The sequence below is a fragment of the Cuculus canorus genome, chromosome 2, assembly GCF_017976375.1.
Source record: "Cuculus canorus isolate bCucCan1 chromosome 2, bCucCan1.pri, whole genome shotgun sequence".
In the NCBI taxonomy this organism is placed as follows: Eukaryota; Metazoa; Chordata; class Aves; order Cuculiformes; family Cuculidae; genus Cuculus; species Cuculus canorus.
In genome coordinates, this window is record NC_071402.1 from 126,752,393 (window position 1) to 126,882,927 (window position 130,535).

General features: G+C 40.8%; 3 protein-coding genes across 9 annotated transcripts; all 3 read right to left on the minus strand.

The window, feature by feature from the left end:
* Window positions 1–26,530: 26,530 nt before the first annotated feature.
* On the minus strand, window positions 26,531–79,409 carry STK31 (serine/threonine kinase 31). Of its 3 annotated transcripts, XM_054058666.1 has the most exons (23): window positions 79,161–79,409; window positions 79,014–79,066; window positions 77,322–77,420; window positions 76,269–76,343; window positions 75,391–75,549; window positions 73,522–73,877; window positions 71,593–71,752; window positions 69,505–69,620; window positions 68,540–68,699; window positions 62,985–63,107; window positions 59,099–59,278; window positions 56,481–56,597; window positions 55,302–55,421; window positions 54,739–54,870; window positions 53,611–53,712; window positions 52,497–52,577; window positions 52,029–52,154; window positions 51,233–51,358; window positions 50,899–50,985; window positions 49,936–50,085; window positions 48,009–48,134; window positions 46,337–46,405; window positions 26,531–41,602 (listed from the first exon to the last, which is right to left on the minus strand). In XM_054058666.1, the coding sequence occupies exons 1-23, from the start codon at window positions 79,261–79,263 to the stop codon at window positions 41,381–41,383; spliced, it is 3,042 nt and encodes a 1,013-aa protein (XP_053914641.1). In that variant the 5' UTR covers window positions 79,264–79,409; the 3' UTR covers window positions 26,531–41,380. The 3 variants fall into 3 exon arrangements, with proteins under 3 accessions (XP_053914641.1, XP_053914642.1, XP_053914645.1); XM_054058667.1 differs by lacking the exon at window positions 77,322–77,420; XM_054058670.1 differs by lacking the exon at window positions 56,481–56,597.
* Window positions 79,410–82,804: 3,395 nt separating this feature from the next.
* FAM221A (family with sequence similarity 221 member A) lies at window positions 82,805–96,066 on the minus strand. The gene is made up of 7 exons (XM_054060726.1): window positions 95,627–96,066; window positions 92,700–92,873; window positions 92,044–92,234; window positions 89,690–89,896; window positions 88,745–88,855; window positions 87,970–88,058; window positions 82,805–86,227 (listed from the first exon to the last, which is right to left on the minus strand). The coding sequence occupies exons 1-7, from the start codon at window positions 95,680–95,682 to the stop codon at window positions 86,165–86,167; spliced, it is 891 nt and encodes a 296-aa protein (XP_053916701.1). The 5' UTR covers window positions 95,683–96,066; the 3' UTR covers window positions 82,805–86,164.
* A 7,377-nt stretch (window positions 96,067–103,443) lies between these two features.
* On the minus strand, window positions 103,444–122,295 carry CCDC126 (coiled-coil domain containing 126). 5 transcript variants are annotated; one of them, XR_008448597.1, is made up of 7 exons: window positions 122,191–122,271; window positions 113,535–113,585; window positions 110,376–110,509; window positions 109,353–109,760; window positions 105,984–106,202; window positions 105,080–105,181; window positions 103,444–104,378 (listed from the first exon to the last, which is right to left on the minus strand). XR_008448597.1 is itself a non-coding variant. In XM_054059065.1 (6 exons), the coding sequence occupies exons 4-5, from the start codon at window positions 109,588–109,590 to the stop codon at window positions 106,021–106,023; spliced, it is 420 nt and encodes a 139-aa protein (XP_053915040.1). In that variant the 5' UTR covers window positions 109,591–109,760; window positions 110,376–110,509; window positions 113,535–113,585; window positions 122,191–122,271; the 3' UTR covers window positions 104,608–105,181; window positions 105,984–106,020. The 5 variants fall into 5 exon arrangements, 3 of the variants coding, with proteins under 3 accessions (XP_053915040.1, XP_053915038.1, XP_053915039.1); XR_008448596.1 differs by having other exon boundaries at window positions 103,485–104,378; window positions 105,080–106,202; XM_054059065.1 differs by lacking the exon at window positions 103,444–104,378 and having other exon boundaries at window positions 104,608–105,181.
* Between the last annotated feature and the right edge of the window lie 8,240 nt (window positions 122,296–130,535).

Here is a 130,535-nt window from a genome sequence, read left to right on the forward strand (position 1 = left end):
ACATAGGACATAGTGCTAGCTGGACGGATGGTTAGACTTGGTGTCAAAACAGCTACACTGAGTCAGACAAGAAACATGTTTAGCCCTGTATCTTCTTTTTTGCAGTCAGCACTAGACACTGAAAGAACATGAGAGTATTCTGCACACGTCCTGGTTCTTCCTGAAGAAGTTTTTCCCGCTTCCTGCAGTCGATACCTCAAGACTTTCCTATAACCCGTGCGCTTGAGAAGCAATGAATAAGCACTTTTCTTCTCCACCCCTTCAATACTCCATAGATTTTTCTCATTTCTTCCTTCGTTTCTTTACAACCTGAAGTCCCGATCCAGTCAGTCTCCTCTCAAGAAGAAGCTATTCCATGCTGTATGTCATTCCCGTTTCATTTTTCTGCATCCTCCTCTGGCTCAGCTCTCTTTTTAGATAAAACAACATTCAAGATAAGAGGGCAGCATGTGCTTATACACTAGCAGAAAGATGTTTCCTCTTCAGTTCTCACTTTCTTTCTCAATTAATTTTGAACAGCTTATTTGCCTTTCTGACCACCGCAAAGCACTGAGTTGGTGTTTTACAAAAGCTTTCTAGTATAATTACAGATAATTAGAGCCCATCATTGTCTAGGTACAGTGTAGAGGTTTTATTCTTTGCATTTTTTCTTTGGAATTTAGTGACCCAGATCTTTATCAGTCAGCCAGCACTTCTCAACTTTGCCCATGATCTGGTGATCCTCACTAACTGCATTTAGCTGCTCTTGTAAAAGTGTCTTGTGAGGTGTTTCGAAGTTATTGTAGCTGCGTGCTTGATGACGAATAGCACTGAGGAACTAACTGTCCCTTCTCATCAATCTCCAGATAATAACTGACCCTTTACTGTAGCCTCTGGTACTTGGGGGACACCACAAGAGGGTTTAGGATGCTCTGATTCGCCATGGAAATTGCTCAATACCCACAGCTGAATCTTAATAACAGGGAGAATGACTTAGGAAAATCTGTCTGACTTGGCCTGTCCCCATCGTGATGTAAGAAGTTCCTCAGCCAGTCTAAGGACCCAGACTATGAGCTCAGTTACATCTTTTCACAGACTCTGAGCCACTGGAAAGCTGGAGCTGAATTAAATGGAAGAACGTAAATATTATTCCTCTGGTGCTGCATCGATGATTTATTTCCCAAATATTTTGTATGTCTTGTGTGCAGTTTAAATATATGTATCTTTGCCTTTTTTTCTTTAAAGTATTCTAGACTTCAGTAGACCTTCATTAATCTCTTACCACCTCATCTTGCCCTACCGATTCCCTAAGTACCCACCCTGCATAATCATGGATTTTCACAAATTGGCTCTGGAAGTACAAGTTCAGCTTCTTTACCAGCAGACATTTCAAAACAATAGATATACCTGCACCCTCACAGACATACAGGCACATCCACACACGCACACAGCCATGACCCATAACTACAGTGCTGTGTATACATAACTACAGAGCAAGTGCTAAAAGTTTTGGTATTTAAAAAAATTTCCTGTCTGTACATTTTTGCAGAGAGAGCCTTATGGAATATAATTATAAATTATCTGAACATGAAGATTCTCTCCTTCTCTTGTCCAATTAAGAAAATCCATTGATGAACATATTTTTTTCATGGTCTCTTCAGCAAAACAAAATTGCAGGAACTGCTGTTTATTTTAAAATCTGGTAAGGAAAACAACAAGACATTTCCTCCTAGAACTATTATGGACAAAAATTACATCCATACAGGGAATTTCATGTTTTTGTGAGCTCATTAAATAGTACCATATTTAGTCTTTTACTCCATTACATTTACTCTTGCTTTAATTTTTTTCCCGAGTTTAAAATACGTTTTCGACATTTTACCTCAACAAAGTGTTGATTTGTCTGCCGAAAGGGAACCAGCATGAGGTCAGGCTTTACAGGGGAAGTGAAATTTTATTGTGCTTCTCCTACCTTTAAAGAACTCTCTGTTCTAAAATCTGGTGTTGAACACATTATTTTAATTTCTAAATTCCATTTGCACCCAGCAAACTTATCTAAGACAATGCAGACCAGGTAGGCTTTTAAGCAAAAACTACTCCTGGAGCAAAATCTGACAGGTCTGCACAGCTGGAATAGGATTAAGCTCTGGCACTAAAATATTTTGGACAACTTTTCTGTTTTCATATTAACTGCAAGAACAGAAATTGTCTGGAGTTGATGTAAACTTCCAAGGCTGTATCCCTGAAATTTCAGCAAAAAGTATGAGAGCTAACAGCAAAAACTGTCATCCATAATGAAAGGAGTTCTGTGGACTCCGTTGGGATACATGTATACACATGTATACATATACACATATCTCCCCAGATCCATTATTATGTGAAATGTATGTTCAGAAAGAGTCATCGGGCACTGGCAGAGGCTGCCCAGGGAGGTGGTTGAGTCGCCTTCCCTGGAGGATTTTAAGGAACGGGTTGATGAAGTGCTAAGGGAGTGCTGGGAATGGTTGGACTCGATGATCCAGTGGGTCCTTTCCAACCTGGTGATTCTATAATTCTATGATTCAGAATGGAATTTGTGGCCATTGCTTATGTTTTTTATGAAGTTGGTTGTCTACAGTCAGAGCCTTAAAATCTACACCTGTACCTAACCAGCTTCTTTCAGACAAATGTCTTTCATCATTTACTCTATATCCCTGAGCATTCTGCATCACTTACTGTCTTTTGTAATATATTTGTTTACTATTCAGTAAACTTATTTGCTGCAAAAATGACTAGAGCCCTCCTGATTGTTTTGTGGCTAATGTAGTAAAAGAAGCTCGCTTGAAGATTAGGAGACTTCACAACACGGCTGTGCAACCTGTGTTAACACTGCTGGGAGCCTCTTGGTTTTGTCCAAGGTAAAAATCCACCCCTTTATTAATGTACATCATATTATCTCTGAACACATTCCACTGTGAAATACAAAGCTATGAAAATCCGGAATCTACAAGACTGCAGACCCATATTGCTCCCTCCTTTTGCACACTTTCACTTGGCCTTCTCAGCATGCCATCTTCTGTGCTAACCCTTCTAACTACCAAGGAGAAAATATAAGGGGCAAAGCCTGTGGTGTTTCTCTGTATCCCCAGGTGACATATTAACTCCTTAGAAAAACAGCACCTTCAAGGAATATATTTCTTCAGAGACCTTTGTGAAAATAATCAGTAGTGTTGGTGTTTAGCTGTGCAATCAGCCTGTAACATGGGTCAGAATTGGCAGTCTTTAAATAGCAGGGCTCCTTTTCTCCTGTGAAAAATGTTGGCCTTCCATTGGAGACTTAGAGCATTTCAGATCTAAAGTGCTACTATAAAGGCTTCTCAAAAACTTCAGTTTGAGTGCTCAGTGCTCTTCCTCTCCTTTACCAATAGCATCCTCTGGTCAAATTAACACTCCAGAGACACATGAACCTTTCATGAAGGCTGCATGGCCAAGGTGCTCCACAGGAAATGCAGTCCCGTTGGCTGCTTCCCCTTCCAGAGGAGACCTCAAAGTTCTATGATGAAAAAGAAGTATCATAGCTTTCAGCCAACACTGCTTTTGACAGAGCATTTTTAACGAAGCCTGAGGGGAAATCTGAGCCCTGCTGCCTTGCTGAGGCAAGCAACTTTGTCAACTCACCCTAAGCAGAAAATGCATGAGAAAAACCTTCTTGGGTGATAAATTTAGAGCCTGCAGCTGAGCAGCACCCAAGGCAGAACATCTGGAAGAGCTGTGCTAAGAGGAACACTGGGAACAGAAACATCCAGGCCAGCTTACAATACAAGGGCACTCACAGTGCCAGCCCTCCAACAGTACAGAGTTAATGGAAAACTGCTATATGCCGCCTTTGTCTCCTTTTTGGCAGTCCCCCAAATTCATAATTAAGAACAACGCGAGTGTGATTAGAATATTCAGCAAAATCTGAATAGTTTATGGTTTCTCCCAAGTTATTTCCCATTAATCCAAATTGCTCATAAGATCATTCTGAATAATAAAATAAGTTATTCTTATAGGGACAAGGTATCATTATCTAATATTCATCATGACAGAATATAGTCATCTTAAAATTCATGCTGCAGTATCCAAGATATTATCTAACATCCATTATCAGCTGTATTTTCAACTACATATATTACATTTATTAAAAGAAATCCAGAGAGGTGAGATGTTCTACAAAGACGCCATTTTGAAACAAACAAGTGGGGAAAAAAGACATTGACTGCTATAAACACAACAAACTCCTACTGACATCTCAAACTCGTTACAGTTCACTAGCGAGTATAAAGGCTGATTACTATGATAAAAGACAGAGAGAAATAGCTTTCCTTCCTTTATAAGAAAGGAAGTACTGTATCTACTCTTCATTGCGATGATCCACCTGACTGTTACCCTTGGAATCTGCCCAACATGATTCCCATCCTTTTTGTTAACACCACATTCATGAAACAACCCTTTCCCCTCCCCTTATTTTGTAATGCCAGGCTTTGAACACAATATAAGATATAAGGGATGCAATTTGCAGAGCTATATTTACTATTTCTAGGGAAGCAATTTCACTGATTATTTCTTTTTCAAGTCCAAAACGTTAAAGAAATTATACCAGCAAGCACTCTGAAGTGGGCATGCTCCATCACAGCTTCTGAGAGCCACCACCAGGGGTGTGGAGCAACAAAAATGCTGATTCTGCTTGGCTATGGGGTGAGGCTTTACATATCTCACTTGTTCCAAAGAGGAAAAAATGCTATGGGAGCCGCAAAGGAAGGCCCTAGCCCCACAGCACTTTGCACTTTGAAGGTTCTCCATGACTACAGCACAACTCAAAGAACTGAGGTCAAAAAAACATTTAAAAATTCCCTTTCCCCACAAATTCAAGCCTTTTCAGTGCTGTTTGCAATTAAGGTGTAATGCATTTAATTGCTAATTGCACCAATCGGTCTCGACTTCCAAAAAGCCAAGGGAATGCTACTTTCCCTGAATTCCACTCACATAATTGGCCTGCACAAGCCAGTGTGCAGACTGAAATAGTAGAAGCTGTGGGTTTAGCTGTTGTAGTCTATATCCTTCTTCAATTCCAGGCTGCTTTGATGACAACAGTTCTGGTTGGATTTCTGGTCTTTTGCTGCACAGCAGTTTTACATTGCAAAAACTCAAATCAGAGAAAACTTCGCAAAGTAAGCCTTTTCTTTTATGAAAATATCACCCTATCTTCTTTTTTTTTTTAAAAAAAAAAAAAGCAAACTTGCAAAAGAAAATGAAAACAAGTGCAATCTTTTAAATACAAGAACCAATACCCAAATCCTAAGTCTGTAAATTGTTTTGAAAATACGTGATGTGGTTCAAGTCTGGCTGTAGCACAGGAAGCCAGTCAGTATCGAGGAGAGATGCCAATGATTTTGCACTGGGCAATATCATTCAGGTCTTCTCTGTGAGCTACCAGCCTGACAAAAAAGCCTCACGGTGGTTCTGAGCTGCTGTTATTACTAGGTAATAGAATATGTAAGCATCCTTGATACATTCAACTTGTGAACACATTTCAATCTCAAGAGAAGTCTAAATAAAATCTTTGCCTAGCATGTTCAATGGTGTTCTCAAGAGGCAAGAGGGAAAGGGAAGGGCAAGATTATGGCATACAAGCTGCAGAGATCTTGGATTTTGAATGGCCCGAAGCAAGGAGAATCAGCAACGGCTTTTTTAATCTTTTATTTCCTTTCCATGATGGACCTGCATTTATGAATACAGTTCTCTTGCCTCCCAGCTGTTATCTGCCACTTCAAGATGCAAACACAGCTTCTAATTTGACAGTTTTCCTGTTGTTAGTCTTTGTTCTGAAACGGATTCTCCTGCTGATGTAAAATGCCAGCAGCTCTCAGCCCTAAGCTATCCTGATTATGGTCTTGTCTCTCCAATGTGAAGACTTTCTCCAACTTGTTAGGGTTTTTTCAGTGCTCTATCTTCCACCCCACAAAGCAGAGCATCTCTACTAAACCCTATCCCATTTGCAGTTCTCTCATCCTTAACCAAGGAAACCTGAGCTACAAATACTGCAGGACAGTAACACTGCAACCTATAAACTGTCCGGTCTAGAGGTGATTGGGAATTTTTGTCACAAAACTTTAACTATGAAAAATTTTGCAGGATAAGGACAGTCCATAATAAATTCCACCGGTCATCGCAGCACTACAAATATCCACTGAAATTTTGCTTCTTTCAAACAACTTCTGTGGGAAGAGGTATTTTGCAAGTTGTCACTTCTTAAAGTCTGCAGCATATGAGCAATGTTAACTATGTTTGTAACATCTTGTTGGAACAGATACACTTAAGAGCAGCAGCCACTCTGGATATGACAGAGGAGTTGTCTAATCCACATCCAGGCTCCCACAGTGATGAGCACCAGATGAATCTGATAGAGAACAAGAACTGGGCAAGTATTCTGTGATACCTCCCCCAGTGAAACTTCTCTGCTTTAAACAGCCTGAAGTTTGGGCAGATCCTTAAACAGAAATATGATTTACTGGTTAGCAGCCAAAGGATTTTTCTTCTTTTACTTTTCCTATGCTTTGGGGCAGAGATATACCTTTGGGAAAAAAGCCTTCTGCAACAGTGATTTTCACTGTTGCCTAGATGTTGTGCAAAGAAGACGCCCATTTGGTTAATTTGCAGCCTTCACAGACCAGTTCAAGACTGCTAATTCTTGTACTATTTTCAAATTCATGCTACTGAGTTCAGTTGCAGGGTCCCAGATTTTCCTAACAATGGCAAACTAGGGCGTGCAGTAAGTTTCCAACTTTATCAAATGCATTAATAGTTTGATTGTACTCAGATCTTTCATTTTCTTTTAAATTATTTTACTGAAACAAAATTCAGGATTACATTTGAGGAGTCAGGCTCAGGATCAAGAAGAACAGAAGAACAAAAATATAAGTATTTTAGCTCTGGTGGATGGCCACCTACTTTCATGCAGATCCGCTTGAGGGGAAAGACCACCACGCAAAAGCTTTCTGGCCGTTCCCCATTAAAAACACACCACCACAAGTTTCCAGTTAAGTCTCCTAAAATACCTGTCAAAGTACAGTTATGCTTTGTTGTTGATTCTGCAGTTATAGTGTGAAACTTTAGGTGAACCCAGCAATGCAGCAAATCCCAAGAGTAGATGAAACAAGCCATGATGATGCAAACACAAGACACGGAGAAAGCTTAATGTGCAGATTTCCTTATGTACACTTGGGATTTGCTCTTTACCTTAAGGTAAAGTCCCAGGAAAGGCAGATACAGTGTCATTTTTCCCTTACTTCCCAGGTTAGTAAGCACATGCATTGCAATACGCTGGACTCAAACATCCCCACCCCCTAACACACTTGACTATACGGTTCATACCAGCTCTGAGCAACCACCACTAAAGCAAGGTTAATAATGCATGTAGCCCATCTGTGAATATACACTCTGCAAAATACTTCAAATACTTTATCATTTATTCACTTTGTAGTGAAGTAAGTATCACCATGCCAACTACTCCATTTGGTCACGCATGAACACGTGAAGAGATAGGAAAAAACTGTTCAGAAAATGCTCCTAATTCAAGGGTCTGATGACAAGATATTTCACAGAAAATAGCATTTGGACTTCAAAATAGAGAAGAAAAAATGCTCTGACTTTAGCAGTGCTAACATTCATACGCTTTTGTAGAGAGGCATGGCACCCTCTGCTGGGTAAAAAACCTGGTTGGATGGCCAGGCCCAAAGAGTCGTGGTAAATGGAGCTAAATCCAGTTGGAAGCCAGTCAGAGGCGGTGTCCTCCAGGACTCAGTGCTGGGTCTAGTTCTGTTCAATATCTTTATCAATGACCAGGATGAGGAGATTGAATCTACCCTTAGTAAGTTTGCGGATGACACTAAGCTGGGAGGAACTGTCGATCTGCTTGAAGGTAGGGAGGGTCTCCAAAGGGATTTGAACAGGCTGGACCACTGGGCTGAGAACAATGGCATGAGGTTTAACAAGGCCAGGTTAAACCAAGGCGTAGACTCTGCACTTGGGACACAACAACTTGGTGCAGCGCTACAGGCTTGTGGAAGAGTGGGTTGAAAGCTGCCTGGCAGAGAGATAGGGGTGTTGGTTGGCAGCTGACTGAACATGAGCCAGCAGTGTGCCCACATGGCCAAGAAGGCCAATAGCATCTTGGCTTGTATCAGAAACGGTGTGACCAGCAGGACCAGGGAAGTGATTTTGTGCCGGTACTCTGCACTGGTGAAACAGCACCACAAATACTGTGTTCAGTTTTGGCCCCTCACTACAAGAGAGACATTGAGGTGCTGCAGGTTGTCCAGAGAAGAGCAACGAAGGTGGTGAAGAGGCTGGAGAACAAGTCTATGAGGAGCAGCTGAGGGAACTGGGCTTGTTCAGCATAAAGAAGAGGAGGCTGAGAGGAGACCTTATCACTACCTACAGCTGCCTGAAAGGAGGTTGTGGTGAGGTGGCTGTTGGTCTCTTTGCCCAAATGATAGGCAGTAGGACGAGACGGAATGGCCTCAAGCTGCACGAGGGAAGGTGCAGACTGGAAAAACTTCTTCTCTGAAAGGATTATCAAACACTGACACAGGCTGCCCAGGGAGTTGGCTGAGTTATCATCCCTGGACATATTTAAAATACGAGTAGATTAAGTGCTTAGGGATATGATTTAGTAGTGGACAGGTATGGTTGGACTTGATCATCTCAAAGGTCTTTTCCACCCATAATAGCATTGTTTTGAAGGCCTGATGAGAATAAGCATTTCATTGGTCCTTATGTGAATGCAACAGATAAACAAGAAGCAAACTAAGTTTAAGATTATATTTTTATCACACTTCAGGGCTATAAGATCTCCATAGAAAGAGGTCCACAGGATATGCATAGATGGCAATTCAAACAAAAAGCCAGGGAAATATTATATTTTTCCAATTTCTGAAAATAAAAATGATCGGACAACAATTTTCTGTGTTTGAGCTATTTTTTCCCTTTGAAAATAGAACAAAGCAAGAGTTGATGAGTGAGTTGTAAAAATGAATGATTCAGGCTATAACATGCCTCAGAAGAGGTAAGCCTGTAATTAAAACAGTTTTACATAAAAAAAAGTCATGAAGTTGTCATCCAACCACTAAGGGAGGTTTTGCCTCTTATTTGACTACTGGCATGAAAGTCACTAAGTCCCAACTCTCTGATGAATCACTAAGAGTGGGTTAACATAAGCCATCACTCTGCATTTTTTGTTTCTTCAAAGTAATGTATTATGGTCCAATAAACAAAATTTTCCTTGAGTCATGAAGTAGTCAGCTACCAGCATTAGATTTATTTGCACTTGCTGAAAAGCATTAAGGAAGAGCCACTGTTACTTAAGCCAAACAATTTAGTTTGTTTTCGCTGAACTAGACAAGAAATCTAACTTGTTCTAACAACAGAAAAGGGCAATTTTTAAAAGATATTACACAACATGGCTGCTTGTGGTGAAAAATGAACAAGGCAAGATCCTTTCGAGTACCTCATTTTCAGAGCTTCCAGGAAAGCAGTAAATCATCAGCAGATCTAAATATCAGAGTCTGAATCTGAAGGGCTCCATATCCTTGATGAAATGATCTGTAGCCATTTATTACCACACCTTGTAGTCTATACCTGTTTTTCTATGCCATCCATAGTGCTACATAGTGAACCAACAGTATCTATAAAGATATCTACCTATACAAGGCATTTCTGATAGCTGTCAATATCCTATGTAGCAATAGCATTTCCAAACGACTAAATCCTAGGCCCTCGCTCAGAGGGAGAGATACCTATTAAACGTACATCAAATCAGCTGCCATGCAAACTTAAAATACAAGAAAAAGAATTATAAATATATTTATAGAAAATGTCAGTAGGGGAAAAAAAAGCAATGGCTCAAGGCTAACAGCAACCACAGTTTTTCGAAGTATATTTACATGTGATAAACAACAGCCTTCACAACTGACAGCATCTGCTCTCTGGCCTTTCACGGTTTAAAAGGAAAGTAGGTCCTTTGGAGCAAATGAAGGCAAAAAGAGTAGAAACATCTCATAAAATGAATAAAACAGTCTGTAGCTAAGGCTCTGTTAATCACTACTACACTTCAACAGGAAAAGGGAAAAACTAGCCATTTTGATCCTGATCCACTAACTACATTGGGGCCGTTTTTACCAGACTGTATAATTTGACCGGCAGCACACAACCAACCTGCAACTCAGTTCTCAAAGGTGAACGTGTACCTTCACCTTCACGCAAGATGCGTGTCGATGAGAATCAAGTGTGTTCAGCATCTTTCAGGATTAGGAGCTTGACCACTGTTGGATAAGCAGTACTTTTTTCTCCTGTTTCTCCTTTCATCCAATTTACTCCTGTGGGTGCTTTGTCAGAACTCAGCCTTGGTAGGAAACATGTTCTTTCTTACAGGTGATCATCTCTTTGCAGACACTACTGGTTTTGCATTAGTCTACTCCACTCCTGTTCATGGGAAGAAAGGGCCTTTTTCAGAAGGGTTACAAGGGAGGGAGGTTGTAGAGATTGCTTCCCTGAAGACGGACATCTGGATATGGTTCTGGGCAACTGGCTGTAGGTGGCCTGAGCAGGACTACTTGACCTCCCCACCTCAACCACTCTGTGATTCCATGATGTCCAACCTCCTCTCAGGCACCTGGAGAGGAATCTATAGTTCTGAGTTATAGAGAAAGGCTCTCAGTACAGAGTCAACTTCAGAACAGCAGCCAGAGAATTTGAGGGACCCATCTAAAGTACACAGCAAGGAAATTCTGTGTTCCGCCCATCTTTCTCAGAGCTTAAATACCTATACCCATTTGGGATTCACGGGTGTTCCAAATCACACTGCATCATTGCAGACCCTGCCTGCAAATAGCAGAAGCCCCTAATCTTTGTACAAGGTCACCGTCTGAGCATCCCAGCCACACTGCAGACAAGACTTCCACATACTTGGAAGTCAGAGAGACTTCAAATCTACACACCTCTGTTCCTGAAGCTGCTGCAATTTTGCAGTTATTTAGGGGGAGAAAGACTTTTAGCCTGCCAGAAGCCATGTTGTAGATGGGAATTGTGCTCATTCTCGTGGGTGAAAGAAAAAAGCAAACTTTTTGCATAGATGGGAAGAGCCATTTCCACTTGGACATCATTAGAGAGTGGTGCCAAGAAGGAAATAGATGTCCAGTTCATGCTAGGTCATTTGTTTCCAACTACCAACCAACTCCTCATACTTGGGGACAGGATATCACTGTTCCTCTATCTTTGTGGGCAAGAACATCCACGGCCACTATTTCCAGCAAATCTTTCATGTATCACCCACTGTTATGCAGACACAGAGACTGACCCACAGACATAATGGAAATTCTACAGCACATGAGCACAGCCATCATTTACGCCCCAAAGGAGGTTTGGAAACACCTGAAAATTAGCTGGCAGGATGTAAGCACGTAATTTTGCTAAATCTTAAATGACTAAACTTCTTGATAGTTCTCTGGAATACAAGTGGAGGTAGGGACACACGAATAAGAAAACACAAGCATTAGAACAGAATATTATTAAACAAGCAATAATAATATATATGGACATGAATTATGTAATATGTGTTGGTTTATTAACTCACTTTCTTTGGCATTCTGCAGTGATTAATCATAAGGTAAGATACAAAGGACAAGATTATTAGTGTCATTTGTTGGCCAAAACGTTGAAGAATCAAATAAGATTTGCCACGCCTTTGGAGAAACAAGTATTTCTGCATGTCACTGTTCAAATTCACAAACTGAAACAGGTAAACCTACCAAAACGAGTTATCTAGAGCAATGGATGATAAATAATGGAGTATTTTTGCAATTTATAAACTATATTTACAATTTTACCTAAAGGCAAGCAGAATACAATCTCTTCAATGTACCAAATCCTAAGTTTGTCACTAATAACAAATATTATAAATGTAATCTTGACTCCATAAAATGCTCTTTCTTTCTCTTAGCAATGGCAATAAAGAAACATTGTGCTAATAAAGGGTAGAAAGATTTATTTTTCATTATGATAAAGACATGTCTCTAGAAGCAATTGTAACATTTACACTAGGCACCCACAGATTTTCTTTCCAGACAGAAAGACTATGACTATATAGTCTGGGCTGCTATAAAGCACCATTGATAAACAAAACAATTTCTGCATTAAAGCCCATAAATTCATGTTCAGACAGTTTCTGACTTTCAGAGGGCTGTCTTAATTTACAGGTTTTATATCATATCGCTATGCTTTTGTACCACACAATAGCTATTAGCCCTTTCTGTTAAATATGTACCACATATACATAGAATCACACAATCATAGAATGGTCTGGGTTGGAAGGGACGTTAAGGATCACCCAGTTCCAACCACCCTGCCATGGGCAGGGACATGTCCCACTAGGTTAGGTCCCTCAAAGCCTCATCCAGCCTCGCCTCAAATACTTCCAGGGATAGGGAATCCACAACTTCTCTGGGCAACTTGTGCCATAGCCTCACCACCCTCACTGTAAAAAAATTCTTCCTAATATCTAGGCTACCTCTCTCCTCTTTCAGCGCAAAATCATTACCCCTCATCCTATGACTGCACTGCCTGACAAAGACCCCCTCCCCAGCTTTCCTGCAGGCTTGCTTTGAGTAGCAGAAGGTTGCTATAAGGTCTCCTAGCAGCCTTCTCTTCTCTAGACTGAACAACCCCAACTCTCTCAGCCTGTCCTCATACGGGAGGTTCTCTGTCTCACTAATCATCTTGATGGCCATTCTTTGGTCTCATGTGTGTGTATATACATATGTGGATTGTGAAATTGGCTGTAAATTAAGAAATCTTACATTTTTGAGGGGAATCAATTGGGTGACCCTACTTGAAGACACCTCCTGTCCTCAAACTGAAGGAAGCAAATCCAAACTTTTTGTTACCTGATTACAAGCACTTTATCATGTGGGCCAACATTATGACTTCATGTCCTTTGTAAAAGCTGGATCACAACTTCAGGACACAGATCCAGCCCAAGTCTTCATAAATACATTTCTCTTAGGGCACTGTACCCCATAAATCAGCATTATCATTGCCATTAAGTATGTCTTGGTCCTAATACCTGAAAGAACACAAAAAGATGTCTTTCCTTGAAATGTGACTGCAAAATAAGTCTTTTCTTCACTAGGTCAGGAACTCATGCTGAAAACAGTAAGTAATCTTATCACAGACTAGACTAGGTGTAGGCTTAGGGCTCTCTATAAGTAACATCCTTCTGGTTGGACCAAGAGCTGCATTTAAACTCCAAGCTTTCCAGAACTGAAGGGAAGATTGGTCTTCGTGAACACATGTGGTGCATTAGCCTTGACTAACAGCTAAACACCCACCGAGCTGCTTGTCACTCCCTCCCCCTACAACAGGAGCTATTTACAGGGGAGTAAGTAGGAAGAACAGAAATGAGAAAGCTTGTGAGCCGAGATAAAAACATGCACCTCAGTGATTTTGAGGCAGTACAGGGCAAGGCCACCAGGACTACATGTCCCCACACTGAAACAAGATGCTTAATTGTGCAAAATACATTTATCATTAATAGCTGGAACAAATCCCATTTCAGCATCATCTATCACAAGGAGCACTGAGCTCCAGTGAGGGTTTTGAAGACAACAGTGCTTTACCAGATGAAATTTGGTAAACCTTACTGCTATATATAGCATCTACTTAATAGTAAAACCCTTTCTCTTAAGATGATCGTATATTCTGCATCACAGCAAAAGAAAAACCTCCAAATTTGAGGAACAAGTCTGCGATGGAAGAGTGATGGAAGGATTGGTCTATATCCTAGAGAATTAGATGACACACTTATTACAGAATTTTCTTAGTCACATGAAAACGATAGAACTACAGAATCACAGAATAGTAGGGTTTGGAAGGGATCTCTGGAGAATATCTAGTCCAACTTCCCTGCTAAATCATGTTCACCTACACCAGGTTGCACAGGAAAGCATCTAGGTGAGTTTTGAATATCTCCAGAGTGGAAGACTCTACAAACTCGCCATGCAGCCTGTTTCAGTGCTCTGTCACCCTCACAGCAAAGAAGTTTTTCCTCACGTTCAGATGAAACTTCCTGTGCTCCAGTTTGTGCCCATTGTCCCTCGTCTTGTTGCAGAGGACCATTGAAATGAGTCTGGCCCCATCCTCTTCACACTCGATCTTTAGTTATTTATAAGCATTGATAAGGTCTCCTCTCAGTCTTTTCTTCTCCAGGCTAAACAGACCCACATCTCTCAGCTTTTCTTTATAACAGGATGCTCGAGTCCTCTCATCATCTTCGTAGGCTTCCACTGGAATTTCTGCAGTAGTTCCTTGTTTTTCTTGAGCTGAGGAGCTGAGAACTGGACACAGTACTCCAGATGGGGCATCACCACACAAGAAGCTTAAGTTGACTTGGATTTTTAGTCTTATGCAACACTTGGAGACATTTCAGGCAGGAAACTTGTAGAATGAAATAAGAAGGAAGAATTATTGGTGTAGGATTGAGTCATTAAAATGTTACAGCTGGAATCCAAATTATTATTCTGTTCACTTTGAGCGTCTTTGTCGGACTGAAGCAAAAGCCTGGCCACAAAATTCTGCACTTCTGAAGACTGGGCAATTTTCAGAAGGATGAAAATTCTCAGGGAAAAGTAATATATGTTCAAAGACAAACTGAAGTTTAGATTTGGTAATCTTTAAAGAAGCAAATAAACAACCTTACCCATCCCACCCGCCCCCCAGAAAAACCAAAACCAAGCCCTCTCCATTTTCTAGCTGTAGTCACTTTCTCTCAAGAAGATCCAAATGAAGTATCATTGCATCCCTTGCCCAAAGATATTTTTTTTGCTTTGCCCTACTTATTCCTTCCCTTGCCTCAAGGAATGACCGCAGAGTTTTCTTGTTTTCTTCTTTATTCTCATCATGTTTGTTTTAGCGGTGGCCTTTGCTACAGCAAATTCAAATAGCACTCCTGTTTCTGAGTCAAAACTTAGAAGGTATCTCACTGCTTTAAGGTCCAGGAAAACTGTGAATAATCAACATCAGTGATGTTCTGGAGAGCACCCAAGTGGCAGGTCATTTAAAACTGTTCATACAGAGGACCCTTCTAGTCCTCCTCGGTGCAATTCTGTACTGATCAGAAACACACCTTCCTGTTCTGTGCAGCCTGATGGGAACCAAAGACACTTGGATCACTGACTTGAAGGACTGAATCCTGAAATACAATTTCAAGAATAAACACCCAGAACAGTAACATTTGCTTCTAAATACAGTTCCTTTAGTATCTGGCTGGAAGTTACAGCATACTTTCTTTCTTCTTCATTTTTAGATCATCGATAGCATAAGCAAATAGTTTCATAGCCTTGGGCTCAACAAGAACAGGGTAAGCATTGGATACAACTTCAGGATCTCTGTGGTATACATTTAATCCTTGATATGTAGGTTTTGGCATCCAAAGTCAAATAAAATTTCTGATGTTGGGCCCTGGAGAGAAGCAGTTGAAGAGCAAGATAAAACAAGCTGAAGGTTTCATCAGCACAAAGCCAGCAGTGGGTGAAAGTAGAGTTTTGAGCAGTGTGCTGTTCTCTTCTTAATGTCTGATTGAACACAACTGTGTTTGAATGGCTGCTCTGACTGCAGTAATTAGTCCTACAGTGGTTGCATGCAGGTGTTTAACTATCAAAGTCTAGTTATATGTTTTTATTAGCCTGGTTTTTTTATTTTGCGTCCTCTCACTGATGTGTGTTCAGACTTGATGGGGATGGTACCCTTAAGAGAGCATATTTTTGATCTTTAGGTTTTATTTCAGCCATCCAAAAGCAAGCAGAGCGAAACACAAGAAGTCACAGGCATGCACACGCCCCAAGCCGAGTGTCCCAATGAGGGCAAACAGGCTGAGCAAACAAAGGTTACTCACTAAGACACATCCTGAGGGAGACAGGATCCGTGACATACATCACCTTCAATCAGACATGACAAGATTGGGAATACAATTTTCTCTCATTCAGGACAGCATCTAAACCATGTGTAATCTGACAAAGTCGTTTTAAATATTTGGGGTTTATTACCTATTTGATCAAAATCTCCAGAAGGACAAACTACACCAAAAAGATCTTTTCTAGTTCCCATGAAACAAGCTCAAACATATAATCATTTGTTTCACTGCCTCAAACGGTCTCTTAGGTGTCTTGAAAAATCTTGGAGCTCCTTCTTAAACAACCATTTGTAGTTAGCTTCACATTTCTTTGCAGGAAGCACAAAATTCCTGTAACAATGTTGTGAACAAAATAATCTTCATGCTGAGATTGACAACTAAGTGGTTAGAGACTGGCACAACCACCTTCACATTCACAATAACAATAACCAATTGTTTATGTGGTTTGTTATTTCCACCTCAGGAAGGCAGGTGATTTGAAAGAAACAGAGCTTAGATTTGAGGCAATGGAGTAAGTAATATTCTTAAACATTCCAGCAAATGAATTCCGATCTTCACTAGCATCTGTGCCCATTCTTTATCTCCTCATCTCTCCTTCCTTCCTTTTTATAAATGTTTCCAGTGACCACAACTGAACTTCTGAGAGCCTTCCTTGGGTATTTATTTGCAATACCAGCAGGAATACACTTCCCAAAAGACCTTTACACCAGAAGTTCCAGCACTAAACCTATCACTGCCATCAGAAATACAACACACATTTTATAAAGACATTTAGTCTGTCTTTAAATGGTGGCAGATCCATCACTTCCAACTGTAAGTTGTCTCCTTAAATACATTTAATGTTAATCTTATGCACCACACACATATACACTCCCAAAAATATATTGAGAGAAAAAGGCAGGTCAGCACAATGTCATTCCCTGAACCGGCCTCCTCACTGCTACAGGCTGAATGTTAGTGTTCAGACCCAGAACTCTCCTTTTTCTGCACATATTTGGCAAAACAGAGCATGAGCATGCTAAGAAGCATACAAGCTCTTTCGTAGTTTACAAGTTGGTCAGACTGTCATTCCAGCATTCCCACGTGAAGGCACCAGATCAGATGGGAAAGCCCAATGGATCAGATCTAGCAAACAGATGCTCCTGCTCAGCTCTATAAATAAGGGACAAAATACAATCTTGCTGCTAGAGGTGCCACTGGTGTGACCATTCCCACAGGGGAAACACCACATGGAGCAAGATGCCCCTCAAGCACTTCAGACACTAATGCTGACAGTCATCTTGCCCTTCCCCACCTTTAAAAGCATTTACAGGAAAGTTATGAACCCCCCTCACTGTGTGAAGAAGAACATCAGATGCATTTTTATCAAAGGAAGGCTATCAGTCAAGACCAGCTCTTTATCTAGAGCATGTGATTCAATCAAATGAGAACTACTCCAGGGAAGCCTTACAAACTGAGCTATGGAGGAGGCCAGACATGATAATACGCCACCTCTGTCACTGGTGTGAAGCTGGACGGAGGGCTCTGAGCACCTAAAGGCCATGGTGAATTCACATCTAACCTACACCCCATCCAAAAGATGTTCATTCAAAACCTTCTGCTAGGACTTAACCACAAAATAAACAAAACACACAATTGCACTTATGGTGTTGGCTTTACAAAACTACAAAGCAGTGAAGGCTGAGGCTTTCATTCCACTCCTAGAAAAACAGAAACTTTGCTAGAAAGGGCAGAGTACACGTTTGACTACTCCCGTTAGACTGAAGTATATGCTGCTGCAGGTTTGCCCCATCCTCACTACCCAGATTTGTGGAAATACACAAGATAGATATGAAACGCACTTGTAGAAATGTCAGGATTAATTCTGCAGAGTGCATAAAGGTAGTGCTGGATTTTATGCCTCCAACCACCTCAGAAAGTTCTTTGTGTCTCCTCTTGTTTCAGCTCCAGTCTGTGCCCCCAGAGGGTCGTGCAATCACAGTCTGTGGCCAGAGGAGCGCGCTTGCAGACGTTCAAAATGAAAAGCACTTACTTACACCCCCCCTTTACCCACAGAGTATATGCTATCCATGGACAAGGATGAAAAGTGTGGTATCAGACACAATTTGCCTGAAAATTGCTTTCTGTTGCAATAATCTGCACCACACAAAGAGATTTGCCAATGAAGCACAGTGGGAAATCTGAGCGGTTCAAGGGCTGAGTAAGGCTCACCTGGACAACCTCTCATCCACATACGTGGTCACTTCCATAATGTAAGGATTTTATGTGACCTCTGATTCTCCTGATGAAAGCAACATCTCTATCAACAAAGCAGGACCCTTGTTTTTATTCATTAAGATTTCAGAAACAAAAATACAGGTCTGAGCAATTATCCTTGAAGAAAAAGCAACAGCAAAACTGGAATGCATTAGCCATAAATGAGGCAATTAAGCCTAACCTTTGCTAACCTGGCAGGTCAATGGTACAAACAGTATGCCAGGAGTTATTTGGGTCCTATAGATGCCCTTTAAAAAGCCAATTATCTGGAAATTAGTGACTCTGTCAGATGACAATACGGCAGTCCTTCAGAAGGTACTGGGGGGAGGAAGGGGATGTGTCTCTCCGCTTGGCCCACATGCAGCTTTCCAGTATAACTGAACAGCTCTCACTGTTCAGAAGAAGGCAAAGATTTCTTTCAGCTGAAGGTCTTCGGAATTAACTACACTGTTCTTAAAGGGGAACGGTGGGCCACCTTTGCTTGGATGCTATCTTAACATATGAGTAAGTTTTTAACAGAAAAGAAGTGCAAAAGTAAAACAAACAAAAAAAAGAGAGGGGACACAGCAACCTGTATAAAAGTGCCAAGTCTTTCACAAATGCCAAGATGAGATGAAAAACAACTGAGCTTGAATTACTAAAAAAAAAAAATGAAAGCACTAAAATGGCTGTGAGGGGGAATATGCAGACCATGGTTACAAAGCAGGTTGGACCGGCATGCCCATCCTCAGACAGGTGGGAGTGGGAAAAAAGGGCCTTTATTTCAGTTTGGCTTTCAAAACTAAAATACCCATCTGCATACTATTTCAGAAAGAGACAACATATCAATTCCCCCCTTCTCCAGGTGACACAGCTGGCCTCGCAGGAGGCATCTTAATCAAAGGATCCCAGGTTCAAATATAGGTTTAGAGTCAATTATTTTTGTCTCAGTCCTAATTATTTTTAAGTCTATGAAACAAACTAAATACAGGTACGTGTTACGAATGATGGTTTACCCACAGTCCTGACCCCAAACCACATCTGCCCTTCTCAGAAAACAGGAAAACCTGAAAAAAAGGCAAGGAATTGTAGAATCACAGAATAGTTTGGGTTGGAAGGGACCTTAAAGATCATCTAGTTCCAGCATTTACCTGCCGTCTTGTATCTCATCAACTGGTGTCTCCTTTCTCTGCTGTTCCATTTACTCCCATCTTTCCTCATTGCCTTGAGTAACCATCCCATTTGCCCCTCATTTTCCAGCCCCTTTAAGCAGCAGACGCTGTGAAAGTACACCAGAAAGCAAAATTACAAAATGCATCCTATAGCAAAAAAATGAATAGGACAAAAATCACTACCTGCAGTCCAGGTCAGCAGGAAATAAAACCCTGGAGATGAGCCAAGGCCTCAGAGGGAGAGCCTTTAATCTCAGCTTTCAGGGCGGCCAGGACAAAGGCTCTGAAAGGCAGATCTCTGAGTATTACTCCTGTGAATCAAGAGAAGTTCTTGGGCCCATCCAGGTAAGCACTATTTCCACTGAACCGATGAGGCTGCTCACACTCATAAGCACTACAGTCATTTACACCCTGGCTGGCCACCTTCCTGCACCTTCCCAGCTCCTAAGGGTGAGCAGGCTATAGACTACGATCTCCCCCAGGTATTCATCCCTGCTGCTCCGATTATGTCATTGCATGGCATAAAACTCAGCATCGTTTTTGACCATTGTGATACAGAAGAGACGTGCGAGTACAGATACCACTGGCAGAACATGGGCTGCTTTAATGTAATATACAGACGCTGCAGGAACAGCAACACGTCACCTGCATGCGTGCACTACGGAACTACGCTGTTGCTGCTCTCTGCAGCAGCACCAAGGCACAGGCCAGAGCACACACCCATAGGATATATTTCCTGCTTGTTACGACACAGGCCTCGGCTATTAGCATTAAGCACTGATGCTGAGGATTCACCTTTTTCAGACGACTTCTCTTCTGCTCTTTGTGCAGGATGACAAGCTGCGTCACACTGGCTGCAGCAGCACACAAGAATCATTGCACGTGAAAAGCCTCTGAAGCTTGAAGAGCACAATCCTGTCTGGAGTTGGGAATTTGTGTACAAAAGCACCGTTGCTGGTGTAGGTTCTTGCCTTCACAGGCCAATGAAAGTGAATATGAAAATCCATAAAGCATCAGCAGAGAGCAGGGAGCAATCGGAAAACATGAGATTGGAAAACAGCAAAGTAGTGTAAAATCATTATATGCTTAACTTCTGACACACAGACTGTATGACTCCAACTTTGGAAAACAGAACAATTATCACAGCAGCCAATTTAAGTAAAATAAGCAGCAAAATCAACCCCATCCATCAGCTCTGTAACTATCCCATACAGCCCCACCCTCCAAAGCTCTTCAATAAATATTTATCAATTTCTCACCCTAAAATGAGATTTACAACAGAGGAATGTTTTCTCCCAGGACTACTTTCTTCACAGCACACTTCACTCACCCCTAACAGCTACTGGTCTGTGACAGCAGCTGCTGTGTATGCCAGCATCTTACACAGGTGAGCTGAACAAAAATCATCTCCTGAGGTGTTGCACGTTTAATGAGCTGGGATCTCTTGAAAGAAGTAAATTTACATATTTTATATTTATTAGAGCTCTCAATATAAGCAAATGCAATGCACAGACCATTAGTTAGGCTGCTCTTTTGGCTGATTATGTTATCAGAACTCCCTATGGTGATCTGACTACACATTACCATATTTTTTATGGCAGTAACGTTTGCTGTACCTGATGTGACAATCATGGAGATTTACAGTTTCTTTTCTGAGAAAAAGTGACCCTGTGGTCCTTTCAATGAGTCGTAAGACAAATAGCACACCAAGCTCTTCTCAGCAACACAAGTTTCCTCTGTTATTAACTTCCCACTCAGTCCACTTAATGCATGCCCCACTGACACTGGACTTAGCAGCTTATTTTTTACTAGTGCTTGAAGTCCTACCAATTCATCTCTGTTCCCATTCCTATTTTTTTCCATTTCATTAACTGCTTAGGTCTGTTTTTTCACCTCATTTATGTTATCATGGCAGTAGTTTTCGTACACCTCAAGCAACCTCCTGTTCAATAACCGTCACGCTCTTAATGCTGCTACCAGCTCCGTGTTGACTCAGCCCTGCTGAGACAGCCCCAATTGGGTCTGCTCGCACTGCAGCCTGGACATGTGCTGCCGTCTTCTTATAATGGGCAAAGCATTAGTACAGAGGGTTAAAAAAACTACAATCTTGACTTAGTGCTTTTGAAATCAATAAGAGCTCTTGCTCAGATCTGACCTTTACTCAAGCAACACAGGACAACAACAAAAAAGCCTCCAAGGCTCTAAGATTACTAACAGGCAGTACTAGTAAATCTCAAAAGCCTAAGAGACACTTTGGAAAGTAACAGAAAATGTGGAGGGTAAACCTAAGTATTTCATGTCACCAGCTCAGCAGAGCAGACTTTCTTCTTTGTGGATGACGTGTTTTAAGTCAGCTCCTTCTACCATTTAAGCTTTACCCACTTCAGAACTGGTTGAAGCAGGAAACCTGAGATGAAGGAGGTTCATGGGCTTTTCTTGGAAAATAAAAATCGTGGTTTTTTCTACCTCAAATCATTCACTTTTTCAGTAGCCAGGAGCAAATCATGTCCTCCTGAAGTCATGGCAAAGGTTTTACTGACAAGCGTCTTAAAGATGGATTTCACAGGGCTGTCTTCACAGAGATGACTTCTCTTCTCAGATTTCTCCTCTTCCCTTTATTCTATTTTCCATTCAGCTGCACACCACATGACAAAAGTGACCACAATAGTTTAGATACACCAGAGGTCTTGTGGTTGTCCAGCCAGTATTGTCACTCGGTACTGTACAGAGATAAGCTTTATCTCTCCCTCCTTTGAAGACTAATTTGTCAGTCTTCATAACACTACACCCTGAAATCAGTCTTTGCTCACATTCTCTGCCTCTGCTTCTATTATTGTGGTGCTTCATGTGATGTTCAGGACCTCGCAGACCCTCAACCATCTCTCTCTCTGCTGATTCTACTCATGCATGACCAATGTCTGCTGCTCCCTCTTTCAGGGCCTGGAGAAGTTATCCTACTCAGAGACATTTCTTCCGCACTACTGTCCATCCAAACTTACCATCTCATGTTTCACCCTCTGAATTCCCTCAAAACATCCTCTATGCTATTTTTGTTTACTATTATAAACACTTTTCTTCTGCTTTGTCCAGCTCTGTAGTCTTGCCTACACAGACACCTGACATGATCTACAACGACTGTTCAAAACATTTAAGGATGATGGAAATGTTTCATCTTTTATCCAAAACAACCCAGGAATACTGGGTAGAAGACAGGATTCTGAATGTTTAGCATCAATAGCTTTTCTTCCATTTGCCAGAATTTTAAGATGAATCTACTTTGTAGACAACTTAGACAAGAGAATGGTAAACAGTCTTAAAGCAAAGAATCATGCTGCCTCAGTTAACCAGATTCATTTGCTTGTAATGCACAATCCTACTAATACTCTAGTGTTTCAGAAAAAAATGGGGTGGTCAAGATAATTTTGTAATATGAAAGCAAAAATTCTAGATGCCATTCTAATACATCTTAGAAGAGTAACAAAAAATATGACTCTTTTTCCCTTCTGCAAATGGTTACATCAGTCACTTAGGAGCCGCACCACCATTTCCAAATGCCTTCTACACCACTGGAAATTTCAATTAAATTAGTTATTAAACCAACTTAATTAAAGTTGCATGATTTCTATACAGATGCACTTGTTTTTGTTCAAGGAAACCTTACCTGCTCTTGGTCCTCTTTCTAATCAACTTAAGCAAATCAATATATGAGAGTTGATACAGCCTGTGGTAGTTGAAGGATGAATTCCAAGTCATTAGTTACAGTTAATTTGGAAAAATTCACTACACAAAGCCTACACAAATTGCCATTTTCTCTTAACTGAGAACTGATCATTTGTCTTCATGACAGGGAGGGGTGGGGGGGATACATCCCTTCACTCTGCAATATTAAAGGACTAATTAATGATTTCCAGGTAACATTTTAAGTGAGGAAAAGGAGAACTTAGATGGAAACAACTTGTCAAAGCTCGCATAAAATGGCCACAGCACTTCAGCCAATACTGTGAGATTCTATAAGCTCCACACAAGGCCTAACACTAAAAGGTTTGCGGTAGTATTCGCTTGTCTTCCCTCTCTTCCCACTCGCATCCCACAAGCTTTTCCAAGGGTTTTTCATTTGGTTCTTCCATTCAAGAGTTCCTTCAGGTTTTTCTCATGTCTTCTACATTCATTCCTTATCCCCTTTAAATCCACTCTTGTCCTTCTCTCCCTTTGTCTGCTGCCTTCTCAGAATTCACTTCTTCTCCAAGTCCATTCCAGGCACTAGTAAATGTGACTGCTCAGCGTTCAAGAAGAAAGGGAAAGCCCAGGCATCAAGGGAACCTTACTGCCTAGTCCTAACCTGAAATAGACTGACACGGGAGCAATTAGAATGCAATTTTATGTAATAGGATGATTTATTCATTAGTACAAGGCAGAGATAAAAGCGTACAGCTGATGAGAGAAGCAGGTTTGTTACAGCTGTCAGCTCCACCAGGAAAAGGTATTAGTCATTTAATTTCTTTTTATTTTTTTAAACACCAAAAGCATTCTACAATTATATGTATGTGCCCTTCCTTACAGAAGGAGGTTTTGCAGAGTTCTTTATTTTCATAATGAAACAGCAACAATTAAAGTGTCATGAGATGATTTGTCTGCCCGTGAGTTTGATTGACCCATGTTTACCAAAAATCATATAAAAAACCACAACAGTAAGATATTTTGAGTCCAATATCTATGTACTTCTCCATAGTAGGAAGGTTAGTAAGCACCAGGTACTTCAAACCCATTCTTAGCCAAGAGATCTACACAGAAATTCAAATGGTTTCTTTTCGAGGACAGCTGCATAGGAGTCAGCTCTCATTTCTTTCCTGCTTTCAAAGTAATTTCAGCACAGAAGTCTGAGTACCAGCATCTAGAGCACTTCTAAAGCTGGCCTTCCAATACTGGCGAGTCCTAGCAAAAGATCACCGTATTGTCTGCACCATTGATGGCACTTAGAAGAGAATGAGAACCTCAAGGCTTTTGTTCGTCATCTCGCACACTAGCCACAGTCTGAGACTCTGTAGAAAGTAAAGAGCACTTTGCTTTGTTTCTCAGTGATCTTGACAGGAGAACACCCTTCCCTCTTTGCAGTAGCTCCCAGGTAGAAGTCACAGTGGATGGGAACACTCAAAGCCTATCTGCTGGAGAACAGTGGGATTGCTTAGACCTCAGCAAAACCATACCTGAAGACAGAGTTATCACTTAGTGGGACTGAACTGGCAGGAAAAACAGGCAGAAAGGACCCTTGCCCAATAAACAAGTCTCCCGGGTCATCCCACCCTCCTCCTACTTCCCATCTGCCTTCCAAGGACTTTGTGTTGTTCAGAATATAAAACTATGGACTAAGCACCAAAAGAGAGTGCTTATTGCAGAAATGTTGGTGATGGTTGACTTTAAGCAAGATTCTCAGGGTCTGTATGAGCCAGGCCCTGTTCCAGCTATGCACCACCCAGCAGCAGAGAGCATGAGCACCACCGTTGCGCTATTATGAGGATGGGGGGGGGGGGTTGTTTTTACATGTCAGACCTCAGTAATTACATTAGCATGCTTAGCCCTGTTAGCATGTGGGTCAGTGAGATTAAACTCCTAAGACCCAACTCACGACAAGAGAGGAAGGCACCTAGTGATTTGTAGACTCGACTAAGGCTGGTAGAAACACATTACATCCTGAACAGAGTGAGGCTTCAGAGGAAAACAAGTGAAGTGTGACGACAAGAAGGTCCCCTGGGAAGCAAGTTAAAACAAGGAAGGCTACAGTCTATCTGTGGATTTCTTAGTGCAAGAAGAGCAAGTTGGTAACCTCATCTTGGATGGATTTTGGACTGCTATGATGTCTGACCTAGGTAAGCTGCTAAGAACACTACCCCGTCTTCAAAGGAAGAGCTTGAAGTCTAACTCAATCAGCAGAGCAGGCACTGTGATAGGTGGGTTATATAAAAAAACAAACCCACCTTTAAAGAATTTAAGCACCTTAATTCTGTTTAAAACAACAGAGATTATTAAATTCCATCATTAAATATCCTTTTTTCATGCTCCTCTTGCAAAAAAAAAGGTGCCAGAAAAAAGCAATCCTTTTTTTAAAATAAAACTGTTTTTCTAGCGATACAAATCCCATTCATAGCACCGTGCTCTGCAACAAGACCTCATCCCTCACTGGAAGGAAATAATCTACCACTACATCACACTGACCTTGCAACACAGTTCAAGCTGGGGGTACACACAATGGTAAAAGGGATGTCAGCTTCTGTTTAAACCACAGAAGCAATACAAAGAAAGAAATAATGAGGACTCATCAGAAAGCATATAAGACATTTTGTTCTGTGCTTTATGAGAAAGCATCAATTACAGAAGGGAAGGCAGCAACATAACACGGGAACAGACTGCCGCTTTGCACAGATCACAGTGAGCAAAGCAACCAACAGCCCAGATGGGTCACATGGAAAAGGTTTCTCAGAAAAATTCCCACTTTCATTTCTGTTTGGATCTACCTTTCATCATGACTGACTCTACAGTCATCACTTAGCACAGCACATCCCACACATTCCTAAGGTACATTGTACTATTTGGAGATGGAAAATTGTTCATTCACGTAGCTCGCTATAGCCTTTGTCCTGAAACAGTTACGCTACCTAGAGGTTCATCCAGGCATGTCCTAAAACCTCTTACCGATGGATAGCTGGTATTTCCCTTGCAGCAGCTGTGTCAAGTGCCTTCCGCTCTTCTGTACAGACTCTATCCCAGTCTCCCAGTTACAATGAAAACAGTGGCTCTTTTTCAGTAGATCTCTGACAAGATTTTAAATTTAAAATAAAATCAAGCCTGCTCTTCATTTCAACAATAGAGCTGCTTGTTTACACCCTCTAACCAGCTTTAATCTATCATTTTTCCTCACCTTTTACTTGGGTTTAGCTCAGAATGTCATACCTCTATAAACAACTCCCAGATACATTTTCTAGTATATTCTTGTCCAAAAACCTCTGTCTGATGCTAAGTCTCACAGTGCACTGGCCAGAACAGAGTACTAACCATCCAGAAGTGATTACACAAGACCTATAAGCAAACATGTCCACATGCCTCAAACCATAGAATAGTTTGTGTTGAAAGGGATCTTAGTCGTCCCTTTAAGGTCGTCTAGTCCAACCTCCCAAATACTAAATGGCAGTTTTGTACCTTAATCTTGCTTTCAGATCCTCGATAGCAAAAGCACTCCCAGCCTTCTAGAGAGGAAAGCACCAGGGCTGTGTGCAGGCTGGAAGAGTGGAAAGGCTGGAGTTCTTCCTCTGAGAACATTAACCGATGGCTGTAAAAAAACACTACAGAAAATGTAAGCAGGATCTGCTCCACTGTCTCGGTGCACAACTAAGGGAATACTCAATGGATGCAGCGCTAGAACCTCAGAAGCTGTAAAAAGCAGACACTTTTTACCATCCAATCTCGGCTTTTACTAAAGATAACTGAACACAGATACAGAATTAGACACAACTCCCAGTGAGAGGAAAACCAGGAATTAAGTGCCTACTGTTACCACAACTCAAGTAAGTTTCATTAGGATGCCACAGGATTCCCACTCCATAAGCAGTTATGTCTTTGTGGGGGGTTTGCTTTCCTTCAAGTCAAGGACTCTAGATCCAAGAACTGTCACCCAAGACTTGAACTTCTCAACTAGAAGCAAACATGTTTCTGCTGGTTTGGTACAGAACCAAGACATGCCTTCAAAGCAGCCCCTTAGGCAAAAGCAGCTGGCTTTCAAAGTATTTCAGAAACAATCATCTGCTCTATGAGGTGCAAAGCATCTGGTATCTAAGTCAGCAGGTTCTGTGGCAATACACTGCCACCATACAGAACAAGTCATCTCCAGCGTCAGCAGCGCTGGTGCCTCTGCAGAGATTAGCTGTGCGTGCCTGATGGTGTCATAACTAAGGACAATTAGCGAGCCTACAGCAGCTTGAAGATACAGATGCATGAGTCATAGACAGATTCTTTTAGGAAAACAGCAGTACAAATATTTCTGCTCCTTATACGAAAAGTACTACTGTTTAGAGGTTTAAGGTGCATATCAGCACCTTAAAGAAGTGAAAAAATACTGCATTGAGTGTGTACTGTAAGAAATAGAAAAGATACTCTACAAACCTCTGCGCTGAAACATTCAAAAAATCAAAGAAAAATCCAACAAAAGCAAGATCATGTCATGCTAGTTGCATAAAAAAAAAATTAGTAAAGAGAATTAAGTGATATACACCTTTGGAGATACTTGGTTTATTAGAAATCTTTGTTTCAGGTTAATGATACAGGCTGAAAAACTTACTTCCACTTCTCTCACATGGTAGGATTCAGCATGAAAGCAAATGCTGTTCTTGAAGCAAACAGGCGACATGCTGAATTGCACTGAGAATAAACAGCCTCCTCCAGCCAGCAGGCAAGCATACACTTACCGATGCAACTGCACGGAGGTTTTCAGTACCTGTGCAGCAGGTAAGGTTCTGCCCAGACCGAGGCAGCATCCAGAGGCTCCTCTTGGGCTCTGGGCTTTGTTCTGCCACAGAAGGAAGTTGACACATGAAAAACTTCCGCCCAGATTTTTCTGAAATGGGTGAGATAAACAGGCAATAAACAAAAAGCAAAGGAAGAAGACAGACCAAAAAATAAAGAAGCATCATTGGAGGGGTTTATTGTGTATATGGCAACAACAGCTCCAGACTGGACTTAAAACACACGCATTGAGTCCATTCTCTGTACCTGCTGCTCAGATTGGCCATCAGTCTAATTTCTTAGGGATATCACTGAAGAATGTTACTATAAATCCAGCACCAAGACCTCCCACTGAAATGCCCACACCACTGTCCAGACATCACTCAAGTGACAAAAGTTTCCTTTCAGTTTAATTACATCATGTATTTTCGGACTCCTACTTGACAGCCGACTGAACATGAGCCAGCAGTGTGCCCAGGTGGCCAAGAAGGCCAATGGCATCTTGGCTTGTATCAGAAATGGGGTCACCAGCAGGTCCAGGGAGGTTATTCTCCCTCTGTACTCAGCACTGGTGAGACCGCACCTCGAATACTGTATTCAGTTCTGGACCCCTCACCACAAGAAGGACGTTGAGGCTCTGGAGTGTGTCCAGAGAAGAGCAACGAAGCTGGTGAGGGGGCTGGAGAACAAGTCTTACGAGGAGCGGCTGAGAGAGCTGGGGTTGTTTAGCCTGGAGAAGAGGAGGCTGAGGGCAGACCTTATTACTCTCTACAACTACCAGAAAGGAGGTTGTGGAGAGGAGGGAGCTGGCCTCTTCTCCCAAGTGACAGGGGACAGGACAAGAGGGAATGGCCTGAAGCTCCACCAGGGGAGGTTCAGGTTGGATATCAGAAAAAAATTCTTCACAGAAAGAGTCATTGGGCACTGGAACAGGCTGCCCAGGGAGGTGGTCGAGTCGCCTTCCCTGGAAGTGTTTAAGGAACGGGTGGATGAAGTGTTAGAGACATGGTTTAGGGAGAGTTAGGAATGGTTGGACTCAATGATCCAGTGGGTCCTTTCCAACCTGGTGATTCTGTGATTCTGTGTGATTCTGTGACACTGCCACAGCCTGCAAGTACCAAAATTACACCACGTGCGATATACTTACGCATCCATTCGAACACCTCTTCCTGGGCATCTTGTCAGTGACCCTCCCTTTACTGGGCAGGGGAAGGGGGATTTTTCTGTGCCAGCTGAAAGACCATTGCCAAGGGAGATAATCCTTCCCCTCTACAGCACCACTGAGTCATCTGGAGCACTGGGTCCAATTCTGGGCTCCCCAGTACAAATGGAACATGGACATACTGGAGAGAGTGGAGCAAAAAGTCATGAAGATAGCTGCATGGATTAGAGCATTTGCCATGCAAGAAGAGGCCGAGAATTCAGCCTGAAGACCAGAAGGTTTAAGGGTGACCTTCCTGAAGTGTATAAATACCTGATGTAAGCGTGTAAAGAAGATCGAACCACACTTTTCTTAATGGTGTCCAATGGAAGGACAAGAAACAATGGGAACAAACTGAAATACAGGAAATTCCATTTAAACTTAAGAAAAAAATTTTTTTTTTTTTTTTTATTGTAAAGGTAGACAAAAACTGGAAGATTACCTGGAGAGATTTGCTGTTTCAACACTCGATTGGGCATGGTCCTGAGCAACCTGCTTTAAGCAGGAGTTCAGACTGGATAACCTCCAGAGGCCCCTTCCAACCCCATCCACTCTGTGATTCTGTGACATGCTGGATCCAAGTGTCTGTAGCTAGCTTAATATTGAAAGAAGCAAGTGGAGCCTAAGTCAGGACGAGTAAGTACATAAACCGATATGCAGGCTAAATCAATTTATCACAAACTCTTTTTTTTTTCAGTAGATTTTTTTTTCTTTTCAAAGCATGTGTACATCATCTGTCTGCCCACACACTTGTGACAGTTGTGAGGTCTGCCTTGGCATGCCCTGAGTTGTTCACATCATCTTGGGGAATATTAAATTAAAATGTCAGCTTTCAGATTAGATATGTTTGAGTGCCTTTCTGTATCTTTGTCAGCAGCACAGTGAGGAGAAAATGATCTTGGATGCAAACAGGCTTTGCCCTAACATTTACTGACTCCTGGAGAAGAGTAATTGAGTTGAGTCACAGCACAGCACAAAAAAGAAGTGAACGCAAGTACGCATGCACACGTGCACACACACACATGGTTTTTTAATCATCACTCCCAAGAAATTGCACTTATTTCACAAAGAAACACTTTGAGAAAGTATAAAGATGCAACTCCCCCCTCCTGCATGATAATGAACAGCTGCAAGTACTGTTTCCAACAGGCATTTTGCACACTTGTTACAGAAAATATTTTAAAGGCATCAGCATCTGGAGAAATTGAATCTTTGACAAATGTTGCAGTTGAACCATGGATGGATCCAGGTGGCAAAGTAAAGGATTCATGCTGTGATGAGAATGTTCTGCATCCTTTAAGTGACCTGTTAAAGAAAGTAAGGTTTTAGTAGACACCTGAACATGAACAGAGAAGCGTTCTGTGCCGCTAGCTAGCATGCAAAGTGATGCAGCCCTGTAAAGTTGCATTCAAAGGATAAATACCCAAAAGATCTGCAGTGGGGTCAAGGGGTTCAGTACAGACAAAGACAAGATTAAGCAAGGCAATATGCATAAATTGCAGACTGAAAGTCAGACTGAGATCAGTCATTACTTTAGTGAAAGTGGAACAACTTTTCCACCCTGCTCCTGCACAAGGCAGGATGTTCCTTGGAAGGGAAGAAACAGCGCAGTTAATGTAGATTGATCCATTAGCTTCATTAGAAAAGGACACTGAAACTTAGCCAAAATAGGTTTGTGTCAGTGGCCCATTAAGCTCTACTTTCACAAAGAGCAAACTCTCAGAAATCTGCCCCAAACTGAACAGTAGTTCCATGTTTTCTTTATCCCTTTGATTTTACATATGTTTTTTCAAACACTTGACTTATCATAAAAGATCTTTATTCACAGCATGTGAATAAATGCAGACTCCTCTCCATGACTGATGAAGGCTGTCCTATGTCAACACATACCACATGGTAACAATTAGTAGTAACTGTAGAGAAGGAGATTTTCAGCCCTAAACACGATGCCCGCTGCTTCCCACTGCAAACACATACTTTTCTTCCTGTTTTCCACTAGCAGCTTATAAACTTCCACCACCACTTCACTTAATCATTTTTAAAGGCTACAAGAAACTTCATAAGAATACTATTTCAGGAAGAAATAATATAAGCATACTATTTCTTCATAAGAATACTATTTCCCACCAGGAAACACTGGATAATTAAGAAAAAGGCCATCAAATTCATATAATATATCACCCAGCTATTACCTAGATATGTCTATAAAAGACCTACATCTTTCCTATATATTCAGGAGAAATTTATTTTCACATTTTCCAGGAAGTTACAAAGTCTTTCTTGTGCATATATAATTTAGGAATTACTGCAGGTGCTGGGCGTTAATGCTGTAGCCTAAAAGAAAACACACATGCTTTCATCCACGCTGTTCCACTCTGGGTCAGCAAAACAACACATGTACCATTCCTGTGCAGAAATCAAAGCACTCCCAACACCTTTATCCTCAATCAAACATACTTGTCCAAGGTCAACACGTTGATTTAAAAAGCAGAACAGAAGCTAGATAGGCATTATGCCTCCTCATCACAAAGCTTTGAGCACGCAGCAGGGGAAATAGTGTCCAAGTTCACCAAACTACTAAAGAGAGCTGCTTCAATCTACCTCCACTCAACAAAGCACTTAAACACAGGCTTAAGCGCTTTCAGTGTCCAGAGGAGGGTGATTAAGTTGCTGAAGAGTCTAGAGAGGAAACCATGTGAGGAGCAGCTGAAGTCACTTGGTCTTTTCAGCCTGAAGGACACTGAGGGAGGACCTCATAGCAGTCTCCTGTTCCCTCACAAGGAAAGAAGGAAGAGCAGGCACTGATATCTTCTTTATGTTGGCCAATGATGGGACCCGAGGGAATGGCAGGAAGATGTGCCAGGGGCGGTTTGGGTTGGATATTAGGAAAATTTTCCTCACTCAGAGAGTGGTAGAAGGTGGGAACAGGCTCCCTAGGGAAGCATGAGGCTCCAAGCCTGATAATATTCAAGAAGCATTTGGACAACACCATCAGACACATGGTGTGAATGTTGGGGTTGTCCTATGCAGGGATAGGAGTTGGACTCAATGATCCTTGTGGGTCCCTTCCAACTCAGGTCAGTCTGTGATTCCATGATTCTTTATGTAAAAATCTTACTGATGAGGTGGGAGAACACTGCACTCAGACTGCTGGGAGATGTGGGATTAGTCTATACCTTGAGCTCACTGCCTGTGGTGGGCTGAAGCAGCACATACTCCAACTAAGCTCAGAATGATTTCTAGGGTCACTTCAGATGACTGAAAACCCCTCCAAGATAAACACTACCCTAATTTCATAGATGCAGTGAATAGAATAATGCTCATTGCAAGGCTGTATCAACAAGAGGACTGTCAGAGAAGGGACACCTCAGCTTCTATTTACCCAATTTAATCAGTGCAGAGTGCAACGGGTTTCTTTACCTTCTCCTGGTCCAGGATTCTAACCTGACCTTCGATTTTCAGGCTTCCTGAGAAAGAGGCTAATAGCAAAAATTTTGTATCAGCTAATGGTCTAAAACATTCTTCAAACTGAATCTCTTCTGGAATACTTGGTACTTTGCTTCCTTTAAAAGACACATCTGTTTGTATCATACTCTGTGTATTATTGTTTTTTAATTCCACTCCTACCAGAGACAGCTGAACAAAAGCAGGAGGTGTATTTCTCAGAAGTTCATCTCCTTCTGCTCCTTATTCCTCCGCCTGAAGGCAACTGTGACTAGATCATTGTAACTACCTCTGCTGCAGATATGTCAAACAAGCCCAGGATATGGGGAACCAGCAGCAGATGACAACCTGGACAGAAACAGGTCCATCACAAGGTACCACCTGTAAAAAAAAAAAAAAAAAAGGCATAAAAACAGTGGATACAATTTTGGCAACATCTCTCAAGGGATAAAGTCAGTCCCACTCTGCAGTAGATTTTCTGGGAGGCTGGGGGATCCCATATGAATGCTGATGGAAATGCAGTTTCCTGGCCCAGCCTGATGACAATTTACCAGCAGGCAGCGTGTTATCTGGCAATTCCTCCCCCATGGCAGATTAGACATATAGGCAGTATACTCTAAATAGAATGTTTCCCAACAGGATGAGATATCCATGGGTGTTTTCAGTCTTGTATGCAAACATGGATCACTGTCTTACTAATCATATACCCATACATTCTGGCCACAGAAGACAGTTACTGCTTGCAGCAAAGCACTTGACAATTAGCTGAGGACAACAGGCTTCTGTATAAAATCAGTTAAATTGCTTTAAAAACAATTTAGAGATGTACTGAACAAGACTTTACAATTGATAAAGCCTTTGCCGAAGTCATCCTTGCAGGCAGAACTTATTACTTCGAGTGCTGCAGGTCTCTGCAAATGTCAAGTTGCCTTTGGTAGAGAGCAAGTGGTGCGTAGCTTGCAATAAAGAGAAAAGGCCAGCCACTTTTTAAGCTTCCTAGGGCTGGAACTGCAGACACAACTTAATTGCATGCAGTTAACGAAAGTCTCCTTTCCCTACCATCTGCAAAAGAGAGATTCTGACTCAGGTTTCTACCTTTCAATTTACCCAAACCTGGGTACTCGAGTACACACATTTTTCCTTGATGAAACCAATCTACTTAGTAATGACAGCTTAATGCAAAATGATACATTAAAAAAAATAATTACAAAACACAGATCTGACTATAACAGAAAAGATAAAGAGTTATCCAGCCCATCTTCCACCCCATAGTGGTTATACATACCTGTGCCATTCCTGCCAGTCAGTTGCCCTATATCATCACTGTACCCGAGGCTTCAAGCCTCCCTAAGCCATACATTCCAGTGCTTAACTATGCTGAATTAGAATGTTTCTTTCCCTTCTTACCTGCCTTTGCAGTAAAAAATCAGCCCATTAATCCCAAAAGGACAGATCAAGTAATAAGAGCATTTTGTTCATGTCTGTTCTATGCTTTTACCTGTTTGAAGACTTAAACTTCACCCTTTCTTTACCCAAGTCCTTTCTAGCTCACAAATCCTAGTTTGTAGACGTCTGACTTCCTCATACTCCTCCCTAAACTGTCTCTGTTGATTTTTTGGTCTTCCTTGATGCTTGATGTCGAAGTCTGGAGAAAGTACTCGGCCAAGAAAAAGGGTATTGCCATTATTTTAGTGAAAAGATAGATAGTAGCACTGGGGTCACTGGAGATGTTATAAGTCTCAAAAAATCCTGTCTTCTACAGTTGGTTTACTCTAAAGTGTGTAGTCAAAAGACATGATTTTGCATATTCTTTAGAAGTGACCCAATCTTGCATAGCAGTTTATGCCAATGAAAGCAAGTTACCATATTAGGATTTATCATAACAATGGAAAAAGCAGAGTTCTTAAACAGTAGCTGACAATTCACACATCATTTCAAAACTAACATAGCTCTTATAACGGCACAGTTGAACCACTTATTCACAGAGCGCCTCAGTAAAGAGACACGAGTAAAAGAAATGAAAACTGGGAAGCAGCAGTCCTGGAGGAATCTAAACACAAACACCACAATGCACACAGCTATGCATGCCTGCGCAGGATAGTTTCATCCGTCCTGAACTGCACAGACGTGGAACAGAAGGGAAGCCTGCAAGCATTTTATAAAAACAAGATTCGTTTCATTGAAAAGCGACACCTCTTAGTGGCACACTCTGATTCTATTGTTATCTTGCCAAGCCTGTGCCCAGAGCCAATACCCCAGCACTTTAAACATACATGACATTTACCTTAGCATAAGCTCAGAAGCTTAACAAGGACTGAGGGTACTGATTTTGTACCTATAGCCATTCATGACAAAGATGCCAGTATTTGTATGCCCATAACTTGTTTCTCCCCACCACACAGTTCCTGAAAAAGCAATAACCATTACTAGAGCAAATTAATTCTCCTGAGTAATGCAAGTTCTGATTTAGTATTGCTTCTCTACCTGTCTGTCTATGTAAAGGCTGATCCCTTCTGTAAAGCTTAAAACCTCAAAATGCTGACATGGCACCTAAAAGGAGGGGACCTTCCAAAACAAATCACATCACTTGAGGATTTTAAAATGAAAGTGAACCCACAGAGAGTAATGAAAAGATTATGTTTTCTCTAATTAAATTACAGACATCAACCACTGAAGGGCTTGACAGTACTTCTCTGCTAGCACTGACTTAACATTCAGCAAATGCTGACTGCTTCCAGTTTAAGTCAGCCTAGGATCGCTTTGTAAATGTCTGTGCACTGATCTATTGTGGTAGGTCACCTTCAGCAAATGAACAAATGCATTTCAAAACAATTAGAACAAAATATAAAATTTAGGTTGAGGTAGCGGTCACTTGCTAATCTGAATGGCTTAATCAGCAAGTGCTCCACTGAAGCATGGGAAAGCGTTTTGCAGATTTAAGAGGTCAAGAGGGACAGATTTACTATGTGTATGTAGGAACAATCAAACCTGTGTTCTCTCCTACGACTGGGCTGAGACAAGACAATTCTGCCACCTTACTGTTGAGCTATTTATCTGATGACACACTATAAAAAGAAACGAATAGACTTATGAATCATAAAATGATACTAACTGCAGTGGATGATGACATTCATGACTCAGGCTACTAAGATTACCACGTTCCAAATTATACGACTTGCATTTCTTTTATGTGTTTCTTTGCAGCTAGTACAATTTGTAGTTATGATCAATTAATGACAGTCATAAATGGAACTTCTAAAACATAAAAAATGAATCGTGATGTTGAGCCAAAAAGAAAATAAAAATGTCAAAAAATTAACTTTCTAAATGCCCTGAGGCATAGTAGTAAGATATTAACACAACGTGCTGGTCTGTCAGTACACTCTGACTAGAAAATGTTTTATGTTTTCAAGAAACCAAGTTCAGGATTTTGTCCCATCTAACAGCACTAACAGTCTGTTTCCTTTTGCCACTGTGTCCTTGCAAAGGATGAAAGCAGTTAACTACTCACAGAGTTAATTCCAGCAGGAAATAATACTGCCACCTATGCTTTGAAATAGCATAGGGGTGGCATGCACAGACACTGTCAAGTATACTTGAAATCCTGCTTAGAACAAGTCTCAGTACACGTTTCTTAAGCTTCCCATCAAAACCCTTTTTTTAGAGAGACTTTCACTGAAATGGAAACTCCCAGGAAGGAAAAAGTGGTGTTCAAATAATAAATCATTGGTATCCGGTATCTCCCTGAATTCCCCACATCATTTCTGTCTCCAGCAGTGGGAGCAGGTAACTATAAATAAGAGTGAGGTTTTTGAGCCTACCTTTAAAGACTAGCTGCTTCCCTAGTAAAACACTGAGGTAAGATGCAGCACACGTTCAGATGCGGCTGGAAGCCTATTATTAAGTTTGAGGAAAAAAAGGCTGCTCTCGACAAATTCCTACAGCAGACCCAAAAGATCAGCCTGACAGTTTATGCACTTTAGCTTTCACACTCCTTACAAACAGCACCATGAAGTAAACGTCTCCAATAGAACACGGACACCAAACCATTCTTGTCCTCTACAATAGAGATGGTTGTAGAGACAATGTAAGGAATTAAGTACTGAAATATCAAGGTTGTTGAGTCATAGTCAATAGTCATTGATTGAACTACGGGGCCCTGATAGCAAAAGATGTCCCAAGAATTTAACAGCTTTGCAGATAGATCACTATAATACAAATTGGTAATACAAATTGGATCACCCAGCCAAGCTCTGGTTAACAAAATATTTCAAGAGTAGTAGGAAAAGGCCACAAATGTAAACATACTGTCATTCAACGGTTTATTTCATTCATGTGATGTGTTGGGAACTGCTGCCTTAGCTGCATCTGCAAGTCACACACATTTTCTCCTGCTCCTTGAGCATCCTGCGTGACCAGTAACAAATGGCAGAGCCTGCCCAAACAAACCCCAGTTCTTTGGTGTTCTCCAGTATTAGAAGGAGGAGGAGCCTCTGGGAAGGTAATGCAATGACTGCGTTCTTCCTTTACAGAGGACAGGTTCACAGACCATACCAGTCAAAAAACTTGTGCTATGTTCTGTGTGAAACCAGTGAAGAAAAGATGGCATACAAGAGCTGTCAGAGGTTTGCCTGTCCTCAACTCCCCTGACAAAAGTTAACACTATCAAAAAGTTTCTTGTGTGGATCTCAGTTGGGAGAGTTGAGCAGCTCTGGGGAGAAGCATTTGGGAGTACTGGTGGACGAAGAGGGCAACGTGCGCTCGCAGCCCAGGTAGCCAACTGTATTCTGGGCTGCATGAGAAGCATGGCCATCAGGTCAAGAGAGGCGATTCTGCCCTTCTACTCTGCTTTGATGATATCCCACCTAGAGTACTCCATCCAGCTCTGGAGTCCTCAGGACAAGGAAGACACAGACCTGCTCAAGTGGGTCCAGAAGAGGGCTACAAAGATGATCCGGAGTCTGAAGTCCATCCCATATGAGGACAGGCTGAGAGAGTTGGGGTAGTTTAGCCTAGAGAAGGCTCCAAGGAGACCTTATGGCAGTCTTCCAATACTTCAGGGGTGCGCGTAAGAAAGATGGGGACAGACTTTTTACAGTGCCTGTAGCAACAGGAGGAGACATAATGGTTTTAAAGTGAAAGAGGGTAGATTCAGACTAGATAAAAGGAAGACATTTTTTACACTGAGGAGAGTGAAACACTGGAATCAGTTGCCCAGAGAGGTGGTAGATACCCCGTGCCTGAAAACATTCACGGTCAGGTTGGATGGGGCTCTGAGCAACCAAAATCACAACTTCACAGCAGGGAAAAATCTTGTTTCTCCCCGCTTAATTGGTAACATACCTTGCAGTAACACACAGATGCCAGACAAAAAGGATAATAAAATACATTAAAACACCTTTCCAATTCAAATAGGTTTAACTTATGAAGGTGCTTCTACATGGTGTGATCTCGATGTACCACAGCCCCTGAATCTAAAGCTGCCAAAACCCGATTCAAACAGAAGACCATCTTCCTGCACACACAGTGCAGGCTGGCACTAACAGAACAGAATTCCATGTCCCAACAGCAGATCTGTCCACAACCCTAAAGTACAGGACAATTTGGCAATGGTTCTCAGTCTATCTAACTACAGTGGTTGCTGTGAAAGACGCATGCTTCAAGACAACTGTTGCAGGCGCTGCAAGTGAAGTGTGGTACGGTGCATCATCTTAGTGCCTGTCAGAACACACAGAGAAATCTCCAGCGTTTTAAATTAGATGAAGGAAGATCTGGGTTTCAAAAGTGTCACATCGTCTAGAATGCCATCAACTTGCAAGGTACTAGATTCCTGATTTGAAATCAGGATGAATTCATACCAATTTCTTTTAAGTTGGGGAAATCAAGTGACAGCATATGAGATATTTATAAACCTTTGCCCATTTAGGGGAAGTCCTTGAGGCAGTTGCCTGTGAAGGAATATAATTTAACCTGCGAGCTCTACAAACTTGCAGCCACCATCAGGAAAAAAAAATGTTATACCAGTAAGAGCTGCCAAGATGGACTCTGTACTAGCAGCTATTTTGAAGTACCAAAAACACCCCTCCTTCTCTAAACTACACAGGCAGAAGTGTTAAGTACTAACAGAGTGAGCAGCAAAGTTCATGAGAAGAGGTAGTAATGTTATTATGGATGTTAGGGTGAGCATGAAGATTAAGAGGCAGTGAACAGAACAGCAGGAGTTTCCAGAAGTAACTGGAGGTGCAGCATTCAGAAAGTAGTTCCCAACACTCCACCACAACCATGAAGAAATGTTGATGCTCTCTGAGTCTGCAGAAACTCCTCTTCCTGAAGAAAATCAGCCTCGTTCCAGGCCAGCAGGCTACGTTAGGCACAGGAAGCGGTTGTTTGCAGGTGCCCAGAGAAAGCATTTCCTCTTAGGTGACTCTGCAACCAGACCTGCAGCTGAGAAGGCAGTGGTAGTAGCCAACAGGTATGATGTCCTGAGCAAAAGCCAAGACCGACAGTAACACACAATTGAGGGACGCCACGGAGCGTAGAGAGAATACTAATCTGAACAATTAACAAACAGTCATCATGAAAGGAAGTTGTCAGCACCAAGACCTGGAACTGCAGGCTTGCCATTAGAGGCCATAACACATCAATGGGTCAGGCCCATGACAACAACTGAACTGCTGAGTTCCCAGTGATGCAACACTCAGCCCCTGGAGGTCCCCCATCAACCTGGTCTGCACAAGGACACTGCTCAAAACTGCAGAATACCAATATCAAGAAGAGCAAGGCAAGCTCAATTCGGGCTTCTCAGAAGCAGCAGCAAGTGAATAAGGAGACAGATCATTCCTAAGGGATAATTTCAACCTCCCTCCTCTATCCTCCAAGTACCCATCTTCTTGCCAGAACAGATGCAGTTGAGAAAGGTGTGTGTCAAACTAAACAGCAGGCTGTCCATGACCATGGCTAAGCATTCAGCTTTAGCTTAAGTATTAGGTCCTCCAGCAAGTAAGAAATGAAAAGAAATCCAGAGCTACAAAATGACCATAAAAAAGTTCAAAGTAGAAACAAACAGAACTGGTGACACCAAAACTGTAATCAACATCTAATTCAAATAGAAAGGCTGCCTCATACCTTGACACTCTTCTATACCAAAAAGTTTCAAAAGTTTTATTGAAGTTCTTCTTGGGGGGGGGGGGGAAATCTCTCACGTGCTAAGTTCCATATGTTAAAAAACATATTACTTACGGCTAATTAAGAGATTTTGAAGAGATTGCATTTTTTTTTATCAAGCATGCACAGAGACTCTGGTTTCAGAAAATCAAGAAGGTGAGCAATTTGCGGATTCAAGTAGTACACTTTAGATTGCATGGACTCTGGAACAGGAAAACTGCAAAAATTTATTCTGGTATACATGACAAAGCATGACACAAACCATCAAGTTAAGCTTCTGACCTCTACTCAGTGATTAACATTAATTAAACTGAAGTCTGCCTTTTACTAACCATGAAAGATCACAATCAGTGTTTGGAAAGCATCCCAGAAAACATCTAAACTATTTATTTTCATTGACAAAAAACAAGGTACTATTTGTGTGTGATTTCTGTATTGAACATATTTATCACACCAATCAAAAATTCTACATGAAATATTTTAACAAAGGTTTTGCTATCATTGGTTGTACACACATTACAGAAGTTTTAAAAATCATTATCATTTAATGAAAAAAGGATGAAGCATCTTCCATATTAGTCCATATAAAGTACTAATTCGTTTAAGGATGGAAAACAAAGTTAATATCAGAGATGGATCTGCCAGGGTGTTATCTTCCATCCATTGTGGGCTGTACTACTGTACCTCAGGGCTCCCCAATTCCCCTGATGCTGCTTCTTGCCCATTTCATACCGCACTTTTACATTCTTCATCCAACAACACGCAGCTTCAGTAATTCCTCTACAAAATACTCGCCTGCCAACAGCACTGTCCAATAGCAACACCCAGAGGCTAAATACATTGCTACAGCCGCTCTGCACATTTTGACCTGTTTGCCTCTGAGAAGGGAAGCTTTTATAATGATAAGCAACAATTTCCTGTATAAATAAAGAGTTGACAAAACTCTTTCAACAGTAACGTTAACAGCAAAGTGTTGCAGGCAAAAAAAACCACTCATAAATATCTTACCTTTATAGCTACTGGGAACAACATGTAAGAACAAAGGATATACACACACACTTATTTAGAGCAAATAAGCAGTACTTTTTGCAAATGCATGTGTATGGTACTCTGGTTGGCAGCAGCACTGCGAAGAAGCAACTAGAAGGACGCCTGCTTTCTAGAAAGCCAATTGCTTTTTTTCAAATGCAGAAAGAGGCAGGCTGCTCTCCTTCTCTTTTACCAGTTTTGAAAGCAGTACTATTTTGTTTTTTTTAAAATCTTGAAGGCTGTTGCTGTAGGAACAACTCATCTATGCAATACAAAAAGCCTCCAGCAAAAAGGTAATGCCCTAGAGCATCTTGAAGAGGAACATGTTATCTGGAAACACGGCAAGAAGAGGGATAGAAAATGGGATACAAAACCAAGTTACTACAGCTTCACCTTAAAGATCTCTGGCATCTAGCAAGACTGTCCTCAGTAAACTTAAAGCCTACATAACAGACAAACGCTGACGAACTAAGAACAGAATCAGTAACACCACACTTACACCCCCAAACCCTTATTTAGAATAAAATGTACTCAAAACTGAAACACAGTGAAGATTGTGTAATCACAAAACATGACTGCACCTGACAAATCTTTTGTATTTGGGGATTACATCTCAGGATAATGATTGCAAAACCAAACAAAACCAGAAGTCTCCATCAAACACCTGATGGAAAAGTTCCTCATCTATTGAGTAGGGCTTGCTCCATTCTCCTCAGTTATTCGCATTTTTCTATTTTCATCTGTATTCTCAGAATCATTTTCTTCATGTGGCTCTTGCTGTTCACCTGGTTGTGGTGAAACTGGAATTGCATCAACTTTGAGGAAGCAATCGTCCTTCAGCACCTGCTCAGCTGTCAGCCTGTTACAGCAGAACAATTTTAGGAGCAGAGATTTAACTTTATCATCCTACAAACAGAGGGAGAAGGATTTCATCAGTAAGCAAAACAAACTTGATTACATATAAAAACCAATTATTTGATGAGTACATCTCGTAAGTGGTTAGGGCCCAAGCCCTCACAAAAGGTTGCACCATAGCATTCTCAATGGTCAGCAACACTTGACAGTCATAGGTCATAGCGGTCATCAACAACAGAATAAAAGCGAGCATTCAGCACCAGGTCTGTTAACACAGAGCCAGCATATTTTGCAGAAAAGCACAAGTTATTATATTTTAAAATATCAATTCACTCAACTACTATAAATTAGAGAAATACTGAAGTTGATCTTTCTACTGAGAAGGAGCAGAACATGTGCCATTCACCTACTAGAACTTCATCTTTTAACTTTTGTCATACTGCTTCATCTCTACAAGAGCACAGAGGAAAAACGAAAACCCAAGTAATGGGCACTAAATCAATAGCAGTTATTTTGCTATTAACCCACCACTTACACTCAGGCTCTTTGGATTTATCAGAAGGGATTATGTGCATAAATAATTCACATATTAACAGTGCTGGAGTCCATACACAAAAGATAAAAAAAGAGCTGCTTACATGTATGCGTAAACATCAGCTGTTAAGGGAAGAAGAGCACACACTAGATTTGGACAAGGGAACTGCAAGAAAGACAATCTCAAATGCTGATCTAGAGGATCCAGGTTACCAAAACACAAGGAGAGCAGAATCCTTCCACTAGAAGGCTTGCTTATTCACAATCTCGAAGCCAGTAACACCTTTGATCAGGGTCAATAAAAGCGTGAAGCACAAGATACCTTTACACCTTCCCCCTGCCCCATTTCACCCAGACAGAACAATCACTGCAATTCAAAGGAATGTACACAAGTAGTCAGAAACCTGAAGACAGAAACAAGAACACAACTTCCAACTCTTCCACTTATTATGAGAGTGACTCTGGAGAATCAGTCACTTCCCAAATAATTTGAAATCTGGGCAAAAAGATGAGATCTGAAAACTCTTGATCTTACAGGCACAGAAGATTATTAAATCTTTGTAAAACATTTTAAATGCTCAAAGGAAAATCTCTAGTTAAGACTAAGACACATGCAATGAAATACAGGAGTGACCCACGATTACACTTCCTCAGCAAAATTAAAAAGTGAAGAAATTTGAGCATTCAGAGGGCTTGAAAAGCTTTGTACTTGTATATTTGCATTTCACACTACCAAATGTCTGCCAACAACAAATATCCCCTTCTTACCATCTTCTCACATTAAGGAAACTGAAAATTGACTCCACAAAGAATACCGCCTTATGACATTTCATCATGTTTACTCCATTTCATTGTATTTGCTCTTATTTTACTTTTTAAAAAAAAAAAAAAAAAAAAAAAAAGCAAAACTAGATGCTGAAACACCCTGAACATGGAAGCTTGGAATGGCTAAGTGAGCGGACACAAGATCTTAGCTCTAAACTTTGCCTTCTTCCCCCCCCCCCAGTTACCTAATTAATTAATTCATTAATATCCCTGTTTTTAAAGCTTAACATCATTTTCCTGTGGCAATTTTATGTTTGCTGAAAACGTCAAAAATTTTACTAGTTGCAAGTGTGCAATTCCTCTGGGCAGGAGACTGAGAAGGAAGGGAAATTACCAGTCCATCAAGAGGCTGCAGATGGGCACAGAGATTAATTCTGAGTAAGCTGATTATAGATAAAGCACTTAAAAGCAAAATAGATCTTCCCCCAAGAACTGGGACAAGGATTAACAGCCAGAGGTCTAGAAGATTCCCCAAGAAACAGCTGAACGATATTTATGAGCATTGCATTGCTTAGTAAAACCCTCATCTGTGTTCCTGTGCACTGCAGGCAGCACAGATTGCTTTCCAGCTGGCTTTAGTGATTGGTGCACGTGCGTGCACACACATCCAGAATGAATCCTTAAAAACTGCCAACAATGATGTATCGGTTAGGACTGTATCACCTGACAAGGTCAAAATCAAATGCTGCTTCTTTTCATCTGGGAAAAAAAAATAAAGACACCCACTCTTATTAAAAACTGTAAAATTAATTAATCCCTGCTAAGAACAGTAATGGCTAAATTCATTAATTGTCCTTGAGATAAAGGCAGCTGTTTGCACTTCAGAAGCTACCTGCTACAGAAGAACAGAGAAGTAGAATATCTGGAACATCACATCCTCAAGATGCACCATGGGAGGTTCAGACTGGACATCAGGAAACATTTCTTCACCAAAAGAGTTATCAGGCACCGGCACAAGCTGCCCAGGGAGGTGGTTGAGTCACCATCCCCAGATTTAGAAGACAGGTATATGAGGTGCTCAGGGATATGGTTTAGTAGTGAACAGGTACGGTCAGACTCTACAATCTACTTCCAACCAAATGATTCTATGAAACTGGCCATTTAAACTCGGATTCGACTATTTCAGACCTTATCTGCTATACATTATAACAATGCAAATTTTATGGAAGCAGAAGTGAACCAACCTCTATTTTTAATGTTCCTAAAAATCTTTTCTACTTTCTGGAACAATTAAGTTTCCCTTACGCATAAGAGAAAGTCAGTACCCAAGGCTTATTATGCATAATCCTGAATGATGCACTGGGCAGATAATTCTGTACGAGTTTTGTGGAATATATTTAAAACCCTCTAGTTAGGCCTAATGGTGAATCATGAAGTACTAAATCATCTTTCCTATAGTACTGAGTGTTCCATGAGATTAATTTAATATTTAATAAGAAACCAGGCAACTATCATGAGCAATAAGAACACTATTTACAGGATCACCTTCCTGATCAAATGCATTTTTTTTGTGGTTTTATTGTCCGTGGTAGTGTCACACCGGAAATAATTTTGCAGAGGGATTTGGTAGACTGTCCTGTGCTTTCATCACAGGTGAACACTGTTGAAATGAAGTTATTGAAAGATAAACTGTAGATGGTGAGAGTCTCATAATAAGAGACTTTAATAATAATTACATAATAAATAATAATTTACGGTCCTGTGTTATGCACAGATACAGAAGTTACCCTCCCTAGACAACGGAACCATTACAGTTGTGTTAATGTGGCACTGTATCATGACAGTTTCTTAACCTAAACACAGTAAACAGGACACACTAAGCTCATAATGAGCACAACTCTAGCATTTGAGGCACTGCAAGAGGTTGCCCAGAGAAGTCACGGCTGCCCCATTCCTAGAGGTGTTCAAGGCCTGCCTGCATGAGGCTTTGAGCACCTGATCCAGCAGGAGGTGCCCCTGCACAAGGCAGGGGGGCTGGATGATAAATTTAAGGTCCCCTACAATCCAAACCATTCTATGATCCTATCATAATTTGGCCCCATGCTTTAACAGTTCTTTCTGCAAAGCAAGTCAATCATTAATACACAAGTATAAACAATAAAGAAGGATTTATTATTTGGGTTTCTTTTTCCCTTGAGAAAACAACCCAAATTTATCTGACCAACTCCATCGCTTTGTTTTCTTATTTTCCATTTTAAGTATTTTTCTTCTTTTCTGGAAAATATGGGGGTTAACCTCTAACTCTTCCCTATATTTCTTAGAAAATTCTATCCACAACTTAAGTATTCACTTGAAAACTAAACAGAGTCACCTGCTTGCAAGATTTTTAATAACAGCCCAAGTCTTAATTTAAGAAGTTTCAAGGCCTTTTAAATGAGAACAGTAAGCTCTTACTTAAAGTAAGGTGAGCAGAATAAACATGATATGCGTAGCACTCCATACAGATTAAAAACCAGAAGGGTAATCCACTCAATGGAGATGGAGGGGACAAGGGACAAGAACAAAGCAGTCAATAACCAGACACGGAAAAGTATAGCAAAAGTATGAAATGGGAATGAGTTACAAAAGAAAGTAAACCCAAGGAATAAGTACTCAAGTAACCAACGCACACAGAGAGAAGGACATACTATTATCTGCTTATGATTAGCATCCAAGAGATAGGTAAGTTAGTGAAGGATCAAATTCAAAGCTGAAGACCTAAACTGGGAAACATGAAGGCACACAGGTTGTCTACTTATTCTAAGAGTCATTGAGAGATTAGGTAAGAACAAGCTTCCAAAAAAGGGACAGAAATAGTTTGAGGTGACAATAGTTGCTGGCAAACAGTAGAGAAAGAATAATAGTTGAGAGTAGAAACAATGAGGACAGCAATACAAATTTGTTACCATGCAGGGTCCACTTCTATCTGTGCACTTGAAAGGCACAGGAAAGTTTGTTTCACACATAGCCAAAAACTCACAAAGAATAAAGGTCACAATACACTTACGACTGCATTTAAGAGATTAAAATGGAATTTAGCTGTTTTATTAATGGTCAAGCACTGTGCAATCGTTATGTAGGAAGACAAATGAACAAAGTCAACTTTGATGACTTCAAAAAAGACAGGTTCCTAATTGAAATAACCTCCTTTGAAGCTGAATCTCAATGACTTATTCTCCAAGTCTGTAACCTGGTATCATTTAATTAATAGCTGTCAGTGAAGAAGTTGCTCTTCCTGAAGTCGGAGTTAAATATTAAGAAAATTCCCAGGGTTTCTACCTTCTCAAACATCCTTTTCTTGGTGTGTACTATTTAGAATAATCGAAATAGTCAATTAAGAACATTTTCTCAATCCAGCACTTCCAATGAAATTACTTTGAAAAATATATTGATTTACCACCTCTACACAAAATCAGTCTAATCTTCCTCATCTGAAAATTAACATACCATGACAGCCCCATCCACCTCAGGTGTTCCATCTTCTTTTATGCCAAACTCCTGGTTTTGAATGCAAAGCTGTAAATGAAAATATATATACATATTGCTCAACACTGGTTTGTTTAACAGAACCCAACAACAGTCAAAGAGATTACAGGTTTCAAGTGAAAATGGATTGTTAGGGAGAAATAGAAAGGAAAAGCTTTTTTCTTCATTTCACAGTAAGGTAAAACTCAAGCAAGGGGCTTGAGTTCCTCTTACAGAGAAACAAGGAGAACAAAATTAGTACCAGAAGAAACTTTTAGAGGTCAAAAGAAACAGACTTCTAAAAATATAAGAGAAAACCCATCTCTAAATTTTAGAAGTGACACTGCTGCTTCATGAGGGAGGACACAATTTCAGATGCCCATCATGAAACTGGTGGCTGTTGAACATAATACTAACACCTGAGCTAGAATTTTTCATCGAATGACCAATACAACGCTGAGTCCAAGCTGAAGATTAGTTACATGTGGATTAATCTGAAATTCAGCTAGCAAACTTGGATGAGGTTCCAGAAGAATTCTGATCTTCCCTTATCCCAGATATTCTCTTTAAGCAGAGCCAGCTATTCTTAGACTTTAATTTCTTTTTTACTGTTTTTTTCTTTCTTTTTTCTTTCCTACTTGCAAAAAAAACTTTTTTCTAGAACTGATAAAGATCCGAATAGTGATGCTGAAAGTGTTCCAAACTGAACCATGTTAATAAATTGTACATATCTATGATATTAAGCTATACTTTAGTTCATCTGTTTCAATAGAAAAAGCAATTTTAAGCAACTGCTTCCTAAAACTGGGAATAAAACATAATGAACAGTGACTTTTATATGAACCAGCTTCATCATTTCAACACAGGTAACCGACAGTGGCTACCTATCAACTTGCAGTTTACATCTGTTAGGGAGGAGTTTTAATATGTAACGGCACAGAAAGGATTACTAAAGCCATCACCATGCAGCTGATGAAACCACCAGTGTTTCCAGAAAGATCCCCTTCTACCTGGAGCTCCAACTGGTACTCATAGAACCAGTTCCAATATATCAAGCGCACATCAAAATCGCTATGTAGCTTGGGGGGGGATTTGAAGTTTTCCCATTCAGAACACAGGGCACTGACACCTCCAGCTGGGGAGGCAGCAATACGGTGCCAGAAGACAAAAAGGAGATGAAGGAGATGCTATGCAACATACACCCTAACACAGGAAAGTAGATTGCTTTCTCCTCCCTGGCATAATACACATTAAGAAACAAAACACTTAGATAAGCACTGTTGCCAGCAACAAAGCACGACAGTCCCGTTCTTGCCTTTATCTTCCCTCTCTTTTGATTTGGGAATTCCTCAGAGGCAAGGTCACAAAAAAAAAAAAAGAAGAAAAGAAAATGAAGTAAGAACTGACAATTCACAGCGCAAGGAACAAAAGCAAGATTTTTGTTCATATTACTATACAAATTACACTGTATGTTTCACAGAAAAATGCTCATAACTGTTAACTCCCATTCATTCCACACTTGCCACTCGGTTGAAAATATGAACACTTATTTCACCAAAACAGCTCAAAGGAGAAGCTGGAGATAACATTTATGACTCTTTATAGGCCTGCTAAAGTTCTGTAATATTACTAGAAAGTCTCCCACATAACATACCCAGAAGAGAAGGCAGCCATAAGCATACATGTCAGAGGCCGGAGAAGCTGGCTGTCCCATCTTCAATTCAGGAGAAACTAAGCTCAGGGTGCTGACAACCATAGTGTTTGCAGCAGCACGTTCTTCCTATGGGGAAAAAAAGGTCCCCATAATTTCAAGCAAGGGCAACAGCATATTGAAGTAAATTTATCTCCCTTTCCCCTTCAATGTGTCAGGCAACTTTACCATAAAGTTCTGTGCTGACCCAGACGGAAATGTAAAATCCTCCTTGACTGATCAAAAAAAAAAAAAGTGGTGTGTAAAGGAAAAAAAAAAACAGATAATGTCACACATCTATCATCTGTAACTGTAACAGAAGAATAGGAATGACAGATTTTACACCATAGTAGAACTGTTGAAGCTCATAAGGTGGTAAAGAATAAAAATTTCAACACTTCTCAAATTAGAAAATTTAAAAAAATCACAAATGTTAAAAGACATTTGTCACTATTTTGGAGAATTTTAGTTCTAAAGAACAGTTCTGCCAGCTTTACCATTTTCTTCTTCTCTGCCTTTCTGATCTTTACCCGAAACTAGCTGCTTCCTCCCTCCTGCTTTCCAGTATATTTTAGAACTGTCTGCTGTTAAAATAAAAGCTATACCTTAAGTTTCTATCCCCTTCCATGACAGCAGTAAGCACCAGTTATAGCCAGGCTGTTACAGCCAGGCTGGAGGAGACTGGTCTCGAGATTGCCAAGACTACTCAGTAACCCATCGGTTACCACCTCCACTCACGCATGTGCAATCATGCAGAAAGTACAAGCACTGAACACTACTGACACCCCTACAGAGAAGGCATAAACTGGATCCAGGCTGCAAACCAAGGAGTGGAACTTTCCTGCTCTATCACACATGGAGCTGCTCGTTTCCGCACAGCCCGTACCGGCAGGGAGGAACAAAGGGAAGGACAGTCTTCCTCAGCTCTTGCAATTTTTACAATGATGCCATCTGTACTATAATCTTTCAGAAAATTCAGCTGTCAGAAATTTTTGAAGCATCTCTCTTTAGCATGTAGCAAATTGAGATTTATTTCAAGGGAAGCACACCTGGCTGTCCAAGCATCCGACACTCTTCATGACACTAACAGGTAATGCATTTCCAAAGCAGAAATGAGGGTTCTCAATGAAACTTACTTTTATTTATATTATGTTTAATATTTTATATTAATATAACATTCGATCACTATTTTAAAAAAATAAATAAGCATGAGCAGACCTCTAGCACAAAAATGTTTTGGCTCAAACAACCTGAGTTTACAAAGTCAAAAACTGACTACAGAAGAGATATCGAGAGATACTACAGAAGAGACATAGCCATGTAAACACAATGAACAGTAAAACAGCTTGTATTCTTAATGAATATTATATTTAACCCAAGAACAGCTATGAAATCCTGTACTACAGACCCTGAGGACTAAATCAGAAGTACATATAAATGCAGGGCAACATGTAAAACGCTGTTAATTTAACATGAGAGATTTAAACACTAACTAGAAGCCCATCGTCTACCAAATGGAAAAGCAAAGACTTCCTATGAGCTTGACTAGCCCTTCTTCAAACCTGAGTTCTTACTCTCACCTCTGATGATGCCGATCACCATTAAATACACAAGACAGCCAACAAACAAGTACTACAACTTCTCTTTCCTGTTCAAGTCTTTTGGTTAACTACAATCCATGCTCAGCAATTCTTTTTTTCTCCTTCAAGATTAGATGGTGTTTACAAAAATTTCAACAAGACTCAAACTGTCCTACCCTATCTAGCACATGAAATGGCAGTCTCACTGCTAAGCATAACATTTAAGAAAAAAAAAAACAAACCATGTTTAAATTGCAAAACCAGTTGTCTGTTTGATACATAATTCTGACTACCAAAAGATTTTTTTTTACCTCTGATTTTGTGAAATCAAAGTCTCCAACAATTCCTTGTTTTCGATTCACAGCAAAAACATTATTGCCATGCAGAGATCCATGTACCATATCAGCTCCATGCAACGTTTGTAGACCTTGGGCCACTCCTTTCATCACTTTTAATGCCTCCTAATGATTTAATTTGTGTGTTTATTATGAAGATAGATATGGAAAAAAACAAAGCACAGTATCAAGTAAGCTTCTATCCAAAACTAAAACCTTTTTTAAGGTTGGTACACATCCAAAGCTCATGCCAATCCATTTTATAAGCATGGATTAATTCCTAGTAAGATTATTACGACTTACACAGCCAGGCAGGGAAAGAAAAAAAATGCAATCACTGAGTAAGAAATCACTAACATGAAAAAATACAGTGGGGAAAGGAAAAAAAAAGAACCACAAAAAAAGCAGGCAATTTGGACCTTTACAAGTAGGTCCAAGTCAGCAAACAGTCTTCTAGTCAAGCAAAACTAGAAAAAAAAGACTGTATTGGCTTCCAGCTACTACTTCTACACGAAGCAATGATTATTCAACCTGCCTATACACTGTGTGGGGAGGAGGATAAAGTAAGGGAAGAGAAAGCACACACAAGAAAAAAGCACACACAAGAGTCCTCTAAAACTTCAATAAAGAAGTGCCTGCCCCTGAACATCTAATATGTTCAAGTCCAGTACTTTTAAAATGTACTAGTAATACAGTTGAGGCATTACTATCAATAAAAGAATAAAAGGATATCCAAGCAAAATGTCTTTTACAAAGTTATAAACTACTGTCTAACCAGATGCTACGAATGCCAGTCAAACTATCCTGTGCAACTTTGTACAGTCACTGTTAGTCCCCAAAAGAAGTACACCGGGGAAACACTAAGACATAGAAAAACAATACGAGTTCAGTTCAAAAACGTACAAAACGAAAAGCTGATGTCTAAGTAGTTATACTTACTTCTAAAGTTAAAGGTGCATTAGCCTGTAAATCTCCCAGACTTGCTCCAGGGTAGTATGGGACCATTAAATACAGCAAAGGATCAGACTTCAACAACAACAGAAAAAAAAAAAAAAAGATTGTTTCAAATGTCAAGGATATGGAGAAGTTAAACATGCAGTATAAGTGTGATAAATCAACTAATTATGTTTACTAAGTAGACAGTCAATCTAAACTTGGAAAGGGAGTATCTTCCTGATTCAATACTCCAGCTTAAAATATGTTAAAGCTTTAAGGCCCAATTACAAGTCTTTCAGCTTAAACAAGAAATCAAGATCATCAATTTGAATCTTGCCTTGCAGAAAAGAAGGAACAACAGTTGTAATAATCCAGATTTCTCCTTCTGCCGATTCCAAGCTCTACGATACTGGGCAACTCTTTCTATTACTTTCGCTTCTGAGCTTACATCTACAAAGTATCCCTTAAAAACAAAACAAATGCCCACATTAGTACTCCTAATGCCTCTAACATTGCATTAAACTTTTTTTTAATTAAAGAAATGCATGTTGTTAGATACCATCAAATTACTTCCTCTTCTACTTAACACAAAACTTAATTCCAACTGTCACAGAACGTTCCCTTATTTTCTTATTACCTCTTAGAAAGTCTGTCCCAACAAAACAAGGACTGGATCTTTAAAGTGAGAGAGAAACAGTACAAGTGAAAAGCAAGAACATTTACAGCTACATCTCTCATAATACTAAATCCCCTATTTTTCCAATTGCTAGCAGATTGGTAGAGACACAGAGCAAGGAAAAGGCAGCAGTTCCCAAAACGTCTCAGTGAAATTACTAGGAAGAAAAACTAGAATATGCAAAAAGAGACAGAAGTAATGAACAGGAAAAAAGGTCCACCAGACACTAGAAATCAAAGACAGCAGAGGGAAGAAAAAAACCAGTAAGCAACATGGAAGCAATCCAGAAGGAAAACAATGCTTCATGTTCTACAGGCCATGACAAAAAAAATGTACCATCTGGAAAGGACTGTTAAACACAGAGTTATGAAGGGAACAGCGGAGCTCACTCAGAATCAGCATGTTAATAAGCCAAGGCTTCACCTTCAAAGTTAAGTGCAGCCAGTGACAGCCTTACCTTTAGAAGAACCTTCTTGCCCTGAATTTCTGAACACACTAAAGGTCGTTTTGTGCTCAGCTCCTTCATGGGTTCAGTATCCAAAAGGCCTCGCTCCAGGCTGTGTGTCAGAAGTCCACCAGAGTTCTGAAGCACATGCACACACAGATATCCACAGTAAGGGCACAGCATCTAAAGCTGGTAAAATTCAGAGGTTTTGACTACCTCTCCTCTTCCTCAATCAACTTAGCAAAGCATAAAACCAGTTGGGGCATGTTAAGAAGTTACAGCACGTATTACCAAAAGGCTGGCCATGATGAGGCAGCTAATGAAATGCATTCCTTTGACATCCCCCAGAAGTGGAGGATAAGGAGGAAGACAACAACAAACTATGTTTGTGGACTGACGCTGCGGAGCTTTGATAGTGCGGAGCTTTGATAGTGCGTGCAAGAATAATGGATGGTGCATTCAGACACAATCTCTGCTTACCAGATAGCTTAAAAGTCCTGCTTCTGGATAAAGAAGTGGCAACTCAGGGAACCATTTCTGTACCAAATAAGTAAGCTTCTCCTAAAAGAAGGAAACAAGACCCACAGCTTCAGATCACTGGTTTCTGACATATATAAACATATACTGACATTTGCAATGTATACCCAGGACATTCAAATATACATTGACCAAGACCATACCTCCTTCAACAACATCATTCAAAATCAACACTGCCATTTGGGTTTTTTTTTTAAATAAATAGATAGATAGATAGATAGATAGATAAATAAATAAATAAATAACTCCACACAACATGAATGCAGCAGTTCAATATGGACAGATTTCCAAAAGCTCTGATGTTGGGTAACCTTGAGGCCCCCAAACAGGTCACGCACTATCACAGAAAACATTTCATCTTTCCTACAAAAGGCTTTAGTAGGCCTAAATAAAGGAAAACTATTTCACTATAGGTAAGGGCAAGAAGACAAAAATCAAACAGTAACACAGATCAGGCCAGTGTCTCATGCATCTCCAGACCCCGCACAACCGTAACGCTGTGCAATCTTGCACACAACTTGTGTGTGTAATACTGCACACAAATGCTATGTCTGACGAGGTAGGTATATCGACCACCACAAATCCTAGTGCCCTTTTACTTGCTCACAAGGCGGGAATGTCCAATTCTTCCCTCCATATACAAGACTTAGAGAACCAGTGATCTCCTTCACTTCAGAATAAAAGCCAGTTATATCCTTAGCCACAAGTAAACAGTTCCCTTTCTTGGAAGAAATAGGCTTTGTTCAGCAACTGAACTTACACTTTCACCTCCAGCTCTTCTGGGCAGAGAACTACACCTCACATTTTTTTCTTACCTCTACTTAGTGAGGGGAGAATGGGGAGGGAGGAAGGTCTGAAGCAACTATGTTCAAAGACAGATAAAACTGATGAGCCCCCATGCCTCCTTCCATAGGTTTCACCAAAATAGGGCCATCTTAACACCCAATACTATAAAAATTGCCCTTTTTATTTTACCCAGAGTATACATTAAAGCAACTGGAACGCAGATGTGTCTCATACAGGTTTGGTTTTGTTGCCCAAGTAGCTTAATACTTACATATTCTTCTTGTTCTTTGGATACTTCCTGAAGAATTCTATTTCTTAGATCAGCTATTTCTTCTTTTATTCCTGTCATTTCAAACTCACTGTAATCATCAGACTGCATTAGGAGTAACAAAAGTTAGTGCATAATTCTCATTCTGCTATTATACCAAACAACGGTAACCTACCATATCAGGATTAAAAAACAGTTTCCATATCACAGTTCTGGAGTTGAATGTATTCTCAAATGCATATTTTACTCAGTCCCCTTCCCAGAAACCCAAGAGAATTTCTTTGAATCTGATGACAGCAAAATAACGGCAACAACTTTATTTATGTGACAGACCAAACGTTCTAGCCCTTTGCCTACTTGTCTAAGTCAAAAATTTCTTCTTTTAATTAGCTGATCACATATAATCACAAGAGCAAGATCATTCATCCATGAGCAACTCCAAGTTCCATAACTCATTCAACTTTTTCTCTTCTAAGCAGGCATTTTCCTCATGTTATCTCATTATTCAAGAATCGTTTTCCCAATGTACTACATTAGCGTGTCTCATTTTAAATCCCTCTTGGAAGCCTACTGCCCCTTTACAATGCTTACAGAGACACATGCAGGTTCTTTTTTTCTTTAAGCATCAACAGGATAATTAACGTGCAATCAAACAAGCAGGACTGAAGCTGGGGTAGTATTTATATTCTGTGGACTTCTCTCAAGGGTAGCGGGTAACCCTGAAAACTAAAACAGACGCTAACTTCTGTCACCAGAGGGGAAGCACACGTGTTACTAACAAAGTAAAAAATTTAAGTAATCACATAATCAGCACAGTAAAAAGAGCTGGACAAAACTGCTCACGCTGTGAACAACGACTGTCACCAGAAGGACTTAGTTAAAACCACAGTCTCCTGGCTGGGGAACTGAAATAGAAAAATTTCTATGTATCAACCTCCTCTTTCTAAGCCATTCAGGCTTGGTCTCAGGAGCCTGTAAAACTTCCACGGCTAGAGGCAAAATTCAGGTCAGAAAACACAAACTCTTCTATACAATTACCACTTACTTGGAATATACAACATTAATGTTTCTAAAACAATTTAAAAAAAAAAAAAAACAGACAAAAACACCAACACTGTAATGTTTTCCTACCTCCTCTAAGTTGTTCTTTGCAACCAGCTTCCACCTTAACTGGCCCTTTAAGCTTCTCACAGTTTTCTTAATTGTTAATAAGTTGCTAATATCAGGTCTTCTATTCATCCATTCCTCAGCCTCTTTTTTGAACTAGAAGAAAAAGCAAAAACAAAAACAACAAAAAAAAAAAAAGAAAAAAAATCAGAAAGCAGTCAAACATTCTATTTTAACATGCTTTAGTCCAAGGTATTAGAGAAACTGCCTGAAGACTATCTGAACTAGCTTTTCAGGGTCTTTCCCCACAGATGATGTTTTTTATTGGTGTTTCATTTTAATTACATTAACAACCTTGTGGAAAACCAACATTCTACTAATGAATGTATTAAACTGAAATGAAGCATTGGCTGAGGTAATGCACAGCTGCAATTCACAAGCTTTAACCCAACCAACCTCCCGTCACTAATCATACTCCTAAAATTTCCTTATAAAAAGATAAAAGGACATCTTTCAAAAAGAAATTATGTCATATAAGGTTACTACTATAGATCACTGTGAAAAGAATAAATAAGGCATAAACTCACCTCAACACTGGCCAAGTATCTGTTCTGTATGACAGCGATCATATTTTGCTCCTGATGAACGTTACGTATAACTTTATTGTAAGCACTCATAATTATTCCCTTCACTGCTTCATCAGGCTCCTGAGTTGAATTACACAGAGGGAGATTGAAGACAGAGTCACTCCTCATTTACACTCACCAGTGCTTAAGAAGTAAAACTTTAACTGAGAAATTCCATTCTTAATGGAAAAAATGATTTATCAGATTTCTCTCTCCCTTCTCAAGGAGACTCTAAAAGGGAAATCTAAGAGTTCATCCAATAGTTGCAATAGAATAAAACTGACTGGCACCTCTATGCAGAAGTTCAATTTCATATTCCACACGTTATAAAATAATTTATTTAAGGACAGCGTGGTTAAACAGATAGGAAGCATTAAAGCATGCCAGCATTTCTACCAGCGTCCTTGATTCTACCACAGAGAGCAGTCACAAGCAGGCTAAACTACTGATTTGTTGTTAGCATGATGCTGCATTGGAGGACAGGTTCAACTTTGGCTGATGCGACTATTCTATGACACAGTAGAGACTCTCATTGCAGAGACAATGCAAGTACCTCAAAGAGTTAGCAAAAGAACAGAGGAAATGCCTATTAGAAAAGATAAATATCTGGGGAAAAGGTTAACAAAAGCACAGAAAAAGATTACAAGGCAAGAATACTTGTCCCATGCAAAAGGAAAGTGATTAAAAGCTTTTCTTAAGACTGGGAAAAGTCAATTTATCCATACACATTCATCCAGACAGGCAATCCCATTATTTTAAACATTAACTTAATTTTCGTCACCTGTATTTCAACACAAGTAGCAAAATTCAGTATAGCTCAAAAAAAAAAAAAAAAAAGCTTCTCTGCACATCAACAGGGAAGAAACAGTTTTCCCAGTATTTCTTAGTTAAGTCAGTTATATATACAGCTAATTTCCTGCAACCCAAAGCTGTCCTCCACCTGTTGCCTGGAAAGCACATTCTCTTCTCTCTGGGGAGTAATCCGAGTGACTTTTAACACATTTCCCCAAAAAAAACATGTTGCCTTGTAGCAAATAAACTACTCATCTGATACATTAAGAAAAGCTTTAAACTTCTTGAAATCAAAGATGTACAAAATATACAGAAGTTGTTGACACAGTAGGCATGATTAGAACTTACACTTAAGACAGCATCCAGTTCTTCACAAATAGCCAACTTGGCCTTTTCAAGAATTTCATCTATATTGCCAACCACTTCCTCTAAATCTAAAGATGCTTCTGACATCAGGTCAAAACACTTCAAAGGGGAAAACAAAATCAATCAGCCTTGGAAAGTAAAGCAAGCAGTTAGCATGAAGGCAGCAAAACCAAGCAAGAAATAGGAAGAGTTATAGCACTAACAGAAATCTAATCAGAATTTGTGTGAGATCTCACCTTTAACTGCCTCACATTTGAGTGATATAAAGACTTCCAGAACTAACAGTGTTAAGATTCACCAGCCAAGAAAAAAGTTGATTTTTGCCTTAATCCAAGTTTTATTTTCTTAATCACATTTTGATTTTTTTATCAATAATGAAATAGTAGAAGAATCCAAATCTTTCTCCTACTGAGTTTCGTGTCAAAAATCAATGTGTGCTGCCCACACAACGACCCACAGGATGCTCAATATGCCAGTTTCACTACCGACTGGGCTTTCCATTCCTGTGTGGTAGCACCTGAGATAAAGACACATCCTGGGATCTATTTCACAGTTTATCAAGTGTGAAATAAGGTTAAAGATTTTACCAGGAAACTGCAGTGTTCTCACAGAAATTAGAAATAACTGAGCCTCAAGACATAAGATACAGAAGGTGCCAGAGAAAAATCAGCAAGATCAACTTATAGTTACAATGAATTTTGTTTTCAGCAAAGTTTTGTTACTCATACCTGCAGAAGAAGACATGTTACACTGGAAACCAAAGCTAAAAAGAAAATATGGTGCTTTATTTAACATGCTACACACACAGTCACAACAGAAATCGGCAAACTCCACCTCAATCATTTACCTATCAAGCATGCATATTCCCCTAAAGATTGTGAAAATATTTTATGGCCTCAACCTTAAGGGAACCAAGGATAACAAATTTAACACTGTAAGTTCAAACAGTACGTTGCTCCCCAAAGCCTGGAGCTGCATACTGGAAAGGAGCCATCCAGCCTCTCAACATTTCCTTGTCTGTCATTGACCCATTTCCTGTCATAGATTCCGATCGATGCTACACGAGATTAATTTAGATTCAGAAAGAGAGGAAAAAGAGTTACCTATTTAAAATAATGAGAGGGGAAAGACTCAATGAAGCACTTGCTCTACATGATTGCTCACACTTCTTTTAAAAAGGAGCTAGAAGTTAAATTCCAAGAGAATAACTGCATATGAAAAACTGAAAAGATGAAGATAAATGAAGATTGGTTGGTTTACCAACCCATTCCAGAAGTCTGTATATTTCCTGTGTCTCTGAACTGTTTGCAGGGTAGTTCAGATTCAAAACAGGTAAATCAGAGTTCACCACTACAGTAACAAATACCAACAATTTTCATACATGCAGAATCACACTCTGAATTGCACCCAGCAATCAATCATAGAAACCCACCTGCAGGCTTGTTTGCCCTCTCCAATAAATGAGATGATTATAAACATCTGGAAGTAATTATATTCATTAACATTATATCGCACATGACATGCACCGAGTCCACACTGCTGCTGAACAGCATTTATTGTCAGGTCAAGGAATGCTGTTATTCCTAACAGAATCAGGCCATAGTAAATGTTCTGGGTACAAAGAAATGCAAGAAATAGGGCAGAAAACGTCTTCACTATAAAAAAGTATAACTCTTGTGGATTATGTACGATTCACCTGGGCAGGAAGGTCATGCTGACACAAACTGAGAACATTTACACACAAATGCAACAAGAAGATCAAGGAGACTGGCCCTGTGGGAATGGAAGGAAAACAGCTTACAGTCTTCCCAGGAAGATTAAGAGTCCTAAACTGAGCAAGAGCATAGGTACTAAACACAGAGACAGGAAAGCCCCAGTATTACCTCCCTACTTTGCACTTTCTTTACAAGCAGAACTCAATGGTAACTCATTTCCACCATCTCCTTTTAAGACAAATAACACACAATTTCAATGCTCCAAACCTCCTGCAACTCAAGACTCGGCATTGGAATGGTATTCCGCAAAATACTGCAGGACATGCAAATACAAGTGGAAAATTCCTTTGCATAAATTCTTCCTGATCAGCATTTCAATGAGGAAAACAATTCCATTATGTATTTGTCTGCAACCTGTACCTAGATCATGTCAAGTCAGACTGGCTGCTTCTTTGCCGTGGTCTCTCAAGACGTCTTTCAGCAGCCTTTTTGAACCAGAACCTCTTAAAATCTGAAGTCTTTCTAGTCAAAGGCCACTTGAAAGAACTAAGTAAAGCTTTTCAGTCACACAATGAACAGATAGAGCACGCTTATACAGAAGTTAAACTTGCATAAAGCTACTGATCTTTATGTAACAGACGTCCTTTCATAAGAAAGCATAAAATGGCTCACCGCAAAGACACACTAGGAATAAAGGTAAATTAACACTCCACTCCTCAACACGTTACTTTCCCCTCTGTGTTGAGGCAATGTCATTTAGTGCCAGTGCTCATATGCACAATCTCCCTCTTACAGATGGTTGTCCATACTAATGCCAACTCCTCGCAAGCTCAGTTAGACAGTGTCATACTTCATCTTTCTCATCAACTTTCCTGTTCACCTTACCTTTACAACGCCACTGAACCAGTCAGCAAGAATTTGCAGAGCTGTATCTGTACGATTTCTGATGCAATTTGATTTCTTCATTTTAATACTCTTCCCCTGAAAGAACTGTTGAAATACCTCCTCAGAGTCATCTGCTTCAGAATCTTGACTGTACACCATTTCCAGAGAAGCAGACAGTTCCTGTGCATCAAATGAATGAAACCAAAACAGGTACCAGAAGAATTTTAAGACAGTATACTCACTTGTACAAAAATCAAGACATTTAACACAGAAAAAGTTAGCATTACCTGCTGTCATAAAATCATGTCTACTATAAAGGCCTCTTTCTATATCCAGTGAAGTGTATCTTATATCCCACTTTCCTCTCAGATGTAGTGGCATTATGTCTACCAGAAAATGCAATACAGAAAAGGATCTCACACGGAGATCATAGAGCCTGACTTACCCCTTCCAAACACGGACACCACAAAAAACTTAACAGCTCCTAAGAAGTCATTTATATTCTACTTTCTTCTTCGCTATGGATTGGACTTAAAGATCATGAAGAGCAAAATGGGTTTCGACTTATAATGTTCCTCACACAACTGCACAAACTCAGAAAAAAAAGTGAACTTGTACTAAGAAGCAAGGTGAGAAGCCAGACACCCAAGGAATGCTTCTGGACTGATCCCTCCCCTCACAAGTCACCAGTCAAATATCTTCTGATGCACCTCTGTCATCACACCACTTCCTAGATGGAACAGTAATTACCTATGTGTCTGACCCCTGAAAGCCCTCTGAAACCAGTTTTATAGTCTGGAAACTTCTATTTCCATCTAAAAGCCAAGTATTCTGCAAGTATAGGAAGCACAGGGTCCACCTCCCACCTCCAAACAACACAGGACACGTAGATGGAGAAAAACACTGACACACCTCTCTCTCTCTGCCTTCTGAGAGAGGTTTCATCTTTGCACCCCGTCAGGCTATGGAAAACGCAATATGACAGAACTTAAAGAAATGGTTTGTCAGGAGCCTTTCAGATCCTTCAAAGACAGAGGTCATACAAACAACCAAATCTAACTCAAAGAAAGAAAGAGAGTCTGACACTGCCATCACAGGCCAGAACTTGGCCACAAGGAACTCTCCTGTGTGTGCTGTGGAGGTAAGGAAGTGAGCTTGATCAGTTTTGCAGAACTATACATGACAACACCACAACCAGGCCCCTGCTTTACAGATGCAGCACAGCAATTCACACTGGGGCCAAAAGCACAAGAACTTCCTCACGTAACAGCTAACTACATACAGTAACCACAAAAAAACCCAAAACAAAACCAAACCACCATCATCAAACACAAAACCCTCCCAAAAAACCAAACTAAAAACAGAAAACCACACCAACAAACAGTTGTTCATAAAACTCTGGAACTAACTTCATAAAAATAGTTAGCACAAAAACAGCATTCATTTAGTACAACAGAGTGTTTAAAGCAGCAATTTCCAGCTGAGCTAGGTGAGCTTTGTGCAGATGTGCTTGTCCATAAGCAAAGACAAAAATGTTCGTGCTAAATTTATGAAGGCTATTTAAACCACTCATGCACAACATATTTTTCTCACATTCTTTTTTGAACAGCTGGATTTTAATACACCAGGATACACGTATGGCATGGCACAGAGGAAGCCAGGTTAAAATCAATAGTCTGAATGAGGAAGAAGAAAAGCCAGCCCTTTTAACAGCTGCCAAAAGCGGGTAATAGAACTGAGAAAAGTTCTTGGTAACAGTTAGATATCCAATATCACATCCTGTTCACAAAACCAGCAGCACTAGTTACACCTGAAGAGTATTCCATCAGACTGTCCTCAAGGAAAGAATCCACCCAAGTATTCTTCATACTGTACACACAGTTCCCTAAAACATGAGCGACTTCACAAGCACATGGATATGGAAACAGCCTCCAGAAAGATAACAAGTGCCCAAATGAAAATGGCTCAGAGGCCTAAAAATGTACTTGTCCCAGCTGCTATCTCTAAGTGTAGTAACTCAAGGGAGCACAGAACAAGCTGCTCCACATCATGCATGGGGCAGAAGAAACGTGCTTACAGACAGCAAACACAGAACAGCTGACAACTGTTTAAATCCTACCCTAGCCTGCTTTACAGTAGCCCGGGTGTGTGCCCACACTCCTGGCCTTCCTCTTGACCAACGCAGTATTGTCACTTGCAAAGCATGGAGCTCATCAACTGGTTTTTTCAGTCCTAGCCAGTTGGACCCAGCTGTGGCTGAAGCATTTTGCATTTGCCTGTAGTTCAATCCAGCCACAGTTCTCACTGGAAGGTATAAAACCTAAGTCAGACGAAACACGTGATGCAGAAGGCAGGTTTGCAACACACAGCCTTGGTGAGAGGGGCATTAACTCCCATACTCCTGTTCTTCTGAGAGAGACTGGAAAAGCATTAGTTTCTCCCAGACAGGAGAGAATGACCTCTTCAGCTCTATAAACTGCAACCCAAGATTCTGACTGATATTTGGTAAAAAAGATCTGTTTCCTTACTTGAGAAAACTATGTTGATCCTCTAGCTCTGAATACAAGAGAGGACCATCAACACAGTCACGCTAAAGCCCAAAATTTACTTGACACACCCAGCAGCATTTCAGGACCCCTTCAAATATTTTCAAAGAACTATTAAAATCTCACTACAGTACCATTACCTAGAAGATGCTTAATGCCTACCACCTAGTGGAATAGCACAGCATAATCTTTAAACACATACCAAAAAAATCCCAACCATAAAAGAGAAAAAAAATACACAACACCACACCTTAACCTTTCTCTGTCTGAATGAGCAGGATCCACATAGGGCCTTCAGTGACAGAAAGCCATGACATGCATCCAATATCTTTTCTAATTAGACATCGATCTGCATATAAGACTAGAGCCAAAAAAGTAAGTGTATCAAAACATTTTTTGAATGGCATTGAAAAATTCAATTCCATTAGAAACTGAGTAAATAATCCCATGAAAATTTGAATGCTTCAATTTACTAATGCTGTTCTAACTTTATACAAACTTATGTGCAGCCAGTAATCTTGGTGATTTTTCATAAGAACCCAAACACATACACATGCAGATGAATACATCTCTGGAATTTGTAGAAACAAGCTGTCTAACTATTGCCAACCTTTTTCCCCTCTCTACATACACTTGTATAGTCAAAATAAAAGCGAGTAATATTTCTGAAGTTGCAAGAAGAAAAGAAATTATTTCTAATAGCAAAGGCAGAAACACCCACACGGTAATACTTCTATCAGCCAAGCTCTCTTCAAAAGATCTTACTGCCTTTACAGAGCCCATTTCCATGTCTACTTCCTCACTTTCTGTTGTTGGTTTGGCTGGGAGGGACTGTTGGTATAAACATGTGTTTCTGCACTGTTTAATTCTCATCTTAGAAAAAACCTTTAAACAGCTTACGCTTTGTTACACTAGTCCAAACTACACAGCCATCTTAACAGAAAGGGCTAGGTAACTTTATCAAACACAAAAAACACTGCCACAACTTGCATGGTAACTGCATTGACATTTTAATTTTAGGTTCTCTCAATCAGTACCTGCCTTCTACTAAACATTCTGTGCTTTGTGAAGCCTTGTTAATTACCAAACAGTAGCATAAGAGAAAAGCTGTTGCTCAAATCCAGGATCTAAATAACAATTTTCCTCTAGAAATTAACACCCAGGAGACCAGGATCATAAGTAACACTGAGAACTACAGGTGTCAGATGTACAACTTAACTCAGAATTGTTAGCTAAAGCTTCAACTGCTGCTGTGAAGGTCTCCAACAAGAACATTTAAGAAATACCCTCCACAGTTTCTCAGTGTTCCAGAATCAACACTGATAAAACAACCTCCTTACCTGCAACTTTCTTGAGCGCTCAGAGAGGGGCAGTTGATCCACTTCCAAAATTAATTCTTCAACTGCTGAACACAAGTTCTGCCGTATCTCATCTCTTTTGGCAATTAATTCATCCCTTTCATCCTTCGCAGAAGGAAAAGCAAGTCAGCAACTCACACTCAAACACCACATACACAATGTGGAAAATGACGCAAAAAAGCATTGATCTCTGCGAAGTATGATTAGTACAATACTGACCAAAACCAAAGCTTTCAAAACGGATGCAGGAAGTTACTCAGAAGCATGCCTGCAGTGTTCTTTTTACAGTGATTTAACCCAACACGCCCAGAGAAATAAGAAAATACATGTGAAGATGGAAGACCAAAGTACGTCTTTACAGACTTGCTGTAAAGACTTGCTATTGCCTTCCACATCTATCTCTAAAAATGAAAAAGTAAGTAAATTGACTTAAGTAGCTGTAAGTCACTGTTCTAACATGCATTCCCTTCCCCATCTTGAAATCTAGTGTGGAAGGCAGTTAGTAAATAAACAGAAAACAGAGTTAACCATAGTATTAATACCACTTTCACATGGAGCCAAAGAACAGCCAAATGAACACAAGCTGCTGACAAGCAATACATAATAGTTATAATATATAACTGCAAAATAAGAATGTATACACGAACACTGGTTTTTGGAGTTTCTAAATTAAGTTTACCCAGTGAAAGCTTAAAAGTTGCCTTAATCAGGAGTTTCTAAGTAAGTTTCTAAGTAAGAAGACAGACTAGAAACCTTTTGCCTGTTACAGAAAAGGGCAGAATAAGATCCAATGGCTGGAAATTGAAAGATAGATAAACTTCAACTAGAAATGAAATTCCAAGTTGCAGCATACACTGCTTTAAAACTTAAATTCACAGTTGAACCAATATTATAATTCAGCCAGATATTAGTGCGAAGGATAATAAAAATCAGTGGATTAAGCCTCATTATAGAAAGTAAACACAATGTATTGTTTCAGCACTTAAGAATATGAAACAACAAAAACTTGTGCACTTCTAGAGCATCTCTGGTGACCAAAAGCACGCACAATTTTTACAGACTTCCTCCTGCATAAGATAGGAGTTAGTTTGTAAAAAAAATACTGCAATGCACTGTACAAAAAAATATTCCTTCTGACAAAGAGTCTTCATTCCTTTATAAGACAGGATTTCTGCAAAGTATTACTTCAAAAGCTAGAGCAATAGACTTAATATAGTAGGAGATTCAACCAGGCCACCAAACTCCAATTAATATCCATTCAAACACTAGAGTACACTTAACAGTCTGCTCATGACTAAGTGACAATCCAGGAACTCAACAGATGGCTGGGGAGCCACAGAACAAGTCTCTTTGCGGTGTCTGCTATTTAATTGGGTACATGTGACAGTTCATGGCTCAGATAATGCCTGTTAAATAACAGTGACTTCAGAGAGTTCACTTCAGAGTTAGGCTGTTAAAATACTGCCAATGTGCTGCTTTACAAGGATGTGAGCTCTTTACAACAGCAAACAGAATAAAACAGCTTTAGAACAGGCTAAAGGCTCCTCAAACCACAAAATCTATTTTATGCCTGGTCCATCTTATACCTCTCAATAAAACAACTCCACTAACAATCCAAACTCAATTCCACCCAACCACCAGACCTGGTCATACCAAACGTCAAGCAAGCTCATCATCTTGTTTCTGGTAACTACAGCAATGCTTATGGAAATACATAGCATCTGGATACATATAATGCAATGACCTCATCAGTACATTCTTGCTTTAGTGTGATTTAATGACCTCATAAGCAAGAGAAAAAAAGGAATCCTCCTCCATGGATAAGTTCTAATCACTTTTTAGAGCCTCTTTCTACTTTCTACCTCAGTTTTCAGTTCCCTTTAGTTCAAGCTACTACTTTGCAGTACATAGAACAGATATAAATAGCTCTGGCATCAGTATCCTCAATAAATCGCTCTGTTTATACCACCCTTCCCCACCTTTTTTTTTTTTTTCCTAAATGACCAAACGAGTACTTTCCCTTTTTTAAATATTGGCACGATTATTTTCCCATCCTTTCCACAAAACCACTGAATATGTACACTACAGTCTCCAATGTGTTTCTAAATCATAGAATCTTAAACTAAACAGCACATCCATAAAACACTATCTACACTGACCAAGAAGTCAGAATTTGTATTATGGTCTGCTATGAGTATCTGCCTACATTGCCATCAGGGGAACTTCTAATTATCTCTGTTTTTTCATCTGTAAAGCTACCATCCTCTCAGTAACGTTTGATAGGAGAGCTAGTTAAGCGATAAGGACCACCAGCTTCCTATTTGGACACAGAATTCAGATCAAATTCTATGATTATTTTTTAATAATACTTTTAAGCATTTGCACTCCAGAAGAACAACCTTTGCTATTTTCATACACACCATACCCCAGTACTACCTCAGTCCACTGATTATCCTCCTACGTTTCCAAGACATACATTACTTAAATACCTTATTAAGAACAAATGCCTCAGTCATCCTTCTTCATTTTGGGGACAGCATGCAGGACAGACACAGGTAAACTACCAGAAACCAACTAAGAGAGTATAGACAATGAAAACTGCAAGGCCATTGACTCCCAAACTGCACTCAAACTTTATTTGGTTTACTCACGCCTGTGATATTTGTTTAAGATGCATTAGGTTTACCCCCAAAAGCAAGACAGTGTCCACTTTCAAGAGCTTACAAACAAATAAGGCTTGTGACAGTGAGAGAGGGCATCAGCACTCCAGGGAGGTTAAAGGAACAGCACATTGCTTAGGCAACTGAATAGTAAGATCTAACTTAGTAAAACCAATTTTGACAGCTGGGTTGACAGATTAAGCAAACTGAGTTAAACAGTCTGCTACAATTTAATAACCAGCTATTTCATCCATCTGGTTGGGTTCACAGGGCTTCCTGTACACTGGATTTACATGCACCTCATTTCAACTAAGCAAGAAACAAAGTCAGTGACGTGAACGTATTCAGTTGTGCTGTTTGTTAGCCCACCCACAGTCAGGATAATTTAAGCAGGAATGACAAGCAGAATAGCAAGCACACCTTCTACTCTGTGCATCCTGGACATTTCTTGTATTTGAAAATGCAGTTGCCAAGATTCCATGACATGTTACAGCACATAAAACAGATCTTTGAAAATCAAAACGATTCTCAGGAAAAAAAAAAAGTCACACCGCCTTTGTGGTAACACAGCTGTTGTGTGATGCAACCAAAACTCTTGTTCTGTGCCCTTCACCTACCTGAGTCTTCAAAATACTTCAGACAAATTCCACAAGAGCCTAGAGACATCCTTCTTCCAGCTGCTACCAATTTGCCTTGAAAACTAAATTAATTCTGCAGGGAGCTTTACACTTCCACACATATTCCCACTTGCATACCTTCTGCAGCACTCAGGGGGATACCTGACATCCAGCAGAACTCGCGTCTCTTTTATTTTTCCACGTTTAAAATATTGGTGATGCTACCATGACAACTTCCTCTCTTCAGATAGGAGGATTTCTTTTTTTTTTTTACAACAACGTGCTCTTGCAATGTTATAAGACTTCATGTCACCACTCGTTTACACCTTAGCTTGAGCAACTAGGAACAATGTCAGAATTGGGGGGAGAGGGGAGTGTGCTGATTTCTGAACAAAACTAGTTTTCAAGCCATGTGTGAGGCCACACCTTGCCAACGTGAAACGCAGGGCTACACAAACCCACATGGAGTTACCAGAAGCAGCATAGTGCTGTAAGCTCGTTTTAGCAGTATTTCAAATATTTTGACAGTGTAACACACTACAGTGCACCATGCAGACATGACTTCATTGTTAGCCATTCAAAACCGAAATGGGTGACGTCCAGACTGCCTAACACATTCCAACGAATTAGTCCACCAGTAAAGCCTCAAGCACTCTTCAAGAATGAAACCTCCTTTTATTTTGTTTCTCATGAAAGCATGCTATTTGTTGGGGTTGGTGACTCAAAAAAAAAAAACAAAAAAAACCAAAGAAAACCAAGAAAATTGGCCCTCACACTGTCACCTGAATGACATGACAGCAACCTTCTCCTCTTTGAATGAAAACTTTGAGTCTCCCCAATCACACTACTGTACCTGCATCTGTCCTAACTCTTGTCCACATTAAGAGTTTTCTTACTCTTTATTCCCAGCCCAACTGAACCAAAGCAAAACTGAACAAGGAGGGGCAGAAACAAGTTGTAAGATGGCTTTGTTTTGCTTGCCTGTGGTTGTTCAACAAGGCTTACAGACCCACTTGAGCTCAACCAGCCCATGTAATCTTCAGAACACTGCAACTGGTATTATAACACATGGGATGAGACAGCCACCCAAGGAAAGTATGTGCAGGTGAATCCCTAAGCAGCCCTGGCTCCTGGGTACCTCACAGTGTAGCTCTTCTATGCATTGCTATTCTACACGTCCAAGGCCAAGCTGGATGAGGCCTTGGGCAGCCTGATCTAGTGAGATGAGTTCCTGCCCACCGCAGGGGGGGTTGGAACCAGATGATCTTTAAGGTCCCTTCCAACCAAAACTATTCTATGATTCTATGACTGCTCCCCTATACAAGATGCAACACTAAAATGTCATCTGCTTATTAATGCTCATCTTAATGTTGTCAAGTTTAAGCATTTGACTTTCTTTTATTTACTAAAAACTGTTTCTTTTCACCTATAGCAATTACACATATGCCATGGTGTAGATGTTTTAATAGCTTTCCCTACACAAGCAAGCACAGAACTTACGTAGGTTCTCTTCACGGCTCATTATTTTCTAGTCCATTACATGAGCTGTTAAATTTGGTGTAATACAGCAATACTTCTTAGGCAAACATGCTTAAAATGTTTTAGGTTATACCTGAGAACAGTCACAACACATTTGCTGACATGATCCCAGACACACAACTACCATCCCTTCCCTGCTTTACCACAACACCTGCCAAGGACCAGGGAACCTTCTCGCTGCCTAATGCAGCATCACCACACACAAGAGACACAGTATATAACCATCCTTATGAATGCACTCGCATCTATATACCCAAGATGGATTTTTCAGATCTGTGGTTGCAGAGAAGTTGCGCTAGATGGCAGCTTTCTTCCATAAAAGTCCACCTTGCTCTACAACTGTATTTGCATACAGCTCTCCCCACGACTCCCCGTGTGAGGAAAGCGTATACCGAGTAGCAGCACGCTACTTTAACAAAACGTTTTAAAGATAGACACTGCTGCACAGTTAAAGTGATTTCTAACAGTTATTACTCAACAGAAACCTTTCGGCTACCATGTTCAGATTTACAAAACCAAGGGCATCAAAAAGTCTAGGTTTAACACAAAAAATAACACTTCACAGATACATCAGTATTTGCAAAGGCAGCAAAGCCTCAAATGTTATCTAGCAAAGGACAGATGCTTCCATGCTGTGCTCATGCTATCCAGCTATACTTACAGAACTAAAATACTCTGCCAACAGCTGTTATAGATCTTGGAAAAAAAAATTCCAACCTACCACATTGCTGCATAACCAAATCCTCTCTTGAGCCAAGTCATACTCTGTCCAAATCTTCTGCAATTTTTCCAAGGAACATGGAACAGTAAGACATCCTTCTGTAACTACTTCTATGGCTTGTGAGAGTTGCTCCCCAAAACAACCGCTCTTATCTGTTTGCCTAAGTTGTAAGGAAGAAAAAAATATTTTACCTCGATTTTTTCCCCCAGAACTTAAGTATTTTAAGAATCAATGCTATTCAGACCCCCTGGAACATACAGATTTTGGAACAGCCATGTTAACAACTTAGTTTCTTTGAAAAGGTAGCAGCAGCAATTTGTCTCATTCAGCCGCAAAATCTTTTTTGAGGAAGGAAGAAGGACCAAGAATACATTCGTTATACCTCAGTATTGGGAAGGCTGGGCATGGAAATTCCCTCCTTCCTATAATTCCCCTTTTGACCTATTTCTTCCCTTGGTGTTTTTTCTAACTCATCTTCTACACACACCCCAATATGTATATTCCTTCTTAAAGGAGCTGATGGGCTTTTCTGCTTCTAGTCTTCTTTCTTGTCCCTTCTTTTAAAACTGTAAGTGTAATTTGGGCTATCCGAAGAGATACACCCCCCACAGCAAATACCCAAGGACAACACAGTTACTTTTAACAACTAGCTGTATTTAGTAATGAGTATCTTCCTCAACGATGGAGCTGAAAGCTTTTCTTGCAACAGCTATGGTAAAGGAGCAGAAGTGAACAGAAGCCATCTAATAAATGCTGAGAAGCAGACAACACAAATTCTTCTGTTAGCTTCCAAAAAGCTCAAGTTTCAGCCTTGCTTTTGGGAAATAGTCCCCTCTGTATGCAACACTACATTTTTCTTATAAAATTAAGAAAACAAAACTTTTTGGAAACAAAAAACCATGCATGACTTCAAGAGATAAAGTGGACAATGACAAATAATACTATTTTAGAAAAAAAAAACATACCTAACTTGTTTCAGTGTCTTCACCATAGCAGCCAAACTTCTCATTTTCGTTGCAACAGAAGTACGTAGGGTTTCCTCACAACTTTTAGCAGTTTTCCTGGATGTTTCCTTCTCTCTCTGAATTATTAATTATTTTGGAGCAGTCAATTAACAAAGAGAAGAAAAGATAGATCAACAGTCACAACAGTCGGCCAGGGCTACTAAAATGCAGACGATAACTCTCAGACTTTTCTTGAAAAGCAGACATAAACACACACATATGCATACGCACAGAGCTGTCCCTCTTCAAAACACTTAACAAAATGCCTAGAAAGATATACATGCCAATGAGAATAATTTTATTTTCTTTAATAGCTTTTTAAAGGTTAATTGTTCATTTACTTCCTCTCATTTCAGCAGTGATGTGTTTGAGTATATTTCTTCAATTACTTCCCATTTACTAGCAAAACTTCAGACAACATGGAATTTTTTTCTCTCTTTGCTGAAAAATTCCTACCCATTAGCCCAGGGAAATGGAAGTCCAGGACCTCATTAAACTTCTCACTCTCACCACCACCAGACCTCCAAATGGTGTGGCAAAACAAAAACTCTGGTTGCACGTACAACCCATCCTGACCTTTTCTACAAGGAATATTCTTAAGAAAAGACATGGAATATTCTTGACTCCCAAAAAACCCACACACCACTGAAGGCCATATTCCTCAAGAGACAACCTACATCTGAAATGTCTTGCTCTCATACCACAGAGATGCTTTTATAAACTCACTTTAGGTAACAAAATACATTTGTTAGCCTTTCAGACTCACAATTAAAAAAAACGCCAACAAAGAAACAAAAAAGAATAATAAAAGGATTTAAATAGTTTTGTATTTGCAGATAAGCATCCAAACTCATGGCTGCAGGGTGTTTTTTTAAGTATACCTCAAAGCCACCACCACACACCACCCTTCTAGAACAAATCGCTCTCTATCACATAGCTTTTAACAGGGAGCTAGTAAGTTCTTACTTAAAAGAACACCCACAATCTTTTCTTTTAAAGCAGTTTAATTGCATTCAACACAAAAAATGTTAATTATGATTTGTAGAAAACAGTTGAAAAAAAAAAATCACCAGACTATACTTAGGAAAGGCTTCTAAGAATTCCTTGAATTCAAGTATTTTTTCTTAGCTGTAGGCATATATTCTATTGCTTGTTAATTTAGTTTGCATAGAAGTGCACAAACCTCCTATCTTTAGTTGATGGGAAACACGTGCAATGACAGGTTAGTTTATATAGAGAAACCCAGATGTTCTAGGCAAAGGTAACTGAGAAGCAAAGCTGGTTATGAGCAGTTTTATTTGGCAAGAAAGAAAAAGGAAACAACTATGGGCAAGATCAGTTTTCTGGATTGTCAAAGGGATTTACACAATGGCAATTTTTCCCATCTATAGAGATAAGAATTGCACATTTCTCTGAATTCATGAGAACATCCTTTCACACAATCTCTTATTAATACTGCTGTTTATCACACTTAAAACCATGCACACCATTTTTTAAGCCTATCAGTAACTATTACTATGCATTGTGCTTCTCAGGTAGTGCTAGGAACAACCCCTGGAAAGAAACAAGCATCTTTTCTATTAAGCAGTAATTAAGAAAATAATATTTTTTACCCATTTCTAAAATTCCACAGCTTCTGTGACGCTTAGGAATTTTCAACCCAACACAGAGAAAGCTGTTCTTCCCTCTAAGTGAATGAAGAAAGGATTATCTCCTTACACAAAGCATGTTTTTAATTGCAAAGTGCAAAACTCCACATTCAAACTGAACTCCTACATCCAAACCAGCAGTTGCACCAAGCGCAGTGGGAAGCCAGGACATACACCAAGGGGAGCTACGGTCCGGTCCAAGTGGGACTGCAGAGCGTGCACTGACACACCACGACAGCATCTCCCTGCACCAGGGCAAGCCAAGTCTTCACTCAACTAATTTAATCCTTCTCTATTCCAAACAATATGGCACAGCTCAGCTGCAGCATAACAGAACCATAAGACAGAAGCATTGCCAGAAACATGAGGACAGACGGGCCCTCTTCACACTTCTACATACCTTAAGTTCACGTTTCAGCTTCTGAACCTTGAATTCTAATTCCTCCTGCCTCTGCAAGAGATTTGCATTCTCTCTTCTGAGAAGCTCAAATGGATTCTGATCTGGTTTTATTTGTGCGAGGCCGCTGTCTGGCACTGGTGTAGAAACCAGCACTTTTTCCCTTTTAGAAATTAAGAGGAATTAATCAAAAAAAAAAAAAAAAAAAAGAAACCACAACAAAACACAATATGCATTCTTTCATGCTACTGTAATTTCAGTAACAATTACAGAATATAACACCAAAAAGCCTGCAGAAGCACCTACACAATCATGCTTTCCTTCTTCAGAATTTGTACCCCTATCCACACCAGTCATTACAAAGGCTGTTATACAACACAGAGGAAAACAACATGTCATTTGAAGACAACCCTTTCATGTGTTTTCATGAACTCAATAGTCTTTTCCATCCAAAAACCATCTTACCATACCACGCTGCAGACCCCGAAAAGTCAAGGTCCATTGCAATTCAAAATTTCTATCTACTAAGCGAACGAAAGCACTTTAATGTTTTGGATCTACATCCGAAAAGCTATTTTTACAACAAAGAAGAGTGACGTGAAGCCATCTGCTTCACAGCACTGTGACAGCGGTACCAAAGCTCCACTAGACCCCACATCAACTTAATCCTCAACTGCATGGCTTTGGTTACATCCTAGCTTCTTTCTTTCTCTGCTGCCTTTGCTGGTGTACCATCCTAGGCTATAACTGCTCCCTCTTCTTTAAAATGAGATTCTGAGCATATCTATAACTCATAAAACAGGCAGCTCAGAATATCAAACTGATTCAGGATGAGATCCATTATTATTAACTTAGACTTATTTGAAGAGCACTTCATTTCCTTTTAGCATGCATTTCATTTAATATTTTACATTTGTTAACAGCACAGACTTGCCTAAATGATCTAATCGTAAACCAGATTTGGGTACTGTGTTGGTACTTGGAAGGACATGTCCTCAGTTGATTAACTAAAACGTTCAAGAAGCCCAAATCACGGAACATCAGCAAATTCTAAAAAAGTTTTTTTGGATAACATTACTTCTTACATCATCTCAACTTTCTGAAAGCCAAATATCATCTTTCCCACTCACAAACATTCTTCTCAGCAGCCTGTTGCCATGGCAATCCTAGAAACTGTACGACAAGCCTCTTTAAAGAGATTTCTGACAATAACTGTAACTGCCAACTTACCACCACCCGTTGTCAATGTAATTACAAGTTGCAGAGACATCATTATCCCCTAAAGCTCACCTCAAACTGTGATTGATGGCTTTATTTCTTACAACAACATGCTGTTAGATTCCTACACAAATAAACCACCAAAACATGTTTGTCCTGCTAGGTAAGCGTACTTTTACATTCCACACTTGTGTCCAGATGAATTTTTAACAGAGGTAAATAAATAGGGGATAGCTACAAAAAGTCTCAGTGAAGTCTATGGAAATTACACAGACACCAAAACAAACATCATTGCATTGCCTATCACTGCAAAATCTGCTAGAAGCCTTATGTCCTACAACTTTCACTTTCCACTAAACTGTCCACTATCTTTTCCTCTGCTTACTAGCTGATATTTTTTTTCCTTAAGGTACATGAGAACAGTCTGTCTCTGGAAATCAAACAAGAAAGAACAAGCTATTTAACCAGTGACAAGACTAATGAACAGCTTTCTACAGATTAATTTCCTAATTCCCACCACGACAGCATGCACACACAGAGAATCACATGTACTTCCCTTCTGTTGAGTCCCAGTATTATTACTTGATGCTGGAAAGACAGAAACTAAACTTCTTAGATACTCTCACCCTTCCACCTTCTCATATACTCACATCCCAGCAACCATACTAATCAGAGCACTCAGAAAAAGCTTTCTATGACATCCCACCGTCTTACTTCAAGGCAAATAAACGATTTCCAGTAGAAATCTCATCCCTTGCACTGGCAGCTACGCTGTCAGAGAGCCCTTTTGGGATACTGTAGTTCACATAACCAGATCTGCTTAGCAACAGTGGTAATGAAAGCTTTATCTTCTGATGTTGGTTTTGCATGCCATCTACTTTTTTCTCTTCTGCATCTTTGGTGTTTCCTGAGGATGTGCATTTTTCAGCAAACCCTGCCTTGGCCACCTCTTCTCCAATATCTACTTTTTCATATTCCACCTGGGCAATAATGGTACCATCTTTGTGCTTGGCTTTGTAATGTACTTTTATTTCTTTTTCAAAAACTAGGCTGCTCAGGAACTTCCTCCCCTGTAAAATAAAAATACGATGAAATTGTGTACTGGACACTCTAGCTGAAATCAGTCATCCCCTTTGTAAAATAAAAAACATGTTTAAGACCAAAACCCAAAAAGAGTCACAGAGTTAAAGCTTACGTTTACCACATTTATTCTGTAAGAATGTTGTATCTGTACAACTACAACTGTACCTGATCTAACCGCTGTCAATGCCGATTGGACTTCAATACCAATAGTTCTCCCTCACTGTTCAGCTTTGAAAACTCTAGAATCATTTATAAGTGACAGAAGTCCAATGCCCCATCATCTCTCAACATAAGTTGGCAACCAGATTATCCAAGTCTTTTAAAGGATACTAGAACAACTATTTAACAGTATTATACAAATTTAAATTAAAAAAAAAAATAGTTACTCCATTGTTTAACAGCCTTTCAATAACTAGTCCAGAAGTTGAAACAGAATACAGTGACAGATAAATTATGTGTACCTACCTCATGGAACCCTGCCCTACTGAAACTGCTTATTTGGAAATCAGGAAATGCCAGAGTCGGCAGCTATGAGTTTCATCAGCAACAAAGAAAAACAGCTTTGAAAGACTGGTGAATGCACTCAAGACCTTCACAAGAAATCTGCGATAAAGTTGTAATTAATTAACAGGGTTTTCTTGGTTTAGCCCTACCACTTCTGAAGACATGTTGGCTTTGCTGAAAATTATGAATGGAAGGGATGAGAGCAGGAAAGCTACATGGAGCTAGCAAAAAAAGCTTTACCTCAAGCAACAAGAACTGTTCAAAAAACAACACAAAAACAAAACCCCAGGGAACTGATAAGAGAGGTTTTCACCCATCTTAAGTAATCACATGAAGCAATGTCAATAGGAACACAGGGATCAGCACGCCATTAAGACTGGAAATGATGTCCCAGAAAGCAAAACCACTACTAGTAAAGCTCCACCAATGGTCACCAGCGCCACTCAAGAGGGCTCAAAGCTTTTATCAGACCTGTTGGCATCAGCCTTTCTATATTCACTGCTGGCCATTCCCACTGCCATTCACATTCACCTGCTACTCCCTCTCCTGACCAAACTTTTGTAGGGTACTCAGGCATACAGTATTCCAGCAGCTCACAGATGTAAGTGAATTTACTGCAGGTTCTGTGACCAAGGGAGGTATTTTTCCCTCTGAAGGGGAAAAAAAAAAAAAAAAAAAAATAAAATAAAAGGTACTTTGTTTCCTCGGTGCCAGAAAAAAAATTTGAGTCAGTCAGAAATAAAATTGAGGCTCTGAAGACGGCAAAAGTGCACTCTAAAGATCACACACACCTCCCAGCACAACATGAACCATTTTTGACAAAACTACTTTAGTTTCTAGTTCAGGCCAACAGATCAGTCAGTCCTTCCCAGTGCATCCTGCCCTCACAGTTATCCATCCAACTCTTAGAAGACTCCCCCTGGTGACACTGTGCTGATATTTGGCCGCCTCTGCTAGAGATCCCACCATCTAAACGCTTCAAAATCTGTTACTTACCTGGTCAAACATGTTCAAGTTTTGACAAGCTGGTATCCGCAGTCCCCAGAGTCTGTACTTCTTGGCAATACTCGGACATTGCAAACTGGATGGGATTTCAACTATGTCTGATCTATTCAGAACCTCAGAATTTCCATAGTCAATGTACAACACTTGACACTGCAAACATATAAAATACAAACCAACAGAGGCTACACCAACCTCCTACAGAAACCTGTGCTGACAACTCCTAGAATACAAGTATTTTAACACGTGCACATTGTAGAGATCAGAATCTTATATGCTAAACCTCAATACCCTTCAGAGAAAGGAATCAAAGAATCTCTTAAGTCGGCACATACCCAAGAGCTTCGTGACAAAATCTGAAGTAACAAAACAGATCTTTGCTGTCAATTTTTATTTTCTCTAGGGGCTACAACTAAGAAGCAATATAGAAAACTTTCTTCAATTGACAGATAGGGAATCTAATGTTCCCAAGCCAACGAGCCTGTTTAGAAATTATCATTTTAAATAGGAACTACTAGCCTTCTGTATCATTCACCTAATGCTGATCAACAGCTCTTTCAGATCATTTGCATCACTCATATCACACAAAGGCTGGCTTTTTCACCACTCAGAAGTTCTGAAACTGAATTGCTTAACATTAACTACCATGCGTGAATCTCTATATAAAGAGATACAAACACCACTTTGCAAGTTGCGCAGTCTTTGCATCAGCATTTTTCAAAATTGCAAGTCATTTGAATGTCCTATGTGTATGTTCAGTAGTTTTAAATGCATTCACACAGGAATTGTCAAAAAGAGAAGAGCAGCATTTATTACTATCATCCTGCATGTAGAATCGATTTACAATTAAAGACTTAAAAAATAGTTCCTGCCTTTTCATTGTTGATCACTTGCTGCACCACGCATCTGTACCAACACGCATCTTCAGAAAAACACCCACCATAAATCTGGAAATTAGGAAACAAAGATGAAGAAAAGCATTCTAAAAATAAAAACATACCTCAAAATGGTTATTTGCAATAGAGTACAAATCTTACTTTCCAACTCTCCTAGAATTATCCCAATAGCAGCATAAAAACAAAGTAATGCATGATATCCTAGCTTTCAAAGCAATATATGCTAGATACGTCAAAAACATAATCCTCTACTCCAACAGCTCAAAGACAATTTTGCAACTATAAAAACACCAACATTTTACACATCAGATGCCCACAGCTTTTCTGTTAATCTGTTGCTGCAACATTTTATTGACATTGATGTTTTAGTAAGCCTGACAAAGAAGCCAGTCGCACTACACATAAAATGGGTTTGTCTTTGGTGCATTTTCTTCCAAGAGGAATTTTGAAGGTCATGGACACATAAACAGTGCAGACGAATTGTTTTATTTAAACCTTACTTTGCAATAAACCATCAGTACGTCACACACAAAACCAAACGCTGCCATCGCTCTTCACATGCTTGTCACAGAACTGACATTAAATATGTCCTTGTTTTCTTCTTACTTTGTCCACCACATTTAACTTTATAGGTTTTTGCACTATCCTCCGCACTTATTGAGATGGAGCAAAAAATCACTCTTCTGAAAAAACACTGCTCTTTTGTTAAAAATAACTCACGAATGTACAGTGGACAGCAAAAGATAATTCAGCATTCTGTATATTAGCCTCTTGCAGTATTTCCTGAGTGTTAAAAAAACCTTACGGTTGCCAAGTTTAGCTGAAGTCTGAAGTGCAGAAAGATGTCAGCTAGTTCACACAAAATAAGCATTTTCTCTAGGAAAGGCAGCAGTTCTTAAAGAGATTGCAAGATAATATATCCCACAGCACATTCAAAGATAAAGAAAATACCTAAGAAAATGGTTGCACAGAATTAAGGCTTTTGCATCCAGGTGAAAAACAAACTCCACACATATACAACCAACTTACCTTACTAAAATCAGGTTTGCCAAGAATTGCATTAGCCCTAGGACAAGTTTCTGCCAGCACACAACTTAATTCCAAGAGTTCATTACATCTACTGACATTCTAAAAAGCAGGGACAGAGGGTATGAGTTATTAACTGTCACTTTTAATAGATACTTGATGGTTTATAACAGCCAAAATTTAAATCAAAACGTTGCATTGCCTTTGAGACAAGTAATGCCTCACCTTAAGCTTTCAATCTGCATGGTTTTAGCAGCATTGGTAAGCCTGCGCTCATTTTCTTCTGAAAATTACTGGAATAGATCAGGGACCCAGTACCACAAAGAAAGCATATGCAATGAATGTTTTTAACAGTTTAATTCCCAGGCTCTGCAGGCAGTATGCAGATCTTATCCTTTCTCACAAATTTTGGTAGGTAATTAGCGTTATTTTATTTCTCTCCTTAATACAAGGAGACAACAGCTCTGGCATACCCCTCGTCCTTTTTGCATGCAAGACTACAGTTTTGGTTTGGATGACAGAAGCAGAGCCTTCCCAGTTACAACTTAGTATCTGAACCACTACAGCACTGTGTCAGTTCCAGTAACACGGCATTTATTAGCCAACATTCTACTCAAAATTCAAAGGAAAGGATCTACAACTCAGAGCAGGGAAGAAAACACCAGTGCAACTAAATTATTTTGTTAACCATAGAAGACGACTCCTAAATTTTGTACCTTACAATACAAGATAAAACATTGTGACCAAGTCTCAGAAAGACAGCGTAAGAACATAAGAGATTTACCTACAACTGTTGTATCTAAAAATCCCTTTATTAGAAGAAGCTATTCCATAAACACAATGACTAAAGTTTGGTTCCCCTCCCCAAATTCCTACCAAGGACATGCAGCATTACCCCCTCCAGCTGGCTCAATGTTACACAGGTCTTGGCTAACATGCACACATAGCAATTAGCCAGCAGACCAAACAGAAAAGGCAAGGTTTGGTACTCCTCCTGGATTCTCCCCTCTCCCTGCTGCACCTCCCACATTAATGAAAACAATTTTTTTTGGTTTTTCCTCATTGCCCCGCCTCCAACATTCTCCTGCCCATCTATCTACACAGAACCTGAAAGCTCCTAGCACCTTTGAACCATCTCCACGTCCAGCTTCATTGAAACTGCCCCAAATGTTCAGCTGTCAGAGCAGGGGATCCACTCCCAGCAAGGCCCCACCTGACTCCTATGCTGTTCTTCGGTCCACAGCAAATCTCTCAACCCTCAATGTTTTTTTTTTTTTTGGTCCACAATTCAAACAGATGAACAATTTCCTTTAACGTTTCAGAAATGAATAACTGATTTCAGTTCAAAAGGGAATAGTACTACTTACGATATTGAAATCTAAATTAACTTTTTTTCTCCAATGTCAAACACTATCATTTAGTCTCACTTGTACAGAAACACACTGGGGGAACAGGGATAAGATCATAGAATCACTAGGTTGGAAAAGATCTTTGAGATCATCAAGCCCAACCGTACCTGTCCACTACTAAATCACATCCCTAAGCACTTCACCTACTTTCGGTGAAGGAAGTTTTCCTGGTGTTCAATGGGAACCTGCTCTGGTGCAGCTTGAGGCCACTCCCTCTCGTCCTATCTCTTGGGAGTACAGACACCTCGAATAACCCAGTTAAAACCAAACAGTTCTCCACATTCACCTGCGCCCAAAAGGTCACAGCATCCTCCACATGGCTGCACACAACTTCTTCAACTTGAGGGAGAGAAGAAAAAAAGTCATTATTCTCAAGCCTTAGGCATGCGTCTGTTGAGTTTTTTTAAAAAGCTACCTGACCTATACACACTACCTTTGCCGTACTTCATGTCTCCATCCATGACAGCGGATCCTGGGACACTGCAAGGTACCTGCAGTGAAGAAGGGGATGCGGGCATCATTCTCGAGGCCAGCATGTGGGGACCCACAGGTGCCACTCCTCCCAGCTCTCAGCACTTCAAGGGCTCAATCTCAGCAGGCTCCTGGCCTTGCTCCCACGCTTCTCCTCGCCTTTTCTCCCCAACAATGGAGAGGCACGCATTCCCTTAGGGAAAGCCGCAAGGAACCCCCTAAGGCTGGCAGAGACTCCACTTCCCATCAGCAGAGCGGGACCCCTCCTACTTCTCTTCCGCCTTCTCCTTCTCTCCCTCCTCTTTATCCTTCTCTTCCTCCTCTTCTCCCTCCTCCTCCAACTCTTCTCCCTCCTCCTCCTCCTCCTTCTCTTCCAACTCTTTTCCCTCCTCCTCCTCCTTCTCTTCCAACTCTCCTCTTCCTCCTCCTCCTTCTCTTCCAACTCTCCTCTTCCTCCTCCTCCTTCTCTTCCAACTCTCCTCTTCCTCCTTCTCCTCCTCTCCTTCCTCCTCGCTCTCTCCCTCCTCTCCCCCCCTCTCCTCCTCCTCCTCCTCCTTCTCCTCCTCCTCCTCCTCCTCCCTCTTGCGCAGCCCCTTGGCAATCTCGGAGAGCGGCAGCTCCGGTGTGGCGCCCTGAGCGCTCCCCAAGCCCAGCTCCGCGCGACGGCGCCCACCCCTCCCCGTGCCTCCGCACGTGCTCCCTCCCCCCGGCACGTGCTCTCACTCCCGCGCGCCCGAGCCCCCCCCGCCGCGCACGCGCTCCCGCTGACACCCAAAGCGGCGGCGAATCATCGGTTAAGGCTCTTTTGGGGGATTTAGGAAGCAAACAGCCTCGCTGAGGGCTGTGGAGCACGTGGGAGCGATCGGATCAGTCGAGCAGCGAGATGAGAGCTGGGACGGGAGGCGTTTCCCACTTACATGCATGCGTGTAATTTTTCACGGAAATCAGAAGCGTGGCCAGCAGGGCCAGGGAGGGGATTCTGCCCCTCCGTTCCTCTCCTGTGAGACCTCAGCTGGAGTACTGTCTCCAGTTCTGGAATCCTCAACATAAGAAGGACATGGAGCTGTTGGAACAGCTCCAGAGGAGGGCTACAAAGATGATCAGAGGGCTGGAGCACCTCCCCTGCAAGGACAGGCTGAGAGAGATGGACTTGTTCAGCCTGGAGAAGGCTCCGAGGAGATCTTATAGCGACCTACCAGAACCAGAAGGGGCTACAAGAAAGCTGAGGAGGGGCTGTTTACAAAGGCTTGTGTTGATAGGATGAGGGGCAATGGATATAAACTGGAGAGGGGCAGATTTAGACTAGACATAAGGAGGAATTTCTTCACCATGAGAGTGGTGAGGCACTGGCACAGGTTGCCCAGGGAAGTTGTGGATGCCCCATCCCTGGAGGTGTTCAAGGCCAGGTTGGATGGGGCCTTGGGCAGCCTGGTCTGGTGGGAGGTGTCCCTGCCCATGGCAGGGGGGTTGGAACTGCCCATGGCAGGGGGGTGATCTTTAAGGTCCCTTCCAACCCAGATCATTCTATGATTCTATGATAAATTCTTGCAGCCCTAAGACAGGTTATCTCTTGAGCTAAACCAGCTTCATCTTACAAGAAAATTAAGCATATCAATAAATTTTTGCAACTCTAAGTGTTTATCTTTTCAGGTTATTTATCCATGTCTGGAGATTGTCTGCTTATTATGTCTTGATACAAGTCAGATTTATATTACAATATAATTAAACATATAAACCAGCTGCAGCAAACCTTATCAATTAATTCTCACACTTGCATCAAAAATATTCCAGTTTTTGCAATAGTAACTCCTCGCACAGCAAACCTTATCAATTAATTCTCACACTTACATCAAAAATATTGCAGTTTTTGCAATAGTAACTCCTCGCACATCGTCCACTGCCCTGCGCTGCAGCTGCCATGCCCACTGCCCAGCCCAGAGGGTCTACCCGTGCTACCCCTGTGCCCCAGCCAGTGGGTGTCCACCCTTCCGCCTGAGGGAGATGGGAGATGGTGGCATCTGGGAAGTGCTTGCACAGTGCATGGGGCACTGCTCCTGCCAGCAAGCGTTCCCTGACCTCAGCCAGAGCAGCCCAACCTGGCACAGGCGTACGGGTGCTCTGCGAAGCTTGTAGGCACCAGGCTTCTTCTGCAAGTCCATAATTGTATGCCCAGATGCGGCTTTCATAGAATCACTGAATGGTTTGGGTTGGAAAGGACCCTAAACATCATCCAGTTCCAACCCTCCTTCCATGAGCAGGGACGCCTCCACTGGTTCAGGTTGTTCAAAGCCTCATCCAACCTGGCCTTCAACACCTGCAGGGATGGCACATACACAACTTCTCTAGACAACCTGTTCCAGTGCCTCACCACCCTCACAGTAACAAATGTCATCCTAGTATCAATCTAAATCTCCCCTCTTTCAGCTTAAAAACATTCCTCCTCATCCTGTCACTGCATTCCCTGATAAAGAGCCACTCCCCAGCCTTCCTGCAGCCCCCTTTAACTACTGGAAGCTGCTAGAAAGTCTCCTTGCAGCCTTGTCTTCTCCAGGCTGAAGAAGCCCGACCTTCTCAGCCTGCCCTTGTGTGAGAGGTGCTCCAACCATCTGCCCATCTTCTTTGCTCTCCTCTGGACTTGCTCTAACAGATCCATGTCCTTCCTGTGCTGAGGACTCGAAACTTGAACACAGGACTCCAGGTGGGTCTCATGAGAGCAGAGTAGAAGGGCAGAATCACCTCCCTTGACCTGCTGGTCCCACTTCTTTTGATGCAGCCCAGGATATGGTTTGTTTTCTGGGCTGTAAGCACGTATTGTTGGCTCATGTCCAGATGTTCATCCAACAGTGCCCGTAAGTCCTTCTCTTCATGGCTGCTTTCAATCCATTCTCTGGCCAGCCTGTAACTGGGCTTGGGATTGCCCTCATCCAGGTGCAGGACCTCCTTTGCCACACGCAAGAGTGGGGGATCAGTGCACGTTGATCCTGGGTTTAAAGCATAAAGGAGGCAGCAGCAGTGAGGTTCCTGCGCTAATGACTTCCTCTTCACCAGCCTCAGCGTACCCTCGGAATGTGTTTGTACGGTTCCCCATGTGCAGCATGTCCATGCTCATCTTTTGGTTTCACATACTGTGATTTCCAATTTTCCTGTCTTATTCAATATGCAGAGGAGAACTGATGAAACCATTAGTGAGCAGGGCTGCCAGTGTTGCAGAATCCTGCTGTGGTTGAGCCTGAGACTTTCCCTAGGAAGGGAACTGCAGGAGCACATGGGCTTAGTGCCCAGCCAGGGCCAACTGGCACAGGCACAGTAAACGTAAAATTAGAGCTAAAACCAGTGTAATGCAAATACTGAGTTACTCTACCAGAAGACAAATGCTCAGGGCTCCAAAGCAAGAGGAGGCTTCTAGACAAAAATAACATCTTTTGTTATGAGAAAAAAAATTACAAACAGGTACAACTTTGCAAGGTCTTCTAGACTGGAAACCTTTGTTGTCATTTTCCACTATATTTGTGCTAAGAAAAAATACCAACGCTACCTGCAAAGTTGTCTCTTTTCTTAGGCCACAAGGCTGCAACAAAACCACCTCTAGAGACTCCAGGGACACACAGATATGAGACCCACAAATCGTTTAATATGCATAACATGCTGTAAAGACACTGACAACTTGACAAAGTAGTTGTGCATGGATGCCGTTCCTGGCTGTGAATTCACACATCACATTCCCCTGCTTCCCAAACCTGAGACAGACATACGCGTTCTATATTTAGTATCAGAGTGGTGCAGAAGTGGAAGGAGCCCTTTGCCCTTCACTTGGATCACTGACCAGTCTCTACTATTGTAATTAACCAAGGCACACCTAAGCCCTTTCAGAGGATAATTAAAAGTAGTCAAAAAAAAGGATGTTCTACACTGTAAGAGTGTTATAATAATATGAAAATACTGATTTGAAAGTCAGCCATTTAAAAAAAATGAGAAGTTCTTAAGCATTGCCTAAGACCTACACAATTAGGCTTTGCCAGCTCAAAGCACTCGTATGACAAGAAACCATTCCTCCCGTGCCAGATTCCTTGGATTAGAGTCAGGAACAGTTAATGTGTCTAGGTGAATGACAGATACACACCCACAAATAAATCATACCAATGAACCGATAACTTACCTGTGCCATGATATTATGTTCAAGGTTCATGACTGCTCTCGGGAAAACAAACCATCAAAAGATACACATTAAACTGAGCTCTTTATTTAATGATCACTGTAAATGGCAAACACACTAGCATTTGGTCTCTGCCTTTACCTTTACAAAACGTTTACCTTTACAAAGAAGAAACTTTTCAATAGAATTGGAGATTGTGATTTTGCTCCTACAAAAGTAAGAGTAATTCCAGTTAAGTGAAAATTTCAGTCAAGACATGACATCAATGCCCAGCTTCCACAGACATCAGCATTATGAAATATATTGTAGCTGTTTTTTTCATGTATATATATGAATAAAAATGCTGCAAGATAAGTACTAGACCAGTACCAAGAAGTCAAAAGTATGCCTCCTAGTAAGGAAAGCGAGTTTCTTTAACTTGGGCATCATCAACATGAGTGGAAAGTGGTCAGAACCCCTAAGCAGTATTTAAAATAGTTGATATTTTTATGATCTCATCTGTTTTCCAACTAAAAAGAAATATCATTAAATAAACGTAATGACTTTTTAGCATTATTTAAGTGGAAATTTTAAATAAGTTTAAGCACAGAATAAATGTTTTAAAACTCACTTTGATAAAACCAATTCATGATGATGAAAGTATGATTTAGTAAGACTGACAAGTCTTTTTAACTGAAAAGGTAAATAAAAGCACAATACGTTATTTCCTAAAAGTAAAAAGTTATAAGTATAAAAAGAAACACAAAATACAAGCTTTTTGCAATTATTAAAACCTCTGTCTATAACAATATTTTGCTGTGAGAAACTTCATCTCCAAAATACACACACAGATTTCTAGAACTGCATTCTGTAATGAGTATAGCCATGGGTATAAATAAGAGAAGTAGAATAAATGTCTGCTATTAAGCTTATAATAATCTCTCTGAAGACTGAAACAAAAATATTTTTCAATATTTTTATTCACACTTTTTTTTACCAGTATTATTTTGATTTGTTTGTTTCTTGTAATTCTATTGTGAAATCCACCTTTGCTTATGACACTGAGGATCTATAGAAGTGATTGCTTATGAGGACCAGAAGAGGGAGCTCAAATTAATATATTTCTTGAATAAGTTAAAAGCAGTATGTTAGAGAGTAGAATTTAAAGGTAAATGTACTTTTAAAACATTACCTAGACATTTCAATATATTACTTATTTAAATTAACATAACAGATTAACTTCTCTGATTGGCATCTGTAGTAATAGCAGTACAGCTTGGACTTAAGGTAAATGGCCTTTTTTAATCTTTTAATTTGGGCAATTTAGCCTTACATTTCCTTCTCACAGAGATTCCAGCCACCTCCATCAGTCGCTGTACAACCTGCATGCACCTCCAAGGACTCTCCTTCCCTTTCACAGCTGAAGAAAAATGCATTCAGCATCACCTCTCTTCCTCTGCTGATCAAGCACATAAAGGCAGCAGGCACATAGAAGCATTCTCTTTGACGGGAATGAGAGCTTTACAAGCTCTTCCCAACTCCTGCTATGAAGTCTCAGTACACACATACCTCCTGAAAAGTCTTCAGCCCAAGAAACATCTTCAAGTATTTGTAAAGACAAACTGACTTACACCTCTCTGTTTTCAAAGAAAACTAACAAAGTTAACTCTGCTTTTGCCTCCTAAACTGCAGCCTCTGCCAGTTATTCTGCACCAAGTCCTTGCTGTGCTGCTTCACAGATTTAAACCATCCCTCAAAGTTACTGAATATTAAATTCTCCTGCTCCTGCCTTTAATACAACACACGCTGAGACAGCTGTGAATATGGACAAAGAATACAAAAGCATATCTCCCTTGAGGGACTCGGTCTATGTTGGATTAGACATAGAATCATAGAACCACAGAATCATGGAATCATAGAATAGTTTGGGTTGGAAGGGACTTTAAAGATCATCTCTTTCCAACTCCCCTGCCATGGGCAGGGACACATCCCACTAGATCAGATGTGATGAAAGAGTATCTGTTGGATAAATAAGTTTATATCAAACCCTATGTAATTATTTGTTTATACACAATAAAGAGCATATCCATTTCCACTTAATGTTTTCAGAATTTTAGTGTAAGAGAGTCATTGTTATGGACAGTTTCAAACAAACAGAATTGGGAGAATGGTACCACTAGAGAAATCTGGAATGAAGTATACAGGCAGGATCCCTTCAAGTAGCTAGGAGGTATGTGTGGAAATGAGTTTACATGCATACAGGACTTTCTACGTAAAAAATGTTTATACACTGGCACATACAGAGTCTAGAGAAGTGTGAGAGAAGAAGGGTATGTTTGAATTTTATATAAAAATGATGAAACCAACAGGAAAAAAAAAAGATTTAAAGAAAAGATTAAAATGTCAGTATTAACAGAACAAATCCCACCAAGTAAAAATCCATGAACAAGATTAGTTCTAAGGACTCTACAAATAAAGAAAGTGCGTCATAAAAATCTAAGAATAGGAGATGTATTTTCTTTGCCCTACTACAATGTAATACTTAAATACACGCTTATTCTCTCAGATCTTAAATAACAGCTCTGTAAATCTCTAAATACTATTTTCCATTCTAAAAGGAATACATATCTATGTAACAATTCTAGCGATTATAAATGCATTAATTAAAGTACCAATTTTATTATAACAAGAAAATTAAAAATTAATTTCAGCTATAGACCTAACCAGCAGCATAAAGAAATGAAGAAACAAAAGTATGCAGGTAGGCACAGTGAAAAATACTCTTCAACACAACAATTAACACTGTGCCATATAGTAGTGTTTATTTATTAATCTCATGGCTTCTTTGACGGCACTGGATTTTTCACTTTCGGTCTAGCAGCCTTCTCCTTTTTCTGCTGTAATGAAGATATCAACAGTGGTTCAAGCATTAATTTGCAAGTCAGCTAGTAATGCAAATAAAAAAAATCTCTACATTCTGTCATAAATTTTCCAGAGTGATACATGCAATGGAGAGAGCTACAGATTATAATTAGCCCAACCTAGCACTGCTTACTTTTGCATCATAGGACTAAGGAGTCCTTCCATAGCTCTGCAGCTCCTCCTCTATTCAAACCTGGGCTGCCTTTATCTCTAATAATGGCGATATAAGTATTTACATATTTCTTGAGGCCAAAGGGCCTCACAAATGTTTTTGGCTTTATGTAAATGAAAGATAAATAAGTTTCATTACAGACATTTTAACAGACACAGATAGACTAACCAGCATGGACAAAATCACACAGGAAGTTTGTTGCTGAGGTAGATGCTAAATTTCCATCTCAGAGTCTCCTCACTGACCCACATGGTCCTGTCTTCCTCTCGTAAGATTTTTCTACACAGTAGGATTTTATAGCACAATATGATTTACCAACACACAAACATCTAACTCTGCCATTTTGCAATAAGACATTATTAGTCCAAACAAATATATCTGTCCATTTTAGAAGCAACAGTTCTCAAGTACTGTTACATTACTGAAAGAAATTATTTTTAAAGCAATTATTTAAAAGGGATGCATGGACTTTTGCGTCTCATCTAACATAAGATATCATGTTGCTATCAAAAATGCAAGGAAATATAAAATTGTATTTTTAACATGCTTTTTTTCCACCTAAAGCAGTGTCAAAAGGAAGCAAAGCCCCAGTCCTGACTTGGATGTTTACAGATGAACTCCCTGCTAAGCAATCCTGGTGGGTCTACATAGGAACTAATTTTAAAACATTATTGCATATTTGGAGGCTTGAGGTTTGTATCTGGAATTCCTACTAACTTTTACAAAGAAAAGAAAATCTTACAGGGAAAAATAAACTTAGCCATTTAACTTGATAGTAACAGGTTTTCTCCTATTAACTGATACTGTATTTGTAACATCTCGCCATATTTTGTGATTATTTCCAAAATAAAATTATTTAAGATTTCACAAAGCTAGAAGAGCTTCTCATTAACAAACACCTTGTTGCAAGCAGCGAGCATAACAGCAAAGATTGTAAAAGTTAATTCCGCAACAGCGCCTTACAAAAGAATTAATAAACAGTCAAGACATACTTCCAGCAGAGATGGTGGAGCTAAGGAGCTAATGTGGGGGAAAAAAAAGTAGTTAAGCATCCAAGTAACCTACATCGCACTGAGTCAGCCAGTGGGGTGGAGGAGGCACCTCTATGAGGGTGATTCAGAGCATCTAAGAAATGTGCACCGGATTTAGCACAACTACTCAGCTGTTCGTAAGGAGAACATCATAAAGTTTTATAAATAAGGTAGCAAACACACATTACTAAATGTCACAGGTGACTTTCGGTGAGTTGGCTTTGTTGTTTCTTTTTATCACATAGTAAAATACTTTGGGTTTCTGTATAGGAGAGTTACCTCAATAAAAACCTGCCCAGTTAAGAGAAATACCATCCAAGTCATGACTGACCTCTGAAATCCTGAAATAGCTCATAACTGTATTTAAGACTTTATTTTTAAGAAGTTAGTGATTTCTCAGGAGGAGAAAAAATTATATAATGCATTTAAATGCTGTTTAAATCATACGTTTATCTTTTTCAGACATCGTCTTCTGGTAATATATTTGAACTAATCAATAAATGTAGTAACTTGCCCGTTCTTGATATCGTCTTTCAAAGTAAGCCATGTCATCATCTTCTGAGTGCTTTCCATGAGAAATTTGTCTTGTGGCACTAGAACCACCTGAAGGAAAAAAAAAACCACCTCAACATTTTTCCATTAATGATACTTGCTCTTCCATTAGTTATGTTTCACATTTGGCAAAAAACATTTAAAATGAGAACTCACCTTCACAGGCAAGTAACAAACCCCAGCAATTTGGACCAAAGAGTAACCTTTTTAGGCTAGCAGCTGTTGTAAATAGGTTTGGAGGAGTTCAACAGTTATTTTCACTGCTAAGCAGCTATAGTCACTGCTAAATTCTTATAGTAAATAAGGGACATAAAATAAGCATAACCAGTCCATGCAGAAAAGACCTTCTGGCAGAAGGCAGTTTCACAGGTTTGTGCTGAATATGTATGATCCATTCAGATATGATGAGTTTCTAGTAGGAATTAAAGAATTAAACTGATCCAATGAGTAAGTGACACCATTAATGGTAAAGATACCAAATGCTAGAAAAAAAAAGATGGTTAAAGTTAAAAAGCACATCATGACCAAAAATAGCAAGCAGTAACAAAGCAGTTATTCTAGGCACTTCCAGTGCATGAATGTATTACCGGCTTTTCACATAACAAGGCTTCAATACTAATTTTAATTTTTAACTTTAATTTTAGCCCGCAGCATCCTTCGACTCAGACATAAAACCAATTAATTTCATATTAAATACTTGTTGCAAGACAGTATTATCCAACTAAAATATATAGCACCTGCAGTCTGTGAGATGGCTTGAGCAGAACTAGAAGGTCCATGAAATGCTTTTAGAAATGGATGATCCATGCTGGTAACAGGGGATTCTAAAAGTTCGGCAGAAGGAGCCCCTGTTTGAAAATAGGTTGAATGAAAGCAAAAATTAATTTCATGAGATATATAAAGAATATACATGATGGGGTCAAAACAAGGCTACAGATTAATACCTACAACACTCAGTGCAAACTCCATAAACTTGAATTTACAAAAAAAGCAAAAAAGACTTCAAAAGGAATGAAAAGCTTTGTTTCTTTAATTCCTACAGCTACATTATAGTTTCTAAACTTCAGACAAATTAAAAAAAAAAAGATCAGAATTTTAAAAAGAAATAATGAGTGCATGGCAATAATAAATAAAACAGTATTTTGAGACAAAACATGCCCATTAAAGACACAAAATCACAGAGCAGCAGAGGTATCAAGGCCAGCTAAAATGCCTGTGAAAAACAAAGTTTTACAAATGACCTCTTTTTTTTTCTTTTAAGCTGAACAGCTATTATCTTTTGAGTTCGCTGGGGGGGGGGGAAGCTGTAACTGTATAACCAAGAAATTCCTAGGCAGCATTAACCTAAAAGATTAACATAGCTATAATGCGGAAGTATTAACAGAAAAACAGAAGTTGCAGAGTTCTTTCTAAAGCTCTGCTCCACTGCAACCAGAAGCTACGGAGCCATACTCCAGAATTATTGATAAAGAGCTTTTTCTCCAGTTCGCTAAAGGAAGCTGGACAAGATGGTCATAGTGGTGTCTTTACACCTAAGGACTGCTGGGAAAACAAGTCTGTCTAAAGTCCTACTCCTATTGATCCAGTTTGCCTGCGAACTTTGGAAGTCTGTGTGGAATTGCTACTTGTCCAAACTACTTAGTTGGAGAATTAAAATTTCATTTCAGGTCAGCTGCACTTACCTATTCCACTGTCATCGAGTCTCATGTAGCCTTCTGCCAGTGAACTAAAACCAGTCAGTCCTCCCATAGCAGCATAAGAAACATCCTGCCCCACAGGCTTTCCTTGCGCTAAGCGCTCTTGCTTAGTTTCCACGACTGTTTCATGAGCGTATGCTGGCTGACCACATGCACAGGTAAAGCAACTATGAAAGCCCGAACACTTGGAACCTAATTAACAAATAAATAAGTGTAAAGAGTGAGATGATGATGGAATTTATACTTCATTACAGACAAAACATTGTTTCCCTAAGCAGATCTTGTCACAAACTAGAGTTCCTTCACTGCAAAAGCACCCAGCTGTGCTTTCTATTTGGAAGCACGTACGTGATTTGGGGCAAAAAAATCAGCTATCTTTGCTGAAATCTTTTATAGCCTCTTTTCATCATGGTATGAAAATGGTGTATAAAACAGGAGAAAGGATGATTGCAGGGATTAGATCATAGGGGTCGTCCAGTCTCAGAGTCTCATTCAAGTTTGAAGTACATCCAAAAATGAAGATTCCAACTCTCTGAGCAGCCTGGACCAATGCTGGTCTTCCCTTGAAGCAGCCATTTCTTTCCTTAATACCTAATTCGATTTCCTATGTTGCAACTTGTGTCCATTGCCATTAGTAACAGGCTCCTCTATCCCTCTATCCCCCCCCCCCCCCCCAACAAAAAAAGAAAAAGAATTCTGCCACTGGCTAAAGACGACAACTTGCTAGCACTTTGGCAGTATAATCTCCAAAGGTGTGCAGCACATATCGATGCTACACAGCCAGAAAATTTCAAATCACAACTTATGATACAAATCACAATTTAAATGTCTTTTGAAATTGGCAAAATTATCTGGGTAGTAAACACAGGCTCCGGCAACAGCAAAATACGTTCTATGTAAAAGTACCGTTAGATTGATTTCTAGGTTTTTTTCAAGCTCACATAGCTACAGGATGGAATTGCAATAGTTACACAAATGACACGTGACATTCAGAAACACAGAGTGAAGTGAAGCCATCTCTCTGCCCTAGCTGCAACTAAGACTGTGATTGAAACACTGCAGGAGCAACGATGTGAACAAGAAATTGAGGAACTGATTTTGCAACTATTTCATTATACAAATTCCCTGTTACAGTTCATTTTGCAGAGCACCAAGAAAGATCTTTTTAAGTCTTGTGTAATACGTTCAAGAGTCACGTTCTTGAAAACCTTAAGTTTCTTCGTGTCATTTTGGGCATTCCTCAGTAACTGAGCTCTCTCACTGTTTGGGTACAGAATAAAATATTTACAATATCTTGCAACATCAATATTTTTTCAGTTAAAATTTATCTGTCACATTAAATTTATACAACATTAGGCTAGACTAATACCAGTACATTAAAACTACAAAAGTCCAAAACAGAAGCTACTCTTGGCACTTCTCTGTGTAATCTTTGAATCCTCAGAAGCATCAGGTATTTTTGAGAAATACTAGAAAAAGTGTGTAATATAAATGGTTAATAAAATCTTTGTGTTCTAAGAATTCTGCATCATCCAACTGCACATTTAAGATTTTCACATTACTTAGAGCAAATTCTTGGAAGGCTGTCATAGAAACATCTTGTTCTGTGGGATGATTCTCATTCAGCAAAAGCTGTTTATGATTTTTCCTGTACAAATTAGACAGACTTTGTGAAAGAAATTTACTAACAGTACAGAACAAAAAAGTCTTCAGCTTATGTAATTTGAGGTTTCAGGCTAAAACTCCTTTATGCATTATTTAGTTTGTGTGGTTAATAATTACTGCTGGTTTATTACAGTAACATTCAACAACTGAAGTAAAAAAAAAAAATACATCTGTATTTCTGGACCCACAACCTGTATGCTCGCGAACTGCTTTGTTACAGCGCGAACAATAGCACTATTTGGGAACAGAACATTACTTCCTGTTGAGTTGAGAAAAGATATGAAAATACATTAACATTACACTCAACCAGGCAATGGAGGAACAGAGATCAACACTTCTCTCTCTCAAACTACCAAGTACAAGTAGAAAAGTCGTGCATGCAGCAGTGGAAGTGACAAATTGCAGACAGGGTGCTTCCATACTGCCTAACTCCAGGCAGAACTTCAGGAAGATAAGCAGGTTGTTTTGAACCCTCCTGTGCAAAAGCCCTTGTCTTCCTTCCCATTTACCATCCTTCCCATTTACCACCCTTCCCATTTACCACCCTTCTGCAAAACATGCTTCAGTAACAAGCGCAGCACATATCTAACATTCTGGGAAGAATACAGATCCCTAACATGCTGTTCCCATTTGGATTCCTAGCAAAGAATGCTTCAAGTCCATCGGTAACTTACAGGCGTTACATGCAAATCCAGGTGCTGCACAGTGCTGCTCCGCAAAGTGTTTGCATCTACAACGGATGGGCTGTGTGCCATTTAGAGGGACATAGTGATAGGAGTGGCACGGGCAACAGCTCACTCTACAGGGCACACAAATAGGACGATCTTTGGGAATCACTTCGTAATCCGTTTTGTGTTCTTTATACCTAGAACAGGCAAAAATAATAACTTTTATAACTTTGTTAGCATTTATCAGAAAACTAAGTGAAAGGTTTAAAATTTATCTTACAAGTTCGGTTTTGAAGTATCTTTATATTAATGACTGTTGTTAATTTTCAGTTGAATGCATAATATCAGGTGCTTTTACATCCACTAATACATAAATATCACAAAACCTGGTTTTGTTTTGCTAGTGCTATCAGAATCATCTGATCTACAATAATTCATGCCTTAAATCTGAATTTATTGAAGACCACAAAAATCATTCAGATCATAAAAAAATGTATCAAGATTTAGATTAAAGACAGCTCTTACAATTTAAAACCTAATTTTCTCAACCTTTAGACTGTAAAATAATTTGCCTGTTCTGTGCTGTAATGTATCTGGAAACATTTTACATTTTCCTGATTTTAAAAAAATAAAACAGTTCAAAAAAATGGAAAGATTCCTACCGGTGAGTACAAAAGCACAGTGTCTCTGGTCCCACAAGCTTACAGTCCATGCCAGTTGGTGACCTCCAGCTCACATACAACCTGTTCTGTAACCGAATTGGTAACACTTTTCTTTTGTACTCCTCGTACTCCTCAGGGGTAAAGAGCTTTCCTCCATCATCATCACCTACAATGCTGTAAGTACGCCACAAAAAAAAACAACATAAAAAAATAAGACAATGAAAGTACATTCCTCAAGATAATTTTTCAAATAAAATATAACAGCACTTTGGCTGTAAATGCAAAAAAAAAAAAAAAGCCCTTCTCTTTCACTGTTCTGGTGATACACAACAGCTGAATTTTAGAGAAATATTGTGGATATTCTTCTCTAACAAATTCTCTCTTCTAACAAATTTGCTCTGATGGACTGAAAACCAGGGTTGTGAGAGAGATAAGAAAAAATAAAGCAAACTACCAACCTCCTTTTCACATGGCAGAAAAAGCAATGGGAATCAGGGGTTGTGTAACCAGCCAGCTTTGCCTCAGACTTCTTGAATAGCCCCTGGCAAGTCACTTCACCCCTCTACACCAAACTGTACAGCACGCTTGAATCAGGTTATCTACCCTTAGTCTGGTCTGGGTCCGGTTATCCAGCTCAAATACGTAACCACGCTGCCATCCAAATAACAAACAACACATCAAGCTATCTTCTGCTTTGCAGAGCCGATGGCAGCTGTATCCCACAACACAGGCCTATTTGTTTAAGCTATCACTACATTCAAATTCAAAGTCGCCAAAATCTGGAAGTCCGGAGCAACATCCAAATTCTACATTTATGGAGAGAGCTGAAGACAATAAGTAAAATCTGTCAAATACAATTTAGACTTAATTGCAGCGCTTACCTACGCTGAATGTTAGGTTATTAATGTCTGTAAATATTTTGGTTATTATTTCTTGGGTGTGCTAAAACAGACTGAATGAGTGACGCTGTCAAATACTGTGTGGATTTGTACATTGCCAGTTCTGTACAGTACCGGAATAATGTGTCAATGTATCTCTGTCCTTTGCTCGTCAATTCAGCTGACACTCACTGAATCAGTGCTTAGTGACTTAAGTAAGAAACACCGCTGTGCCTACTACCTCCAGTGTCTTACTCAAGACTTTTCCAAGCTAAATTAAGACTACAAGTCAGCATAATGGCTGAGTTTGTGTATATTTTTTGCTCCAGATCAACTCTTCAAGAGGAGCAATGACAAGATTCACAAAGATGCGTAGGAGTGTACACATTCATACGCTGCAAACGTATTCACAGTGCAGAAAAGCCAGTGTGCCCAGAGCAGGGCAGTTGCCAGATGCCCCTCATACTCCATGCCACAGCCCTTGTGCCCCATGCTATGCACCTCAGACGCCCTTGTCAAACCCCTTGTACCCCTTGTTGCACCCCTCGTACCCCACATCACGCCCCATGTCACACCGTCATACCCCATGTCACACACCTTGTGCCCCTTGTCACACTCCTTGCACCCATGTCACTCCATTCACATCCCGTCACACCTCTTGTACTCCCTGTCACTCCCTCCATACCCTGTGTTGCACCCCATGTCACACTCTTATACCCTTTGTCACAACCCTCACACCCAGGGTCACACCCCTTATGCCCGTCACACCCCTTGTACCCCTTGTTGCACCCCCTGCACCCTATGTCACACCCCTCATACTGTGTTGCACCGTCACACTCCTCACACACCTCGTGGCCCGTGTCACACCCTTTGTACCTCATGTCACACCCTTTGTACCTCATGTCGCACCCCTCATATGCCCTGTCACACCCCCCCACCCCAAGTCACCCCCTTCGTATTGTCACACACCCTGTACCCCATGTCACACCCCTTGTACCGTGTCACACCCTTTGCACCCCGTGTCACACCCTGTGTACCCCCATCACACTTGTACCCCATGTGCCACCCCTCACACCCCATGTCACACCCCTTGTACTCCATCGCACCCTGTGCCACACCCCTTGTACCCGTGTCACACCCTTTGTACCCCATCTTGCACTCTTTGTACCGCATCACACCCCTTGCAGCCTATCACTCTCCCCGCACCCTGTGTCACACCCCTCAGAACCCCCACCACACCCTTCACACTCCGTGTCACACCCCTTCTACCCATGTCACACCTGTCACACCCCACCCCTTGTACCCCTTGTCAGTCACACCTCTTGTACACTGTCACACGCCTCATAACCCGTGTCACACTCCTTGTACCCTTGTCACACACCCTGCAGTGTCACACCCCTCACACCTCATGTCTCACCCCTTGCACTCCCTGTCACACACCCTGCACACCGTGACACGCCCGTTGTAGACCATGTCGCACCGTTCTACACTGTCACACACCTCATAACCCATGTGTCACCTTGTACCCGTGTCACACCTCTCACACTCCTGTCACACCCCTCGTACCCTTTGTCTCCCTTTTACCCCGTGTCACACCCCTCACACCCCGTATCACGACCTCTATACCCCTCGCATTCCCACCCCGGGCGCCCCTCTCGGCCTGGCGGGGGAGGGGGGGGGGGGAACACGACACGTGACCCAGCGGATCCGCACAGGGAGTTAGCGGGGGGCGGCTCAGGGGTGTGCGGACGCAGAGCGGGGTGGAACACGGGGGCGCGGAGGGGGGCGGGCGTGGCGCAAGGAGGCGGTGCGGGGGCGAGCGGAGGGGCGCGCGCACGGGGCGGTTGCGGCACGGGGGGGGCGCAGGGAGCGGGGTCGGCTCGGGGCGCGAGGTGGTGGTGGAGGGGCGCGCGGAGCGGGGCGGGGGCGCAGGGAGCGAGGGCAGCGCCTGCGCGGAGGAGCGCGGGGGGCGCAGGATTTGCGTGAGGGGGCGAGGCGGGGGGGCGCGGGGTGTTGGGGTCTCGCCGCCCGCCCGAGGCCGCCGCTCACCGGCGATATTCCGCGTACTCGTCCAGCGCGGCCGCCCCCGCCCGCAGCCGCTCCATCCGCCCCGGCCCGTGCGCGGCGGGTGCGGCGGTTGCTGCGCAGCGGGTCGCTGGCGCTCGGCTGGCAGGTGGAAGGCAGCGAAACCTCGGAGAGCTCGGGCGGCACCGCCTTCAAGGGAGCTGCGGGCCTTCTCCGCACCTGAAACCGCGCCGGGGCGGGCGGACAGTCCGATGGGCACCGGAGCGGTGGGGTGGGGGATGGTCCCTGCGGTACTCTGGCAAAATACAAAGGGCACCTTCGTTCTTCAGCTGCGACATTGTCCTCCGGCCTGCCTGCGCCGAAAAAGACGTCTTGCGCTCGAAGTGCCCCTGCGATGGTTGTTGATCGCTGCCTCCCATCCCCCTGAGCTGTGAAAAGGTTGTAGTGTGGGTCATAGAATCATGGAATGGTTTGGGCTGGAAGGGACCTTAAAGATCATCCAGTTCCAACCCCCCTGCCATGGGCAGGGACACCTCCCACCAGACCAGGCTGCCCAAGGCCCCATCCAGCCTGGCCTTGAACACCTCCAGGAATGGCGCATCCACAACTTTCCTGGGCAACCTGTGCCAGTGCCTCACCACTCTCATGGTGAAGAAATTCCTCCTTATGTCTAGTCTAAATCTGCCCTTCTCCGGTTTATACCCATTGCCCCTCGTCCTATCACCACAAGCCTTTGTAAACAGCCCCTCCTCAGCTTTCTTGTAGCCCATTCTGGTACTGGAAGGTCGCATCACCAGCTTCCCTGGGCTAACTGTGCCAGTGCCTCGCCACCCTCACGGTAAAAAATGCCTTCTTAAGATCTAATCCGTCTCCCCTTTTTCAGCTTAAAACCATTCCCTCGGTCTTGTCACTGCACTGCCTGATAAAGAGCCCCTCCCTAGCTTTTCTGCAGCCCCCTTTAACTACTGGAAGCTGCTAGAAAGTCTCCCCACAGCCTTGTCTTCTCCAGGCTGAAGAAGCCCGACCCTCTCAGCCTGCCCTTGTGTGAGAGTTGCTCCAGCCATCTGCCCATCTTCTTTGCTCTCCTCTGGACTTGCTCTAACAGATCCATGTCCTTCCTGTGCTGAGGACTCCAAACTTGAACACAGGACTCCAGGTGGGTCTCATGAGAGCAGAGTAAAGGGGCAGAATCACCTCCCTTGACCTGCTGGTCACACTTCTTTTGATGTAGCCCTGGTTAACGGTTGGCTTTCTGGGCCATGAGTGCACATTGCTGGTTCACGTTCAGTTTCTCATTCACCAGCACACTCAAGTCCTTCTCTTCATGGCTGCTCTCAATGTGTTCTCCACCATTCTCCACTTTAATTGTGCTTGGGCTTCCCTGACCCAGGGGCAGGACCTTGCAGTTGGCCTTGTGGACGTTTGCACAGGCCCTCCTATTGGGTCCTATATAATCATGTGCCAGGGCTTTCACACAGTACAATCTGCAAGCCTTGTTTTTCTCTGCACTGCAAGGTAGTAAGTATTGGTTCTGGTACTACATTTTACCTCAGAGGCACAAGTTTTCAACAACAGTAACATTAACTGTGCTAACACTGTCACCTGCAATCATTTGATCCTCGTAGTAGAGTCAATTTCCTCTTTTTAGTTAGAAGTAAACCTGTTCTGCAGTACCGTGGCTGTCCTCCTAGAAGGTAAGCGGACTGCCATCACTTTAGTCCCACCAGGAATAATTTGTGCGTGTTTGTAAGGCTTACTCAGGCTCCAATTTTTGCTATAGTCTTGTTTAACCTTTAAACTCCCACTCAGACTAAATCACAGAATGCTTTGGGTTGAAAGCGAACTTAAAGATGATTCAGTTCCAACCCTGTGCCATGGACTGGGAGAGACACCTTACAGTAGATCAAGTTGCTCAAAGCCCCATCCAACCTGGCCTTGAGCACCTCCAGGTTTGGGGCATCCACAACTTCCCTGGGCAATCTGTTTCAGTGCCTCACCACCCTCACAGTAAAAAATATCTTGCCAATATCTAATCTAAATCTCCCCTCTTTCATCTTAAAACCATTATCCTTTTATGTTACCATTTTTTCCCAGTTCCACGCTCCAGCCAATATACGTTCTTATTTGCTTCTGATTCTGCTGTGCACTGTAAACACATCAGAGGCCCTGGGATTGTACTATGTTCAAAAAATGCTAACAGAATCCTGTATGACTTGGCTTTCATTCCCCATTCAAGCCACATAATGAATGTCAACAATATTATTCTGTTTATTAGGGCCAGAAAGACAGGGTGTGGCTGTAACTATGTTGATGAGCTGTATCCAAGTTGACTATTGCCTGATGACATGTCTCCCCTTGACTGTGGATTACAAGTTTAGTTTTGCAAAGTTTATCGAGAAGAGGTAACATCTTTTATTAGATAACTGATACAATGGGAAAAACGGACAAACTTTATGGCAAAAAAAGCCTTTTTTCAGGTGTGGCTTTGACAGACAAGGTACTACCGCAGAAGAAAGGTGATTTGGTTCTTACAAGCTTAAGCTGATGGCAAAGGTGCTACCAAAGAGAAGAGCACTAATTCAAACATTATATTCCTGTCTTAAAATTCTGGTGTTCAGTTTATTAACTAGAAAAAGTTATACACCAAAGAGAAGTTTACATCCTTGGTAGAATGCTTACTTGAAAAGACATGTTGAAAACACCATTCTGGGATGAGCATGACCAGTTTTCCATGGGTTTTTTTACATATTTCAAATGTTTTTACTGTCTATTTTGAGTCAAATGATGTGACTGCAAAGAAAACCATTCCAAATATTTATTTTTTCAACAAACAGCTTAAATATTAACATTTTGAGGCAGGTTTAAAGAACATAAACAGCATAAGATTAAATGTACACTTTATTCTTGATATTTAGCATAATGCATTATAAGACTTGTCCCATAATATATCGTTTAACAGAGAAACCACCTCCCCTGAATTTCCCATTGTAGATCCTGAATCCCTGAGTTGCGTCAGTGAGTAAGTTTACACCTATGGAGAGTTTCATTCTTAGAGAATTAAGGAATCTACAGAGAATGCAAAAAAACATGAGCCTGTTACAGCATCAAGTAATTCAACTGTAAGACTCTTCAGAGCAGAGACAGTTCCTTTCTTTGTGTTTTAGAGAGAATCCAGAGCTCTTGATCCTAAAAAACAAAACAACAAAAAACTGTTGCCATTTGTCTACAACAGCTTGAAAGATTTATTTCACCTAGGACATGAAAGCTGTCTCTTGATATCCTAAATCTTACCTCAAACTTGCTGATGTTCTTTGAAAGCTCTTCCATTATAAAATGCATGTTTTGTTCATAGTTGGGACAAAAGGAGGCCACCTTTGGGAAGTACATGGATCAAAAGATATTTCTTAGACTGGCAATCTGCAATTCCTGTTTCCTCTCCCTGTGCCACAGACAACGGCACTGTGTTGAACCAGCTCCTCCAGTGTGTTTGAAGGCTGTAATAAACAGACCACAGGCTGCTATTTCTGATACTGTACTATCTGCGTACATTGACTGCTTCCTCTTGATACAAACATTGGTCACTTAGTGACTAAATATGTAAGCAAAAGATGTAGAATGTTTTTCTTAACTGAGCTTTAGGAAACTGGTACTTAAATTTCAGGAAGAAATTCTTCACGCGGAGGGTGGTAAGGCGCTGGCACAGGTTGCCCAGTGGCTGCCCCATCCCTGGAGGTGTTCAAGGCCAGGTTGGATGGGGCCTTTTGCAGCCTGATCTAGTGGGACATTTCCCTGCCCATGGCAGGGGCGTTGGAACTGAATGGGCTTTTAAGGTCCCTTCTAACTCAAACCATTCAATGATAAACTGTGCTCTGCATGTTAGCATGAGCTGCAAGCCCTCAGACTCTCAAAGTGAGACCCAAGACGGTAAGCTTTTTCCACAGACAATAAGAAGGTGCAGCAATTCAAGGCAATGTCTGGATTGTTTTGCACTGGGGAAGCCACCAATAACAGAGCAGAATGTGAAGAGAGACAGCACAAGGACTAAGGAAGTGTTTTGCCAGAACAACCTCCAGAGAGAGAAAAAAAAAAAAACAACAGGGAGACTCTCAGATTCTCAGCAGCCTCTAAATAAGGGAATAAGGCATATGGTCTGGGCATTTGTCCTGTGGCTGTGCAGAGCAGCCAGTGCTGCAGTACAATGCGCGTGTTCTGTCACACTGAGATCTGAATGTGAACAGGCCCCTCTTAAAGGCAGAAAAGATACAGAGGCAAGTCATCATTGCAATCAATATGTCTTCAGGTAAGCTAGCAGAGGAAAATAAAACCACATAAAACAGTCAGGATTTCTCCAAGGAGAAAAAAAAAATTCTTCCTGTGACCAAAACTTTGAAGAAGAAACAGATGGAGAAAGTGGACCTTAAAAGCAGGAGAAGCTTTATGGACAAGGAATCCAAATGTACAGGGAAATGTTCTGCTGCACGCGAGCTGCATAAAACTGAATGTCTTTGAAATACCTCACCTGCACACACATTTCACTGGTGCCAAAGTTCTCAGTACTGCCGATAAAATTGTGTGAGAGCTCTGGTAAGCCTGGTTCACATGGAATGAGTGGAGCTTCTGTGTCATGGACTGATGTACCTCATCTGTGCAAGATTTTTGTCAACAACAGTGCTCTGAAACAGGTTGGGGTTGAAGAGCAGAGCCACATTTCTGAATTAGGCAGGTTTGGGAGAGGGTTCCCAGTGTTAGTCTATATTGCCCTTTAGTGTCAGATTACTGGTGGAAAAAGTCAGTGGGAAGTTGCTGAAAGCAGGAAATAAAAAGTAACATTTTCTGTAGGGCACCTGTCCAATAACTATCTCCCATCTTCAAAACTGAGGATTTATTCCCAGATTTGATCACATGAAGTGTTCTCTGTGATAGAGACAGTGCTGAGCTTATTAGTACCCCAGCATCTGCTTTGATCCAAATTTATACCCATAGGCTTACTTGGGAACAGATACATAAGGTCAAAGACTTTGTAATAAGAAATCAAGTTCCTTCCAGTATCTGAAGGGACCTACAAGAAAGCTTGGAGGGACTTTTTATAGAGGCATGCAAGTGGTAGGACAAGGGGGAATGGCTTTAAATGGGAAGGGGGATGATTTAGATTAGATATTAGGAAGAAATTCTTCACTATGAGGGTGGTGCACAGGCACAGGTTGCCCAGGGAAGCTGTGGCTGCCCCGTCCCTAGAGGTGTTCAAGGCCAGGCTGGATGGGAACTTGGGCAGCCTGATCTAGTGGTAGGTGTCCCTGCCCATGGCAGGGGGGTTGGAACTGGACGGGCTTTAAGGTCCCTTCTAATTCAAACCATTCTATGATTCTATGATTCTTAGCTAATAAAGGTATTTCAAGCACCCACTGTTTTATTGTCATAGCATGGGTATTGGAATACATTTTGGATTCAGAAAACACTCTCCTGTCTCCCATCCCTTCTAGAAGATTTTTAATGGACATCCAAAATAAAATTAAAGACTGAGACAAACCCTATTTTCTATGGTAAATTATTGAATAATTTTGAATAGCAGAAAAAAAAAACAAACCACTTTCACTACTGTAACAAGGCTGTGCCACAAGGTAAGTAAAAGGAACTGAAATCCAGATGGCAGGTTTTACCTCCTATGGTTGTGACATAGCATATGGACACTGCTGGCCCAAGATCTCTGAACACATCAATGTGGGTTGAACATATGGGCACTCACAGTACAGCTCTGAGAGACCCACGGTGCTGCCTACACATCAAAGGCAACAGCTTAATGCTGCACAGGGTGTTGACAGTCCCACTCAACACCCTCTGTTAATAATAAAATGTGTGACCCTTTCAATTTTTTTAAATTCTTACGTGTTTGACAAGTGCTTTAAAATTCATCTCTGTGAAATATCCATACAAATGGAAGATGGCCACTTCATTCATGCAATAATAAATAACTTAGAAATAGCAAAATATTTCAGACCTCAAGTCATCATTTTGAAGTAGTAGTAATTCTATGCATTTAGTCAATGACTATCTCTATTTAGCTATTCTGAAAACAAGAAGTGGTACAAAAGACAATGGAAACAGTTTCAAATCATTTCCTCCCTCCACATTTTTTATCAGTATTCTGATACACTTCAAAGCAAATGGAAGCAATACTCGCTTATTATAAACTTCTAACCACAGCCATACATTATGCTACAAAAAAAATCAGTTTGTTTATTGCTAATCCTAGTTTACAGGCATTTAAAAATGTCAATATATTTCTGTTCAGTTTTGCTATCAGAGAACATGATTGGACATCTACTGAGCTGAGTAAGCTGATAAACACCTCAGGGAATATGCAAGATCACGTGCAAGAAAGGGTCAATTAATAATGAGAAGTGTTTGCTGGAGGTACTGACAAACATAGTTGGGAAATGTGTAGTAATTAAGATCACTTACAGATAATTCTGTAGCATGTGATACCAGTGGTACTTAAGTGATGTGATTTAATAGATGTAAGTAATGGAAAGTTTTTTTTCTTTAACTTGGGCTTCACTTTAACAACCTAAGTGATGTTTTTAAACACATACAAATGCATGTGTGCATCATCCCAGACAAGCTAAGATTTTGTGAAATATCGATTCAGTAACAGCCTGTTCCACAAGAAAAATATTGCAGACATCTAATTCACCTTCTTAGCTGCTACAATAAGATGTCTCCAGTTTCACCTTTGCCTTTTAAAAAGTATTCTATGTATTATCAAACTCATTAAATCAACCCCCACAGACAGCAGATGGAGTTTCGTGAAGCACAAACTAATGAAAGGACACAGTCCAAGGGAAGGAGGTCACATTTGGATTGCTAAAGATTTCAACAGACCCTTTACATGATCTTCAAAAGACCATACCAATTAAGTAAAAATATTTTAGAGATCTAGCTTGTTCCATTAATTTCAGTATTCTGAGGAAGTATTTTCTAAAAGGTTCTTAAGGATACATTATAAACTGGAACCTTAAATTTTATGTAGTAATTTTTCTAAATAAACTTCTTATACAGGTTCCCAAATTGACTCTGCTCCTACGTTCCCATGAACAAAGGCCCAACAGCAGCACTTACGCCCAGAACATGTACCTGCACAGGAGGCGCTTGGTCACTTGGTCACCTTGCAGACATGATGCAATTTGGAAACCTCTGCATTAGCAAATATTTTCAGTTAGAATTTAAATCCATCTAGCCAGCACCTTTAAATAATTGTGTTAATAAAAAAGAAGTATTTGGCAGTTACTTTGAAAAACACAGCTGTGCAATATGTTAGGCGCATTACTGGATGCCAAGGATAATAATGTTTCGCCACACTGATTACAAGAACCTCTACATCCTTGTGCTGTGCTTCTGTATTTTTAAAATCACTTCATTAAAAAGAGATCAGCAAAATTCTGTGACCCTAGCAGTGGATAATTAGCTTGTCAAGAGCCATCTCAGTATGTTTTGGAGGAGTATGTCTGTCTGCCCAGCCATTCATCTCAAATGTACTTTAATGTGGGACTATTCAGTGTTTTTACACACAGGTGTGAGACAATACTTGGATGTCTTAATTAAATCAAGGTTACTACAATGGGATTCAAAAATTACTTGGGCAAGGGAAGCAACAGAAAAACTAGAGAGTTCAGACAATCATAGAACGGTTCGGGTTGGAAGGGATCTTAAAGATCACCCAGTTCCAACCCCCCTGCCATGGGCAGGGACACATCCCACCAGACCAGGTTGCCCAAGGCCCCATCCAACCTGGCCTTAAACAACTCCAGGGATGGGGCATCCACAACTTCTCTGGGCAACCTGTGCCAGTGCCTCACCACTCTCATAGTAAAGAAATTCTTCCTTATGTCTAGTCTAAATGTGTCCCTCTCCAGTTTATACCCATTGCCCTTAGCCCTATCACTCCAAGCCTTTGTGAACAGTCCCTCCCCACCTTTCTTGTAGCCCCTTTCAGATACTAGAAGGTTGCTATAAGGTCTCCTCAGAGCCTTCTCTTCTCCAGGCTGAACAACCCAAACTCTCAGCCTGTCCCCGTACAGAAGGTGCTCCAGCCCTTTGATCATTTTGTAGCCCTTTATAGACCCGTTCCAACAGCTCCATATCTTTCTTATGCTGATGTTTCCATAACAATCTTCCCTAAAATACTTTTTTCCTACTAGTTATTAGTTGTAGAATTTAGAGCTGTATTGAGACCTGTGGTGCTTCTAGCTGTTTAGACAGCAACCAAGATACTCTTTCCTTTCCATTTTCTTCATTAGAACTTTTGCTTGAGAGCCAATCTCACTCTCATTTTTTGCTACCCACATTAAACAGTCACTCACAGGCACAGAAATCAGCTGGTAAACACGAGGCAAATTACAGCTGGGAAAAGTCAAGTCTGTTCTATAATTTACAGAAAAGATTTAAAAAACAAAACCAAAACAAAATGTTAAACGAGGTGGTGATGGCATTTATTACTGTTTGTAGCACAAAGGGATAGAGCCCATCGAGTTTTTTGTTGGTACCAATCAAGCACACAGAGAATAAAAAGCAGAGAGAGAGAGAGAGAGAGAGAGATACAAAAACCTGTTTTCACATTGTCAATAGAAAATTGCAGGTTCAAAAGAAGTTATACATGCATCTTCTTCACTCTTGAAGATTGAAGTCTTCGCCATTAAATTAAAGACTGAAGTCTTCACCATTAAAGATCTAAACCAGGCATTTTCTTTTCTTTTTATTTCTTTCTCCCCTCATCTTTAACCTGAGGAAATTTTGAGGGCATTAGAATTTCAACAGCAAAAGAACTCAGTAATCAAGCAGGAAGAATACCAGACAGACCACTACTAAACTTCAGAGACATACAACTTTCCAAACCAGGAACGCAAGCAGCAAGAATGACAAGACTTACGTTAAAACAAACAACAAAAACACCAAACAATCCCCTGAAAACCAAAACCACCAAACAAAAAAACCCCAGATGCCTTCATAAGTACAATTAAAAATTTATTTTTCTCCTTCTGCATGGAAGTGAGTACATGTTTACACACAATGTGACAGGAAAAAAAATCATCTGGACACTAATGTTGTTGGTGTATTTTCTTGTATAACAGTCCAGAATATCAGCAGGGAAAAAGAAAAACACATAACTTCTGATGGCATCTCATCCAGCACCTATGGTTTCACTGGTGGCTGTTCTTCCTTAACGCAGGATCAGACCACCCCAAAAACCCCTTCACAGCACACTTCTGGTAAAAGTCCCTGAACACGGCCCCCCGTAAAACATTCAACACATTTTATAAAACAGGCTCAGTGGCACTTTCTCTTTAGTATGACTTCACTAACAGTTTGAAATACAGTGCATCCACACTGCAATTCACTTTGCTGTAAGGCTAACGTAGACATAAGGCAAACATTACCTCAGCTCTCAAATAGTCCATAATAAGATACCCTAAGCACGTCTACCTGTTAAATGCAGAGGTGCCTTGTCCCTTCATTGCTTTTCCTCCTGATCAAAAAAGCAATTCAGGGAGACGGTGTGCTATACTCATCACAAATTGCAAGGTACTAAAAAGTTAAAAAGAAACAGCAATGAAAAAAATAAACAGCATTCACATATCCAAAACTTATTTCCATCACTTAAATAATTTTATCTGCGATTACAAAATACATACACTTAAATAGCTTTGTAAGAAATAATCACCTAAGGTATCACAGATTATTATTTGCTTTTGATAATCTAACTGCTCTAACTCTGGCATAAAGATATACCTAGACAGTGCAGAACCTAGGGTGTCTTCCTATTATAATTAATTTTCTTAAATATACAGTAAATTCACTCTAGCGATTCTGACAGATAGTGCAAATAAAGACATTCTTTGGGTCACATTTTTTAAATATTACCCCAATGCTATCCTCAATTTAATATTGTTTTAGTAAATGCGTAGCAAAATATTATATGTATACACATTTTCTAGCATCTGTTTAACAACGCATCTTCCTCAGTTACCTCGGCTTAATGCAGGTCACAAAAAATGAATAAGCTACAATACTGCTCACCTATCCAAAAGAGATGTTATATTTATACTTAAATAAATATATTTAGAAACCTACCTATAAGTTCTCCATTGCTTTCTGTTTATTATCCAATAGCATACTACATCAAATCATACCAAAATATCTTTAAAGACAACAAGGATCACTTCAGAAGTACTGCTCAAAGGCAATGAAATAATGCTTTGAGAACCTATGCACATGAGTTAGGCCTACACAGATCCAGCACATTGCATAATAGAACGGTTTACGCTTCATTTAGAGTCAACTACTGCTTTGCTCTAGCCAGAGACAAAAAGCTTATCTTAAATATTACCTATCATAGATGTAGCAACACGAAGCAGCCCTGTTTGCTATCTAACGTTGCTTGCTGCTTTTACACGTTTATTTGAAGTTACTGGCATCTGATTGCTAGTTCCATTGGTGGTATTTGTTGCTGAGCCATTCACGACAATGTAATCAACTTTGTTTTCCAATTTCACAAGGCGTTGTAAGATGTCATCCAGAAGAACAGCAATCGTTCTCTTAAGATCAGCTGAAGATAAGGGAAAAAAACAAATGAGATCCTATTATTTACTACATATGGAAAAGGACTGCTATTTCAACGTATTCACATCTTAGGACTTGCTATCCTGTCTATTATACGTTTTGAGAAACAGTGCACATTAGTATACAAGAACAGAATTAAACAGCTGCTTGATTTTTATTTAATACCATTTCTTTGTTCTTTTAAGCAATAAAGATACCACGGTAATAGTAAACTGATTATGGACCAATTCAATATTCCAGTATAAGAACAAAACCACTAGCTGGAGCAGGGCACTAGTGACTATTCAAAAGCAATGTTTCCATTTTCATCCAGACTACAGCACTAGATTACCCAGCTATGACACCTTTCAGCCTGGCACAGCAACAGAATAAACTGAAATACTTTCTAACATTAAAAAGGTAGTTCTTAGTAGCGTTCCTCTAAATAACAGATATATCTCTCAGAAAAACTGCTATAAGAAAGCACCTTGTCACTTCTTATGTAAGCTATGAAACAGGGGGAAAAAAATTTATTTAGGCTTATGCTAATTGAAAAAAAAAAGGCAGTAAAAAAACACCCATATTCTGGAACACAAAACCAGTAACAGAACTTTCAACAAAAGCTCATTACGCTGTTGCCAAAGTTCATCCCACTATCTTCTCTCCGATTTGGAAAAAAATGAAAAAACTTACCAGGTTTTACCCCCCAAACACCCACAGATGCCAACATACAGAGTCTCCCTCTCCCCTCACCAGTTCTTGACTAACCAGAAAAATTGGGGAGGAGAAACACAGAAAAAAAGTGGAAAAAAAAAAAAAGAGTAACTCAGATAAAATTAATCAATGACATGTGGTGGGTCTGAAGCGACAGGGCCTGATCAACAGACCTAAACCAATACAGGTGACTCATAGCTGACTGATATTGCATTGCCATGTTTAATCCTGTAACTACTATCAGTAGAATTGCACTGTGCAATTTTTGATGCAAAGAGTGTGAGAAAGTGTTTCATGGCTGGCATTATCAGCAGAATTGGGCTGCGTCACCTTAATTGTAGATTCTCCAGTATATACTAGATGACAAAAGACGACCACCCTGGCTGACCAACCAGCACAAGCATGGGTGCTGTGTGAAGAAGAGAGGAGCTGTGCGGCAATGCTGCATTTCAACAGCCCCATAGCTTAAACATGAGATATCCCGAGCCGCTTCCTTCTCTCCTCTGAGGAGGCGGGGCAGCAGTAAGCAGCTGGGGCCAGACTCCTCTTTTTGGGTTGATGCAAGTCGTTTACTCAGTGGTATAAAAGCTAGACCCTTTGTGGTGATGTTTTGTCTACATGGACACACCGTGCAGTCCCTCCCAATTGCCAGGAAAGGCTCTCCAAATCCTTACTTCAGAGAAAAAGGGCTCCCCAGCACTGCAGATCTGGATGATGATTATGATAGGGCAACTGGTGATGTATCTTTCTTAATTACTACACTTATTATCTTGTAGTAATGATTAGACACATTGTCTTGAAAGCTGTTAATTGTTAACTTGTTGTTAGTCACTACTAACCACTTGTTATCTTTCTTGTTATAGTAAGTTGAGTAAAACTGGATTTCACAGAGTATATGAGAGTTTGGGCTTTTATGCCGATTGTGCTTAGCACCTTGTGGCAAAACAGGGTCACGTACTCTGTTGTATCCTTTGCTCAACAGTCTGAGGGACTGAACTGCCCACTCAAGTTCCAAATCTGATGATCACCATGTGGATCAAGAGTTGACTTTATTCTTCCATTAAACTTCAGACAAAAGCTCAGAAGGCAAATCTCATTTGGAAATAACGCTGCACATCTTACGCAGCAGTAGAAAGCTGCGCTACACTAGTTTTTTTTAAAACAATTTACACAGAAAAGTAATTACACAGCAGATGCAGGACTCCTTGAAGGCAAAAAAAAAAAAAAAAAGAGGGGCAGAGGGGGAGGGGAAAAGTCAGAAGAAAAGAAAAAGCAGTCCCTGACTGTGGTAAAAATGTTAATTTAATGAATGAAAGCATTAAGGGCAAAGACATTTTGATACTGTCCTGCTCCTCCTGGGCTGCTTCCCGCAGATCTTGTCATCAAACCTGCCTCCATGTTCCTAAGCAGCAGTGATAAGAGTTCAGACACATTTTTGCTGTTCATATTCTTACCAGAGCGCCTCTAAAGGGTAACCTACAACTGATAGAGCCCACTCTTTTAAGGATTCCTTAAGAACGAGATTGAAGTACATTAATATGAATCTTCACGTATAAACTTTTTAAGAAATATATTTCTTTTTAAGCCTTGTACTACCCTTTTTTTCACTACCCTTATTTATGACAGAAAACAGGTAGTTTCCCTAAGGTATCAACTACAGCTCATTGCAGCCTTCCCTCAAGAGGAACCTGCAAAGGACCAAAGAGTTAAAATTAAGACATTTTTATAGCTTTGCTAAAAAGATCTCAGAACTATAGTCTCAAAACTATCTTTTCTGTATTTCAAAAGACAGGCACAAGATCTAGTAATGTATTACCAGTGAATACTGGACACATACTCATCAAGTTAACAGGTGAATCAAACAGAGATATGATGGAGCAAGTATGAAAGCTCTAGAGACAAGGGACCTTATCTCGAATGGCTACTTCTAAAGCAAGGGGAAAATTCTGCTAAATCCGTAATAGCCTTGCAGTTTCGAGACTACAAACTAAACTAGCATGTTGCTTTTTCCACTGCTTTCTTACTACTTAAGGATAAGAAAAAGAAATAAAAGCAGAAAGAGCAATGAGGCACAAGAGGAATCTGGAAAGGTTGAAGTAACTTTATCTAAAACTTTGTTCCCATATCAAGCATGTATTTATTTCTCAATAGTTTAAAATTCAGAGAAAGCACATTACAGTTAATCCTGTGACTAACAGTAGTCATGTATCTGGAGATATCCTAAAATATTCTTAGAAAACAAAAATCTCATGTCTCAAGCTTGATTTTGGACCTTGGATCCTTTTGGATCTTAGTCTTCAGTGAATAAGCTAAAGTCAAATCAGTTACTACAGAGAGGCTTTTATCTTAAAGAACAGTACTTAAAAAAAAAAACCCAAGCAGTGTAATGTTACAGTTTTCAGGAAAAATTATATCTGAATACTAGTATGGTTTTTCCTCTTACCATATCCTGCCATAGAGGCTCCACCGCCACCATTCATTAAATTTTTATTTTCTTCTGCCAGCGCTTTGACATATCTTTTACTTAGATCTAGTATCTGTCCACGCAACTCAGCGCTGCTTTGACGTCTTGGATACTGGAAAGTGTAGCGTAGCAACATCAAACCCCAAATGATTCCAAAAATTAGTAAAAACATACTCAGTTTCTGGGACATATTTTTCCTTGAGAATGTTAGAAACATTTCCGATGAAGGCCACAGGTGTGTCTTAACTTTGGGATAATTAATTGAACTTGGCTTTGTCAGATTATATTACATAATAAACAAAAATAAGATTTCTATGAAGTGAAAAATCTTCTGGATGGATCATCTTGCATACACACAGCTTCTCATGTTTTAGTTGGTCTTGATTCCTGAAATTTGTAAAATATCACTTGGTTATTCAATACTGCTACACTTGTTGAGATCAGGGACAAACAGCAGTTCCAAATACAGTTTCATTGCATAGTCTAACAAATAGCTGTGGATTTTTATCTGCTCAGAGAAGCAGCCATCTTTCTGTGTCGCCTCCTGTTTACAAGGTTTCTTTCCTCTTCTTATTTTTACTAATTTTTATTCTCTAAAAATCAGAACTGCTATGCTACGAATCACCTTAAGTATTTTAAATACCATAAATTGAACTCACATTAAATCTAAAAGCATTTAAACCAAAATGCAAAATCTAGAATGGAGTTGTAAAATACTTATGCACATTTTGATGAGTTATACACATGTATCTACAAAGAAGAAAAAGATCAGCTGAAATTATTCACCCGATTCTTATTTCTCACTTAGAAGCACAGGGCAAGTATAAACAGCTAAAATGTAGAACAAAGTTCAAAGTTGGGCATCACCCTCTTCTGGTTTTGTACAACTTCAAGAATTATTTTTTTTTTTTATGGTGTCTTATAATAAAGAAATAAAACCAAAATGAACTTGTACATTGCACCCACTTTCACCATTTTACTACCACTTTAAAAAAGTCTTACCATAGCAGCCAATTCTGATCCCTCAATAGGTTAAAGCTTCAGGAGAAAAATAAACGGCAGGAAAGCTTTCAGCAGTTAAACAGTGAGTGTTCAGACAGTTTGAAGCAATACACACCAGACATCTTCAGAGAGCTCTGTATGGGAGGGGGAAAAAAACATAAGCAAAACAAAGTGCAGGACTAAACATACTCTCATTTTCACATGGAGTGGTCAAAGTTGAGGACTTCAAACCACCTTTTTGAAACAGAAATATTTTTTTTAAACATAACCTGAAGCAATTGTTAGAAAAAACCATAGAATCTATTCCTACTTTATTCTGAATGCGTACATTTGAATGTCCAATAATTGATTCCAACTTGCTTTAAAAAAAACTTGGTAAGAACCTCACTGAAACATGTCCCTCTTCCTGTATTATAAGACAGTGACAGCAGATGTCCCACTTTTATCATATATATATATACACACACACACATATTTACATACGCGTCATTCTCCTATTCATTCCCCCCAACCAAATCCAAGCTTTTCAGTCTCTTTACCTCATACTTCTCTGTTTTTCAGCCACCTCTAGAACTTCTCCAATTATTCAGTACTTCTTTGAAAGGGATTTTGTATATACAATATACAAATGTATATACAATAGTCTAGATTATTATTATGTAAAATGAGTAGTTTTATGTTTTCCCTGTTGCTCCCCATTCTTCCCCACGTATTACCTGCCATGAGCGCTTTTCAGGCTGAAGTTACACAGTAATAAGAGTTCTCCATCAGACCTTCTATGATGGTACTTATGTCTCTGTTCTTATCAGAATACTGAGATCAAATTTCTTATCTTGCTAAGCACTCATCTAAACTTAACTCCACCTCCACGGTATTTTTCACTGCCTCTGCTGACCAGTTTGACTGGCTTCATGCCGACACACCGCGGTCTGCTGCAAACACAAGTGTCACTGCCAGCAGGGTTCTGAGCTGTGCATGTTGCCTACCCCTCACCTTCGCTGTTCAGATGATCCTCTCAATAGGGAGGCCAACGTGACTGAGTCAAGCGGCAAATTTTCAAAATGCTTTAATTTCAACATGGATATTTAAATTATCCTGAAAATTATCATCCCAAGACAACATGAGGACTTGGACAGCAAAGCTGCTGTAAAGTAACAAGTGCCCTATAGTAGCTGCCAGTACATAAAATCTTACTTTTACTGTTGGGTGTACTAATGTAAGTTGCAATGACAAGTCACTGAAGGAGGGATAGTTTACTTCATCTTAACTGTTGGATGTGATCCTGCACATGGACAGAGAGCCAACATGCAATAATTTGAAATCCCACTGTACCTTCAGTGGGATGTACTTTGTTCAAAGGATGTGCTTATCCCCCAAAAACATGTTTTTAAGACACAAATTTGTCTTAAATGCATGAAAGAAGAGAAAAAAACCAATAAAAGTATATTCTACAGTGTCAGCATGAATATTTGGAATTGTGTGGTTAAAGATTTCCAGAAATAGATCCTCCCTAAATACAAGCTAACCAAGTCTTCTTTGTCCTAGCTCTTCACCAAATCCCTGGCTCTGCTCTCAGAACTGAAATCATAAATTGCACCTACATCATGATGCATCTACATAATCCCTGAATAGTATCAAATATGATGAAAAACATTTCCATATGAAGTCCAAGAATGAGGTATTCACATGATGGCTCAGAAGACCGAAGAGTCTCTCTCAAGGAAAGACCACAAGATTCAACCCATCTGTGGGAGCAACACCAAATATAGTGAAGATTAATTGGGACTAAGATAGGCATGAAACTGGCACCAAGCATATTAGAATAAACATTATTTAAAAGACCAGGTGTTCCAAGCTAGGCATAGAGGATGACATATCTAGAATGTGTGAGAAGGCCAGGCTGGAAAAAAACACCTGGGAATAAGTGAATTGGAGACTGAAAACAGTCACAAGAGTGTGGAACAGACAAAACCAAAACCATCCTGTTTGTCTGAAGTTCGGAAGCTGAAGAATTGTATAAAGATCAGCCCGAATGAGAGAAGCCAGTAGTAGCAGTACTTTCTTAATTTGACTCCTGTATGCTGTGCTTATTAAAAGAATATGCTTAGAGAAAACCAAGAGGTCTGTGTCTTCATTGCTGCACCCATCTTCCCAAAAATATGCATTTTATATTTAAAAATAGAAAATGCTTGAAAATAACAGACAGCTCTTGCAGAATTTAAATTAGGTTGAGCTCTCCACAGATCTCCAGCCATATCTCATCCTGAAGCATTTAGACAATATCACTACAGAGCTTTGGAGTGGAAATAACTCTGCCATCACACTGCAAATAAGACCACAAGCCAGGACAAGAGTCCTAGCCAAGAGGAACAGATTGAATAAACTCCTGCCAAGGAGCAGTGGGAATTGCAGACTGGGTCTTTGCCATGTGTATTCGATTCACAGCGCATACACTGGCTACTGAACTAACGGAAATCAAGGACGTAACCTGCTGGGCATAGCATGACACCCAAATACTGACACTAAGCAAAGGAACTGTGAGTAAGGTGTACTGAAATGAAGGAGACTATTTGTATTTGGCAGTTTTCCTTTGCATTTTTAGAGGCCATTCCCCCTTAATGAATTTCAGGGTAATCTCCAAGTTCTGGAGACTCTGGTCTCCTTTTTCTTCTGCAGCATGCCCTCCTAGTGACCCGTAAAACTCTCCCTGCAAGACTGTTTGGAGATTACACAAAGCAAGTAACAACGACAACAACAAAAAAAGCAAGCTTATACCAACATGATTTGCAAGTAGGAATAGAGAGTATTGGAACAGCAGGTGTTCATATTAGGAAGAAAATAGCACAATGAGTAAGATGGATAGATTGGAACAGTCTTTTACTTCTTGTTGCTGTGAATGGTCAGTCAGCAGTTCTCTACATGAACATTACAGTTTAAATAAAACTTGTCCTCAGAACAGACCTTTGTTTACAGTAATTCAAAGGTAATATCTCAAGAAATACCAGCATACATGTAAGAAGAAACATGGTCCCTTGTGATCTTTCTTACTCCTCATTTTCTCTACTCCTCCTTACCCACCACTTCCCCACCACATGGGAAAAAAGAGGCCACGACTTCCTTCTTCACACTGACTTGGCCTACGTAGGAACGCAGGCTTACCATTCTCCCAGCCACAGCTGAAGGGCTTTCACAGCAAAGGAGGTCAAAGCACTGTGGAGAGCAACAGGAAAAAAAGGCCCATTAGAGCTACATCTTGTTGGAATTCCTGCTATCCCTAATGTGAGACAAAACAAAGGCAACCATGAAGATGAAAGAGTACAGCCAAGGCAAAACCTGAAAATTTGAGAAGGAAAAACCAAAACCCAACCAACCAAAAAATCCCCAGAACACACCGACCCAAATCAAACAAAACTCCTGACCTGACTGTGCAGGAAAAATGTCATTCCAAGAATCTGTGAAGAAGAGAGTTCTCCCAGATAATCCTCTCGATAGGCAGCCTGAACTGACTAATTCAAGTGGCAACTTTTCAGAGTTATTTAAAATCAACATGCATATCTAAATTATTCTGAAAATGACAAACCCAAGCCAGCAGCAACATCAGAACTTGGAACTGAACTACAAGCAATTCCTGAACAGAGGATCTGACGCTAGGTTTGCCTTTCACAGATGTTTAAAGGGTTTGGTTTTCTTCACTGTTGCCACTGCTGATTGTCTAAGAAATGTATTGCCAAAGCCTGCCAATGTGGATTTAACACTGTCCTGCAATACCACAACATTCACTGAACTACATCTGCCAACGAAAGCAATGAACTAAGGTACTCACTCTCTCCAAAATAAAATTCTCTCTATCCTAGGCATTGTATTCCAGCATCACTCATATCTATATATATATATCATGTTATACAATTGAGTGAAGGAAACAAAAGGAACAAGGGCCAAAGAAAAATCAACAGAAAAATCCTTTAAGTTCAGTAATAAAGCAAAGTTCTAGTATCTCTGATGCTACTTAACAGTAGCATTGGACTTCAGTTTGAATACCAACCTTTTTCCATGGAAATGAGCCCATATTTACAGAACATCATACTTGAATTTTGTTGCAAAGTCTTCCTCAGATTCTGTTTTACTTATTCCCAGCAAAGCCCAACATTTATATTCATTCAAAACACAAAAAATGCCAATCTGTAAGGCAAAGGAATGCCTCCTATATCCTCTGAAACAATCTCAGAGTGTCATGAAAACAAGGCATACCCAAATCCTTAAAAGGTTACAACACACACAGAATCACACACAGAATCACAAGGTTGGAAAGGACCCATTGGATCATCGAGCCCTGACAGTTCTGCTTGTCAGTCAGCTCATGATAGACCTGTACATACTTGGCAATGGTTTTCTAGTCTGTCTGAGAGATCCCAGCCTTCCTAAACCACTAGGAGTGGTTATCAGCATCAGCAGGGCAAATTTAAACGTGTGCCGCAGAGATGGTGTGTACCTCCAGGTTCTGAAAAATGTACAGGACGCATGAAGATGATTTCTTATAAGAGAAAAAGAAAGCAGCAGGTCCATCGTGTATTTTTGGTAGTTATTAGTAAGCAGCTTTAGGAAAAAAATAACAAAACAGAGTCAACAAGAGGTGAAGAACAGAGAAAACTGAAGCCTGAGAATCCCATTCCACTCAAAGATCAAAAAGACTTTAAGGGTAAAGCCAAGAGAAATGCACTGAAAATAGCATTGTTAACATACAGTCCAATAAAATCAACTCTTAGGTCATATATTCTGAAAGATACAATGCCAAATACTGAGGCAGCCGTTCCTCAGTGATACTCCAGAGACCCATAAAGGTCTATAATGAACTAATATATTAAGAAAGTAACTTGGATAAAAAGGAATTTTACAAAATCTACTACCTGCTACCGTAATACTCCTCTCTTTCTCACTGCCAAATTATGATCAACAACGTGACACATTGAATTCAAAAAAGTCTGGCTTTCTGACCAACAATTATTAACTATATAAAGACAATAAGTGATTTATCAAGACAGATTTAAAAAAAAATTAAATGCAGACATAGACATAGAAGATTGCATCCAACTACAGGCAGAGGAAGAGGAAAAATATCTTGTTACAGAACAGACAGCAGACAAATTAGGACAGTATAAATAAAAGCTGACATTAATAATTACTATAAAATAACCGCACAGTCCAAAATTAGAATTTATTACAATCTCAGTGGGAGTCTAACAAGTTTATGAAATTATTAAGGATTTAAAATTAACATACTAAATTTTGTCTGGACAAGAAGCTTCTATGAAATGCATGGCAGCAAACATCTCTCAGTACAGTGAGGGTACTGTACTAGTAACCAATAAGTTGTGCTGTAGACAGGCATGATGAGACCTCACCACACTAGCCAATGAACATGTCAGGAAGGCCAAAATCACAGGGCATTACAGAATACCAGGAAGTATTTCCACAGTTCTACTAGCTCTATCCTATCAGCTTTCTTTTTCACATCTATTTAGAGTGCGCTCCCCCGGCCCAATTACCTCCACGACCTCTGAAATCTTTTGGTTTCCAGTTTTCCAAAGGAAAACTTTTAGCATTACAGTCACTCAGCTGACAGACGTAGCACTGATCACTCAGAGCAGACAAGCTAGTTCTGTCTTATTCAAAAATCTATCAGTGGCTGTGCTGCAACGAAAATAGGAAGTCAAAAAAATGACTGACACACCCTGAAAACACATAGAACATATCCACTAACCAATTAGACTGTGAAGACAGGGACAATGAAATAAGCTCAGGAGCTGTGTGCTGAGATGTTTTGGAACACTACAGACTATGTTTGCATCCTGGTAATTTGCAGTCTTAGACAGCAATCAGTTTGGCAGTAGGATTAAAATCTGCATGAGGGGCAGCTGACAAACAGGGGCCCACAGAAGTTGAGAATATCCCGTCACACAGGGCCACAATTCCTAGCATACACAAAAACTTCAATTCTCTCTTCCTACATGTAACAAAAACTCCCTTTAACAAATTATCTTACCCACATCATTCGTATTTAAAACTGGTGCCCAAGGAAGAATCGAATTCCTTCTATTTATAAGAGCACGAGTTCTTGAAAATATGCCAATAAAAAACATTTTCCTGTACTGGATACTTGCAGACCAACATTGCCTTTTGGTTTCCAAGTTCGTTAATTGGGTTCACTCCGCTGCACAGCACCACAGAAGAGCAGAATATTCTACTTGGAAGCAAAGTTATCAGCAATGAGTGTCCCCAGACAAGTGAGACCATGTTTGAGCTGCATTTTGACAACATCAACTCTCAGCACGTTAAATATTCCTGTCAATGTTGCTGTACATATGGTCAACAGAAAAATGTCACCAACGGAGAGGGAAAAGAGAAGGATATCTTTTTGTCAAAGCCCCATCAATGCCAGACACAACAGAGCACATCAAAATGCTATAACTGTGTGCAAAGGAGTCTTGAGGGTCTTTCGAGACCGCATCACAGATTAGTTGGTAGAAGAGAGAATTAATATCTGCTAGGCCCAAGTGAAAAGAACAGCACTACGCAACACACTGCCATCTCAAGAATAGGTAAGAAGGCATCTTTTCTGGCAATAAAAAGACCCTATCAGTATGACAGCTGCAGGTTTTAGCAGTTCTGTACCACTTCTGGAACGCACTGCCAAAGGAGTCTGCCTACTATTTGGTGTCTTATCCAAGATGTCTGTCTTTACACCTTCTCTTGCATCACAAGTTCCTTCATTCTCTGCCTCTGCGTGCCCTAGACTTGGAATTACAGAGGAATGCTGAAAAAAAGAAAGTATCCCTCTGCCTTACTGCCACCTGTCTTTCAGGGAATACCTCTAAGGGATATTCCATATGAAATCATAGAAAGACATTATGTTTAAGTGAACAGCAAAAACAAGTAACTACCCACTAAGAATACCTAATGCTGCAACAAAGAAAGAAGAAAATCTCCTTGCATGCTCCCACCCGTCCCTGCCTCTCAATGCAGCCAAAGGATATGTGGGCCAACCAAAGTCACAGCTCACTAAGCAGATATAGTCACTGCTGACAAACTGCTGGGACTACCTCAAACACATCTAAAACCAGGAACAGTTTTGCCTCCTACAGCCTTCTAAGAACCACACACACATAATTTGGTTTGTAGCTGGACTTAAGATTAAAACCAAAACCATTTTGCTTTAGACTTGAAAACCCACACACTAAGTTTACAGTGGCTCTGGTATAAAATCATCTGAGTGCCCTAACACTACATTACCTTCTGTATTTCAGTATTTTAGAAATACTAGTCATTTGTGTTTATCTTCAATGCATGTAGTCCCACTTGCATTGTTTGTATTTTACACTTTCTGCCAACAATTGTTTTTATTGTGCATCATGTTTATGGAATCTGCTTAAGTACTTTCTTGTACCTTAAAGTATCCTGGCTTTTTTTTCAGCACTGTCCTCCTCCCCCCGCCTTTTGCCTTCTACTGACAGTGGATGCTTTTAAAATAAACCAATTATTTAAAAACAGAAATCCTTTGTTCCTTGTCTGTGGGCAGACAGCCAAGACTCAAGACTTTGAGAGGGGAAATGACTTGACAACGGTTGTGAAGAAAATTAAAGCAAGCAGATATCAATGGGAACAGTATATTATACTTGCTGAAGCTCCCCTCCTCCCACTGGGTCCATCTGGGCCTTAGAAACATAAATCTCTAAATAAGCTTCTCAAAAAAAAAAAATCAGCTTCATTCTGTCTGGGACACTATTTTTTCTTTATGCTTTATTGTTGCCATTCAGGTTACAGTAGGACCCTTGCTCACAAGAACCACAGTTACCACAGAGCATGAGGTACCTTTTAGCTTTTCAGTTTCCAATAAGATCGCCACAGTTTTTTCATTACCACTGAACGCTAGGCTGTGACAGGTACTCAGTTACAAACCGCTAACTAGTGCCTCCACTCCCTTGTGAAATTTCACAGCTGTATTTGAACCACCCTTTCCAAAGCCCCTGGGACTTCAGAACTTCCTTCTGAGATGATGATGAATAGATAATTTTAGCTAGTTTTACAGAGAAACATACCTGCAAGATGATGAACATAGGCAATGGAGTAAAGAGGGATTTTCACTGAGTATTTTAAAAAGAACTGACAGGAAGAGGGGTGGTGGAAAGGAGAACTAAAAGGCAAGGGGAAGAGGGAGACAACTAACAAGTGACGGCTGCAGTGGTGGAAAAGATTGCCGCTGCAGAGCTGGTCATACACATACACACAATGCAGCACCCACACAAACAGTATTCCCATAGAACAGTTACAAAAATGGGCTTGTGCCACTGGAAGGAGAGGCAGAATTGAACTGTGGTTTCATTTCAAGAAGCCTGCAGAACTCAAATTAAATATAGATGCGTGCAAAGTGTCAACTAAAAGCACATTTCAGCGGTCAAACTACGACACAGACCAGGCCTCAGATTCACACTCCCTCCTAGGAGGCTGATCCAGTTGAAAATGTTAGAAAAATAACACTGAGGGCAATGTTAAAGACAGATAAGTTATTTTCTTCTACATCTTTTATTATTTCTAGATTGACTTGTCAGTTTATCTTGGCACAGCAAAGGTTATGACAGACAGTAGTTAACCACAGCACCACAGCAGTATGCACTGCAAATTAGTTTATTGTTAAAATTAAGTAGAAAGTACCTAGAAATGTAAATCGGTCATTCATATCATGGTAGCCTCTTATTTGCCCATTATTACAGAAAAGACTAATTTCAATGGAATAAGTCTTAAGTCCTCTTGTCTAGGCCTCTCCCTCTGTTTTGCAAAGGGAAAGCATCCGTTTTGTTTTGAGCAATCCAAGTTTTCATCACAGGTGAAAGCACTTGTCCAATAACAAATACCACATAAAGTACATTTTAGCAGTAAACTTGTACCAGGACAAAACACATTCATTTGAATGACTGAGCTCCACAGATTTTTGACAGTTACTCGAAACAATTTAATGGCTATTTTTGACACTTTAACTAGTCTTCAGATATGCTGACTAGTCGGCTGACAGTTTAAGGTGACAGCATGCATTTATCCTACTTAGAGTTTGGGCAATACAAGAACTGGGACCCTTAACTGTTCTTGGAAAAGGTACAATCAATCATGAACTCCAGGGGAAACATTTTACTTTTAGCAGTTAAATGACACCCAGTCCTCAACCTAAATCACAACATGTGATTAGCCAATGCCAGTGTATCCTTCAAAAGGCTAAAAGCCAAAAGGTGTTTCTAAAAGCAGAGACTACAAAAGCTTTTTTTAAAAAAAGGAAAAAAAAAAAAGTAGCTTTATTTCCAACTGTAAAAGCTTCAGAAAAAAAAGACCTATTTACTAGACCAAAGGAATTCCAGTGTAATTGCTTAACACGCTAGAGTTCTCAAGTACCTGAACTGAATTATTAAACAATTAAGTATTGTAACACATAAATTAAGAAAAAGAGGTCAGAATAATTTAGGCTTTTTACACATGGGTATCTCCAGCAGCCAAAACGGGAACAAAGTTAGCAATAAATTTACACATTTGATCTAAAATTGCAGTCACTCCTTTTCTGACACTAGAACAAGATGCTACTTACAACATATTGTTATCATCTTCATACTGTCTCCTTTCTTTGATATTCTCATGAGTGAAACAGCAATTCATTACATTTGCTCCAAAATAACCAGCTCATTACAGTTAGAAAAAAATCATTTGCATGCTTAGCTGTTACATTCAGCATCTTCATATTCCGAAGATTCTGTTCAAAAAAGTCACAATTCGTACAAAGCTCACTTTCTACCATGATAAACTGCCCCTCCAATTCCACTCCAATGATCACTAAAGGGACAAAACAACAACAAAAACCACAAACCAACAACCCATCCCCAGTCCCTGATTGAACCCATCCCCGATTGAAACTAAAGAAACTCCACATCACATCATAGAACAGAAGAAAAATTCTCTCTGCTTTGCTTTGTGACACAGAAACACAGAAATGACACTCCATTCTAACTGCCGGTATCTTTTAGATTACAAGAGAATTTGCATAGAAAAGAATTTGCAGAATGCTACCATGTCAGGTTAGGAAACTGAAATGAAAGATTATTAATAATGAATGATTAACAGAGCTACAGAAAAAAAAGGTAAAGATAATAGTATGCTATAATTATTTGGAATTAATTATTTAATCATGGAAGATTAAAAATGTAGTTAAAATATCTTCAGACGTTACATAACAAAGCAATTTTATTATATTGTAAGAAAAAAGCATTATTCAACAACTCTTGTGGTCAGGAAGTTTCATATATCATGACCTCCTAAAATTAAAACAAATGTTTTACCCATTATTTTTTCTATGCACGCTTGCTAGAGCCAGAAGACCAATTAGAATCATAGAATCACTAGGTTGGAAAAGACCTTTGAGATAGAGTCCAATCGAACCTGTCCACTACTAAATCACACCCCTAAGCACTTCATCTACCTGTCTTTTAAATACCTCCAGGGATGGTGACTCAACCACCTCCCTGGGCAGCCTGTGCCAGCGCCTGATAACTGTTTCAGTGAAGTCTTTCCTAATGTCCAAACTAAACCTCCTCTGGTGCAGCCTGAGACCATTCCCCCTTGTCCTATTGCCTATTACTTCAGAGAAGAGACCAACACTAACCTCACTACAACCTCCTTTCAGGCAGTTGTAGAAAGCGATGAGGTCTCCCCTCAGCCTCCTCTTCTCCAGTCTAAACACGCCTATTTCCCTCAGCTGCTACTCATAAGACTCGTCCTCCAGCCCCTTCACCACCCTCGTTACTCTTCTCTGGATCCACTCCAGCATCTCAATGTCTTTCTTGTAGTGAGGGGCCCAAAACTGAACAGAGTATTAGAGCTGCAGCCTCACCAGTGCTGAGTACAGGGGCAGAATCACTTCCCTGGTCCTGCTGGCCACTCTTTCTGATACAGACCAAGATCCTATTGGCCTTCTTGGCCCCCTGGGCACACCGCTGGCTCAGGTTCAGCCGCTGTCACTCACCACTCCCAGGTGCCAGGCAGTTTTCCAGCCACCCTTCCCCAAGCCTGTAGCGCTGCACAGGGCTGTTGTGTCTCAAGCGCCGGACTTGGCACTCGGCCTCGTCAAACCTCATCTCGTTATTTAACCTACCATTATTAAGAATCCTGCCATTGCTTGAAAATGAATGAAACAAAAAAATTCTCCCTTCCTTCCAAGTCCCATCAAACCCTTGCCTTTTTGAAAGTTTGGTCCTTCGCATGAGAAACAGACATGAATCTTGCAGAGTCACCGCAGTCACTGTCAATGACTGGAAGGCCCCCGCAAACAGGGAAGGAACCCAGGAACCCTCGGGTCCCTCACTGCTTCCTCGCCATCCAAGGACGCTGCCCCGCAGCCCGGCTGCCAGGCGAGGGGACACCGCGAGCACTTGGAAAGAGGGGGACAGGAGCAGCGCCCGGAGCCACCGGAGCCCCGCGGGGACTCGGGCTCTGCAGGGACCGAGACCGGCTCCGGGCAGGACCGGCAGGAGGGAGCGGGACCGGGCGGGGACGTGGGACGAACCGGGACTCGGCGGGGAAGGAACTGGGACCGACGGGGACGAACCGGGACGAGGCGGGGACGGAACCAGGGCCCGGCGAGATGAACCGGCGAGAGGCCAAAGCACGGTGCAACCCAACGTGAAGCCAACCCCTCCCCTCGGCCCGCCAAGCCGCGGCCGCCCCTCGGGCCACCCCCTCGCCCTTCCCCGGCCGAGGGCCGCAGCCCCGCCTCCCCCCCCGCTACCTGCGCTGCCGCTCGCGCCCGCTCCTTCCGCCCGCCTCGCAGCGCCACCTGAGGCCACGCCCCTTCCCCCCCAGCGCGGCGTGGCTGCAACGCCCCCGCCCCGCGCGGCCTCGTGCGCATGCGCGGCCGCGGCCACCGCTCCCCCCGTCACCTCTGGTGGGGCTGTGTCAGTGGGGCGGTGACGGCGTCGGAACTGGGCTGCGTGCGGGCGCATGCAGTGTATTAGGCTGGAGAGGACCTTAAAGCCCAACCAGTTCCAACCCCGACACCTCCCACTGCATCAGGTGCCCGAGGCCCCATCTAACCTGGCCTTGAACACCTCCAGGGATGGGGCAGCCACAGCTTCCCTGGGCAACCTGTGCCAGTGCCTCACTGTTAGAAACACTTATTCACTGCTAAAATATTGAAAAACACAAAAGTCTTCGAAGCAAAGACAATATTTTTATTTTGCAATTCAGCGTTGAATCGGGTGCCCTTCTAAACAAGGTTCCCATCTTACAAGAGCAGTAGTGCCCCTCTCTTCCCCTCTTGTGAGACCCCACCTGGAGTACTGTCTCCAGTTCTGGAATCCTCAACATAACAAGGATATGGAGCTGTTGGAACAGGTCCACGTAAGGGCTATAAAGATGATCAGAACGCTGGAGCACATCCCGTACGAGGACAGGCTGAGACAGTTGGGCTTGTTCAGCCTGGAGAAGAGAAGGCTCCAAGGAGACCTTATAGCGACCTTCCAGTACCTGAAAGGGCCTACAAGAAAGCTGGAGAGGGATTGTTCACAAAGGCTTGGAGTGATAGGACAAGGGACAATGGGTATAAACTGGAGAGGGGCAGATTTAGACTAGACGAAAGGAGGAATTTCTTCACCATGAGAGTCATGAGGCACTGGCACAGGTTGCCCAGGGAAGTTGGAGGTGTTCAAGGCCTGGTTGGATGGAGCCTTGGGCTGCCTGATCTAGCAGGACGTGTCCCTGCTGATGGCAGGGAGTTGGAACTGGATGATCTTTAAAGTTCCTTCCAACTCAACTATTCTATGATGAATTCTCACAGCCCTAAGACAGATTCTCTCTTGACCTAACCAGCTTCATCTTACAAGACAATTATGTATATCAATAAATTTTTGCAACTCTAAGAGAGTGTTTATCCTTTTAGGTTATTCATCCATGTTTAGAGATTGCCTGCTTATTATCTCTTGACACAAGACAGATTTATATTACAAGATAATTAAACATACAAACCCACTGCAGCAAACCTTATCAATGAATTCTCACATAACCACCCTCACAGTGAATATTTCCTGCAAAACTTATCAATTAATTCTCACATCACCATCCTCAGTGAATATTTTCTTCATAATGTCTAATCTAAATCTCCCTCTTTCAGCTCAAAACCTATTACCCCTTTTCCCATCCCTGCACTTCCAGATGAAGAGCCCCTTCCCAGCTTTCTGTAGCTCCCTTCAGATACTGGAAGGCTGCTATAAGGTCACCCCAGAGCCGTCTCTTCTCCAGCCTGAACATAATTCGTATGTCCTAATTAGTATGCCTAGTAGTCATTCCTGCAGACATGCACCTCTGGGCTCCAAGGAGGAACCCATGGGGAAGCTGGAAAGCTGTGTGGCCATTCCCATCAACATCCCTGAGTAAAGGTTACCTCCAGAAGTATGAAATTTCTGCCCTCTAACGGTGTCAGTGAATTTTGGCAGCAGCATTGGGAAGGAGGGATGTCCCCGTGGTGCCAGGAACAGTTTGCTCTCTGTCATCCATGCTCCTGTAACCTGCAGCTGCACAAACTGGCCTGTTAGTGGCTTTGATCAAACTTAAATTCCAACTGGGACAGTCACATAACTAAAATCCATTGTGGGTACAGGAATGCACTAACAAGTTACCTCAGGCTTTTCCTGCAAGGTGATACTGAAAAGCAGACGGTATTGGTTTGGTATGGGCGAACGTAAGGGCATGTTGCAGGGTTGCTGGGATTCAGGACATGGGGGACATGGAGAGACATGGGGACACATAGGGGGAACATGGAGAGGCATGGAGGGACATGGAAGGACACGGGAAACATGGGAACATGGGGACACGTGGACATGGAGGGACACGAGAATACTCCTGAATCTGGGATTGCTGGGATTCAGGAGCAGCTGTTGTTCATCAATCCCTTCAGGACTGTCCCTACTCAGGCAAGCTGAGGTACCAGTTACAAGCCAGAAGTTGCAGGTGGGCGTAGGGAAGGGTTCTGCTTGTGACATTGCAGCCTCTGTAAAACAAACACAGTTAGAGCAAGCCTGGTCCCAGCAGCTTGCTGACCCCACCACCACTCCACCTGTACCCCCACACCTGCGCCGCAGCTTTCCCTCCTTTCCAGTATGTGCTGAGGCTGCCGGGCTCCTCTCTGCTTTTCAGCCTTTTCTTTCCATATGGATTAGATACATGAACATGCAGTAGTTAAATCCAATGTTCTAAAGGAAAAAGGAATATTGATCCATCAGAAGGGCTAGTGTCGTGGGCCTGAGTAGACAGACAAAGCTGATGGCTGGTGGGACCATGTCAGCCTGTGACTCAGTTGCATATGAAGCTTTTCTACTGCCAACTAGTTCTCAGTCCCTTATTTCTGAGTCTCGCAAAACATATTTTGGAAAAGTTGGTTGTTTTTTTTCTCATTGTCTCTGGAAAATCTTGGTTTTTCACCTGAGAGTTAAATTTGAGAAAATGAGGCAGTTGTTGAATTGAAGGGTGCATTCCCACAGAGAATTCAGAAGAAGCTGCCTTAAAGGAATGATACATTTATCTCTTAGAGTGAGTCCAGAGAAGGACCACAAGGATGATGAGAGGGCTGGAGCACCTCCTGAATAGGCTGAGAGAGTTGGGCTTGTTTAATGTAGAGAGGAGAAAGCTATGGGAAGACCTTATAGCGGCCTTCCAGCACTTAAAGGGAGCCTGCAGGACAGCTGGGAGGGGCTCTTTATCAGGGAGTGCAGTGACAGGATAAGGGGTAATGGTTTTAAGTTGAAAGAGAGGAGATTTAGATTGCATATTAGGAACAAATTTTTTACTGTGAAGGTGGTGAGGCCCTGGAGCAGATTACCCAAAGAAGTCGTGGATGCCCAACCCCTGGAGGTGTTCAAGGCCAGGTTGGATGAGGCTTTGATCAACCTGACCTGGTGGAAGGTGTCCCTGCCCATGGCAGGGGGGTTGGAACTGGATGATCTTTAAGATCCCTTCCAACCCATATCGCTCTATGATTCTATGACGCAATCCGTCCCATGGACATAAGTCTTTTGCGAAGTTATACAAAGCTGAATAAGGACAGGCAAAAAGAAAAAAAACAACACACAAAAAAGCTCCACCTGAACTATTTGCTAAGTAAGCTTTTGGGTGAACAGATTGACTATACACTGTGCAGCACCAATAAAATTGTTGGTACAAGTATTTTCTGAAGCAGAATCGCCTCATCAGTTTCTGTGGGTATCTTCTCATAAAGATTTCCTCTTGAAAAGACCAAAACGAGATGGTCTGAAACGGACCTCACATAACAAACATACTCCAGCCATTTACTGCCATTTATTACTGTACTACTTGCTCAGTGATTGATCCTTTTTTTTTCAGAAACGTGCAGTGAGCAGCTGCAATGTCTTTGCAAATATAATTTATATGATATTTGCAGCTTGCTAGGGAGAGAATGGAAATCTGTCAGTTGTTTAGTAACAGGAAGAATTGCTTGTGGAGATCACAAAATTGTATTAAGAAATCCATCTCCATTATAAAACTACTCTTTTGACAGGAACCCTCAACTATTAATAACATTCTTAATTCCTGTAGCCTGAAGGCCTCATGGATTTGGTCATCTTTCATGAACATGTATCTCTCAATACCATGGGATACTTTTTCCTCTTATCCAAGATGTGCGGAAAAACTGTATCACAAAATAATACCGAGTATCTTGTTTCTCCTCAGTGACATACAAAAATCAAACTTTAACAGTGTTTACATAGTCCTCATACTTGTGGATAATAATATTCTCAGCATCAATTCAAGGGATGGATAAAAGTCTAAGACTGCAGGAATAAAACTTGCTATGCTGCAGCATTCTGCATTCTTTTCCAAAATCAAAAAAAGCAAATATAGGTTGCAGCTGCCATGGTATCTTTGTTCCTTTCCCATGCCATTCACTATCTCTGGACTATCCTTTAGACATCAATTTGCATATCTATTGCTTTGTCCTTTTCAAATAGGTATTGAGAATTTCCTCTCTCATGATGTTGAAATTGCTTAATGGTAATGGCTAGAGAACAGCACTCTGATAAATATGCTTTGTGATTAGTGTAGCTGCTGCCTTCTCTACTTGACCAATCAACCTTCTAATTGGTATACTTAGACAAGTATGTACGCAACCTTGCATTTTCTTTACTGCCATTCCTATTTTTCTCTCTTCCCAATCCCTTAACCCAGTAATTTATACTCTTTCACTTTAGGCAATGGGCCTGATCTTGGCCTATCTTTCCCCCAAAGTGCATTTTTTCCCAGAAATTGTGAACACTGTGTACTCACTACTGCATTACAGCTAACAGTACAATACAAGACTATAGTAATATTGCTCGAAAAACCTCTATAAGGCATGCTTGAAAGTACATATCATTTTGTCATGTTAGTGTATCCTTTACACCATCCCTAGCCGTTTTCTCTGTTTGGACCATCTACCATTTAGCAGGGAGGGTCCAAAAGATCAGCTTCCCATTCTTACTAACTAATAAATAGTGAAAGTTGAAATGCAATAAATAATTATTGTCTTTATACTCCAGGAAACTACCGTGAAGTTATTGTAGAGAACAACAAAGGCAGAAGTTTTATGGAAAAAACAGCGACCAGAGCTTGTAGTTTTCACTTTAAAATGTAAACTTGAGTAGACTTTTAAAAGTAGGTATTTGTGTCAATGACTGCCATTTTTATTTTAGGTTTAATTGCCAGAACATTTTAGGATCATGGCAATAATAATGTCCTGCTGGAATAATGCAAACATCTTCAATGTGTAGGTTAATATTAGTGTAATTCTCAGGAGTTGCAGTCACCACGTGGACTATAGCTAGATCCTACACATTTACAAGTTAACACAAAGCATATTCCTGTCCTATGTTCTCCTAACCTTTTCCCTCCCTTGCTCACCTGAGGTGGTTTCTTTTAGTATAACTGTTATGTGTTTTTAATGAGTTCTTCATACTCCTTTCTTTTTTTTTTTTTTTTAGTGGTCTACATTATGGTAGAAAACTGGTAAGCATTTTCATCTTAGAATTTAAGCACGCCCTTCATGCTCATTCCCTCCTGTTCCTAGAGTTAGATTATAGCAGCATCGGCTAGGATCAGAATACAATTATGCCAGAGCAGCACGCAATCTTGCAGTAGAATAAGTGCTTTATTAATAAAGTTATACTTGAAAAGGGAGATGAGCAAATCTATCTTCTTGGGGCCAAATGGAGCAGAGCTGGTATAAAAGACAAACTGTAACATGAATTCAGAATGGCTTTTGGAAAGCGAGATATCAGCAGAGGCTAAGACTCAGGCCAGCCTCCTGGGAATGAAAATCTAATTGTAATTAAACAAGAACTGGCTAAGGAGTTGACTAAAACTTTTAAAGTAGGTGACATGCAAGAAATTTTCAGCCAAAATGAAATATTTTGCAAGCCTAGAAGATGAGGAAAATCTTTCCCCAATACCTCCTTTACCACTATGAGCTAATTTACTCTTTATTACTTCTAGTTCACCAAGCAAAAAGAGGAAGGCCTGGCACGTACAGTTCCAGCCTTCCATTTATAATAGATACAAGAAATAACCAAGATAATTTATGCTCCTGGGAGGAAGCCATATGAACCATTTCCATAAAGACGAGCCTATGTCGAGACTCTGTTAGAACCTGTGGGTTGAGCTGTGTGTGGATGAGCAGCATTAACGTGGCTTCTCCTCTGGGACACCTTGCCAGCAGGGCTGTGCTACCACAGCAGCTATTGGAAACTCAAGATCATGGGCTGTGGGGCTGTGGAAGAAGCAGCAAGTAGTGCTGCAGATGCAGCCACTGTCTAAAGCCCCGGAAGCATGCTTCGTGTTGCACAGGCACTTGATTTCTAGGGAAGTGTCTCTTGCTTGTGAATCAACCTCTGAGCTTCCTAGTCCTTTTTGGGAATACTCACTCCATGAGCACTCAGACTGGTCATTTCTTGGTTACAACCACGGTGAACTGAAGATAACTAGCCTCAGGAATTTCAGCAGAACAGCCTCTCAGGCACAAGGAAGCTCCAGCCTCTGGAAAAAGAAGTACAGGGAAGACGTGATACCAAAAATGCCAGCAATTCTTGTATCAGATGCAGAGATGGGCAGAGGCAGCCACTGAGCTTTCTGCAACCGCTACTGGCAAGGGGCTGAGAAAGGAGGGTAGGTGCTACTGCTTCTGGAAAGGGCAATTGTCAGCTACAGCTGCTGGCCACTTGTCTTCACCTGCTCTTCTGGATTTCTGGTGGTGCAGCCAGAGCCAGTCGAGCTGTTTCATCATCTCTGGAAAACTTCTGACCAAAGGAACTATCTATTTGGCCTCGGTGCTGGGCCTCCACTGCCTGTGAGGCATCAGCTGCTGTAGTTTCTGATGTCTGCTTGAGAAAGAAGTGCTAAGAATGCACAGGATATAGAGAAGGAAAAGCCTTTGTAATGTGGCTGAACAGAAAATAAGCCTTTAGGTAAAATCCTGGTTAAGAGGAAATTCAGCAAGACTGCCAGTGAAAATTCAGGCCTTTGTTTCCTAGAAGTAATCAAGATTGAATCACATGGGTTCAGTTTCATTTTTATATACAGAATCATAGAATCACTAAGAGTGAAAAAGACCTCTAAAGATCATCAAGTCCAACCATGAACACACCACCACTATGCCTACTAAACCATGTCCTGAAGCACCACACCTACAAGTTTTCTGAACACCTCCAGGGATGGTGACTGCACCGCTTCCCTGGGCAGCCTGTTCCAATGCTTCACCACTCATTCAGTAAAGAAATTTTTCCTCATATCCATTCTAAACCTCCCCTGGTGCAACCTGAAGCCATTTTTTCTCATCCTATCACTTGTTACTTGTGAGAAGTGACAAACGTGCCTTGCTACAACTTCTTATCAGGTAATTGTAGAAAGCAACAAGGTTTCCCTTCAGCCTCCTCTTCTGGAGGCTAAACAACCCCAGTTCCCTCAGCCACTCCTCATAAGGCTTGTTCTCCAGCCTCCTCACCGCCTTTGTTGTCCTTCTGTGGACACGCTCCAGCACTTCAATGTCTTTCTTGTAGTGAGAGGCCCAAATCTGAACACAGAATTCAAAGTATGGCCTCACTAGCACCAAGTACAGGGGCAGAGTCATCTCCTTGCTCCTGCTGGCCACACCATTTCTGATACAAGGAGGGATGCTGTATTACATTTGTCTATGAATCCCAGTGTGCAAATACAAGACTACTCAATAAAGGTTAAATCAAATATGTTCTATTGTTCAAATAATCTATTACATCTGGCTACATAAAAGCTTATAAATTTACAAACCTGTAAAGTGGCATCATCTCACCAAGCACAAGGAGACGAAGCATGATGGTTGGACGGTCAGAATTGATAGGTATTGCGTCTTCAGGGTGACCTCTGGTAAAAGGCATGAATGTAGTCCTCCTCCATACCCACCCATCCAGCCCAGCTCCTTTTATCTTTCTCTCAGGGACTGGTTGTCTCATGCTAACAGTGATTATGACACTACGCCCTATTCCCATAACAACTATCAAGGTATTTATACTTTCCACCTTCCCTGGCTGCGCGTGCTCCTTGGGCTGTACTTCAAGGTCTTGTAAATACTAGGCAGTTCCAACTGCTTTTCTACTTTTTTTTCACCCCATTCCCTGCCTGTTATCTGCTTAGTTAAGTACAGTCACACACTTTCTCACCGCAAGATGACTAAGAGTTATTGGTTAAGCTAATTCACTGCTTTACTTCTCTAACACAGTCACATACTTGCTCACGGCAAGCTGGCTAAGAATTGTTGCTTAAGCTAATTCACTGCTTTAGAATTATACAATGGTTTGGGTTGGAAGGGACCTTAAAGCCCATCCAGTTCCAACCTCCCACTGGTTCAGGTTGTTCAAAGCCTCATCCAACCTGTCCCTGAACAACTCCAGGGATGGGGCATCCACTACTTCCCTGGACAACCTGTTCCAGTGCCTCATCACCCTCATGGTGAAGAAATTCTTCCTTATGTCTAGCCTAAATCTGCCCCTCTCCAGTTTATACCCATTGTCCCTTATCCTATTACTACAAACTTTTGCAAACAGTCCCTCCCCAGCTTTC

Coding starts and splice junctions, on each gene's coding strand:
- STK31 (XM_054058666.1), bottom strand. CDS start 79,263: ATGCTGGCCTCGAGAATGATGCCCGCATCCCCTTCTTCACTGCAGGTA. Junction 55,422..56,480: donor AACTGGATGCTGTCTTAAGT/GTAAGTTCTAAT, acceptor AATTCAACTCAG/GAGCCTGATGAAGCAGTGAA. Junction 51,359..52,028: donor GCAAGAAGGTTCTTCTAAAG/GTAAGGCTGTCA, acceptor TTTGTTTTTAAG/GGATACTTTGTAGATGTAAG.
- FAM221A (XM_054060726.1), bottom strand. CDS start 95,682: ATGGAGCGGCTGCGGGCGGGGGCGGCCGCGCTGGACGAGTACGCGGAA. Junction 92,235..92,699: donor CTGTGCTTTTGTACTCACCG/GTAGGAATCTTT, acceptor TGCCTGTTCTAG/GTATAAAGAACACAAAACGG. Junction 89,897..92,043: donor TGGATTTGCATGTAACGCCT/GTAAGTTACCGA, acceptor TTTGTTAATTAG/GTTCCAAGTGTTCGGGCTTT.
- CCDC126 (XM_054059064.1), bottom strand. CDS start 109,590: ATGTTTCTAACATTCTCAAGGAAAAATATGTCCCAGAAACTGAGTATG. Junction 106,203..109,352: donor AGCCTCTATGGCAGGATATG/GTAAGAGGAAAA, acceptor CCTTATCTTCAG/CTGATCTTAAGAGAACGATT.